This window comes from Musca autumnalis, unplaced genomic scaffold (genome assembly GCF_047663935.1).
Source record: "Musca autumnalis isolate F117 unplaced genomic scaffold, ASM4766393v1 scaffold_4, whole genome shotgun sequence".
In the NCBI taxonomy this organism is placed as follows: domain Eukaryota; kingdom Metazoa; phylum Arthropoda; class Insecta; order Diptera; family Muscidae; genus Musca; species Musca autumnalis.
In genome coordinates this window covers 19,410,162-19,553,444 of record NW_027411977.1, presented here as the reverse complement: position 1 = coordinate 19,553,444, position 143,283 = coordinate 19,410,162, and the positions used below count along the sequence as shown (strand labels likewise).

The window sequence follows — 143,283 nt, the reverse complement described above, 5'->3', positions numbered from 1 at the left end:
CGCGCTAAATCGGTACTTTTTTCCACTGTGCGTGTGTAGTGGTTGGAGCGCAAGATAACTCTCGAACGGATCTGCCAATTCGGTCCAAAATTTGGCTTTCGTAATATTTTGTCCAAACTCAGTTCAAGTTCAAAGATGGATTATATCGGTCCACTCCTTCCGGTACCTCCCCCACAGAAGTTCGAAAATGTTCGGAAAATTTGTGCGTACTATAACTCTTGGAGGGAGTAACCGATTTGGTCCATACTTTGCATATTATGAAATTTCTACCAAACTTAGATGAGGTTCCAATATGGACTCAATCGGTAAACTCATTCGATCAAAAATCAAAATCAAAAATCAAAAATCATGAAAATTGAAAATGGTGTGTAGCTTTACGTCAAGCTTTCTTAAGGTTTAGTAGTGGATTTTATATAAAATATTGACACAACGTATATAAATTCAGTAGAGAATGCTCACAATACAATCTTAACTTTTTACAGAGTATAAAATATAAGTCCTCGGATATTTAGAATTAAAAATAAACCATATTGGACCACGTGCGGTATAGTCGCCATATAAAAGGTGCTCCCCGTTTTCAGTATTTTGGATTATATATGATTAAAATATATAGGTCCTTGTTATGTCATATAACCCAGAATTTTAAAAGCACAGATAATTGCCATTATTTCTGCTATCGCAAGATTTTCAAAATTTCAAAGCTCTTAATATAATTTTTAGAATATCAGCTGTAATACAGATTTTGGGATTCCTATTTGTGGAAGAGCCTTCTTGCAGAAAGTGGTTAAAATATGTCCACGTTTTAATTCAATCCACAAAACTATATTAGCGAGTAGAACGAATTGAGTTATAGAAGAGTTATAGGGTATAGGGGCATAGTTCGACCCAAACAGTACCCCTCATTTGTTTTTAATTACATATGGAGATACCTAAACGACTTCTATAAATTAAATAGCTTTAAAACAAGTGAGAAAAGGCTATAGTCGGTACGGGGCCGATTATGTAATACCCTACACCATTTGACCACCTACGCCAACCTAGTTTGCATAATTTTAAATATGGGATTTTCTGCTTTCTTAGTCAGGCTTTGCTTAAAGAAGTTCCCCAACCAAAGGTGTGATATCTGTCATTATTATTAGAATCACAAAAATGAAAAGTTGGGTTCTATTAGCGATTATTGCGATATCATCGTTGTGTGATCACCTACTACAACTTACGTTACATCGTTTCAAAGGCGATATTTTCTACTTTCATTGCCAAGTTTTGATTTTTATATACCCCTTATAGACGCTGAGATATTTGCTTTGGAATAAAATTTAGACTTTTTCTCTAAACAACTTTTTTGCTCATTCTGACCACTAATTATTATCCTACCATCACCAAAATCAATAGGCTTCTTCTCCTGCGGGACCCCCATCAACACCCAAAATTTCGTGACGATCCGATCAAAATTGCGACCTGTAGCGTGATTTCAAAAAAAAATGGAAAAATGGGATGTATTACCGACTATTGCGATATCTCCGTTAGTTGGTCACCTACGCCGACCTAGTTTGCATCATTGTAAAGATGGGATCTTCTGCTTTCATAGTCAGGCTTTGCTTTTGGAAAGTCCCCACCCAAAGCTGTGATATTCGTCATTATAATTAAAATTGCACGAGTGAAAATGTGGGTTTTATTTACGACTATTGTAATATCTTCGTTGTTTGATCACCTACGAGAACTTACTTTACATCATTAGAAAGGTGATATTTTCTACTTTCATTGTTAGGTCTTGCTTTTAGTATATCCCATATAGAAGCTGAGATATTCGCTTTGGAAGAAAACGTTGTCTTTTTATCCACATACGTTTTTTGCCCATTCTGACCCCTGAATATTATCCGACCATCACCAAAATCAATAGGCTTCTTCCCCTCCGGGACCCTCATCAACAACCAAAATTTCGTGACGATCCCATCAAAATTGCGACCTGTAGCGTGATTACAAGGTTTAGATGGACAGACGGACAGACGGACGGACGGACGGACGGACGGACTGACGGACGGACACACAAAGCCAGATCGACTCAGCTCGTCGAGACATTCATTTTGGTATATATAAGTATGGGTCTGTGACCATTATTTCGATGCGTTACAAACTTTTTGGGCAAAACCAACTTATAATACCCTCCCCACATAGTGGTGTAGGGTATAAAGAAGAATAACTCGAATCCGCGAGCAAAGATTGGACTTCTATATCTAACTATTGTGTCGATAGCCTAAGAATGAAATATTCTTTAAGAATAAAATATTCTTTGTAAGACAAAAAAAAACTTTAGAAATTTAAAAACGGATGATACAGACTACGATTTATAGACTCTGAATCCTTCTCGGAGTACTGTTTGAGACTAAAAAACTCATGGCCTATGCCACAGCATGGTCGAACAAATATCAGAAACCAATAGGCAAACTCTAGCCGAAAATGTTGTAACTGTAAAAATTCTCTACAAGATTGGCCTTTATTACTTTTTCCTAAGTTTTACCAATTTTGAGATATAGAAGTTCAAATTGGACAATGCACTGACGGTATCGCTTCCTTATAAAACAATATCATGTACGGTGTCCTTAACTAACTTTAGATGAAAACGGCTTGCACCTAGGAAGTTTTTGCAAATTCTGAAACAGCAATGTTCATAGATGATAAAAATCCAAAAACAACAAAATATCGCTGGAGCGCTTTTAAATAAATAAGGTCAAAGTTCACATTTTTAGGTTTATTTTAGATTTTTAGGATTTTGTTGGGAAGCAGCAATTCCTATCGAAACGCGACTAAGGAAAATGTGGTAGCAATAAAAATCCTCTACAACATTTTCTTTAGTCCCATTTCAATAGGACTTGTCGTTCCCACGCAAAATCGTGAAAACTTAAAAAACCCTAAAAATGTGCACTTTGACCGCGATTTTTTTTGAAAATCCCTCTGGCGATTTTATGTTTTTTTTTTTTTGATTTTTCTCATCTATAAACATTTTAGTTTCAGCAAAAACTTCCCAGGTGTAAGCACCCTTCATTTAAATTTAGTTAAGGCGCTCCGTGAGAAGTTTTATTAATTTTTTAATTGTATGAATAGAAGTTTTCGTACTCGATCACATTAAACACTTCGCTGGACTCAGGTCTTGCAACTTATTGGAACTAAAGTTCAAACATTTCTTAATTTTTTATTTATTAAAAATAACAATCGATGCTTAAAAACCCCACATAATTAATCACTAATTATACCTTATAATAATTCGATATATTTCTGGAAGAAATATTCCGATGTCCAAAGTTCAGATCGAATCTATTACCACGATTCTAGCGAAAATGTTTAAACTTTTATAGCGGAAGTACCGATAAGACTTAAATTTAATTTGGACAAAATATTACGGGATTCAAACATGGACCAAATCGGTTGATCCGTTCGAGAGTTATCATGCGCTCCAGCCTGCCAGACATCTGAGATACAGACGGACGGGCTGTCCGTCCAAACATATGTGGAGTCTAAAATTTGAATCGTATCAAAGTGTATATTATCTCGTAACCCTAAAGTCTGAGGGTACAATTATACTTTGTTGATGATAGGAAAAAAATGCAAAAGATATGCTACATATAGCAGATTTTAGCAATTTTTTAAGCACACAAATTAATTTTTTTTCTTCATTATTTTCTCGGCTTGTTTAGCATCAAATAAGAAAATTTTGGTGAAGGCAGCGAAAAAAAATTCTAATTGGCTTTCAATATATTGTCCACGAAGATCCCTTCATACATTTTTTCCAATAGACATTTTTCATGCACTTCCATTCCCACAATACTGAACTCGTAATTATTTTGGATATAGGGTGAGTGTAAAGTCTCGAGACCTCAATATATCTTGAATATGACATAACAAATATGGAATATATTTATTACGGAATTCGTATTTAATAGTGGAATGATGTGACATGCAGAAGTAATTCAGATTTCATTTGAAGTTTCTCCCAAAAAGAGCATACAAACAAAAAATTCAAAAAAGAAAAAAAATCTTACAAAACTTATTAATTACACTGTGATACAAATGTGGACAAAATTTTTTTGCAGGATTTCTGATGCACAAATTCGGTTTTGTGGGAGTCCATAGAAGACGAAAATACCTTTGGTTTCTTAGGGTCACTTCGGGTTTTGATTTTATAAAGGAAAATATGAAAAAAACCAAAAAGTTGAAACACAAAAAATGCCATAACGCATTCATTTTTCAACGGATTTTCCCATTTTGGAAAGCCTACTTGCTAACTGTAAATAATTGTACTGTTAGGTGTCATTTACGCAGCCTAGAGCACAAGGAAAAACATTTTACTGTTTTTTAATGCATTTTTGTCACACTTAAACCATTATTACTTAGCCATTTGTTAACCGATTTCAGAAATCGATGGCTTGTTCAAAAGGCATTACTCTCCCCTTTATAATAAAAAACAGTGACCAAAAGAAACCAAAGGTATTTTCGTCTTCTGTGGACTTCCACAAAACCGAATTTATGCATTAGAACCCCTGCAAATTTTCACTGTAGCACAGTGTTATGTACATTTTGTGTACAGAAACTTCAGAAAAATATAAGTTTTCTTTTGGAATATCCTAACATAAAAAATTTTTATGACAAATAAAAAATGTAATAATTGGTTACAGTAGCTAAATAAATTTTGTTCGACCAAACCATTTCAGGGACGTACGCAGGGGGGGGCACAGGGGGACCGCCCCCCACCCCCCCCTGCGTACGTCCCTGAGCCATATCGGTCAACTCCTTCAGGTACCTACCCCACAAAAGTTTAAAAATATTCGGAAAAACTGTGGGCACGATAACTCTTGATGGGAGAGACCGATTTGGTCCATACTTTACACATTCTCATAATATCTACCAGATATAGATCAGGTTCGAATATGGACTATATTTGTCCACTACATCCCGTACCTCCCACACAAAATTTTGGATATGTTCACTTTAAGACCTGCTATTGAATCACTTTGATTTTTGTTGAAGCAACTTACATTCGCTGCCTCAATTACGATGGTAAAAGTTGTTTCAGGGGCAAGTCCATACTTCTTGAGAAAACAGCCCGAAGGGTGTAAAAACCCCCTATGGCACCCCATGGTCTATGTCGGTTCATTCCTTTAAGTACGTTTTCCGCAAAATTTTTGAATCAACATTTTTGTCGGTTCATACGAGACCAAAATTTTGAAACCCCCTAAATACATAAGTTTTTGGTGAAAAAAAAGTGTTTCAATTTGCACAGGCTGAGGGTATATCTCTGTCGGCAAAGCCGACTGATACTTTTTTACTTGTTTTCTTAACACAGTTTTTAACTTAGATATATAGTTTGTTCTGGGACTTACAGTGAAATTTTGTGTAGAATATTTCTTCCTTTAAGACCTTTCGTCTAAAACAAAATTTCAAGAAAGAAAATCATTCAAAAATGTGGGTATTTTGTTGGCAAACTTGATGTATATATGTTCTTGATATATATTGTAAATACACATTTCATTTATTCGGCGACTTATATTGAAATTTGATGGAGAATATATTTTTCTTTGACGTCTTCTATCTAAAATGAAGTTTAGTGTGACAAAAATTAATAAACTCAGATAAAGTACAACATTCACCCTAAAATGTGATTTTATTTTTGACAGATTCCTGGCGTTTCTGTACGATTTAGAGTTTTGGTGTATTCGGGGGCCTATAGTTAAATTTTATGACAAATAATTTTGTAGAATATTTCGATCTAATACTACAACATTTTATATATATATATATATATATATATATATATATATATATATATATATATATATATATATATATATATATATATATATATATGTCCTGTTTTATTTGTTAAAAAAATGTGATACAAAATAATATGAACATATCATAACAAATAAAGTTCATGTAGAACATAGGGCGGTAACAAATTCTCCCCATCTTCTTCTATCGTTAGCGATACTTTTGACTTGATTCGTATTCTCTCTTAACGCATCTGATCCACGTCATTCGGGGTCGACCTGGTCTTCGGTGTCCCTGAGGATTCCACTGCAAAGCTGACTCCGTGATGTCATTATCGGGACTCCTTAAAATGTGTCCAATCCAAGTCCATTTTCGTTTCTTGATTTCCTCCTCGACTGGGATAGTAGTTGTAATAGTGAGCAGCTCATTAGTTGATATTACATTCGGCCAGTATATGTGGAGGATACGTTTAAGGCAGCCATTTATGAACGTTTGGAGCTTTTTCATATTCGACTGGGTGGTATCCTACGTTGATGAGCCATATAGCAACACTGATTTCACGCTGCTGTCGAAAATACGTAATTTTGTTTTGCGACTAATGTTATTAGATCGCCATGTTTTATGTAGGGCTTGGAAAGCTGCTCTGGCTTTGTTTATACGGGCCACAATGTCGTCAGAGCCACCATGTGCAGATATGACGCTTCCGAGGTAGCAAAATGTATTGACGTCTTCGATGTTAATGCCATTAACGGTTAGTGGTGTTGTAACACTGGTCCCGATTCGCATAAGTTTTGTCTTTTTGATGTTAATTTTGAGGCCTATACTAGATGCATTGATAATATGCCTATTTAGTATTTTTTGGATGTCTTCAAAACGGTGGGCCATGAGACAAATATCATCGGCATAGTCAATATCGTTAAGGCGATTGTTGAGGTTCCACTGTATGCCACATGGGGCCTCGCTGTTTGTTTTGTTCATAACAAAGTCCAGCATTAACAGGAATAACGTTGGTGACAAAATGCATCCCTGTTTAACTGCGGGGTAAAGGGTGAACTTTCTGCTGTATTAAAACGCACACGGCATGTCGAATTTCTGTAGAGTTCACGAATGATTAGTATTATTTTGTCCGGAATACCATTTAGGGAAAGGATTTCCCACAGTGCATCACGTGATATGGTGTCGAATGCTCTTTCAAAGTCGACGAAAAGTAAGTAGAGATGTACTCTTTTGATTGCTCGATGATAATTCGAAGTGTGTTGATATGGTCGGCGCAAGATCTGCCGGTGCGAAACCCTGCCTGTTCGCATCGCAGTATTAATTCCACAGCTGGGCGTATCCGGTTTAGCAGTAGCGATGCCATGAGTTTTGCAATAGAGTTGAGCAAAGTGATGCCTCGCCAATTCTTACATTCCTTCAAATCACCTTTTTTGGGAATTGTAATTATGACTCCTTCTTTCCATGCGTCTTGAATTTTCGATGTTATCCATGCAGTGCGTATAATAGGAAAAAGGGCATCCACTAGTGATGGAGCGCCATATTTTAGCAGTTCAGCTGGTATGTTATCTGGGCCACTGGATTTACCATTTCTCAGAGACTCAAGAGCTGATTTTATTTCATCCCGAGTTGGTGGGTGGGTTGCGATGTCCCGTCTTTGGTTTCGTCTTGAGGGTGTTGGGAGCGGCTGGTAGTTTTGGGATGTTGTGAAATTTTCGGAGAAGAATTCACATTATCGATTAAGTTGTTCGTCTGGTGTTGTGAGTTCGGCTCCGTTTTTGTCTCTGATCGATGCAGTACTTCTTATGTTGTAGCCACTTAGTTTTTTTATTGTTGCATATACTTGGCGCATGTTCCCAACATTCGATGCTTGTTCAGCTTCATCTGCGATTTTGTTAAAGTATACTTCACGGTCTAAGCGCGCAAGTTTTTAACATTGTTTGCGGGTGCCACCGTGGTGCAATGGTATGCACACCCGCCTTGCACGCTAAAGGTCGTGGGTTCGATTCCCCGGTCAGGCAACATCAAACATTTTTCAACGGTGGCAAAATACCCCTCAGTAATGTTGGCGACATTTCCTGAGTATTTCAGCCTTGAAAAACTTCTCTATAAGTGGTGTCTTAGGCACGCCGTTCGGACTCGGCAATAAACTGTAGGTCCCTTATCATTGAGCTAATATGAATCGGGGTGCACTCATTGATATGAGAGAAGTCTCCCTTGTCCCGCATGGGATGTTTGTGGAACAATTATTATTATTATTGCTTTTTTTCTATATTCAAACTTTGCTACGGTCCTTTCCTCGTTAGTCTGCGCTGCTTCAATACGATTTTTTTGATTTTTCCGTTTTTGAATTTCGGCCCATGTTGTATCAGTTATCCACGGTTTTCTTCTATTAACAGCGCGGCCAAGTACGGTCTGTGCACTTCTGTTACATGCATCGACTATCGTCTGCCATGAGCCATCACGTCGTCCTCCGTTGTTTAGTTCTGTACTCAGTGCGGTGTTGTATGCTTCGACAGCAGTCTGATTTTGCAAACGGTTAATGTTATATTTGCGACCCTTTTTTGTCTTTTGAATTGCAGCTGGCCGAAGGCGAAAGACTCCTACCAAGAGCTGATGGTCGCTATCGATGTCCGCACCGCGCCTTGTCCTCACATCCATTAGAGAACCCACAAACAGCTTACTTATTATAATATGGTCAATCTGGTTTCTTGTCCTTCCGTCTGGAGATTGCCATGTATATTTGTGGATATTTTTGTGGATGAACTTGGTACCACCAATGTAGAAATTATGCCGTGCACAAAAGTCTATGAGACTGTCTCCATTATCGTTTTTTTTGACAGCATAAACCATTTGTTCCCATTACTGCTTCTCTGCCGGCATTAGTATTACCAACTTTGGCATTAAAATCACCCATGAGAATTTTAATGTCGCCGCCTGGGAGTGAGCTTACGGTAGCGTCAAGCTGGGAATAGAAATCAACTTTCACAGATTCATCATCTGGTTCCGTAGGGGCATAACATTGTATTATAGCAATCTTCCGAAATCGTGAGTTCAACCTAGCTACTATAATACGGTCTGAAATGGGTTTGTAGTCGATGAGACAATTGCTAGTTTTAGGCGTTAAAAGTATTCCAACTCCATTGATACGGTTACTATCATTTCCAGAGAATAGGAGTTTGAAGCCAGAGGATGTCTCGAAGGGGGGCCCACTTTTAGGTCATCTTACTTCACTTAAGCCGAGAACAGATAGCTTGTAAGTATCCATTTCACGACATGCTTGTTCCAATCTAGATGGTTCAGAGAGTGTTCTCACGTTCCATGTACCAATCATAATCCGTTTCTGGAAAGCAAGGGTCGTCATCATAGGGCTGTGTTTGAATTTGAATTTGTTAACGTTTCTGTAATCAAGTTTTTTTTTAAGATGTGCGGCTGATTGGGCCACAGCATCCGATCCTAGTGTTGGCTGCCAACAAACCCTCTAGGCCGGGTCGCCTTTTCACTTTAGCTATCGACTGACGGCTGCCTGTGCGATATTTCCAGGGAATACTTGATTAAAAATCGGAAGTAGTGAGCTGCTTGGAAAATTCAACAAATGAGTCGCCTCTGGTCACTCCCAAGTGAATGACGGTCAGAGGTTTTCCGTACCGAAGTACACATCTGAGAAAGTCCCCATCCCCCACCACATTTTATAGGAGACTTTAAACGTTTTTGAAGAAAGGGACCAAAAAGACCCGTTTAGTGACTCGCATGAGGGTTAATTTTTTTTCATAAAAAGATAACCCGCATTGTTGACAGTAATATTGCCAAAGACACTTTATACCTAAAATGCAAGGAGTCCAAGGAATCTGATGTCGAATATTTCAAAACCTGCAGAAATGGGCGGAACTTCCAACGCCTATTTAGGTTACTTCCCTACGTAAACATTCAAAACGTCGGTACACGTGTCTTCCTTTTTTCGGTCCTATTTCATAATCTGGCCGAAATATCTTGTAATTATTTTTTGTGTTGTACAGTGTTATCGGCATTGCCTTCATTCGCCATCCACCATGACAAGGAAGATATATTAATTTCAATGCCGTGTCCCTCTGTCTGTGAAATAAATTGTTTCTGTTGCTACTTTTTGATGTTAGATATGGCAACAAATTAATATTGAGCCATGCATTACAAAATACCTTCGGGAAAATAACATACATATAAGTATATATGGTCCTAATATAGGAAAAAGTTTAAAATGGTGCATGTTTTATTAATTTTCAGTGGTACAGAAAATTACCTACGGAGTCGACTCCGAAGTCAGAGTCGGAGTCGTGAAAAAAGCTTGCCTGGAGTCGGAGTCGAAAAAAAATGGCTCGACTCTGAAGCCCTGATTTGGACAAAACATGACGAGGGCCAAATTTTGAACCGAATCGGTCAATCCGTTGAAGAGTTGTCGTGTGCTCCAGACAGAAAGATACACGGACGGACGTGGCTAAACCTACCCTAATTTTCTGAAAAGAATTTCGTCCAAAACTTGGGTCTAAAACCAGTATTCCTATTCAGCCTGAACGCTGAGAGTATGAAAATTATATCTTCATAATTTTTCTCATTGGGAACACAAATCGTTATACCTTATTTTTGTGTTAAATTAAATCAAAACATTGCCGCTTTATATCACACCTTTTGTCAATACCGTTTGCCTTAAAAAGTTCTTTTCATGTTTTATAGAATTCACAATACTCATGTTGTCCACTTGGCATGACCATTCATGTACCCTCACACTCATACCTATAAACATGTACGAGTAGTATCCTCTTTCACTGTTTGCACGACTTGATTAATGGAAACTACTTCACGCTGTCGCTGTCGTCGTTTTTTCATGTGTTGGAGAGCTTGTTGTAAACGTGAACTGCCGCCGTCAGTGATACGTATCGGGTGTCTAAAACATCAACACCCACAATATGTTGTGATTTTTATCTTTTGTATCGAATTCTCTTTTCGAATAGAATTCAATTTGTTGTGCGTTTTTCGCTGACTTGGTCTGAAAAACGTTTTTCTACTTTTGACATGTTGAAGTAGTTTTTGCAAAAAGAAAACGTTTATGTTGTCCAAAATGTAGAAGCTTTACATGTGAAAGGCATTTTGTGTGTGTGAGAGAGAGAGCATTTTTTTTATTTTTATGGGAAAATGGACAATTTTCAATATCAATGATTTAAAGAGGCAGAGAAATGAAAATTGAATTTGAAATAATAGGGAATATTAAATCATACCATTATGCAGTGCCGTTTTGTAAATGTGCAGAAGAAGGTTAGTTCATTAAATTTCATTGGCATGTCTTGGAGTTGCTCTATACACATGAGTTACAGGGTGTTTTTGTAAAAATACTTGCTTGTCACACGAACCGTTCGTACTAAAACGTATACGTTCAAAATTTGGTTCTTGTAAAATTTTACGAACCATTCGTTTTTATCTGAAAGCTTTCGTCTATTTCATAAAAGCTTTTATATTTCAGGGTTTCCATTATACTTATTTTGTGAATTTTGCATAGGCATCGTTAAAATGTGTTACTTGATGGCAACCGCGATAAATAGATGAAAAACAAAAAATAAGAAAAAAATGTAATCAAATGTGTCCAAAAATAATTGTGATAATATGAAGAAACGGATGTACATATACGCGTGTGCTTCTATGGAAATAAATAAAATTGCATTCCCTTCCAGTTTTCGTGTGTTTTGTGCCATTTATTACTCAAATTATTTAAATTTCATTCAAAACGATGGGACTTTTCCATTCGTTTATTTTTGACGTATTCGTTCGTCTGATTTTGTTACGAAAACCAAAAAAATTACGAAAATAAAAAGCTTTCATTTGTTTGTCACACGAATACAAACGTCAACCGCTATGAAAACCAAATTGTGTCTTCGTTCATGAAATCGACGAACAAATGGCAAAAAGTTTTTACAAAAACACGCTGTTAATCATGTATAAATCAAACATTTCATCAGATTTACAAATGGTTCGATATACCTTTGTAATCTTTTCGTAAGCCAATGAGGTATCTGTTCTCCTCAGTACACCTTTAAGACAAACGACATAAACACACTTTTAAGGTGTGGTTGCTGCAGGAGTTGCGCGGAATATCTGAACTGCGGAAAATTGTGTGAAGAAATATGTTCTGTTAGTATTTATTTTTGACCTGTTGTATGTTAATTTGAAGTTATTTTTCGGATGACATCGTCAGACATCTTCAGGGATAAAATTAAATGAGAAAAGCCTCTGGCTTCTTCTGCCGTTTGAGCTGAAAAAAAAGAAATATGTTCGCTAATAACTACCTATCCACACCAGGGACAATAAAAACAATAGAAGAAGTAAGGAGAGGATCATAGTCAGACGGGGCCGACTATATGATATCCTACACCACTGTGCATATGTAAAATATATATAGGAGATATATATCAATTTGAACTGATTTCTATATAATAAAATTGTTCCACAAACGTCCCAGACGGGACAGGAGAGACTTCTCTCATATCAATGAGTGCACCCCGATTCATGTTAGCTCAATGATATGGGACCTACTGTTTATTGCAGAGTCCGAACGGCGTGTCCTAAGGACACCACTTGCAGAGAAGTTTTACATGGCTGAAATACTCAGGAAATGTCGCCAACATCACTGAGGGGTATTTTGCCACCGTTGAAAATTTGATGTTGCCTGGCCTGGGAATCGAACCCACAACCTTTAGCGTGCAAGGCGAAAGTGCATACCATTGCCCCACGGTGGCACCCATTTCTATATAATATGGTACACTTATTACTATTCCATATTCCAAATTTCATTAAAATTGCACAGATTTAGGGTGTTTGGTGTAGCAATTACGTCAAATCGGCCGAAAATATATAGGGGAGCTAAATCCAAATCTGAACCGATTTCGATGTAATTTGGCACATTTATTTTTAGACCGAATTCGATCTCACATTCCATATTGCATCAAAATTGGACGTATTTAGCGTATTTGGTGCCGCAAATACGACAACTCGGCAGAAATTATATGGGAGCTATGTATGTATATCTAATGGGTCTATCTTGTATTGCCACTAAACTTGAGTTGCGTTGTCAGTTGTCTGCGCGACTGAGACGAAATGTTGTACCATTAATGTCAACTCAACTGGGTGGTCGATAAACATGTTATCGATCAGTGTTTTTTCAAACTTGTGACCTCTATTCGCAAAAAAAAAAAAAAAAACATTTTAAAAATAATTGCGCTTTGGATAACTCTTTTGTGTATTCTGGACAATATTTTAATATTTTGGCTGCGTTTTCGAGCAAATTTGGAAAACAACCCAAGATTGGAATATAACCTGCCCATTGAATCTTCGGATCGTCAAGTTTTATTTGCTGTCCCAAAAAAATGATAAGTTCGGTGGAATTATTTTTTGATGATGAAGAAAATGTACAGGACATTGCATCTATTAGAAGAAATTTTAGGGACAAAATCGAATCCATTGGAATTGCCATCTGCACTGTAAGCTGATGATCATGTGGAAAGATCTGTATAATCAGTAAATTATCTTAGGTTTAAGGCGTATTTTGGATTGCCAAAGCATGCCGTAGTTTACGTTGTGGAAACGTTAAAGGATGACTTCAAAGAAAGTTACAGATCAACAGCAATACCCCCACTTTTAAAAGTGTGCGCAGCGTTGCGATTCTTGGAGGACGGAAGTTTCCAAAAGTCCCATGGCAATGATTTTAACAATTGCATGGCTCAATCTACATTGTCGAGAGTATTGAAGGAAGTTGTCCACTTGATAGAGGACAAATTGTGCCAAAATTGGATCGTTTCGAAGTTGGCAGAGGAGGAAAAATGCAAAATAAAAACCATTTTTATTCAAAAACGAAATTCTCTGGTGTAGTTGGCTATATAGATGGAGGATGTTCGTCATTTGTACTTAAACTGAACCTACTGTATTTGTCACCAAATTCATTTTCAAAAGATTTGCTGCTGTCCGCTCCAAAGGCGATAAATTCACTTATTTTGATGGACCACCACCAGTGTCGTTGAAGTTTATTTTATTTTGAGGCATTTTCTTTTTCAACTTTGCTTTAAAGTGAATCCAGACTCTGCCACTCTTCAGGTGTTCGTGTTAGAGGTTCATGGCTGTTTAAACTGTCCGAAATGGACCTCCACGCTTCATCCGCTGTGGCTTTGGTTTCACCAAAACTCCCGAACTCCTCGGGCTAAGTTTGGATTTTCACTCAGTTTATCAATTAATATTTCGAACTGCTGCTTTGTCGTTATTTTCACCATATTGATACACAAAATTAATTAATGATGCAAAGAATCAATAATTGTTAACAAAATGTTTATTTTTCCTTCTATTTTACTTCTTGTTTCTTCGAAAATGTTCACTGCAACTGAAAATTGGTGGTTGCTGAAAAACAGCCGCTTCGTCAACTGAGATTCGCAACTTCAGTTGAGAGTTGCCATACGTGGATCAATTTTGACAACTGGCAACGTCACTCAACGATAATTGTTATCGACGATCGACCCCTAAATCTCAACCGATAACCGATATAATTTGGCACACTTCTTTCTAGACCGAGTTCTATCACACATTCCAAATTTCATCAAAATTGGACGTATATAGCTAGTTTGCTGCCGCAAATACGTCAAATCGCCGAAAATATATTTTGGAGCTATTTCCATATCTGAACCGATTTTGATGTAATTTGGCACATTTAGTTTTAGACCGAATTCAGTCTCACATTCCATCTTGCATCAAAATCGGACGTATCTAGCGTGTTTGGTGCAGCAAATACGTCAAATCGGCCGAAAAAAATATATGGGAGCTATATCCAAATCTGAACCGATTTTCACCCAAAGCTATATCGTTCTTCCTATGGCTAAAAAAATTATATTCCCCAATTTTCAGCTGAATCGGACAAAAAATGCGACCTGTACGTTGCGAACAAAAGTACATGGACAGACGGACATGCATAAATCGACTCGGAAAGTGATTATATGTATATCCCCACATGTGCATTTGTAAGTTACATACAAATGCACAAAGACATAATACCCCTTACCACAGTGTCGTGTAGGGTGTAACAATAAGTTCGGCCGGGCTGAACTTTTTCAACCCTCCACCACCATGAAATAAATTAAAATGTCCACAAACTTAAATATGGAGCTATCGTTATTTGCGGCCTATACCAAAATATGGACCTATGTGAAAAAAATTGGTGTAAATGCTTTGCGACCAATGGGAACCTCAGATGTGAAATAAAAGATAGTTCGGGCAAAAATGTAGATAAAATGCTTAAAATACCTAAATCGGGCGGTGCCTCTATATGAAAGCAATAAAAAAGCATGGATGGACCTATGTTGAACACTTTTGATAGAGAAGTTTTGTGACAAATGGAAATAATATGTAGTTTAGCCAAAAATGTAGCTAAACCCTCAAAATACTGAAAATCAAGAGATACCGTTATATGGGGGGTATACCAAAATATGGACCTATATAGACAATTTTTGGTAAAAAAGTTTTGCAATCACTGGGAACCCCAAAAATCAAATAACATGTAGTTCGGTCAAAAAAATGTAGCTAAACCCTCAAAATACGGATAATCGGGTGGTACCGTTATGGGGGGCTATATCAAAACATGGATCTATGTTGATAATTTAAGGTTGAAAAGTTTAGTGACTGCAGGGAAACGCAAGTTTCAAATTACAAGTAGTTAGATCAAAAAATGTAGCTAAAACCTCCAAAAATAAAAATCGGGAGATATGTACATTTATATGAGTATACAAAAATATGGACCTATATAGTCATTTTTTGGTAATAAATCAAATAACATGTTGTTCTTTCAAACAATTTTGCTAAACCCTCAATCCCTGGCTGAAGCGCACGATAACTCTCGAACTGATTAACCGATTTGTTCCAAAATTTGGCGTAATTAATATTTTGTCCAACATTATTTTAAGTTCGAAGATGAGCCATTTCGGTCCTCTCCTTCGGTACCTGCCCCACAAAAAATCGAAAATGTTCGGAAAATTTTTGCGCCCGATAACTCTTGAAGGGAATAACCGATTTGGTCCATACTTTGCACCTCGTGAAATCTCTACCAGACATGGATGAGTTTCCTATATGGAATCGTGGTTACCTTTCACATAAAATTTCGGAAAAGTTCAGTTTAGGACCTGCTCTCGAATAGCTTCGATTTTTGTTGTAGCAACTTGTATTCGTGGCCCCCATTACGACGGTACACGTCTTATCAGGGGCAATTCCATAGTTCCTGAGAAAATGGTCCGAAAGCGTTAAGAAACCCCTATCACGGTGCTCTTGAACCAACCTTAAAAGATGAGACAAATCAAAAACACATACAACAAACAAAGAAGCCTCAGTCGGCTTTGCCGACAGAGATATACCCTCAGCCTGTGTATTAGGGCTATAACCAAAAAAATACCACCACATAGCCGTGTAGAGCATGAAAAACTATTATGAAATACGGTGTCAATTTTTCTCTATCGCGAAAAAAGTTTCCGCACCAAATGCATGGAAGTTCAGAAATGCATTTTTTAATTTTATCTGTTATAACAACATATCAGCTTTTCACAAAAATTTTTATTTTTTTGTAATCTAATTTAAGACCATTATCAAAGCGTTCTGGACCAATTTGATCTCAAATCGCGCCATTTCGGAGCATATTAGGAACTTTTGACATTATTGCAATTTTTGGTTTTTCTTTATAAACGCGTGAATTTTATGTTTATATTTTTTGTACCTATCGGACAAGAGAATTTGGGGTCATTCGCAACGAATTCGCGAAAGTTACAGGCTGTTTTTGTTGACCTTGCCTTTGAGAATTGTATTTGATTTCTACAAAAATACAACACCAGTACCATGTGGGGAATTTTGTCCTAATAATGAAAACGCGTTTCTAAGATTGATTCGATGAAAAAAGTTTCAGCACCGACCGCAATTACTAAAACCCTCTTGGTATTTTTTCTACTTATAATTTAACAGCCTGTTCATGTATGTCGACCGAAAGGTTTCTTCCGCTTCGGAAGTGGAAAAAAATCATTTTCTGTTTATGTAAACACCTTCGAAACGAAAATCTGTGCGACCGACAAGCCATACGAAATAACACGTAAACGTACACTTTTCCTGTTAATTTGGGTTTATGTATTTCGAAAGGACTGTCTCTTATAGAAAGAGAATATCAAAATCACTCACTTGCTTTGTAGCTATCGAGTAGAACGTAAACTCGCGAATAACACCGAAAATCTTGAAACAAATTTATGCAACACATTCTTGAAACAAAATAAAAATTTTGCAGGCACGTTTTAAAGGCTGTTTTATTCATTATTTTGAAGAAGTCAATCAAATAATATAATTCAAAATACCGACACATATTATTTTCTCAAAAAAAAAAAAAAAAAAAAAAAAACAAAACACACATATTCCAATGTTTGTATGTATATGTGGATTTTGTTTTATTTCTCATTTGGCTCTCATTTATGGAACTCAGTTGTACAAATGTACATTGAAATTAGTAGTGTTTCGCATAGGATGCGTAACGGCAGTCGCACGATAGTTTGCGAAATACATAAACGCCTTTTTAGACGGAAGTGAGCGACTGCTTTCCTTTCGTACAAGTTTTCGTGCGACATACATGAACAGGCTGTTAAATTTGCTTTGTTTGAATAAATATTTATAGACAATAACAGCCTGTTCATGTATGTCGCACGAAAACTTGTACGAAAGGAAAGCAGCCGCTCGCTTCCGTCTAAAAAGGCGTTCATGTATTTCGCAAACTATCGTGCGAATGCCGTTACGTATCCTATGCGAAATACTACTAATTTGAATGTACATTTGTACAACAATGTTTATAAATGAGAGCCAAATGAGAAATGAAAACAAAATCCACATATACATACAAGCATTGGAATATGTGTGATTTGTTTTGCTTGAAAAATAAAATGTGTCGGTATTTTGAATTATTTTATTTAATTGATTTCTTCAAAATAATGAATGAAACGGTCATTCAAACGTGTCTATAAAATTTTTATTTTGTTTCAAGAATGTGTTGCATAAATTTGTTTCAAGATTTTCGGTGTTATTCGCGAGTTTACGTTCTACTCGACAGCTACAAAGCAAGTGAGTGATTTTGACATTCTCTTTCTACAAGAGACAGTCTTTTCGAAATACATAAACCCAAATTTACAGGAAAAGTGTACGTTTACGTGTTATTTCGTATGGCTTGTCGGTCGAATAGATTTTCGTTTCGAAGGTGTTTACATGAACGGAAAATGATTTTTTTCGTCTTCCGAAGCGCAAGAAACCTTTCGGTCGACATACATGAACAGGCTGTAAGTATGTAATTAAAAAAATTAAGTAACAGTGTTTTATTTATAAATGCACTTAAAAGTAGAAAATAATTTTGATGATGGAATCTCTCAAATAAAACGCTTGCATTTAAATTAAAACTTGTGATAATATTGAACGGCAAGCGTTTTATTTGAGAGATTCCATCATCAAAATTATTTTCTACTTTTAAGTGCATTTATAAATAAAACACTGTTACTTAATTTTTTTTAATTACATACTTATTTTCTAGTTTTTAGTGCATTTAAAAAAGAACACTGAAACTTATTAATTTTATAATTATTGTTATTTTTTTGCAAATACATTTTTTTAAGATTTTCAATTTTATTTGTATATACTTGAGATTATAAATGATATTTAATGATGGTGCCCATATACCGGTACCACCCGATTTAATTTATTTTGAGGATTTTGTCTTCGAGTTCCCAGTTGTACAGAAACGTCCCCGCTAAAATTGTGTACATGGGTCAGATTTTGAAATAAGTATTTATGTTTTGACCGTTTGTGTGCTTATGTGTGTGGATGTGTGTAGTAGTGAACAAGTTAGACTGAATGTGGAAAAGGCAAGTTGAGAAGGGGAAGTTCGGAGAAGGTTGTTTGGAAGTTCGGAGCGGGGTGGAAGTTCCTAACATCCATCTTCATAACACCACCCCTTCGAACAACCTACACCGATCTTCAGAACAACCTCATCCAAACTTCCGAAAAATCTCCTCCGGACAACCTCATCCGAACTTTCAAACAAACTCCTCGGAACTTCCGAACAACATTCACTTTAACTCCTAACAACTTACACCGAACTTTCCCCTCTCAACATGCTCTTTCAATTTTCAACGGATCCCCATAACCAATTTAGGCCGAAAATGTAGATACAAACTATAAAATGCCTGAAATTGGGTGGTACCATTTATAGGGGCTATATCAAAACCTGGAGAAGTTGGGAACTCGAAATCAAAGTTACAGCAACTTCGGCCAAAAAATTAAGACAAAAACACTTGAAATCGGGTGGAGCCGTAAAATGGGGGCTATACCAACACCTGGACCTATGTCACAATTTTTGGTGGAGAAATTTCTGTACCACTGGGATCTCCAAATGGCAATTTACACGCAATTCGGTATAAAAATGAAGATAAAATCCATAAAACACTTGAAATCGGGCGGTACCGCTATATGGGGGCTATACCAAAACCTGGACCTATGTCCATAATTTTTAATGGGTACGTTTCTGTACCTAGTTGTCAAAAAGCAGCCAATACGGGCTTAAAAGGACGATAAAATACCTTAAATGGGGTGGTACCGCTGGATGGGAGCTACAGGAAAAAATGGGCCCATATTGATTTTGGTTTCATATTCATGTATTGTCATCCAAATATGAAAAGTGTACAAAGTTTTAGTTCGATTGGTCAACTACAACTGTGTGAAAAATGAGTTACCAGATTTGAAAAGCAAATTAGATAAAAAACTGTAAAACAGTGTAAAGATGGACCAATGTGGTTTTGATTTCATATTCATGTATTGTCATTCATATCTGAAAAGTGTGCAACGTTTTAGTTCGCTTGGTCAATTACAACTGTCTTAAAAATTAGTTACCCGATTTGAAAAGCATGTAAAATTGAACACTGTACAACACTGTAAAAATGGACCAATATTGGTTTTGATTTCATATTCATGTATTGTCATCCAAATCTAAAAAGTTTGCAAAGTTTTAGTTCGACTGGTCAACTGCAACAGTGTGGGAAATGAGTTACCAAATTTGAAAAGCAAAATACCGGAAATCGGGTGGTACCGTTATATGGGAGCTATAGGAAAAAATGGACCCATATTGATTTTGGTTTCATATTCACGTATTGTCATCTAAATCTGAAAAGTGTGCAAAGTTTTACTTCGATTGGTCTACTCCAACCGCTTTAAAAATCAGTTATCAGATTTGAAAAGGGGGTTAAGTTAGACACCGTAAAAACACTGTAAGAATGGTCCAATATTGGTTTTGATTTCATATTCATGTATTGTCTTCCAAATCTGAGAAGTGTGCAAAGTTTTAGTTCGATTGGTCAACTGCAACCGTGATAAAAATGAGTTACCAGATTTGAACTAAACACACACCAAGGCAAGTTAAATAAAACACTGTAATAATAATAATTGGTTAATAATAATAATAATAATAATAATAATAATAATAATAATAATAATAATAATAATAATAATAATAATAATAATAATAATAATAATAATAATAATAATAATAATAATAATAATAATAATAATAATAATAATAATAATAATAATAATAATAATAATAATAATAATAATAATAATAATAATAATAATAATAATAATAATAATAATAATAATAATAATAATAATAATAATAATAATAATAATAATAATAATAATAATAATAATAATAATAATAATAATAATAATAATAATAATAATAATAATAATAATAATAATAATAATAATAATAATAATAATAATAATAATAAAAATAATAATAATAATAATAATAATAATAATAATAATATTAAATTAAAGTAAGTTCGCTGACAATTACACAACGTTAACTCTCTTTAATTCCCTGATGATGATTGGAGATTCCAATCGAAATATTGGAAATAAAAGAAATCATTAAAAATCACAACATCGATTTTTATTTATAAAAAGCCTGTAGCCAAACGATAACAAAAGCATCAATAATAATAATAATAATAATAATAATAATAATAATAATAATAATAATAATAATAATAATAATAATAATAATAATAATAATAATAATAATAATAATAATAATAATAATAATAATAATAATAATAATAATAATAATAATAATAATAATAATAATAATAATAATAATAATAATAATAATAATAATAATAATAATAATAATAATAATAATAATAATAATAATAATAATAATAATAATAATAATAATAATAATAATAATAATAATAATAATAATAATAATAATAATAATAATAAAAATAATAATAATAATAATAATAATAATAATAATAATAACAATAATAATAATAATAATAATAATAATAATAATAATAATAATAATAATAATAATAATAATAATAATAATAATAATAATAATAATTAATAATAATAATAATAATAATAATAATAATAATAATAATAATAATAATAATAATAATAATAATAATAATAATAATAATAATAATAATAATAATAATAATAATAATAATAATAATAATAATAATAATAATAATAATAATAATAATAATAATAATAATAATAATAATAATAATAATAATAATAATAATAATAATAATAATAATAATAATAATAATAATAATAATAATAATAATAATAATAATAATAATAATAATAATAATAATAATAATAATAATAATAATAATAATAATAATAATAATAATAATAATAATAATAATAATAATAATAATAATAATAATAATAATAATAATAATAATAATAATAATAATAATAATAATAATAATAATAATAATAATAATAATAATAATAATAATAATAATAATAATAATAATAATAATAATAATAATAATAATAATAATAATAATAATAATAATAATAATAATAATAATAATAATAATAATAATAATAATAATAATAATAATAATAATAATAATAATAATAATAATAATAATAATAATAATAATAATAATAATAATAATAATAATAATGATAATAATAATAATAATAATAATAATAATAATAAAAAAATAATTTAAAAAAATTAAGTTTCAGCGTTTTATTTAGAAATGCACTTAAAACTAAAAAATAATTTGTCGCTTAGCCTCAATAAATATAATATTGTTTCTCATGATGGAATCTCTCAAATAAAACGCTTGCATTTAAATTATAAATGGTGGCTAAATTAAACGGCAAGCGTTTTATTTGAGAGATTCCATCATGAGAAACAATATTATATTTATTGAGGCTAAGCGACAAATTATTTTTTAGTTTTAAGTGCATTTCTAAATAAAACACTGAAAGTTAATTTTTTTAAATTATTTTTTATTTTTAACTTTTTAGTAAATACATTTTTTGACCAATGAGATCCCCAAATGACGAATTACAGTCCATTTGAGCAGAAAATGTAGATTAAAATGCTTGACATTGGGTCGTACAGTTATATGGATGCTATATTAAACCTTGACCTACGTCCACAATTTTTAGTGGGGAAGTTCCTGGACTATTGAGAACTCCAAATGCCAAGTTACAGCAAATTCGGGCTAAAAATGAAGACAAAATCCTCAAAATACCAGAAGTCGGGTGGTATCGTTATATGGAGGCTATAGGAAAAAATGGACCCATATTGGTTTTGGTTTCATATTCATGTATTGTCATCTAAATCTGAAAAATGTGCAAAGTGTCAGTTCGATTGGTCAACTGCAACCGTGCTAAAAATCAGTTACCGGATTTGAAAAGGGGGTCAAGTTAGACACCGCAAAAACACTGTAAGAATGAACCAATATTGGTTTTGATTTCATATTCATGTATTGTCATCCAAATCTAAAAAGTGTGCAAATTTTAAGTTCGATTGGTAAACTGCAACTATGTGAAAAATGAGTTACCAGATTTGAAAAGCAAATTAGATAAAACACTGTAAAACAGTGTAAAAATGGGCCAATATTGGTTTTGATGTCATATTCGTGTATTGTCATCCAAATCTGAGAAGTGTGCAAAGTTTTAGTTCGATTGGTCAACTGCAACCGTGTTAAAAATGAGTTACCAGATTTGAACTAAACACACACCAAGGCAAGTTAAATAAAACACTGTAAAAATACATTTCTCACAGGCAGTCATTAAAAATGGTCTGTAACTTTCGCGAATTTGTTGCAAATGACACCATATTCTCTTGTCCGATAGGTACAAAAAATATAAACATAAAATTCATGAGTTTTTAAAGAAAAACCAAAAATTGCAATAGTGTCAAAAGTTCCAAATATGCTCCGAAATGGCGCGATTTAAGAACAAATTGGTCCAGAACGCTTTGATAATGATTTTAAATTAGATTACAAAAATAATAAAAATTTTAATGAAAAGCAAACGTGTTGTTATAACAGATAAAATTAAAAAATGCATTAATGAACTTCAATGCATTTGGTGCGGAAACTTTTTTCGCGATAGAGAAGAAATTACACTTTATTTCATAATAGTTTTTCATGCTCTACACGGCTATGTGGTGGTATTTTCGATATCTGCAAAAAAATGCGAAAAGTTATATCCCTACTGTGTATATTGAAAAAAAATTTTGGAACCGACAAAAATGTTGATTAGGATTAAAGATAAAAAGTTGTCCGGAGGAGATACTAAAAAGAATGGATCTCCAGCCACGACATATGGTATCATAGGAGGTTTTTACACCCTTCGTGCTGTTTGCGCAAAAATTATGCATTTGCCCCTGAAAAAACATTTACCATCGTAATTGAAGCAGCAAATGCAAGTTGCTTCAACAAAAATCAAAGTGATTCGATATCAAGTCTTAAAGTGAACTTATCCGAAATTTTGTGTGGGAGTTACCGGATGGAATAGACAAATATAGTCCATATTTGAAACTGATCTATATCTGGTAGATATATTAGGATGTGTAAAGTATGGACCAATTCTGCCACTCCCTTCAAGGGTTACCGTACGAACAATTTTTTCGAACATTTTTGAACTTTTATGGGAGAGGTACCTGAAGGAGTGGACCGATATGGCTTATCTTCGCACTTAAACTATGTTTGCGCAAAATATTACTAAGGCCAAATTTTGGATCGAATCGGCGTTCGAGTGTTATCTTGCGCTCCAACCACTACACACGGTGTCATAGGGCTTTTTTGTAACTTTCAGGCTAATTTCTCAGGAAGTATGGACTTGCCCCTGATGAAACTTGTACCATCGTATGGGGAGCAGTGAATACAAATTGCTAAAACAAGTATCAAAGCGATTCGAGAGATGACCCTAAACTGAACTTTTCCGAAAGTTTGTGTGGGAGGTACCCGAAGGAGTGGACCGATTGAGTCCATATTGACACCTTATCTAAGCCTGGTACACATTTTACGATGGGCAAAGTATGAACCAAATCGGTTACTCCCTTCAAGAGTTATCGTGCACACAAATTTTCCGAACATTTTCGAACTTTTGTGGGGGAGGTACCGGAAGGAATGGACCTATATAGCCCATCTTCGAACTTAAACTAAGTTTGGGCAAAATATTACGAAAGCCAAAATTTGAACCGAATCGGTTCATCCGTTCGAGAGTTATCGTACGCTCCAGCCAGACAGACAGACGGACGGACATTGCTCAATCGACTCCAAATTGACTGAAACACATTTCGTCCAAACATACTTGGGGTCTAAAACCATTATTTCGATGAGGCACAATTAGCCCGTATGAAAGTGTATATACTCTCGTTAGCATAAATGCTGAGGGTATAAAAATCGCCGATCTGGCAATAAGAGCAAGCTGATGGTATCAACTTTGACAAAGTCGCATCTCTTTGAAACAAAATAAAAACACCAATACTACCCATGCTAATGTATGGTTCCGAAGCCTTGGTATTTGCGTTTGTGTTTGAAAGAAAAATTCTTCGAAAGATCTACGCGCCAATCTGCGTTGATGGTGAATATTGACGTGGTATGAAGCACGAGCTGTATCGACTATACAGCATATTTAAACGTACAGAGATACAACGTTTGCCTTGGCTGGGATATGTCATACGAATGAGGGATGATGGACCCCCTAAAAAGGCGTATATATACGGGTCGCCGTGCTGTACATGCAAATCTGGAAAGCCAAGGCTTCGATGGAGTAAAAAAGTGGAAGATGAGATTGATAAACAAGGTATTCCAAATTGGAGAAATAAAGCAACAAATAGAGAGTAATGTACATCTTTTCTTAGTTCGGTAGTTTTCCGAGTCCATTTCCCGCTGTTACGCAATGTTTACATGCAAATAGTCGGTGTCATGTATAAGTGTTCCATACTGAATTGTCCGTTGTCCATTGGTTTTTGAAAAAACCAGGTATAGCTGCAACAATTTCAATTTTGTATACCCTCCACCATAGTATGAAGGGTATATTAAGTTTGTTTATCCGTTTGTAACGCATTAAAATAAAAATCATTCAAATATAATTTATAACCGAACTAGCTGTAATTTGACATTTGAGGTTCTCAGCGGCCACAAAACAACTTCTTGACTAAAAATCGTAAGCATTAGTTCTTAATTTGGTATAGTCCCCACATAACGATACCTCCCGATTTTTGGTATTTTGATGATTTTAGTTACAACTTTTAACCGAATAACTACAATTGTTAATCGAGCTAGCTGTAATTTGACATTTGAGGTTCTCAGTGGTTACGAAACTTCTTCACTAAAAGAAGTTGGTAGAGCCCCCATATAACGATACCTCCCGATTTTTGGTATTTTGAAGATTTTAGCTACAATTTTTAACCGAACTAGCTGTAATTTGACATTTGAGGTTCTCAGTGGTCACAAAAATTCTCAACCAAAAATCGTCAACATATGTCCAAGTTTTGGTATAGCCCCCATATAAGGGAACCTCCGATTTTCTGTATTTTGAGGATTTTAGCTACGATTTTTTAACCGAACTAGCTGTAATTTCACATTTGAAGATATCAAAGGTCACGAAACCTTTTCACTAAAAATCGTCAACATAGATCCATGTTTCGGTATAGCTTCCATATAACGGTACTTCGCGATTTTCGGTATTTTGAGGATTTTAGCTAAAATTTTTAACCGAACTAGCTGTAATTTAACATTTGATGTTCTCAGTGGCCACGAAACTTCTCCACCAAAAATCGTCAAGATATGTCCATGTTTTGGTATAGCCCCCATATAACGGTACCTCCCAAATTTTCGGTATTTTGAGGGTTTTAGCTACAATGTTTAACCGAACTAGCAGTAATTTAACATTTGATGTTCTCAGTGGCCACGAAACTTCTTCACTAAAAATCGTAAGCATAGGTTCTTGTTTTGGTATAGTCCCCATACAACGGTACCTCCCGATTTTCGGTATTTTGAGGGTTTTAGCAAAAATGTTTAACCGAACTAGCTGTAATTTCACATTTGAGGTCACCTGCAGTTATAAAACTTGTCCACCAAAAATTGTGAAGGTAGGTGCACACTTTGATATCTCGTAGGTGGTACCACTCTTCTGACTGAATACATTTTTATACCCTTAACCTTTAGGCTAAAGAGGGTATTTACACTTTGATACGACCAAAAATGTGCCTCATCGAAATAATGGTTTTAGACTCCAAGTATGTTTGTACGATATCCGTTTCAGACAATTTTGAGTCGATCTAGCAATGTCCGTCCGTCTGCCTGTCTGGCTGGCTGGTGCGCACGATAACTCTCGAACGGATCAATCGATTCGGTTAAAATTTTGGGTATCGAAATATGTTGTCCAGATTTGATTTAAGTTCGAAGATGGGCCATATCGGTACCTCCTTTAGGTACCACCCCCACAAAAGTTCAAAAATGTTCGGAAAAATTGTCCGCACGATAACTCTTGAAGGGAGTAACCGAATGAGTCCATACTTTGCACATCGTGACATTTCTACCAGTCTAAGATGATGTTTTAATATGGACTCAATCGGTCTAATTCTTCGGGTACCACCAACACAAAATTTCGGAAAAGTTCAGTTTAGGACCTGCTGTGCTGCTGCTGCTTTGATTTTTCTTGTAGCAACTTGTATTCACTGCCCCCATTCGACGGTATAAGTTTCATCAGAGGCAAGTCCATACTTCCTGAGAAAATAGCCTGAAAGCGGTAAAGAAACCCTATGACACCGTGCGTAGTTGGAGCGCAATATATACTACTGTCGATTCGGTCCAAAATGTGGCCTTCGTAATATTTAGTGCAAACTTAGTTTCAGTTCGAAGATATGTCATATCGGTCCACTACTTCATGTACCTCCCCCACAAAAGTTCAAAAATGTTCGGAAAAATTGTGCGCACGATAACTCTTGAAGGGAGTGACCGATTTGGTCCATACTTTACACGTCCTAATATATCTACTAGATATAGATCAGGTTCGAATATGGAATATATTTGACCAATCCTTCCGTTACCTCCCATACAAAATTTCGGATAAATTCACTTTAAAACCTGCTCTTGAATCACTTTGATTTTTGTTGAAGCAACTTGCTGCCTCAATTACGACGGTAAAAGTTTGTTTCAGGGGCAAGTCCATACTACTTGAGGAAACAGCCCGAAAGTTGTAAAAAATCCGTATGATACTTATAGGTCCACTTCTTCCGGTATCTCCCCCATAAAAGTTCGTAAACATTCACTAAAATGGTACGCGCGACTTCTCATAGACGTAGCAACCGATTTGATCCAAACTTTGGATCTCTAAATATTGTCGAAACTTAGTTTATGTTCAAATTTGGGCCCTATCTGTCTAATCCTTGTGGTACCGCACCCACACAAATGTTCAAAATTTTTGTGTTTTTAAGGGTCTGTTCTAAGATCCTTTGGACATTTTTACCGAATGTTTTCCTAGTGGCCCTGTTGACAGCGATATTCTTGTCGTAAGCTAGTGAGATAAAAAGCCGTATCTATCGTTATCCCCCAAATTTTTGAGCTTTAATCCTATCAATACATTTATCGATTCATACGCCCAAAACTTTATATATTTCCCCGATTTTGCTATATTTCGGTCAATTGTAATCGAATAGCCTTAATTTAATATGTGATATTTTCTTAGGCTCCTGAGTAGTTTTACCGATTTTCGTAAAAATCGGTTCAGGTTTGGATATAGCTCCTATATATATCTTTCCCGATTTTGCTATAAGTCACTCAATTATTGATGAATAGTCTACAAATTTAACATGGGACGTTTCCCCAGGCCCCTGTTCAGTTTTACGGATTTTGATTTGATTTTGCAAAAATCGGTACAGATTTGGATATAGACTCCATATACATATATCTTTCACCGATTTTGCTATAAATCGGTCAATTTTTGAAAAATGACCTTCAAATTTAACATGGGATGTTTTCTTAGGCCTGTGCCCTCGTAAGTACTTGTGCAAACATTCATCAACCCAGGTCAACGGTAAAAATGAACAGGGGCCTGAGGAATCCCATGTTAAATTTGAAGACTATTCATCAAAAATTGAGCGAATTATAGCAAAATCGGGGAAAGATATATATTGGGGCTATATTCAAATCTGAACCGATTTTTGCTAAAATCAGTCAAACTATTCAGGAGTCTAAGAAAATATCACATACTAAATTTGAAGGCTATTCGATTAAAATTGATCGAGTTATAGCAAAATCGGGGAAAGATATATATAGGGGCTAAATCTAAATCTGAACCGATTGTTGTAAAAATCGGTGTAGCTACTCAGCTACTACGAAAATAACACATACAAAATTTGAAGGCTATTCGAACAAAATTGAACGAGTAGTAGCAAAATCGGGAATAGATATATATGGGGGCTATATAAAATCTGAACCGATATATCTCAGAAGGTTGCAGGGATGGGCAGAATGTTTTTACACATTTTGATTTGGAAGAGATGTTCAATTAACGGAAAACAGGAGCCAAGGTGGCAATAGGTGGCAATAAAAAGATCTGCTCTACTAATTTTTGAATTTTAAATTTTTTTTTATATATACGAAATATTAAGAATTTATGCTTTTTTTTATCAAATTTAAATTTTTAGTTCTTGATAACGGTACATTGCCCATGTGCAGTTGATGTCAACTGTTTGTACTAAAATTTTATATTTATAGCCACTCATCAAATTCCCATCCAAAACTTTTAGTGTTATCAACAACTTTTTCAGAAAATGTTATTTTAAATGTCGTCTAATTTTCAAATGATTATCGCCTTAGATTACCTGGGAATTATTTTTCATATTTAAAGAGCTATAACTTCATTATGGATGCACATATCGACAAAATTCTTTCGGATTCCTTGTATCGGATGTGTGTGCTGTAAGAAAAAAAACATAAACATATGTAAAAGTTAACATCATATTTTTTTATTTTTGTCCACGCGGCAGCACTGTGCGGCGTGCCTAAGACACCACTTTTGTAGAGAAGTTTTAACTAAAGGTAATCCCTTCTACCGGTAATCCCTTCTAAATATGTGTGGAACACTTGAGCATAACACAGACTATATGATATATTGTTTGTCGGTATCCGTAGTACAAACTGACTTTATTCTTTGCTGTATTGACCTTCATGTAGTTATTGCTTGCGTTCTAATGAATGCTGTCGTTATGGCGATTTCATTTAAAAGATTTTCAAAAGTTCAAATACCACAAGAACATTTGTTAAAGGTGGGGTTTCTCTTCGGTTTCAGCTTTCCCCTCTTATGGACTTGGCATTGCGAAACGACCAACACATAAATGCAATTTACAACGAAATTAAATTTCATTATTGCAGCCATTAGAAATCATCGAATTTAAGGTGAGGAGGGAGGGTAAAAGTAAATTGGCAGGTGGCAGTGGTCAGGCTTGTGTAAATATTTACTTGATTGAAAGAAATCCCTCAATGACCAAAAAGGACCACAACATTTGTATTTATTGACACTTGACAGAAGTGGAATAATTGTTGTTAATATTTAACATCAATTGCACTCAATGTGGGTTGGTCGTTGGCTGGGTGGGAGTGCCTGCTAGAGTGTACGTATATTTATTTATTTCATCAAGTAGCAATAAATGCTGTTCTCTTAACTGTTGTTTCGTTTGTTTTTGTAAATAATTATTAAAGTAATGTCAATTGTTTGATTTTATTGACATTATTTCGTTTCTTTTATATAACAATTTCATGGTTTTAATTTTACTTCTACAACTGTAATTGTTATTGTAATTATTGAAAAATTTAAATGGAGCCCTATAATGTTATCGAAATGCTTCAAACTTTGTGACATGGCCATGAATGACATAATAATGACATTACTTTGAAATATTCAAATACTTTGGAAACATTAATATGATTTGGGCATTATTTTTCTTAGTGTTGGTTCGAAGTTTTAATTAACAAAATGTTTACATTGGAAATGAAACTGTCATTGGAGGGACACCCATTGGTAATGAGTTTGTCGTGGCTTTGACGATAAATCATAACACAACACAACAAATCATAAAGGGATTCAAAACCGAATGTTTTAAAAATAGGCTATATGAAATGGAGTTTATAAAGTCCGTAAAATATTAGACAATTTTCAAAAAATAACCTAAATATAAACAAGTAAAAAATGTACTTAACATAAATGGACTAAAATTTAAATTCTTAAAATTTTGTCTAAATTTAGACTCTAAATGCATCTAAAAATGTCAAAGTGTGGACCTATGTTGACACTGGGAACCCAAACGTTTAATTACAGATGGTTCGGTCAAAACACCTAAAACCAGGTCGTACCATTATATGGCGGCTATAGCAAAACCTAGACCTATGTTGACAATTTTTGGGGGGATGTCTTGTAATTGGAACCACAAATTATAAATTAATGGCAGTAGTTTGGTTCAACATTTAAGCTAAAATCCGCAAAATACAAAAAAACAAGTAAAATAGTATCAGTCGGCTTTGCCGACAGATATATACCCTCAGCATGTCTAAATTGAAACACTTTTTCTCAAACAACTTATGTATTTAAGGGGTTTCAAAATTTTGGGCGTATGAACCGACAAAAATATTGATTAGGGTTAAAGTTCAAAAGTTTTGCGGAGGAAGTACTTAAAGGAATGGACCGACATAAACCATGGCGGTGCCTAGGGGGTTTTTACACACTTCGGGCTGTTTTCTCAAGAAGTATGGACTTGCCCCTGAAAAAACTTTTACATACCATCATAATTGAGGCAGCGCACAGTGGATCCACACATTGGCCAAAAATAAAAAAAATGAATGTCAAAATTTTGGTACAACATCTGGCAACTCTGACAGCTATGACATGGATCTTTTTTAAAAATATATTAGTTTTTGTTTCATTCGAACGCGATCTTCTTAAAAATAGCTTCAAAAGTCGGAACATTTGACTAATATTTTTTGTTGTGAGTACAACCTATATTTTATGTGTAAGTAAATATATTCAAAATATCGCGAAACTAATACGTATAGCAAAACATTATAGTGGATTTTGAAGGAGGAGGTAATAGCTTAATTTTTATTAAAAAATAGCGTTTTAGCGTGTTGTGGAATTCTAGTTAGCTGCATATTTTCTTAGTGTTTTTCGTAATGCCAATTCGATCATATACTTAAATTTGACCTAAGGTTTTAGTCATGATGCCCACCAGTGCCCACCTCGGGAATAATTTTCCAAAGTAGGTCATGGGTTTAAGATTATTCAATATTAAAATCAGCTGCCATCTAGTGCCAGACTATAAATGGTGGGTCGCTGACCGAAGCTCTTTGGAATAGGGTTTCTATGGATATATTAGCGTATAACTCTGTTATCTGACCACGTATATTAACATAATTGGCATCAGTGGCAAATTTGTCTTACGTTTGCGGTACGTGCCTTCCAGGAAGAACGCTATAAGATCTATATTAAAAATGTTACCAATTTTCAGACAAAAATATTGTTTTTTGTTATCCGCTAAATTGTTTGGATTTTATGTTGTTTTGGAGATTGTTTTGTTTCCCCAAGCCTATTTTTGCATCATAAGAAAATCGGGAGCTTTGTTCATGTCATTTTGTATTAACATCATAAAACAATTCTTACGGTATACCCCCTCCAGAGGGGAAAGGGGGGGACAATGTTATGCTCGTGGTTTCTTAAAACACTCTTCGCAGCAGCACAAAGCTATAACCGGCGCATTGGCTTGTACACTCTAAATATTTTTGGTCACTTTCTCCATACAAGTGGATCCACTGTGCAGCGGATGTAAGTTGCTCCAACAAAAATCAAAGTGATTCGAGAGCAGGTCTTAATGTGAACTTATCCGAAATTTTGTGTGGGAGGTACCGGATGGAGTGGACAAATGTAGTCCATATTCGAACCCGATCTATATCTGGTAGATATATTAGGATGTGTAATGTATCGACCAAATCGGCAACTCTCTTCAAGAGTAATGATGCGCACAATTTTTCCGAACATTTTTGAACTTTTGGGGGGAGGTATTTGAAGGAGTGTATCGGTCCACTCTTATCTTCGGACTTAAACTAACCTTGGACACAATATTACGAAGGCCAAATTTTAGACGGAATTGGCATATCCGTTCGAGAATTATCTTGCGCTCCAACCACTACACATGGTGTCATAGGGTTTTTTTTCAACTTTCAGGCTATTTTCTGAGGAAGTATGGACTTGCCCCTGATGAAACTTGTACCTTCGTATGGGGGACAGTGAATACAAGTTGTTACAACAAAAACCAAAGCGATTCGACAGCAACTGAACTTTTACGAAATTTTGTGTGGGAGGTACCCGAAGGAGTTTACCGATTGCGTCCATATTGGAACCTCATCTAAGTCTGGTAGAAGTTTCACGATGTGCAAAGTATGGACCAAATCTGTTACTCCCTTCAAGAGTTATCGTGCGCACAAATATTCCGAACATTTTCGAACTTTTGTGGGGGAGGTACCGGAAGGAGTGGACCGATATAATCCATCTTCGAACTTGAACTAAGTTTGGACAAAATATTACGAATTCCAATGTTTGGACTGAATATGCAGATCCGTTCGAGAGTTATCTTGCTTTTGTACCTTTCAGGCTATTTTCTCAGGAAGTATGGACTTGCCCTTGATGAAACTAATAGCGTCATATGGGGGACAGTGAATACAAGTTGCTACAACAAAAATCAAAGCGATTGGAGAGTGGGTCCTAAACTGAACATTTCCGAAATTTTGTGTAGGAGGTACCCGAAGGAGTGGACCGATTGAGTCCATATTGGAAGATCATCTAAGTCTGGTAGAAATTTCAGGATGTACAAAGTATGGATCAAATCGGTTACTTCCTTTAAGAGTTATCGTGCACGCAAATTTTCCGAACTTTTGTGGCGGAGGTACCCGAAGGAGTTGACCGATATAACCCATCATCGAACTTAAACTAAGTTTAGACAAAATATTACGAAAGCCAAATTTTGGACCGAATAGGTTGATCCGTTCGAGAGTTATCGTGCACTTCAACCAGCCAGAGAGACAGACAGATAGACAGACGGACGGACGGACATTGCTCAATCGACTCCAAATTGTCTGAAACACATTTCGTCCAAACATACTTGGGGTCTAAAACCATTATTTCGATGAGGTACATTTTGCCCGTATGAAAGTGTATATACCCTCGTTAGCATAAATGCTGAGGGTATAAAAATGAACCTATGTTGAAAATTTTCGGTACATTTGTTTACCGATTTTTCTGAACGTTTGATGTTCCCAGTGATCACAAAGTCACTTTTTTGATATAGACCCCATATAACGGAAGTCTCAAAATACTTAGAATCGGGTAGTGCTGTTATATGGGGGCTATGCCACAACATGGATCTATGTTGACAATTTTTGATGGAGATGTTTTGTGACCACCTCCGGTCAAAAAAATGTGGCTGAAATCCTCAAAATATGGAAAATCGGTAGGTACCGTTATATGGGTGCTATACCAAAACATGAATATATATTGCCAAATTTTAGTGGAGACGTGTTGTGACCACTGGGAACCTCAAATGGTAAATTACAGCTACTTCGGTTAAAAATTGTAGCTAAAATCCTCGAAAGCGAAGGTACGAAAATATGGACCTATGTTGAAACTTTTTAGTAGAGTAGTTTTATGACCATTGGGCACCTCAAACGTTAAATAACAGGTAGTTCGGTCAAAAAGGGCAGCTAAGATCCTCAAAATACGGAAAATCGGGAGGTACCGTTATAAGGTGGCTATACTAAAACATGGACCTATATTGAACATTTTTTGTAGAGTAGTTTTGTGACCACTGGAAACCTCAAACGTCAAGTTACACCTAATTTGGTCAAAAGAGGAGCTAAAATTCTCAAAATATCAAATTACAGGTAGTCCGGTCAAAAAGGTAGCTAAACTCCTAAAAATACCGAAAATCGGGAGGTACCGTTTTATGGACGCTATACCAAAACATGGACCTATATTGACAATTTTTGGTGAAGTAGCATTGTGACCACTGGGAACCTCAAATTTCAAATTAAATGTGGTTCGGTCAAAAAATGTAGCTAAAATCCTTAAAATACCGAAAATCGGAACGTACCGATATATAGAAAATTTTTGGCGAAGCAGAGTTTTGACCCCTTAGAACCTCAAATGTCAAATTACATGTACTTCGGTCAAAAAAGGCTGCTAAAATGCTCGAAATTCCGAAAATCGGGAGGTACCGTTATATGGAGCTGTTCTTAAATATGGATCTATGTTGAACATTTTTAGTGGATAAGTGTTGTGACTACTGGAAACCTCAAAAGGAAATTACAACTACTTCGGTTAAAAATTGTAGCTAAAATCCTCAACATCCGCAGGTACCGTTATATGGTGGCTATACCAAAACATGGAGATATGTGTACAATTTTTAGTAGAATAGTTTTGTGACCACTGGGATCCTCCAACGTCACATTACAGGTAGTCCGGTAAAAAAGTTAGCAAATATCCTCAAAATACCGAAAATCGGGAGGTACCGTTATATGGGGGATATACCAAAACACGTACCTATGTTCACAATATTTGGTGGAGTAACTTTGTGACTACTGAGAACCTCAAACGTCAAATTGAAGGTAGTTCGGTCAAAAAATTTAGCTAAAATCCTCAAAATACCGAAAATCGGGGCGTACCGTTATTTGGGGGCTATACCAAAACATTGACCTATGTGGACAGTGTTTGGTGAAGCAGTGTTTTGACCCTTTAAAACTTCAAATGTCAAATTACAGGTAGTTCGGTCAAAAAAGGCGGCTAAGGTCCTCAAAATTCTGAAAATCGGGAGGTACCGTTATATGAAGCTGTTCTAAAATATGGATCTATGTTTACAATTTTTAGTGGAGAAGTGTTGTGACCATTGGAAACATAAAATGGGAAATTACAGCTACTTCGGTTAAAAATTGCAGCTAAAATCCTCAAAATTCGGAGGTACGAATTTATGGGGGCTAAACCAAAACATGGAAATTTGTTGACAATTTGTAGTAAAATAGTTTTGAGACAACTGGGAACCCAAACGTCAAATTACAGGTAATCCGGTCAAAAAGGTAGCTTACTTACTTACTTACTTAGCTGGGCCATTACAGAACGTTTGTTTCGTAGACCGAACTTAGAAAAGATCTCCAATTCTCTTTGTTTAGTGCTTCGCTTTCTGGAATACCGCGCCTTGTCATATCTTCATCCACTTGTTTGCGCCATCTATTCTTTGGCCTGCCAATTCTGCGTGCACCGCCATGTGGCTCGAATTTATACGCATTTTTAGCGGGTTCATCTTCCCTCACTCTTATGATACGGCCTAGCCAACGCAATCGCTGCATCTCGATACGTTCAACTATATTGATGTCGTTGTACAGCAGATAAGCTCGTGGTTCATACCACGTCGATATTTACCGTCAACGAAGATTGGTCCGTAGATCTTTCGAAGAATTTTTCTCTCAAACCCCTCAAGCCTTATCTGTTTGCGCAAGTACTTCGGAACCATACATCAGCACGGTTAGTATCAGTGTTTTGTAGAGCGTTATTTTTGTTTGACGAGTTGTGGCTTTCTTTTTAAAGTACTTACCTAAGCCAAAGTAGCATCTGTTGGCCAATACAATTCTTCTTTTTATTTCACAACTGATGTCGTTTGTTGTGTCTACGGTGGTGCCGAGGTAGACGAAGTCTTTTACTACCTCAAAATTATAGGAACCAACATCAACAGTTGGTTCGATCTCAATGGACGCATTGCGCGTCAACACCATCAGCTTGGTCTTCTCGCAGTTTACCTCCAGACCCACTTTAGCAGATTCTCCTTCGACCTTCATAAAGGTATCGGTTAGGGTGTCCAAAACCGAAACCGGTTAACCGGTTAACTGGTTTTGAGTTACAAAACCGAAACCGGTTTTCGACAAAAACGTCATTGTCGGTTTACCGAAAAAACCGGTTATTTGTGTCGGTTAACCGGTTTTAACAAAGTGGTAATATTTATAAAATTTCATTACAATTGTATTCTTGAAAGAAAACTAAACTTAACTAACAAAAGGTACGGCAAAATTATAAATGTAAGGTACCTTTAAACTTGAAAAATATTTTGTGTAAAATGGCACAACTCCAATATAGTTCAATTGAACGATCTATGAAAAAACGGCGTATACGTTATATCATACGGTTGTTTCAATGACGTTATTCATACGTTTTTGAATTAGTACAGTAAACTAAGAACTTGTCGAATTTACGGCTGTAAAGGGTAACGATAACAAAATGCATTTTGATTCCGGCAAGGTAATTTGACGTTCTCAACGCAAGAAGGAGAATCCAGACTTAATAAAATGTAAATTTAATTCCTTTAGTACACAATCTTATTTTTGTAAGGGCTTTTACTATTACTTTACTTTAGAGCACAATTTCTGACTTATGTTTGCTGTCTCCACTTTAAGGTTGAATGTTAAATAACAAGGATATCATCAGATAATTATATAATAACGAATTACATACATACATATGTTCCCACAACATCCCTGAAGGGACAAGGGAGACTTCTCTCATATCAATGAGTGCACGCCGATTCATATTGGCTCAATGATATGGGACCTACTTTTTATTGCCGAGTCCGAACGGCGTGTCTTACGACACCACTTGTAGAGAAGTTTTTCATGGCTTAAATACCCAGGAAATGTCGCCGGCATTACTGAGGGGGAATTTTGCCACCGTTGAAAATTTGATGTTGCTTGGCCTGGGATTCGAACCGCAGACCTTCTGAGTGCAAGGCGGACGTGCTAACCATTGCACCACGGTGGTCCCCAATTAGTTATACTTAATTTAGCCCTTGCCGCACATTTTTAATCAAATATTTATCAATTATGAGCAATTTTGTACCAATTTTACAAAACCGGTTTAAACCGGTTAACCGGTTTTGAAAATTTTTGAAAACCGAAAACCGGTTTTTGAAAAAACTGAAAATGTCGGTTAACCGAAAACCGTTTTGTTTAGAAAACCCGGTTTTTTGGACACCCTAGTATCGGTTACTTCATTTACTGATCTCCCATGATGTCTATATCATCAGCATAAGCAAGTAACATGTGGCTATTGGTGTAGATTGTGCCACTTCTTTTGACGTTTGCCTCTCGCATAACCTTTCCTAGCAGGATGTTGAAAAGATCACACGAAGGCTGTCTCCTTGCCTGAAACCTCTTTTCGTACAAAACTCTTCGGAGAGGTTCTTTCCTATGTTAACTGAAGATCTTGTGTTAGTTAGAGTCATTTTACAAAGTCGAATGAGCTTTGCGGGGATACCAAATTCAGACATGGCTTGGAATACCTTTGAACGTAGCGGGCTGTCGAAGGCTGCTTTATAATCGACAAAAAGGTGGTAGGTGTCGATCTGCATCTCTTGGGTCTTCTCCAGGATTTGCCGCAAGGTAAATATCTGGTCAATGGTGGGCATGCCAAGTCTAAAGCCGCATTGGTAAAGTCCAATTATTTCGTTGACCATGGGCTTTAGTCGTTCGCACAATATCCCTGACACTATCTTGTAGACGATAGGGAGAAGACTTATGTCCCTATAGTTGGAGCATAAAGTCTTATCTCCTTTCTTATGAACGGGACACAGGATGCTCAGGTTCCAATCGTCGGATACGGGTTCTTCCTGCAAGATGGAGCTAAATAGTTGCTGCATACACCTAATCAGCGTGTCGCCTCCGGTTTTAAACAGCTCGGCTGGTAGGCCATCAGCTCCAGCTGCCTTATTATTCTTCAGCCGGTATATTGCTGTCTTTACCTCATCTTGGTATACATTCAATACCATCTTCTGGGATTGGATCTGTGGTATCTTCTTCGACTTCGCTACTATTGGATACCAACAGTTTGGAAAAATGCTCTTTCCATATCCTTAGCACACTATCTGTATCAGTTACCAGATTACCTTGCTGGTATCTACAGGTGGATGTGTCAGTTCCAAAGCAATCAGTTTGATGTTTCACTCTTTGGTAGAATTTTCGGACTTCATTCTGTCTGCAGTACATCTCGATTTGTTCACACTCCCGCCTTTCTATCTCTCTCTTTTTCCTGCTGAAAAGACGTTTCTCCTCTCTCCTTTTCTCCCGATACCTCTTTCGTGCGCTACGCTTTGCTACTGATTGTAAAGTAGCCATATATGCCGCATTTTTCTCTTCGGTAGCAGCACGACACTTCTGGTCATACCATGGATTCCTTGGTGGAGGTCTCTGGTATCCAAGTATGTATTTTGCGGCTGTTTGCATGGAGTGGGCAATGATTTGTCATTGCGCTGATATGTTATCGGGATGAGGAGAAGTAATTGGGCCAGTTGAGTGGAATATACTGTGGCTATCTGTTGTGATTGCAGCTTACAGATGTCTAACTTTCGCGTTGTGTCTGTTCGTACTTTGTTTGCTACGTTTAAGCGGGTGCGTACCTTTGCTGCAAAAATGTAGTGGTCCGAATCAATGTTTGCCCTTCGGAACGATCGTACATCTAACACGCTTGATGAATGTCTTCCATCTATCACAACGTGATCAATTTGATTTCTTGTTCTTTGATCTGGAGACAGCCAGGTACCATTATGGATGTCGAGATGTTGAAATCTGGTGCTGCTACCTACCATATTTTTTGCCGCTGCGACGTGTTTCAGCCTCATACCATTGCCAGATGTTTCACTGTGGAGACTGAATTTTCCGACTGTTGGACCAAAGATATTTTCCTTTACAATTTTGGCATTAAAATCGCCTAGTATAATTTTAATGTCATGGGCAGGGCAACGGTCATAAGTTTCTTCTAAGCGCTAGTAAAATATATCTTTGGATTGTTCATCCTTGCCTTCAATGGGAGCATGAGCGCAAATAAAACTGATGTTGAAGAATTTTGCTTTTAATCGAATTGCAGCGAGTCTTTCAGTCACTGGGGTGAAGCTGGAGATCAGATGTTTTAACCTCCGACCAACTACAAAGCCGCAGCCAAACTCATGCTTTGTGTCATGGCAGCTATAATACAGTGCGTCACCTTTAGGTGTTGTTGTGACGCCTTTCCCGTTCCATCGTATTTCCTGTATGGCAGTAATGTTGGCCTTGTACTTTTCAAGTACGTCTGCCAATGTGTAAGCTGCACCTTCTCTATAAAGAGTGCGAACATTCCAGGTGCAGATTCGCAGATCATGGTCCTTAAAACGTTTGCGGGGTTCGTCAACTTTAGAGGGGTTTGTTTTTCTTTTCTTTCGTTTTTTTCATAGTAGGCTGTTTTTTCTAGGGGAGGGTTGCTTACCCGACGCCCAAACCCAAGTTTTTAACGTTGAGACACTAGGGACTTAAAATGTTCCCCAGAGATGTTCCTCAGAGTGTTGTTCAAAACACTATATGCCTAAACTGCAAGGGGAATGAGGAGTATTGCTCCCAATATTTCCAAAAAAATAGACCAAAAGAGGGAATATTGGTCCGGATGTAAACTATCAAAATACTTATACAGGGTGTTTTTTAAGCCCGATAGAACTTGAAATTGTAAAAAATAACACAAAAAATTAAATTGTAATCAATTTTTTTTTATTCGAAAGATCAATACGTGACATTAACATTTGAAAATGATTTCGGGCATATGGGCACCGCGCCTGTTCTTGACGAAGTGCATTCTGGACGTCCAATTTTTGGCCACTTTTTCGAGCACTGCTGGCCGTATGTCACGAATAACACGAACAATGCTGGCCTCCAAGGCATCAATTGTTGCTGGTTTATCAGCATAAACCAGTGACTTCACGTAGCCTATTGGCCGTAACGCGAGTTCCGGCCTCATTTTTGAAGAAATAAGGTCCAATGATGCCACCAGCGTGAAAACCGCACCATACGGTGCATTTTTCTGGATGTAATGGAGTCTGTAGGGTCTCTTGTAGATTGGTCTCACTCCATATGCGGCAATTTTGCTTATTAACAAACCCTTTAAGCCAAAAATGCGGCTCATCGCTGAACACAATTTTGCGATAAAACAACGCGCGAAGTTGCGCGAATCGACGACTAATTTTCAAAGTAAATTTGGATAATTTCGTAGCGTTGTTCAAGCGTGAGTCTATTCATGATGATTTGTCAGAGTATATTGAAACAAATAAAAAAAAAGTTTCATCAAAATTTAATTTTTATACCCTCAGCCTTTAGGCTATGAAGGGTATATACACTTTCATACGGGCAAAATGTGCCTCATCGAAATAATGGTTTTAGACCCCAAGTATGTTTGGACGAAATGTGTTTCAGACAATTTGGAGTCGATTGAGCAATGTCCGTCCGTCTGTCTGTCTGTCTGGCTGGAGCGCACGATAACTCTCGAAGGGATGAACCGATTCGGTTCAAATTTTGGCTTTCGTAATATTTTGTCCAAACTTAGTTTAAGTTCGAAGATGAGCTATATCGGTCCACTCCTTCCGGTACCTCCCCCACAAAAGTTCGAAAATGTTCGGAAAATTTGTACGCACGATAACTCTTGAAGGGTGTAACCGATTTGGTCCATACTTTGCCCATCGTGGAGCGTGTACCAGACTTAGATCAGATTTTAATATGGACTCAATCGGTCCACTCCGTCGGGTACCTCCCACACAAAATTTTGGAAAAGTTCAGTTTAGGAACATCTCTCGAATCGCTTTGATTTTTGCTTTAGCAACTTGTATTCACTGCCCTCCATACGACGGTATAAGTTTCATCAGGGGCAAGTCCATACTTCCTGAGAAAATAGCCTGAAAGTTGCAAAAAACCCCTATGACACCGTGTGAGGAGGTTGGAGGGCAAAATAACTCTCGAACTGGTCTGCCGATTCGGTCCAAAGTGTGGCCTTAGTAATATTTTGTACAATCATAGTTTAAGTTCGAAGATAAGCCATATCGGTCCACTCCTTCAGGTACCTCCCCCACAAAAGTTCAAAAATGTTCGGACAAATTGTGCGTACGATAACCCTTGAAGAGAGTGGCCGAATTGGTCCATACTTTACACATCCTAATATATCTACCAGATATAGATCAGGTTCAAATATGGACTATATTTGTCCACTCCATCCGGTACCTCCCACTCAAAATTTGGGATACATGTTCACTTTAAGACCTGCTTTCGAATCACTTTGATTTTTGTTGAAGCAACTTGCATTGCTGCCTCAATTGCGATGGTAAAAGTTGTTTCAGGGGCAAGTTCATACTTCTTGAGCAAACATCCCTGAAGGTCTAAAAAACCCCTATGGTACCATATGTAGTGGATGGAGATCCATTCTTTTTAGTATCTCCTCCGCAAAACTTTTGATATTAAATCCTAATCAACATTTTTGTCAGTTCAAACGCACAAAATTTTTAAAACTCCCTAAATACATGCGTTTTTTGGAAAAAAATTGTTTCAATATACACAGGCTGAGGGTATATCTCTGTCGGCAAAGCCGACTGATACTTTTTTACTTGTTTGTGTTACTTTTTACAATTTAAAGTTCTATCTAGCTTAAAAAAACACCCTTTAGGTGTGCCTACTACTTTTAGTCCCACTTCCATAATCTGTCCGATTTTCCTTGTTATTATAATTATTTTTATTTCACAGCATAATTTAAATATATCTAAAAAAAAGTTATGATGGATTATAACAAGCGACGGAAACTAATTTAAAATTGTAATTTTTAATATATAAATATAATTTTGTTTATTTTTATTATATTTTTTTGTTGTTGCTCAACTATTTCCCATGACCCACTTGTAACAATGATAAAAATTTTCATAAATTTCGTTGATTTTCAACCACATCCTTTCAGCTTTTCAAGTGTAAACATTTCCCTAGCAAAATAAGGAAGACCAGTAGGGTGCCTAGTTTTTGGAAGGGAACAACAGAGAATGCTTTTTTACGCCAATCATGTCGTTGATGAATGGACAAAAATGTTTTTTTTTTCAGTTCAATGAATGAACAATAAGTTTGCAACCCTCCAAATGAACAGCAGCGTAGTTAGGTGTGTTTATTAAATGGGTGGCTGAGTAATGAATGGCAATAATGGGGCAGAATAAAAAAGAGTAATAATTACCATGGACAGGCATGAAACATGCAAAAATTACATTTTGCAAAACCACAATGGCAACAATAATAGCAACAACCACAACATTAATTTGCAACCTATGGGGTGTGTAACAAAATCCGTCAGGGATTTCAGTTTGAAAAGGCCAATGTTGGTGAACAGTTTTATATTTTTTGATTGCATTTTAATGTAGAAAAATTCTTTGCCTCTCTGAAAATCCCAAAAAAAAAAAAATTGTTGAAGGAAATTATGAAAATTGTTTCAACTCAACGTAATTTGAGTTCCTCAAAACGCCATTTGCTGGAAATTAAATTTTGGCAGCCGCATAAAATATTAAACAATGAACATGAGTAAGTGTGTGTGTGTTATTGGCTGCATCCCTGCCAACATTTGCTATCTGTTTATTGTCCAATGAGTCACTTCAATTAGATTGCACAAACGAATGCGATAGTCGCATTCTTATCCAAAAAGATAAAGCTCTCGGGAAGAACTGTTCCACTCATTAGATACTTTTTTGAGTGTCTAATTGGACACTTCAGAAAGTTATTAAAACGATAATACCGGTGGAGCAATGGTAAGCATGCTCGCTTTGCACTCTGAATGCCCGGGTTCGATTCCCAGGCCAGTCGACATTTTTTTAATGACAAATCTTTTTTTTAACTATAAAACATTAATATAGCTAAAAACTTGATAAAAATAATAATAAATAAAAAATAATAAAATTTTATTTTGATTTTCTTTTTAACTTAATTTAATTCCTTTTTATTTTATGTTTTGTTTTATTGTTGTTGTTGTGTCGTTAATCCTTTGTTTGGGTTATTTTGGACTTTTTGGTTTTTTATTATTTAATTTAATTCATTATTTATATTTTTATAATTGTTTCAGGAATTGTCGCTTATATTAATTTTGTCATTTGAAAAACGTGATGTCGCCTGACCTGGTAATCGAACCCCGGACATTCAGATTGCAAAGCGAGCATGCTTACCATTGCACCACCTGCGTATATAACCATCTGTGTACAAATGTCTTATTTGTTCAACTTACAACAATTCTAAAAATAAATGTAAGCTGTCTAATTTGTATCCAAATAAAGGATGGAAAATAGATATGTCTATCTAATTTCCATCCTTCATTGGGATATAAATGAGATAGCTTACATTTATTTTTAGATACATATGTTATTGTTGTTATTTGTCTATCGTATTCTTTTCTAAATGGTGACTGGATACGATACAAATGGGATAACAATGCAATTGTTATTGTATATTAGACAAATGTCGAATTTTTACAGAAAATTAGACACCAAAAAGATCCTCATTTATAAAATTAGATAAAACTCACTTCCAATTGCTGGCAGGGATGTGTGTCATTTAAGCTAATGCCATTTCTTGAGAAGACACATAATTGTTAAAAAGAGTGTGTGTTTGTGTGCGCCGGTTTTTTCTACGCTATGTTATATATGAACTGTTTATTATGCGTCTTCTTTTTCTTTTTAATACTAAATTATGCAAATGATTTGCACACTCTTAAAATTTTAGTCTACTTTTAGTCTAAAGCATAGGAGGAAACATGTCTCTTTACATGTCTATGAATGTATGGGCAAATGACCTACATACTACTGCCTCCACGTCCTATTTGCGCCACAACCAGAGACAATCTTCTTAATTATAAATAAATGTTTGCATAATTTAATATTGTCTAATGAGAAAGTTGTTTAAATTTTTAATGTCCCCATTTAATGAACGACAACAGATGAGAGTTTGTTTTTACCCGGCCGACTGCAACAATTGTTCTCAAACCAAAAAACGAAGACACATTCCAGACAAAATAATAAATATTATTAAAGGCAAAAAATTGCATAAACGTGTAAAAGGAAAGAATTTAAGAAAAAGTTCCAATAGCCACAAAGTGACAAATTAACGACTAGCAATGTGCAACAGGGCGCAATATCTTTTATTTTATACTAGCTGAACCCAGTGCGCTTCGCTACCTCGACTAAGATAATGTATAAAGGAACTAGCAAAATGCCCGCTACTTCGTATGCGGAAAAGGAAGATTATACAGATAAACAATACTTAATATAAAAAAATTATGTATCAATACCTATTTTAATTGATTTTAAATTTAATTTATATGCCGTTCGTACACCTTTAGTTCTAATTTCCAAAAAAAGAACACCGCGTAGTTTAAACATAGGATCCGCGTTTTCCAACCGAAGTAGTTGTAATTTCGGAATTTGTGATATCAAAATGTATTTCCGCATTTCCAACACCAGCTCAATACCTTAGCCCTCAGTAACCTCCATACCTAATTTCGGAATTTAATTTTATTTATCTAAACACTAATACAAAAAAACACTAATACAAAAATTCGAAATTCCAGCTATATCCTTTTATGCAACAACAAAACGGTACCAAATTTAGTACTAATAATAGGTAATAGTTTCAAAAATTATATCACTATATCAAAAACTATATCGCAAAAGCGATACAGCTCTATCTGTCTCCTAAAACCAAATTTAATGAATTTCCAAAACATCCTCCTTATCTCCACTCTATACCCCAACTGCTATCCTAATACCGAATTTCACAATTTCAGCTCTACCTCTTATGGTACGTGTATCCACAATAACATCTATAACTCAAACCTACAGCAACAGCAACTATAGTACTAAATTTCCGAATTCCATATACAAAATTTAGTGAATTTAATACTTTTCATACAAAAGTACAAATTTCAATGACTAAGTCAATTCTCCACTCCGGCAGTAATCTTAGTACTATATTTCAGGATTTTAGATCGATGCGTTCACCAAATCCAAATTTTATCACGTTAAATATAATTTAGTACTTTAGTACACATATGAACGAATTCTAAAGGTTACTTAAATCCTCCACTCCAACAATAATCTTAATTCCAAATATCAGTACCATTTAGTACTTTTTCGTTACCTAATATTAGATATTTCTAATATCATTTCAGCCATCAACGACTCTCATACCAAATTTCAGAAATTGTACGCATTAAAATACTACTTATATTATCGTTCATCGTAACAAATTTAGTACTTTTCATACACGTGGGTATAACCTCAAAAAATTACCTTCTTATATCAACCATTTATACCAACCGCGATTCTGATTTCCAGTTCTATCAGTTCCCCCAAACTAAATTATAGTACTTTACATATAAATACATAAGAACGAATTTCCGAAACCTCCTCCTAAAATTCCAAAACTTCCTGCTAACCCTGCTAATAATAACAAATTATATCAAATTCTATACCATTTATTTACTTTTTATTGTATGCATTTCCAGAACCATCTCCATATCTTAACCCCACACACCAACAGTGACTCTAAGAAAAAAGTTTAAAATTCCACCCGTGCCTACACCCGATACAACATTTATACCTCTTTAGTACTCTTCGTAAATATACATACCAAATTCCAAGTTTCTAGCTAAATCCGTTCAAAATATACAACTGGTACTAAATTTTGTAACTTTTAGTACTTTTCGTACAGTTAGAGGTTGAATTTCCAAAAACCCTTTGGTACATCTTTCTAACTCTTCATCAGTTACCCTCATTCCAAATTTTTAGAACTCTAGCTCTTCCCGTTTGCCTCATACAAGTACCTTTTAGTACTTTTCGTACCATTCTAGGTCTTGGTTTGATCGAGTAATATTTGGTGAGCTACTACAACAAATTATTACCGTTTTTCTCTCATTCTGATAATTATTTTTGAAAATTTGAAATGGAATCTTATATGAAGTTTCTGTACTGAAAATGTACTTAATTTACACGTTTTTTGAGATATATTTTCAAATGTTGTCTTTGAATACTCTTTCTGAAAGAAACTGCCAGTAAAATCTGAAGTACTTGTTATGAAATTAATTCCCATTTTCAAATAATAAAGGAACACGCAATTGCGTAACAAATATACTCCACTTTGATATGCTATATTGGATATTTATCGAGGTCTCGAGGCCTCAGTTAGCTTCAATTTTAACTAGTTAAGTATTCTGTGAATGAAAGTGCATGAAATGAAATGTCGAAATGTAGTATATATCGGTTTTTCGTGAAGTATATCTCGCTTGAATGTAACCATCCTATTTTAGAAAATTTTTGTTAAACAGTAGGGGAAAATAGTGAAGAAACATTCATTGTTGTGCGTCACCTAAATTCTGGTGACCGAAAACAACTGTAAAGGAAAATAATGCTGAAACGTTGGATACAGTGTATCAATATCTGCTGTAACTTGTATTGCCTTTGAGCTAACGGGGCTATGTTCACTTTGATACAAATGCGCCCCATCGAAAAACTGGTTTTAGAATCCACAGATGTTTTAGGCCCAGTCCACCCGTCTGGCTATTTATCTGGAGCGCATGATAACTCTCGAACGTATCAACTGATTTTGTCCAAATTTTGGATTTCGTAATATTATGTCTAAACTTAGTTTAAGTCATATCGGTTCACTCCTTCAGGTATCTCCCCCACAAAAGTAGAAAATTTAGTTTCGAATTTAGATTTTATCGGCCCATTCCTTTAAGTACCTCCTACAAAAAATTTCAACAACACCGTCGGGTACCTCCCTAACAGGAATTGAACATAACTGCAGTTTGAGGATCCTTTGGGCATTCTCCTTGTGGACAAATACAACAAAAATATATTTTATAATACAAATACTCGTAACGGTAAATTCTATAAAAATTAATAAACAAGTGAGCAAAGGCTATTGTCGGGATGGGGTCGACCATGTGATACCCTACACCACTACCCCTGTGCATAAGCTTTCCACTGGTAAAAATTTCTTTTAGGGAATATAATCCGACTACCACCAAAAATATTATGCCTCTTCTCTCTGGGACCCCCATAAGCAACCAAAATTTCGTGACCAACCGATCAAAATTACGACCTGTAGCTTGATTGCAAAAAATGGAAGAATTGGATGCATTACCGACTATTGTGGTATCTTCCTTGTTTGACCACCTTCGCCAACCTGCTTTACACCAATGTAAAGGTAATATTTTCTTCTTCCATTGACAGGTTTTGCCGTTGGAATACCACTACTAGAAGCCGATATATTCACAAAGAATAAAACTTTGAATTTGTCTCCAAATCAGTTTTTTCCCCATTCCGATCCCTAAATATTATCCGACTATCACCAAAATCAATAGGCTTCTTCCTCGGTGGGGCCTCCATCTACCCCCAAAATTTCGTCACTATCCGATCAAAATTCCAACTTGTAGCGTGATTACAAAAAATGGAAAAATTGGGTTTATTACTGAATTTTGCAATATCCGATCAAAATTGCGACCTGTAGCGTGATTTCCAAAAAAATAGAAAAATGGGATGTATTACCGACTATTGCGATATCTCCGTCATTTGGTTACCTATGCCGACCTTGTTTGCATCATTGTAAAGACGGGATCTTCTACTTTCATAGTCAGGCTTTGCTTTTGGAAAGTTTATAACTAAAGCTGTGATATTCGTCAATATAATTAAAATCGCAAAAATTAAAATTGGGGTTTTAATTGCTACTATTGTGATATCTTCGTTGTTTGATCACCTACGATCACCTTCTTTACATCATTAGAAAGGTGATATTTTCTACTTTAATTGTCAGGTTTTGCTTTTGGTATACCCCATATAGAAGCTGAGATATTCGCTTTGGAAAAAAACGTTGTCTTTTTATCCACCTAAGTTGTTTGCCCTTTCCGACCCCTAAATATTATCCGACCATCACCAAAATCAATAGGCTTCTTCCCCTCCGGGACCCCCACCAACATGCGTGACGATCCGATCAAAACACATAGCCAGATCGACTCAGCTCGTCCAGACATTCATTTCGGTATATATAAGTATGGGTCTACGACCATTATTTCGATGCGTTACAAACTTTTTGGCCAAAAACCAACTTATAATACCCTCCCCACATAGTGGTGTAGGGTATAATAATAGGGAAAAAGTGTGCGTACACCCCAATAGAATATTGAGATTACCGTAAAATTTATGGAATAAGCAATATACATTTTACATTTTATTGCTTTATCGAATGTCTCTGGTTGTCCATGATATCCTTCAGACAAAATAGGAACATATTTGTGCTTTTATTGACGTTATTAAAGGTCAGACTTCGCGTATAGCTCGTAAAAGCGGACCCTTGTAAATTTCTTCGAGCTTTTCAGTCTGGTACTTTATAAAACACCAGAAAATACAGTGGGACTAATAATTTTGGCACCGTAGAGCGCTTTGAAGTTGTCCTTGTGGAAATTATATGCTCCTGAACTTCGCTAAATGTACGAATTCTTCACTTTTTTCATAAAGTTTATAGGTTGCACATCATTCCAAGGGGCAATTACATTCAATAGCATTGGGATTACCTTAAAATAAGGCCTGGTACAATCCTCGAGAATCCATTGAATCACCATTGTATAATTATGCGATATTTATAGCGCTTTAAGTGATCCTAGCGGTCATAATACGAAAGCTTAGTAGTTAACAGTGTAAATTGCATACAAATTTTATGCATTCTTTGGTGGTGCTTTTATTTTTATGGTTTGGAAGCTTTAGGCGCGGGTTTGTACAATAATATTTTACATTTCTGATTGAGTAAAGGTCCAAAAAGTATATCAAACCTTATTACAAGGTAATTCCAAGGCTTATGCATGTATTTAGCCGGTTGGAATGCTAAAAACCTATAAACTTTATGATAAAACTCAGGAATTTTTACATTTAGCGAAGAACAACTTCAAAGCGCTCTAGGATTTCAAAATTATTAGTCTTCATGTATTTGCTAGGGTTTTATAAAGTACAAGACTGAAAAACTCAAAGAAATCTGCAAGGGTCCGCTTTAAGGAGCTATACCCGAAGTTTGACCTTAAATAACGTCAATTAAAGCACAAATATATTCCTAGTTTATCTAAAATATATGATTGATAACCAGAAACATTCTATAAAACAATAAAATGTAAAATTTGTGTTGCTTATTCCATAAATTTTACAGTAATCTCAATATTTCATTGGGGTGGAATATTTTTGTATGGAATATTTTTTGTTGTATTTAATTTTGTTCATTAGGGATATGAAATAGAATTATGTACTTCGATTTTCATAAAAATGTTTCCTTACCCATAAAACTCGAGATTTAAATGGTGTATGTAGACTTTTTTGGTTGACTGTATACTGTGACCAATTAAAATGGCTGGTGGGCGTAATAACTATCGAAAGGAAACGCTCTCAAGCTCTCTCAGGTTCATTCCTTCAGGCACTTTCTCCGCAAACGTGCAACTTGTTTGCCCTTTAATCCAAATCAAATTAATTATCAAATCCTAAACATTTATTCGGAACATTCACAAACGTTAAAATAAATACCCCAAAATTTCGATATTTTTGTCTTCCGGTATTCGATCTGTCATAGGCTCAGGCTGAGGGCATATTTTTGTCGGCAAAGCCGACTGATACTTCTTTACTTGTTTTCCAGAAAATAAAAGTCATAAACTTTCATGAGGTTAAAAACGCTTCTGGGCTCAAGTTATTAATTCGGGTGGGCAGAGTCTTTGATAATAACTTTTGAAGTAATAAATGTAATTTTAACAAGTAAAAAGCCTTAAGTTCTTTCTTTCCGAACTTTGAATACCCTCATCTTGAAATAGTCTGAACTAATATGAAATAATTAGTTTCCTTTATATTACGAACCACAACCACAAATACCTAATTTTGGCTAATTCGGTCAGCAGAAACTTGAAAATACCTGCAATCGGGAGGTATCGTTATATGGGAGCTATACCACGAAGTGGCTCTATGTCCACATTTTTTATGTATATGTGTATATGGCACTGGGAACCATAAATGCCATATGCTCGTAAATGTAGAAAAACGACTTGAAATCGGGCGGTACCGGATCATGGAGAAGCGGAGAAGCTTGTTGAACACTGGGAAACCTTACTGGCAAATAATAGCTATTTCGCGCCGAAAATTCAGCTAAAAACGTAAAAATACATGAAATCGGTTATTCCAAAACGTGGACCCTAATAATGCCCATATTTATTGGTGGAGAAGTTTCGCGATTACCGGGAACCCTATATGGCAAATTTTAGCTAATTCGGCCAGAAAATGTAGCAAACGTAAATAAACGTCAAAATATCTGAAATCAGGCGGTAGGTTATATGATGGATGGTTTACAAATGTTTGAATTCTATTTCCAATAAATAGCAAAAACTGTGTCCTTCAAAGTTTTTAATGTCACCGAGTCCAAATACTCGTACATTCATATTAATAACGCTTCTTCTGTAACATTATACCAAAAGTAGAGAAGTCAGCCTGAAGAAAAAATCAAGTATTTTTTAAATTATATTTTGTCAGGTTTTAGCAAAAGTTTCTAAAAGTTGGTTTCTGACATTGTTTTCTGAGATATTTGTTCGACCATGTTTTGGCAAAGGCCAAACATGAGTTTCGTAGTCTCAAACAGTACTTCGAGTAGGATTCGGAGTCTATAAGTCGTAGTATATAACTCCCGACTACGTGCATAACACTTTCCTTTTTGCTTAATGTAAATTTCTGCATTTTTTAGTTGGCTTGCACGGACTCTATCAATTCTGTTTGTTTTGATGACATAAAAGAGTATTATTTTCTTATGTTATCGACACAATAGCTGGATTGGAAATATTCGTTACAAATCCAATCTGCATTCGCGGATACGAATTATCCTTCTTTTTGGAGGTATCTAATTCAAAGAAGTCGTTTAGGACCATGAGTTAATTCAAATAAATATTAAAAAGTAGAACATTGGTGGCGTTTAGAACATTGGTGGCGTTTATTTAATTGGGATAGCTGTTACAATTTTGATTTTTCAAAATAGTCTGGCTTAATCCCTTTTGTTGTTTTAACATTTAAAACAACAACTTTATTAGTGGAGAAGGTTTGGCATTGTTCGCCAAGGGGTAAGGCAAGGAAGACTAGTTTCGATCCACGCCACTGGATCTCATCAGTTCCCTTTGTTTCTTGTTTGTGGATATTCTCCACCGAATTTATTTTTCAATAACTTTTCAATAACTTTATAGAGAGAAAAATACTGAGTTAATAAAATACCATGTCAGGTATACAATAACACTGTGCAACATTTTCAAGGCAATTTTGTGCAAACAATTTCATATGCGGTTTTTATGAAAGTACAGACGCAATAGACAAAACCCCTCTTTGGATTTTGTTTTGTTAGATCGGGTTCGGATTTTATGGCCCTATCTAAACATGGCTAAATATTGACTTTTTAAAGAAAATCGGGGCTATATCTTTGAAACCAATACGAATCTTTCCATGACATCCGCAGCAAACTTGTAGATAAGAACAAGAAGAATGTATTTGGAAACATAATGAACACGAATAACCTCATTTATTGCCTCAAATTTTGTAATATATCTAAAATTTCCGTGATTTGTATATATTTCGTAGCGTATCTCCAAAACAGTCAACTTTTCTTTAATGTAATACACAACTCTTCAGAACATATCATTGTTGTAAATGTTTCTAGCATATTATTCAACGACAATTTGGTAAATATATCAACAATACATTGAAATTTCAAATATGAGAATAAACAGCATGTGTGAACGTTGTTTGAAATATGTTTTGTAGAAAGTATGATATGAAATACCGCCTAAACAACATGAAATAAGTGTTTTACAGTTTCAGAATGTTCTGAAGAATTGCTAAGGACATTATTTAGGAAGTTTTTGCGAAAAGCTACTAGGTTCAACTCTTAATAGTTTGGCAGTTAGTGACCATAATTCCAGAAATTATGTTGTCTTTCCTATATTTTATCAATTTTGATGCGTTATATGCTGTTTTCGTAGTTCGTATTCCAGACATATAAGCTACTACTTTAGAACTACAATATTGCTGAAGACCGCAAAGCAAAATTCTTATTAGTTTCTGAGATAATGTACGAATCATTTAAAAAAATGGTAGTTTTAGCCCGGTATAGATGAGGCCATAAAATCCAAACCCGATCTAAAAACACGATACCCAACTAGGGGTTTTGTAGACTTACAGCGTGTTTTTGTAAAAAGTTTTTGACCTTTCGTTCGTCGATTTCATGAACGAAGACACAATTTGGTTTTCATAGCGATTGACGTTTGTATTCGTGTGACAAACAAATGAAAGCTTTTTATTTCAGTATTCTTTTGGGTTTCGTAACAAAATCAGACGAACGAATACGTCAAAAATAAACGAATGGAAAAGACCCATCGTTTTGAATGAAACTTAAATAATTTGAGTAATAAATGGCACAAAACACACGAAAACTGGAAGGGAATGCAATTTTATTTATTTTCCATAGAAGCACTCGCGTATATGTACTTCCGTTTCTTCATATTATCACAATTATTTTTGGACAAATTTGATACATTTTTTTTCTTATTTTTTGTTTGTCATCTGTTTATTGGGGTTGCCATCAAGTAACACATTTTACGTGCAGATGCCTATGCAAAATTCACAAAATAAGTATCATGGAAACCCTGAAATATAAAAGCTTTTATGAAATAGACGAAAGCTTTTAGATAAAAACGAATGGTTCGTAAAATTTTACAAGAACCAAATTTTGAACGTATACGTTTTAGTACGAACGGTTCGTGTGACAGGCAAGCATTTTTACAAAAACACGCTGTTAATATGTACTTTCAGAAAATGCCCACTAGAAGTTGTTTGCATTTTCAGTGTTGCACAGTGTAATCTACCATTAAAAGGTTTATAAGATGACAATTTGTTAAATTGAAAACATTTTGAATTGATAACTCAATATGAACTTCAAAGAAGAAAACAAAACGTTATGTTCCGAAAACAAAACGTTATGTTTTCAAAGTTGTATTTAAGATACAATTGTGAACTTTCTCTTTTGAATACCTTCTGAATTTATATACCTTGTGTCAATAATTCATATGAAATCAACTAATAACATCTTAAAGTAGGTTTTCGTAACGCTAAACAACATTTAAAATTTCATAGTTTTTGGTCAAGTTACCCCCCCCCCCCCCCAAAAATAAAATCCTTCGTACGTCCCTGGTTTTCGAGTCCATAAATTACAAACAAACGTACAAACATTTTCTACTTTATATATATAGATATTTTATGTTTGATATTTCATATTTTATATTTTTTATGTTTTATATTTTGTATTTTATATTTTTTGTTTGATATTTTTATCTTAACATTTTACGACTATTGTCCGAACTGGAACCTTCTTGAAATCTTATAAAACCCTCAAGCTAGTCCTCTATCATTAGTTATTTTAATATAATTTCTCTTTCATTTAATCAACTTTATACTTATTACACATTTGATTCTTTTACAGTTCCATATTTTTTAAAATCAAATCGGCAAATGCTAAGCATAGTCGACGTAAAACGTTAATAATGAAACGTAAGTACATAATTCCATTTCTTCGCTGCAAAGACCACATATATCCTTGAAAATGTTTTTCATTTTATGAGTTTGAAAATAAAACAATAAAATATATTTCCAGTAAAACATCAAATTCTTAGAAGAGGACGCAAAGAGGACTACATGCATGTGGGAAGTTTTCAGGAAGCCATACGCCCAGGTATGTTAAAAGATAATGTACAGATTCGAATGTAGTAATTTTTATTAGTTCTTTGTTTTTTATCATAAGGATCACTTAAGGCAATAATAATTTTCTCATCATAAATTATTTAATTTGATGGTTCCTTTACAGTTTTAATTATGGCTCAAATGTTTGCCTTAATGCCAGTTGAAGGCATTACTTCGAATTCTTCTGATGATTTACGCTTCTCTTGGAGTTCATTACGTACCTGGTATTCATTCATTGTTACAATTCTGTTTGGTGTATGTTCTGGATTTAATTTCGTTTATGCTTTTCGTGGCGTTTTTAATTTTGATTCTGTGGGTAAGTAAAACTTTGAGGTGATAATCAATAGTTACAACAAGCTTCTTAAAAATATATAAGCATTGTGAAGAATTTGACAGATAATTATGGATATAGAGACATTGGAACACTTCCACAATAACAAACATGGATCTGTTTAAACGATTTTTTGAATGACAGAGTTAGGTCAATAAACGTCGATTTTTCAAAGATTTTTAGGTGAAAACAGTTAGGACAGTAAACGTGAATTTATAACAACCTGTGAGGATAGTAAACGTTGTTTTTTAGGCAATGAGTTGAATTTTAACTTTAGTCAGTTTTATGCTAAAGGAGGATTTGCTTCCTACTTTCCCTAGGAATGAAATGGACAACCATAAAGATAAGAAAAAGAAGAAAAACACGTGCCTATTTTTTAATATTTTACGGACAAAAACACACTAGAAATAGAAAAACTGTCAACGTGTTGGAACATCCGCTGATTTTAAGTATTTCGAAGACTTTTATTATCTAATGAAATGGGTAAGCAAAACCTCCTACGACATAACTTATTCAGCTCTCAGCGTGTTGGTGTGTAATGTAATATCAACAAATATTACATCATTGCCGCCTACCCATAAAATCCACGAGACTTATATATGTTTTACTGTTACTCACCTCTTGGTGTTATATTGTCGACAGCCTTAGCAGGGAGCTTAAAGTTATATCTTTTTGTTTTTGTTTGCATGCTATTTTTGGGATATTTTATACTTTTCTTACCTTGAAGGTGTTGTTAAATAAATACCTTTTGGTCAGACTATTTCTATTTTTATACTTATGACCATCTTTTCTTTCTTCTTTACTTTTTTGCAGAGGGTATTATGTTTTATACGTCAATATTTTTGATTGCTGTGATTTTCTTTCGCATGGCTGCAAAATGGCCCGATTTAATGCAACAGTGGCAACAAGTGGAAAGGTCATTACCGCAACAGACCTCAGAAAAGGAACGCTCTTGGCTGTCTCATCGCATTAAGATGGTCATCTTGGTTGCCGTAACGTGTTCACTGAGTAAGTAAAGAAAGTAGAAGACATAAACCAAAAGCGATGGGGTAAAATGTTGTCCAGTTGTTGGCGCACCCATTTTTATGTCGTGCCGGGTGATTTATTTGTAATAAAATTTCCAAATGGATGTTTTATTGTTATAATTCTGAGATTTTATTTTATATGCTGTTTGCGTGTTATGATGGTGCTAATTTTAGAAAGATATTTACAGGGATTACAAATTAGATGCGTTTGAAGGCAGTTATAATGTGTAGGCTGTATTAAAAGCATTGAATGGAATTAAATTGTATTCATTAACGAATGAAGGAAAAACAGTCGGCTTTGCTAAACAGCTTAATCCCTAAGCCTTTGAATAACAGGCCCCAAATTATATCCTCCGCCATAATATGGTGGATATATTTTCATTTGTCATTCCGTTTGGAACTATGACTTTCTAGTAGCAACATCTTCATCCCTTCTCGTGAGTTGACTTAGTAAACGTATTTTTAGTACCATTATAATAGAGTTGGGTAATCTAGTTCCTAGTCCCTAGTACTAGTTCCAAAACGTATGATTAACATCATAAAATGTAACGTGCGATATTAAGTATACGCAGTTTGTTCGTAGAAAAAATGTGGGCCATTAGAACTGCGAAGTGAACTAGATGGTTCCATACAGTTCCTTTGGCACAACTCTACTCCAAAAGTTAACTATGTCTGGTATCACGAGCTACCGTTTATAAACTTAATGTGTCTTACTTTTATCAATTGGATCAGTAGCCATGCGTATTCATTTTACGCACAAATTTGCGGCCACATCAATCATGCCGGCGTCACATAATTTGTGACGGCAAGTAATTAAAAAGAACATTGATTTCTTGCTCTCACTCTCCCAAAAGTTCTTGAAAGCAAAACCTCAACAAGTGGTCGTTAAAAGACATTTATTTTATCTATATATATAAAAGAGCTCAGTGAGTGAGTGAGTGAGTGAGTGAGTGAGTGACTGACATATCATCGCCCAGACGAAACCGCTGAAGCTAGAAAGCTGAAATTTTGGCTGTGGGTTGCTGTCGGTGTGTAGGGGTGAGATAAGGCTGGGTTTTTGGAAATTCGACCTAGAAGGGTACGGAAAGTACTAAAAGGTACTAAATATGGTACCCTTTGTATTAGGCAAACGGGAAGAGCTAGAATTCTGAAATTTGGAATGAGGGTAACTGATGGAGAGTTAGAAAGATGTACCAAAGGGTTTTTGGAAATTCGACCTATAAGTGTACGAAAAGTTACTAAATTTGGTACCAATTGTATATTTTGAGCGGATATAGCTACAATCTTCATATTTGGTATGGGAATCAAGGTTGGGAAGTGGCGTTGATATAAGGACATGATTTTGGAAGTTCGTACTTATGTGTACGAGTAGTACTAAATGGTACTAAATTTGGTACAATTTGGATTTGGGTGAACGGATAGAGCTGAAAACCTGAAATTTAGATTACCGTTGAAGTGTACGATTGAGATATCGGTGTAGTTTTGGAAATTCATACTTATGTGTACGAAAAGTACTAAATGGTACCAAATTTGGTACAATTTGGATTTAGATAGACATGGAAACCTGAAATTTGGAATTAATATTACTGATGGAGTGAAGGATTGAGGTAGTTTTGGAAATTCTTACTTATGGGTACGAAAGTACTAAATGGTACTAAATTTGGTACAATTTAAATTTAGTTGAACGGATAGAGTTGGAATCCTGAAATTTCGAATTAAGGTTACTGATGGAGTGTAGGATTGAGGTAGTTTTGGAAATTCATACTTATGGGTACGGAAAGTACAAAATGTACTAAATTTGGTACAATTTATATCTGGGTGAACGGATAGAGTTGGAATCTTGAAATTTGGAATTAAGATTACTATTGGAGTGTAGGATTGAGGAAGTTTTGGAAATTCGTACTTATGGGTACGGAAAGTACTAAATTTGGTACAATTTGGATTTGGGGGAACGAATAGAGCTGGGCTCCTGAAATTTGGAATTAAGATTACTGTTGGACTGTACGATTGACTTAGTCTTGGAAATTCTTACTTATGGGTACGGAAAGTACTAAATGGTACTAAATATGGTACAATTTAAATTTAGGTGAACGGATAAAGTTGGAATCCTGAAATTTCGAATTAAGGTTACTATTGGAGTGTAGGATTGAGGAAGTTTTGGAAATTCGTACTTATTGGTACGGAAAGTACTAAATTTGGTACAATTTGAATTTGGGTGAACAGATAGAGCTGGAATCCTGAAATTTGGAATTTAATTACTTTTGGAGTGTAGGATTGAGTTAGTCTTGGAAATTCGTACTTATCGGTACGGAAAGTACTAAATATGGTTCAATTTAAATTTAGGTGAACGGATAGAGTTGGAATCCTGAAATTTCGAATTAAGGTTACTATTGGAGTGTAGGATTGAGGAAGTTTTGGAAATTCGTACTTATGGGAACGGAAAGTACGGAAAGTACTAAATGTACTAAATTTGGTACAATTTGGATTTGGGTGAACGGATAGAGCTGAAATCCTGAAATTTGGAATTTAATTACTTTTGGAGTGTAGGATTGAGTTAGTCTTGGAAATTCGTACTCATGGGTACGAAAAGTATTAAATTTGGTACAATTTGGATTTGGGGGAACGAATAGAGCTGGGATCCAGAAATTTGGAATTAAGATTACTGTTGGACTGTAGGATTGACTTAGTATTGGAAATTCAAACTGATGGGTACGGAAAGTACTAAATGGTACTAAATATGGTACAATTTAAATTTAGGTGGACGGATAGAGCTGGAATCCTGAAATTTGGAATTAAGATTACTTATGGAGTATAGGATTGAGGTAGTTTCGGAAATTCGTACTTATGGGTACGGAAAGTACTAAATGGTGCTAAGTTTAGTACATTTTGGATTTGGGTGTACAGATAGAGCTGGAATCCTGAAATTTATAATTAAGATGACTTATGGAGTGTAGCATTGAGGTAGCTTTGCAAATTCGTACTTATGGGTACGAAAATTAATAAATGGTACTAAATTTGGTAAAATTTAGATTTGGGTAGACGGATAGGGTTGGAATCCTGAAATTCGCAATTACTGTTGGAGATAGTTATTGAAATTCGTACTTTCATACGAAAAGTATTAATGGTATTATGAATAGAAGTGGAATTCGGAAATTTGGTATTATAGCCGCTGTTGGTGCGTAGGGTTGAGATATGGATGTGGTTGTGGATTTACGTACAACAAGTGTACGAAAATTACTAAATGGCACAGAATTTGGTCCAAATTCTTATTGTGTAAAGGGGTAGAGCTGAAATTGTGAAATTTGTATTAGTATAGCAGTTGACGTTTAGAGTGGAGATAGAGGGAAAGTTTTGGAAATTCGTACTAATGTATACGAAAAATACTAAATCGCGGTTTGGATATAGTTTTTGATAAAAGGAGGTAATTTTTGAAACTTATACATACTATAAGTACTAAACTTGGTACCAGTTTGGTGTTGCATGATGGGATATAGGTGGAATTCCGAATTGTTGTATGAGGGATTGTGTTGGTGTTTAGATAAGGATTTTTTGAAATGCATACATATTCTGAAATTAGGCTGAGGGCTGGCTGATTTATTGAGAAATACGAAATGTACTAAATGCTATTAAATTTGACGTTGGGTGTAGCAATGAAGATGGAATTATTATTATTATTCTTGATTTGTCATGTTCATTGTTAGAGGTGGTCGTACAATAAGTGTACTAGAAGTATTAAATAATACTAAATATTGAAGCACTGGTGCTGGGTGAATCGATAAATGAAATTTGTTATGAGGATAACAGTTGAGATTAGATCAGAATGTTTATTTAAATCCGCCTTTAAATGTATGAAAGGTTTCTACATCTAATACCATTGACATTGGGTGAACAAGTAGAGCTAAAACTGTAACATTTGAGCTAAGGTCCTGGATTTTAAAAATTGTACTATTGTTTCTAGGTTGACACGAATTTGGTTTCTAAATAATGTACTGAAATCAAAAAGTCAAACGTACCTTTTCAACAAAATTGTTTTTATCTTTGGTGTCTTTTCTAAACGTTATTGTAAGTTCATTTGAAAAGGTAGATCTATGCGGCTAATGTTTTACAAGAAGGTTTTTACATCCTGAGAAAAAAGGCCGAAAATAAAATGTCTCAAAATTAACTGTTATATTTTTAACTGTTTTATATCTTCTGAATAATGGTTTTCTACATTTTGATATCACAAATTCCAAAATTCGGTTAGAAAATATGGATAAAATTTTCAAAATACCCATACCGTTCTAATAAAACATGGACTGGAATTTAAAATGTAGGCCGCTGTTGAAGTGTAGAGGTCTTTTTTTGAAATTCGAACAAAACGTATACGAGCAGTACTTGAAAGAAATTAAATATCAATTCAAATAGGTATTAGTACATCAAATTTTTCAGTGTTCTCCATATTAAATATTGCTTATTTGTATATTATTACTTTTCCGCTTACGAAGTAGCGGGCATTTTGCTAGTGACTTATAAATAAGTAAAAGAAATATTCTGAATAATAAATCACGGTGTGCCTTAACCAAATTTAAATGGAAGGTGCTTATACCTGGGAAGTTTTTGCAATTTCTGAAACTACAATGCTCACAGATGAGAAATATCAAGAAACAAAAAAAAAATCGCCGGAGGGATTTTCAAATAAATCGCGATTTAAGTTCACATTTTTAGGGGTTCTTTAGGTTTTTACGATTTTGCTTGGAAACTGCGAGTCCTATGTAAATGGGCCTAATGAAAATGTTGTAGCTGTGAAAATTCTCCACAAGATTGCCCTTTATGATATTTGCGTAGGTGTTACTGCTTTTGAGATATAGAAGTTTAAATTGAGAAAATACACTGACTGTATCGCCTCTTTATAAAACAATATCATGCTCAGTGCGCCTTAACTAACTTTTGATGAAAACCGCTTACACATGGGAAGTTTTCCCGGATTCTGAAACAGCAATGTTCATAGATAAGAAAAATAAAGAAAACAGAAAAAATCGAAGGATAGATTTTTAAATAAATCGCGACCAAAATTCACAATTTTATGGTTTTTTTAGGTTTTCACGATTTTGCTTGGAAACCGCAAGTCGTATCGAAATGAGTCTAAAGAAAATGTTGTAGCTGTGAAAATTCTCTACAAGACTGACATTTAGGTTTTTCGAAGGTTTTACCATTTTTTAGATATAGAGGTTCAGTTCAAATTTTTAGGTTTTTATCTTAAGTCTTCAAGATTTTGCTTGGCAACCGCAAGTCATATCAAAATGGGACTAAAGAAAATGTTGAAGCTGTGAAAATTCTCTACAAGACTGCATGATTTCTTTTTTCCTAGGTTGTACCATTTTCAAGATATAAAAGTTTTATTTGGGAAATTGCAGTGATGACATTGTTTTATAAGGAGGCGATACAGTCAGTGCATTGTCTCAATTTGAACTTCTATAACTCGAAAACTGTGAAACCTACAAAAGTATCATAAAAGTCACTCTTATGGAGAATTTTCACAGCTACAACATTTTCTTTAGGCCCATTTACATAGGACTCGCGGTTTCGAAGCAAAGGTGTAAGCACCTTCCATTTCAAATTAGTTAAGGCGCACCGTGAAATATAAATAAACTGAACTTAAACTTAAATAAACAAAGTGTCTGTGTTGATCTTTTCTACTGCCGGCCCAAGAAACAAAAGGTTGGTTATGCAAACCTAAAAACAACAACTAACACTTTTCATCAAACCAAACAAAAGAAAAACAAATAAAAAAGTGTCAGTCGGCTTTGCCGACAGATATATACCCTCAGCCAATGCGAAGTGAAACTTTCACCTACCGACAGATCGAATGTATTTAGGATCTCTTCAAAATTTTGTGGCCCTTTTTGGACATTTGAACTTGCCGACAAAAATGAAGATTAGGAATTAACTGCACCTAGACACAAATGTTGAACTTTTGTAGGGGAGGTACCCTTAAGGAGGACCGATATGGGCCATTTTAAAAGTAAACCAAATTTTGACAAAAGATTAAGAGATCCAAAGTTTGGACCAAATTGGTTTCCCCATTCAAGTGATATCGTCCTAACATTTTAGTGAAATTTTTTAAATATTGGGGAGAAGTACCGGAATTTGTGGACCGGTACTGCCCAATTAAAAACTAAGTTTGGATATAATATGACGAAGACCAAATGTTGGACTAAATCGATTGAACGGTTCGAGAGTTATCGTGCTCTCCGATAGCCACATATGGTGAAATAGGGGTTTTTTACACTTTTCGGGCTGTTTTCCCAAGAAATATGGACTTGCGCCTGTAAAACTTTTACCGTCGTAATGGAGGTAGTGAATGCAAATCGCTTCAACAAAAATCAAAGTGATTCCACAGCAGGTCTTAAAGTGAACTTATCTGAAATTTTGTGTAAGAGGTACAAGAAGGAGTAGAAAATATAGTCCATATTCGAACCCGATCTATATCTGGTAGATATATTAGGATGTGTAAAGTATGGATTACATCGGTCACTCCCTTCGAGAGTTATCGCGCTCACAATTTTTCCAAACATTTTTGAACTTTTGTGGGGGAGGTACCTGAAGGAGTGGACCGATATGGATTATCTTCGAATTTAAACTATTTCTGGACAAAATATTACGAAGGCCAAATTTTGGACCGAATTGGCAGATCCATTCGATAGTTATATTGCGCTCCAACCACTACACACGGCTTCATAGGGGTTTTTTTTGCAAGTTTCAGGCTATTTTCTCAAGAAGTATGGACTTGCCCTTGATGAAACTTGTACCGTCGTATGGGGGGCAGTGAATACAAGTTGTTGCAACAAAAATCAAAGCGATTCGAGAGCAGGTCCTAAGCTGAACTTATCCGAAATTTTGTGTGGGTGGTACCCGAAGGAGTGGACCGGTTGAGTCCATATTGGGACCTCATCTAAGTCTGGTAGAAATTTCACGATGTGCAAAGTATGAACCAAATCGGTTACTCCCTTTAAAAGTTATCGTACTTGCAAATTTTCCGAACATTTCCGAACTTTTGTGGGGGAGGTACCGGAATGAGTGGACCGATATAACCCAACTTCGAACATAAACTAAGTTTGGACAAAATATTACGAAAGCCAAATTTTGGACCGAATCGGTTAATCCGTTCGAGAGTTATCGTGCGCACCAGCAAGCCAGACAGACATACGGACGGACATTGCTCAATCAACTGCAAATTGTCTGAAACACATTTCGTCCAAACATACATGGGGTCTAAAACCATTATTTCTATGAGGCACATTTTGCCCGTATGAAAGTGTATATACCCTCGTTAGCATAAATGCTGAGGGTATAACAAGTAAGAACGGCGTTAAGTTTGGTCGGGCCGAATTTTTTGTATCCTCCACCACGAGTTGCATTGAAGTAAAATGGAACAATTCGTTTCCTTTCCTTTATGAAGAAGGCAAATACCAATATTTTTCTAAAATTATGTGGCTAAAACCAAAAAATACCAAAAATTCAGAGGTATGCTTCTATGGGGGATATAGGAAGACTTGGACCTATACTAATAAATCCTTTTTGGAATATTTTATATCCCTATGGAAGACTAAATAACAAATTTCAGTCATTTCGGTGGAATATTGACGTCACATCGTTCAAAATACCGAAAACCGGGAGATACTGCTCTATGGGGGCTATATGGACGCGTGAACCTATACCAACAAATTTCAGGTGGAAAGTTCTATACACCAAATTTCAGGAATTTTGGTGGGATAATGAAGCTAAAACCTCCAAAATACCGAATATCGGGAGGTACCGTTCTATGGGGGCTATATAAATGTGTGGACTTATACCAACAGATTTCAGGTGGAAAGTTTAATACACCCAACGATAACTAAATACCAAATTTCAGCCATTTTGGTAGGATAATGAAACTAAAACCTCCAAAATACCGAAAATCGGGAGGTACCGTTCTATGGGGGCTATATCGAAACGTGTCCCTATATATTCCATTTTCAATACCAACCATCCTGCAAGTAATAAAAACTTCTGTACAAATTTTGACTCTCTATCTTTAAAATTGCGAGCTGTATCTTGATTTCAACAGACAGACAGACGGACGGACATACGGACATGGTTAAATCGACATAGAATTTTATGCTGATCAATAACACTGTGCAACATTTTTATGCTGATCTTGTGCAAACAATTCGAAATGAGGATTTTTTGAAAGTACATACCCAAACGACAAGAAACCCTAGTTGGGTTTTGTTGTGTCAGATCCAGCTCGGATTTTATGGCCACATCTCTACATGGTTAAACATTGAGTTTTTAAAGAAATTCGGGGCTATATCTCTAAAACCAATGCCAATCTTCTTCTGACCTCTGAAGCAAATTTGTAGATAAGAACAAGAATAAAATATTTGGAGAAATAATGAACTCGAAAAACTACATTTATTGCCTCAAATTTCAAAATATATGCAAAAATTCCACAATTTTTATACATTTCGCACCGTATCTCCAAAACCGTTAATTTTTTCTGAATATTTTCTTTTGGAAAAATAATTCCTGGAATGTAATACACAACTCTCCAGAACATGTCATTGTTGTAAAATGCCTCTATGCCGTTGTTTTCAGTACATTTTTCAACGACGATTTTTTTTTTTTTTTTTTTTTATTATTTCTTAAGTCTATAGATTCATATAATCCTTACAGACTAAAATATATTATAATACATATGTACAGTGTTTTTAATAAAAATGTCAATAATTAGTGAAATCCGAAATGCGGTAGAAACAGATGAAATTTTGAAAATAAATACATTGGTGAAATGATTCTTATTTAGTTTGCTTCTACTTTTACTTTGACAGGAAACTCGTAAAAAGTGTGGTTTAATCACAAATCGTTGGCTTCAACCCATTTTTACCTATTTTTATACCCTCAGCCTTTAGGCTAAGGAGGGTATATACACTTTGATACGATGAAAATGTGCCTCATCGAAATAATGGTTTTAGACCCCAAGTATGTTTGGACGAAATGTGTTTCAGACAATTTGGAGTCGATCTAGCCATGTCCGTCCGTCTGTCTGTCTGTCTGTCCTGCTGGCTGGAGCGCACGATAACTCCCGAACGGATGAACCGATTCGGTTCAAATTTTGGCTTTCGTAATATTTTGTCCAAACTTAGTTTAAGTTCGAAGATAGGTTATATCGGTCCACTCCTCCCGGTACCTCCCCCACATAAGTTCCAAAATGTTCGGAAAAATTGTGCTAACGATAACTCTTAAAGTAAGTAACCGATCTGCTCCATACTGTACACATCGTGAACTTTCTACCAGACATAGATGAGGTTTCAATATGGTCTCAATAGGTCCACTCCTTCGGGTACCTCCCACACAAAATTTCGGAAAAGTTCAGTTTAGGGCCATCTCTCGAATCGCTTTGATTTTTGTTTCAGCAACTTGTATTCACTGCCCTCCATACGACGGCACCAGTTTCATCAGGGGCAAGTCCATACTTCCTGAAAAAATAGCATGGAAGTTGCAAAATCCCCTATGACACCCTGTGAGGTGGTTGGAGCGCAAGATAACTCTCGAACGGATCTGCCGATTCGGTCTAAAATATGGCCTTAGTAATATTTTGTCAAAACATAGTTTAAGTTTGAAGATAAGCCATATCGGTCCACTCCTTCAGGTACCTCCCCCACAAAAGTTCAAAAATTTTCGGAAAAATTGTTCGTACGGTAACTCTTGAAGGGAGTGGCCGAATTGGTCTATACTTTACACATCCTAATATATCTACCAGATATAATTCAGGTTCAAATATGGACTATATTTGTCCACCCCTTCCGGTACCTCCCACACAAAATTGCGGATAAGTTCACTTTAAGACCTAATATCGAATCACTTTGATTTTTGTTGAAGCAACTTGCATTCGCTGCCTCAATTACGATGGTAAAAGTTTTTTTTAGGGGCTAGTCCATACTTCTTGTGCCAACAGCCCGAAGAGTGTAAAAACCCCCTATGGCACCATATGTTGTGGCTGGAGATTCATTCCATAACGGCCAATGTCGATCCATTCCTTGTAGTATCTCCTCCGCAAAACTTTTGATCTTTAATCCTAATCAACATTTTTGTCGGTTCAAATGCCCAAAATTTTTAAAACCCCCTAAATACAGACGTATTTTGGGAAAAATTGTTTCAATATACACAGGCTGAGGGTATATCTCTGTCGGCAAAGCCGACTGATACTTTTTTACTTGTTTAACATAAATATAGTCACAGCTTCCACGCAAATTACTTTTTAAGGCCAATATTTTTTGCCACGTACAAAAAATTTTCATTTTATACAGAAATATTTAATTATACCCTCAGCCTTTAGGCTAAAGAGGGTATTTACACTTTGATACGACCAAAAATGTGCCCCATCGAAATAATGGTTTTAGACCCCAAGTATGTTTGTACGATATCCGTTTCAGACAATTTTGAGTAGATCTAGCAATGTCTGTCCGTCTGTCTGTCTGTCTGGCAGGCTGGTGCGCACGATAACTCTCGAACGGATCAATCGATTCGGTTCAAATTTTGGGTATCGAAATATTTTGTCCAGATTCGATTTAAGTTCGAAGATGGACCATATAGGTCCACTCCTTCAGGTACCTCCCCCACAAATGTTCAAAAATTGTCGCAAAACTTGTGCGCACGATAACTCTTGTAGGGATTAACCGATTTGGTCCATACTTTGCACATCGTGTAATTTCTACCAAACTTAGATGAGGACTCAATCGGTCCACTGCTTCGGGTACCTCTCACACAAAATTTCGGAAAAGTTCACTTTAGGACCTGGTCTCGAATCGCTTTGATTTTTGTTTACGCAAGTTGTATTAGCTGTTTTCTATACGACGCTGTAAGTTTCATTAGGGGCAAGTCCATACTTCCTGAGAAAATAGCCTGAAAGTTACAAAAAACCCTATGACTCCGTGTGTAGTGGTTGGAGAGCAAGATAACTCTCGAACGGATCCGCCGATTCGGTCCAAAATTTGGCTTTCGTAATATTTTGTCCAAATTTAGTTTAAGTTCAAATATGGATTATATCGGTCCACTCCTTCCGGTACCTCCCCCACAAAAGTTCGAAAATGTTCGGAAAATTTGTGCGTACGATAACTCTTGAAGGGAGCAACCGATTTGGTCCATACTTTGCACATTATGAAATTTCAGTTTAGGACCTGCTCTCAAATCGCCTTGGTTTTTGTTGTAACATCTTGTATTCACTGTCCTTTATACGAAGGTACAAGTTTCCTCAGCGGCAAGTCCATACTTCCTGAAAAAAATAGCCTGAAAGTTGAAAAACAACCCCTGTGACACCATGTTTATGGGTGGAACCGCAAGATAATTCTCGAACGGAAATGCCGATTCCGGCCAAAATTTGGACTTCGTAATATTGTTTCCAAACTTAGTTTAAGTTCGTAGATAAGCCATATTGGTCCACTCCTTCAGGTACCTACCCCACAAAAGTTCAAAAATATTCGGAAAAATTGTGCGCACGATAACTCTTGATTTGGTCGATACTTTACACATTCTCATAATATGTACCAGATATAGATCAGGTTCGAATATGGACTATATTTGGATATGTTCACTTTAAGACCTGCTATTGAATCACTTTGATTTTTGTTGAAGCAACTTACATTCGCTGCCTCAATTACGATGGTAAATGTTGTTTCCTTTAAGTACCTTTCAGCAAAATTTTTGAACTTTAATCATAATCAACATTTTTGTCGGTTCATACGAGACCAACATTTTGAAACCCCCTTAATACATAAGTTTTTGTGAAAAAAGTGTTTCAATTTGCACAGGCTGAGGGTATATCTCTGTCGGCAAAGCCGACTGATACTTTTTTACTTGTTTGTATAATATAAAGTCACAAGTCGCGTGTTTTACAAGGGTAAACCTTGGCTTCAGCTATGTTAAATTTTGCAAAAATATTGGTGATACGAGTATACCCTTTCTAGCCTAAAGGCTGAGGGTATAAAAAGACATAATTATACCCTCTGCCTTTAGTCTAAAGAGGGTATTTACACTTTGATACGACCAAAAATGTGCCTCATCGAAATAATGGTTTTAGACCCCAAGTATGTTTGTACGATATCCGTTTCAGACAATTTTGAGTAGATCTAGCAATGTCCGTCCGTCCGTCTGTCCGTCTGTCTGGCTGGTGCGCACGATAACTCTCGAACGGATCAATCGATTCTGTTCAAATTTTGGGTATCGAAATATTTTGTCCAGATTTGATTTAAGTTCGAAGATGGGCCATATAGGTCCACTCCTTCAGGTACCTCTCTCACAAAAGTTCCAAAATGTTCGGAAAATTTGTGGGCACGATAACTCTTGAAGTGAGTGACCGATTTCGTCCATACTTTGCAAATCGTGAAATTTCTACCAGACTTAGATGAGGTTTCACTATGGACTCAATCGGCCCACTCCTTCGGGTACCTCCCACACAAAATTTCGGATAAGTTCAGTTTAGGACCAGCTCTCCAATCGCTTTGATTTTTATTGCAACAACTTGTATTCACTTCCCCCCCATACGACGGTACAAGTGTCATCAGGGGCAAGTCCATACTTCCTGAGAAAATGGCCGGAAAGGTGCAAAAAGACCCTATGACACCTTGTGTAGTGGTTGGAGCGCAAGATAACTCTCCAACGGATCGATTCGGTCCAAAATTTGGCCTTCGTAATATTTTATCAAAACATACTTTAAATTCGAAGATGGGCTATAGTGGTCCACTCCTTCAGGTACCTCCCCCACAAAAGTTCAAAAATGTTCGGAAAAATTGTGCGCACGAAAACTCTTGAAGGGAGTGACCGATGTAATCCCATCCTTTGCACATCCTAATATATCTACCAGATATAGATCAGTTTCGAATAAATTTGTCTGCTCCTTCTGTACCTCTCACACAAAATTTCGGATATGTTCACTTTAAAACAGCTCTCGAATCATTTTGATTTTTGTTGAAACGATTTGCATTCGCTACCTCCATTACGACGGTCAAAATTTTTTCAGAGGCAAGTCCATATTTGTTGGGAAAACAGCCCGAAAGGTGTAAAAAACCCATATGTCACCATATGTGGCGGTCGGAGAGCACGATAACTCTCGAACTGTTCAACCGATTTGGTCCAAGATTTGGTCTTCGTCATATTATATCCAAACTTAGTTTCATGGGCAATACCCGTCCACAACTTTCGGTACTTCTCCTCAATATTTAAAAAATGTCACTAAAATGCTAGGACGATATCACTTGGATGGGGCAACCAATTTGGTCCAAACGTTGGATCTCCTTTTAAACAAGTTTTGGTACATATGGTCTTATCTTATCTGTCAGCAAATAAAAAAATTCTTCCCTTGAAAACCTCCCCCTCGATGGTAGGGGTTCGTTTTTGCAACGCCTATTTTTGTATAATTTTTAAATTAATTTGAAATTAAAAAAATAAATCACAAAATTCATAAAATATAAAAATCGTGATTTACTTGCGTAAGCGCGAACACTGGTACTTAACCTACATGTCGGTGGCTATATCAAAACGTAGAAATGTACTGACAAATTGCGAAATGTTATTATAGCCCCGTAGAAGACTAAATACTAAATTTCGGCCATTTCTAAAGGATAATGCGGCTAAAACCCTGAAATACCCTAAAATTGGGTGGTACCGCTCTACGAAGAATACATATAAAACATGGACTTGTACTGACAAATTTCTGGAGGAAATTTTAGTAGCCGTAAAGAAGACTTAATATGTATTAGGTTACATCCATTTCTGTAGAATAATGCAGATAAATCCTGGAAAACTCTCGAAAATCGGGCGGTACCGTTCTATGGGGGCCAATCCAAAACGTGGACCAGTGATGACACATTTCGGGGAAAAGTTTTGTAGGTTCAAAAAAGACTCAATACCAATCTTTAACCATTTTTTAATACAAAAATGAAGAAATAAATAAAAAAGGGCAAATAAATCAATTCTATTTTACTTCTAAACATATAGCATAAGCGCCAGTGTTCGAAATTTCGAACACCACTTTCCCCGAAAATAAAAAATCCCCGAAAATTTTTTTGAGTATATTTTTGACATCAGTGGGTCCTAATTATCCTAAAAAGTGCTTTGTTTTTAAAAAATAAATAAAAAATTTGTCTCGGTACGATATGGGTTAATATTTTGTCCACATTTAGTTTAACTTCTAAAATGGCCCATATTGGTCCTCTCCTTAAGGTACCTTCCCTGCAAAAGTTCAACATATTTGTTTAAGTGCAGTTTAGGGTATGTTCGAAGATCCGTTGGAAATGTTTACCGATGCTATTCGTTGTGGTCCTGTTTACAGCGATATTATGTTTTCCGTGGACAAGTTCATGCTTCCTGGCATACTGGTCCAAATGTTATACGATGACCCACTGAAATGACTAGTGGGTGCGATATCTATCAAAAAGATATGACTCCCAAAATAAGATCCATTTCCATAATGGACAATTTCGGTCCATTCCTTTAAGTACCTCCTCCGTAACACTTTCGAACTTTAATCCTAATCGGCAAGTTCAAATGTCCAAAAAATTCTGAAAAGACCCTAAATACATTCGATCTGTTGGTAGATGAAAGTTTCAATTCACATAGGCTGAGGGTATATCTCTGTCGGCAAAGCCGACTGATACTTTTTTACTTGTTGCTGTAGCAATTTATATTCCCTGATCCCATTACGACACTATACATTTATTCAAGAGCTAGTCCATACTTCCTGTAAAAATGGCTGTAAAAAACACCTATGGCCCCATGTGTAGTGGCTTGAGCGTAAGATAACTCTGAAACGACTATGCCGATTGGGTCCAACATTTTGCCTTCCTTATAACTTGTCCAAAATAACTTAAACTTCGAAAATGGTCCACATCGGTCTTCTCCTTAGGTACATATCCCACAAGAGTTCAACATCTTTGTGTAAGTGCAGTTTAGGGTCTGTTCAAAGATACGTTGGAAATTTATACCGATACTACTCCATGTGTTCCTGTTTACAGCGATATTATGTTTTTCGTGGACAGTCGATGCTTCCTGACATAGTGGTCCTAAATCTTTAAGTTATAGGTGACCAACTGAAATGAATGGTCCGTGCGATATATATCGAAAAGAAATTAGTGTCGAAATAAGATCCACTTCCAAAATGGACTATGTCGATGCATACCTCCAGCTACCTCTTTCGCAACACATTTGAACTTTATTCCAAATCCATATTTTTGTCTGCAAGTTTGTACGTCCACAAAATTATCCTATATACATTCATATTTTTCGGGAAAAGAACGTTGGCTATATACTTCGTATTCTATAAAAGGTTAAGGTAAATCTCTATCAGCAAAGCCGACTTGTTTTAGTTTGAAGATGTGATTAGTTTAAAGAAGCGTGGCTATGGAATGGACTGCCAGCAGCATTCTAGGTAAGGTTTTGTTGATAGTGGATTTTCTGAAAACCTTTGGGCACCACCTTTGGCCATTCCATTGCCTCCTCCGCAGTCATCTCTATTGCTTGGTGTCATCAAGAAAACAATTCCAATTTGTGGTGCTGTATACATTTCTTCCATTGTGGTGAGTATATTCTGGTCATGAGTCTGCTTGTGATGACGTAGGAATAAAGATAATTCCCCAGCATTGACTTGTTAATACCGATACTTTATGCCGCCGATATAATTAAATATAAATATCTTTCATATTTTTTTATTTAAATTTTAAGTTGTTTTTAAATAATGCCTTATTTTTATTTTCTTATTACAGTGGAGCATATTCTCAGCATGCTAACAATCATCTATTATGTGAATCGTTGTCCGCGCTTTCAAAATCAGCCGCTCAATAGTTTTCTCTTTACGAATTTTAGTCAATTCTTTTATTTTTTCGAATACACCACGCTGATGGGTATCGCCGGTAAGATCATTAATGTCCTGTCAACATTTGCCTGGAGTTTTAATGATGTCTTTGTGATGTGTTTGTGTGTGGCCATAAGGGCGAAATTTCGACAGTTAAATGATTACATGGAGAAATATTCGAAAAAGGTAAAGCAAAACAAATACATATGTATTTCTTTCAATTGTCCTTAGTTTGGTTTTGGGTTATTATTATTGTTTTGTTACAAAAAAGCAAAGTTTTTTGTTTTACTTCTTTCAATTCTAATGGCATTTTGTATTGACCTTTTTTTTTCTTGTTTTTTGTGTGTTTTTCTTTCGTAATCCATTAGCCCACAACACGCAACTTTTGGATTGAAAGACGCAAAACATATCGGATGCTGTGCCATTTATGTGAAGCTGTGGATGACACCATTTCTGTGGCGACCCTTTTGTGCCTGACAAATAATCTATATTTTATCTGTAATAAAATTCTAAAGAGTTTGCAGTAAGTAGAAAGGGGGGGGGGGGGGGGGTGGTTTTTTTCCAGTGATGTTGTTATTGGGTGTAAGAAAAAATTTTTGTTTTTTATTTCTTAGGAAATTAAATTAAAAAAAAACGAATTTTTTGCTCCCTCAATTAGAAGCAAAACAAAACATTCCACATTTTCTCAAAGTGATTTTCGAATGTCGTAGGAAGGTAGTCCCTTTGATTTTTGACATACACACTTACTTACTTAGTTGGCCCTCTACAGAACATTTGTCCTATAACCCGAACTAAGAAAACCTTCATCACAAAACCTGGATTTTTTTTTAAAGAACTTTCTCCACCCTTCATTTGGTCACAAAACGTGGATTTTTAAAGAATTTTTTCCACCCTTCATTTGATCACAAAACGTGGATTTTTAAAGATTTTTTCCACCCTTCATTTGATCACAAAACTTGGATTTTTTAAAGAATTTTTCCACCCTTCATTTGGAGGTCCACCCTTGTATCCTAGTATGGATTTTGCGGCTGTTTGCATGGAGTGGGCAAATATTTGCCACTGTGCTGATATGATATCGGAACGAGGAGTGCTATAAATAAGCATTTGGGTCAGTTCAGTGGAACATGCTGTGGCTATCTGTTGTGATTACAGCTTAGTGATGTCCAACTTCCGTGTTGTTCGTTGGTACATCCTGACAGAATGACTCGAAAGCTCTAAACTATTCCAAGTTGGTCACACTTGAATGATGAGTATTATAAATTACGAAGTGAGCATCCGATTATGCCGAAAGTCAGCAAATTGTAATGCTACTTACAACCGTACATCTACTTCCAAGAAAGTCTACATCGGATAACGCACATATATTCAAAATTTCCCCTTATGTACATTTTAAAGGCTACTCGAGGAACGTCCTAAAAAATTGTCCAAAAGCAGCCCATTGTGCTCTTGTTTACAAAGATGTACTGTTGTTCGTAGGCAAGTCCTTATTTTCTGATATAATATCCCAAAAGCTCAAAAACATCCAACGGCGGCCAACTAAAATGAGGGTATAATGTCACCGTGGTGCAGTGGTGAGCACGTCCACCATGCACTAAGACGATCTGTCGTTCAATCCCTGAACAGAATAAAGAAATTTTCGGCGGTAGTAAATCCTCTCAGTGTAATGTTGGTTAACATTTCCTGAGTATTTCAGCCATGAAAAACAGTTCTACGAAGTGGTGTCTAAAGACACACCGTTCGGACTCGGCGATAAAAAAATAGGTCCCATATCATGAATCCATTATTTATCGGATGTTGTGTAAACATATGTATGTATGGGCACGAAACTATCGAAGGGAATGATTGCCAATATCAGACCTACTTGCAAGATGGACTAAGTCGGTCCATTCCTGCAGGTACCTGATCCACATTTAAAGTCACTTCGAAGACCGAGGTGAAATTTTATCATATTAAAGCAAGCATATACATTATCGTTTTCAAAAATTGGAATTCAAAGTAGGATCTTTTTGGAACACCCAATATTAATGCCCGCACATACCCACAAGTACTTGTTCATATTTTTTCTGATTCTTTATTTGTTCTGTTATTATTGGCAGTTTTTGTTTTCAAGGTTGTTGTTTTTTCACCAATATTTTTGGTGTCATTGTTTAAACAAAAAAAAAACCTTTTTAGACATTTCAATTTATTTATTCCGATTTTTTATCCCTTCAACAATTTTTTTTGCACGGCATGCTGTGATCAACGATAATGACAACTGCCACGACCGAAATCCCAACAACGTTTACACCCATGGCGGACAAATGGCCTATACTTGGAACAAACATACACACACTCGTCCTCATCTTAACAACAGGAAGAAGCCATCCATTACCCACACCCTGTACTTTTGGTATTCGTTGATTTTTTTGATATTTCGCACCTTTCTATTTGCCCTCTTCGCAGCAGCCGTCCACGATGAGTCGAAACGTCCTTTGATGATATTTCGCAATGTCAAGAGGGAATACTGGTGTTCGGAGGTAAGTCGTGAAAAAAGAAGAAAACAAAAGCAATGAAAATTGAAGGCAACACTTAAATGGCATCTTGTGGTTGGCAGCATGGCCTTCTTATAGACACTGCAGACGCTGCCATGTGAATTGAATGTCGCACGTGTAGACCATCCACCCACACATATTAGAGCTTATTTTTTGTTTTTTTTTTTTATTGATGTTGTTGTGAATTATATTTTTGGCCGCGTATTTGTTTGTGTGACCTTCTAGTTTGCACGATATTTCTGGTGAGAGTCTTTCACAAACGCTTTATGTGGTGTTAATTGTAGCATAAATCATTCTGCGTTGGGAGCAGGATGTTTCAAATGGTTAGACAGTAAACATTCACTTATGGTAGATCTACCCATTGGGAATATCATTCCCCTTGTTATGAATGGGAACTAAGTGGACTTTTACACTGTAGCCAGGGCCGTATTATCATCCCACGGTTAGAGATGGTTAGATACGCCATCAAGGGTTTTTGCACCGTACAAAGCAGCTGAACGAGAAATATCTTTCCGAATTGAAGTCCATCTTTCCAGATGGAAGCCCAAGCTGGCGGGAATTTTCAACGCTTGCTTAACATTCGCGTATACTCTACAACCCAAAGTCTAATCGCCAGATAAGTCACTCCTTAACCCGGACAACGCAATAATCCGGACACTAACAACATTTACACTATAGACTCGGTAATCCGGACACACGGCAATTGTTTCACCTCAATAATCCGGACACTCATTCCTTTTCTTCTTACTTACTTACTTAGCTGGCCCATTGCCGAACATTTGTTCCATAGGCCGAACTAAGAAAAGATCTCCATTTCTCTCTATTTGTTGCTTCACACTCTGTAATACCGCGCCTTTTCATCTCTTCACCCACTTGTTTGCGCCATCTATTTCTTGGCCTGCTAATTCTGCGTGTACCTCCAAGCGGTCCGTATTAATACACCTTTCTAGCGGGTTCATCTTCGCTCATTCTTATTATATGGCCTAGCCAACGCAATTGCTGCATCTCGATACGTTTAACTATATTGATGTCGTTGTATAGCAGATACAGCTCGTGGTTCATGCGGCGTCGATATTCACAGTCAACGCAGATTGGTCCGTAGATCTTTCGAAGAATTTTTCTCTCAAACACACCAAGCACTGCTATGTCTGCTTGCGCAAGTACCCAGGCTTCGGAGCCATACATCAGCACGGGTAGTAGCAGTGTTTTGTAGAGCGTTATTTTTGTTTGAAGAGATGTGGCTTTGTTATACCCTACACCACTATGTGGGGAGGGTATTATAGGTTGGTTTTGGCCAAAACGTTTGTAACGCATCGAAATAATGGTCGTAGACCCATACTTACCCAGCAAAAAAAGTCCTCCCAAAATCATGGGTTTTGTAAGGGATTTTTGGCAGCCGTAACTACTCGCAAACCCCCTTTCTTCCCCATTATTTTTACAAGGGCATGTCGCACTCAGTTTGTAGTTATTTTATGACCACTAGAATAACTGGTTATTCTGTGGCCACTAGAAGTTGAAAAGTAAGTTGAAAAAAATTCTATTTTTAGAACAGTTGATGTAGAGATTTTTTTTTTAATTTCATCACACTTCTTACTTTTATTAAGAACTTAAATTTGCAGTGCACATGTGCACCACGAACTGTTATTTTTTTAATTAAAAAACTCGCGTGCCGACAGTGAGCGTTGAACACACAACCCTAGGATTTATAGTCGGACCCACACTCACTGTGCCACCGTCCTCATTACTTAGTGAGGAGCAAAGTAAGTAGGTTTGCCTTGTAATTTTTTTAAGAAGTATACCATTTCTTTTCAGTTTACTTGTAATGGGAAAAGAAGCTTGTTTACATTACTTTGTAATGGGTTACGTAACGACTAATGGATCCGAATTTTTGCTGGGTATATATACCAAAATGTCTCGACGAGCTGAGTCGATTTGGCTATGTGTGTCCGTCCGTCCGTCTGTCCATCTAAACCTTGTAATCACGCTACAGGTCGCAATTTTGATCGGATCGTCACGAAATTTTGGGTGTTAATGGGGGTCCCGGAGGGGAAGAAGCCTTTTGATTTTGGTGATGGTCGGATAATATTTAGTCGAAATGGGCAAAAAACTTATGTGGGTAAAAAGACAATGTTTTTTCCAAAACGAATATCTCAGCTTCTGTATGGTATATACCAAAAGCAAAATCTGACAATGAAAGTATAACGTATCTACTTTCTAATGATGTAAAGTAGGTTTTCGTAGATGATCAAACAACGAAGGTATCACAATAGTCGCAAATAAAACCCAATTTTCCATTTTTGCGATTTGAATTATAATGACGAATATCACAACTTTGGTTGAGGACTTTCCAAAAGCAAAGCCTGACTATGAAACTAGAAGATCCTATCGTTACAATGATGCAAACTAGGTCGACGTAGGTGACCAACTAACGGAGATATCGCAATAGTCGATAATACATCCCATTTTTCCATTTTTTTGGAAATCACGCTACAGGTCGCAATTTGGATCGGATCGTCACAAAATTTCGAGGGTTAATGGAGGTCTCACAGAGGAAAAAGCTTATTGATTTTTGTGATATTTAGGGGTCGGAATGAGCAAAAAATTTATTTGGAGAAAAAGTCAACATTTTATTGCAAAGCAAATATCTCAGCGTCTATAAGGGGTTTACCAAAAGCCATGAAAGTAGAAAATATCACCTTTCTAAGGATGTAAATAGGTTGTCGTAGGTAATCAAACAACGAAGATATCACAAGAGTCGCTAATAGAACCCAATTTTTCATTTTTGCGATTTTAATAATAATAAAGAATATCACACCTTTGGTTCGGGACCATCTAAAAGCAAAGCCTGACTAAGAAAGTAGAAAATCCCATCTTAAAAATTATGAAAAGTAGATTGGCGTAGGTGGTCAAATAATAGAGATATCGCAATAGTCGTTAATACATCCCTTTTTCCACTTTTTCTGCAATCACACTACAGGTCGGAATTTTGATCGGATCATCACGAAGCTTTCTAATAGAGATATAAGCATATTGATGTTGGTGATGTCGATAGTAGTCAAATATAAATTTAAATATTAATTATTTTGATTCAGTTCGCCTTAAGTCATTTGGTATAAAAGCCAGATAGGTGAAAACATTCGTATCTCCCTAAAAGAAATGTTTTCGAGTGAAAAGATTATGCACAGTGGTGTAGGGTATCACATAGTCGGCCCCGTACCGACTATAGCCTTTTCTCACTTGTTTTTAAACTGCTTGCTTAAACCAAAGTGGCATCTGTTGGCCACTACAATTTTTCTTAATTTCACAACTAATGTCGTTTGTTGTGTTTACAGGGGTGCCGAGGTAGACGACGTCTTTTACTACCTCAAAATTATAGGAACCAACTTCCACAGTTGGTCCGACACCACTAACTTGGTGTTCTCACCGTTTACCGCCAGACCCACTTTAGCAGATTCTCCTTCGACCTTCATAAAGGTATCACTTACTTCTTTTACTGATCGGCCCATGATGTCTATATCATCAGCATAAGCAAGTAACATGTGGCTATTAGTGTAGATTGTGCCACCTCTTTTGACGTTTGCCTCTCGTATAACCTTTTCCAGCAGGATGTTGAAGAGATCACACGAAAGGCTGTCTCCTTGTCTGAAACCTCTTTTGGTACCAAACAGGAGAGGTTCTTTACTATTTTAACTGAAGACCTCGTGTCAGTTAAATTAATTTTACAACGCCGGATGTTGGCTTCTGCTGCCTTATTATTCTTCAGCCGATTTATTGCTGTCTTTACCTCATCTTGGCTGGGCGGTATACATTCGATACCATCTTCTGGGATTGGGTCTGTGGTATCTTCGTCGTCTTCGCTGCTATTGGATACCAACATGTCCTGAGTACACTATCTGTATGAGTTACCAGATTACCTTGCTGGTCTCTACAGGAGGATGTGCCAGTTCCAAAGCCAGCAGTTTGATGTTTCACTCTTTGGTAGAATTTTCGTGTACATCTCGATTTGTTCACACTCCCGCTTTTCCATATCTCTCTTTTTCCTGCGGAAAAGACGTTTCTCTTCTCTCCTTTTCTTTCGATATATCTCTCGTGCGCTACGCGTTGCTACTGATTGTAAAGTAGCTCTTTATGCCGCATTTTTCTCTTCGGTAGCAGCACGACACTCCTGGTCATACCATGAAGTCCTTTGTGGAGGTCTCTGGAATCCAAGTATGGATTTTGCGGCTGTTTGAATGGAGTGGGCAACGTTTTGCCATTGTCCTGTTATGCTATTGGGACGAGGAGTGCTTTGATTAAGCAGTTGGGCCAGTTGAGTGGAATATGCTGTGGCTATCTGTTGTGATTGCAGCTTACCGATGTCCAACATCCGTGTTGTGTCTGTTCGCACTTTGTTTGCTACGTTTTATCTGGTACGTACCTTTGCTGCAACAAGGTATTTGTCCGAATCAATGTTTGCGCCTCGGAACGATCGTACATCCAACACGCTTGATGCATGTATTCCATCTATCACAACGGGATCTTGTCCTTGTCTGAAACCTCTTTTGGTACAAAACTCTTCGGAGAGGTTCTTTCCTATTTTAACTGAGGACCTCGTGTTAGTTAAAGTCATTTTACAACGCCGGATGAGCTTTGCGGGGATACCAAACTAAGACATGGCTTGGAATACCTTTGAACGCTGCGGGCTGTCGAAGGCTGCTTTATAACCGACAAAAAGGTTGTAGGTGTCGATCTGCATCTCTTCGGTTTCTCCAGCATTTGCCGCTGGGTAAATATCTGGTCAATGGTGGACATGCCAGGTCTAAAGCCGCATTGGTATGGTCCAATTATCTCGTTGATCATAGGCTTTACGATCACGATCTTGTAGGCAATAGGGAGTAGACTTATGTCCCTATAGTTGGAGCATAAAGTCTTATCTCCTTTCTTATGCACGGGACACAGAATGCTCAGGTTCCAATCGTCAGGTACTCGTTCATCCTGCCAGATGGTGCTAACTAGTTGATGAATACACCTTATCAGCGTGTCGCCTCCAGTTTTGAACAGCTCGGCTGGTAAGCCATCGGCTTCTGCTGCCTTATTATTCTTCAGCCGATTTATTGCTGTCTTTACCTCATCTTTGCTGGGCGGTATACATTCAATACCATCTTCTGGGATTGGATCTATGGTATCTTCGTCGTCTTCGCTGCTATTGGATACCAACATATCCTGAGCACACAATCTGTATCAGTTACCAAATAACCTTGCTGGTCTCTACAGGAGGATGTGCCTGTACCAATGCTATCAGTTTGATGCTTGATTCTTTGGTAGAATTTTCGGACTGCATTCTGGTTCCTGTACATCTCGATTTTTACACACTTCCGCTTTTCCATTTCTCTCTTTTGCTTGCGGAAAAGACGTTTCTCTTCTCTCCCTTTCTCCCGATATCTCTCTCGTGCGCTACGCGTTGCTACTGATTGTAAAGTAGCTCTATATGCCGCATTTTTCTCATCGGTAGCAGCACGACATTCCTGGTCATACCATGAATTCATTTGTGGAGGTCTCTGGTATCCAAGTATGGATTTTGCGGCTGTTTGCATGTAGTGGGCATTATTGTGCCATTGAGTTGTTATGTTATCGGGATGAGGAGTGCTTTGATTAAGCAATTGGGCTAGTTGAGTGGAATATGCTGTGGCTATATGTTGTGTTTGCAGCCTATCGATGTCCAACTTCAGCGTTGTGTCTGTTCGTGCTTTATTTGCAACGTTTAGACGGGTACGTACCTTTGCTGCAACAAGGTAGTGGTCCGAATCAATGTTTGCGCCTCGGAACGATCGTACATCCAACACGATCGATGAATGTCTTCCATCTATCACAACATGATCAATTTGATTACTTGTTCTTTGATCTGGAGACAGCCAGGTGCCCTTATGAATATCGAGATGTTGAAATCTGGTACTGCTAACTACCATGTTTTTTGCAGCTGCAAAGTCTATCAGCCTCATACCATTGTTAGATGTTTCACTGTGGAGACTGAAATTCCCGACTGTCGGGCCAAAGATATTCTCCTTTCCAATTTTGGTATTAAAATCGCCTTGTATAATTTTAATGTCATGGGCAGGGCAACTGTCATATGTTTCTTCTAAGCAGTGTTCGGAAACAAACAGTACCTTATCATAAGGTACCGTACATGTACACAAACACTAAAAAAATTATAAAGTTTATGTACACGAACACAAACATTAAAAATCCATTTTAGTGTTTATGTAAGTGTACCCAACGAGATTCGAAAAGTTCGTCAAACACACATGTTTGGTACGCAACCTCCATCGTAACCCAGCAAAATTTGACGGAAGGGGTTCTTTGCGATGACGTGATTTCATGTCATCTTTTGCATTGGTTCAAAGGAAGTCGTGGAAGATCCGATCTTTTCATTAGGATTTGAACCAATGCAAAGGAAGTCGTGAAAGATCCGATCTTTTCATCAGCATTTGTACCCATTCCATCGATCCAATAGAGATGATGTTTGTGTTTTTATTTACACACCTGTTTATTTTCATTTTGGTATGTTCCAGTACTGCAAAAATCTACTAATTTTTACTATTTTCTCCGATAACATAAAGGAAAAATTGTTATCGTAGTAAAAATAAGTAGATTCTTGTAGTTTCTGGAACAGACCAAAGTTGTTAGAACTGTCGTCGTGATGTTGTCTTACATTTCCTGCATATCAAACAACTAAAACTTCTAAACAATTGGTATTATATGAAGTCCCAACCATCGAGCTAAAAATAGAATCGGACTGCACACATTGCTATTTTAAAAGTCCCCTTGTCTGTTCTAAATCTGACATAGAATGAAATCAATCAAATCTCGCTTCTTGGAATTTGAAAAAAAGTCCGAAACGAAAAGGAACAAGAATCTGAAATAAAGAAGAAACTACTTTTGGAAAGAAACAATTAAAAATAAATTAATTAAGCATAAATGGTATTTTCCATAAAAAGTCTCTCCTCCCCGTTCGTTACATTTTGTTCTTAGAGATCCCTAAAGTAAGCCGGGGTGTAGATCCCTACATATTTCCGTCACTAAACAAAAGAGTATAAATTACCAAAATGTTGTTATAAAATAACAAAATTATATAATAAAAGTAATTTACGAAATAAAAATACTTAAAGGAGTGCATTTGGAGTCCATGTCGAAATCTGAACTGGTGATGGGAAGATAATTGAAAAAACCTTTTGTAAGATGAAAGAATATCAGTTGCGGAGAACGGAGGAAGTAATCTTTTGCGTTGCAGCGGTGGTGATTACATTGCAATTTTGGATGTAAACTTTTGAAAAACTAAACTGATAAATTAATTGTAGTTATTTCATGAATTCGTTTGAATTAATAAAGAGTTTTGTTTTTCATGAAAACCATATTTCAATACAGCATTTCCATTTTCCAAACAATATGAAAATTTCATGCCAAGGGGTTGGTGAAAATGACATGCCAAGGCATTGGTTAAAATGACATGTCAAAGCATGGGTGAAAATGACGTGTCAAAGCATTGGTGAAAATGACATGTCAAATCATTGGTGGAAATGACATGCCAAAGCATTGGAGGAAATGACATGTCAACGCATTGGTTAAAATGACATGCTTAAGATCCAGAAAAGAACGTCATCTTTTGGGGTCCACGCTCATATAAAATTCATCGATGAAGATGCTAAAAAGATGACATGCTAGATCACTTGCACCCATGATTGAATGTCATCTTTGGCATCGAACATTTTGCTGGGAATGTAACAACCACGTACCCAACCGAAAAGGTTGCGTACATCAGCGCGTACATTAAAAAACCACGTAGAGTACATCATAATGTACCTTTAGAAAGAAAGTGTTGTTAGGGTACACTTACATTTGTTTGGTTAATAAGGTATTAAAAATATTAAGTTTAATTTTTGTGGAATATATACAAATGAAATACAAGTAAATATAAATGAATATGTATATTCAATTAATTAGGTCTATAAATGTCATACTTATGCAAGAAGTTAGTAATGACTAAACAAAACGCTCTCATCGAATATCTAAAATCTTGACAATTTACAAAAGGGTTGCTATAGGGCTGTAGGTTATGGAGGTGTTTTTATTATTAAAATCGTATCATTTGTATTGTGAAAACAGGTGGTTCATTTTCAATATTTTAGCAAAGTCAAGAAAGCATCGAAGAGCATCGAAGCATCAAGTAAGTTGTTTTCAGTATCAACATCATCTTACAAAAAGAAATGATACACCACCACAATAAGAATAACTTTTTGCTTTTTTTGTGTTTTTCTAAATTATTAATTGCCGTTGAGGTACCCAAAGACTGGTCTTTGGGTCTGCTATATTTTTAGAGTTTGTTTACAGGTAAAATTATCGGAGTTTTTGCTTTTGATAAGTTAGAAAGTCAGAACTAGGTGGAAATATTATTCCTCGCACACCAAAACCATAAAGTACCTGTCCCTTTTTTTACATCAAAAAAATTATGAGTTAAAAAATTGTAAACCACAATATTGGTTTTTACCTTTCTTGTGTATTGTAATAAATTATAACCATTCAGGTACCACATGAATAATCTAGTTTTTGGGTTTGTTACACTCGTAGTCAGTCTTATTGTATAATTTACGGAAAATTTCCCGAAAACCCTTTGAAATAGTTGCAGGTAGCGTAATTTTTTAAGAAAATTCATTTTTTGCAAACTATATATGCAAAAGAACCCCCGCAAATGCTATTTAGTTCATTTTTAAACGTTGAGTGAAAATAATTATAAAAATGCCAAGATAAAAAAATATTGTTCTTCGTACAAACGAATCAAATCAAACAGTGTGTAATTTACAAAATTGTGTCAACAATGTTTTAAATTGGCATTCTGCAAATTTAGAGCGACATTTGAAAATTGTGCACCCCGATTTGTATGCGAACTATATTGATCAAAAACGGGAAAACGTAAAAGAAAAAAGTGTCATCAAAGTATTATTAAAAAAAGTGTGAATCCAAAAAACATTGAAACAGCATTGGTGGAACTGTTTACAAAAAATGGACGTCCTTTACATATGGACGAAGATAAAGCCTTCAAAGTTCTTATAGAACCTGTTTTAAGTGTACTCGGGATAACGGTGAACATAACGTAATGTAACGAATTATCGCTTTCTCAAAAAATATTAAAATGGAAATCTCAAACGATCTTAAAGGGATATTATTTTCCCTTAAGATGGATGTCGCAACAAGGATGGACTTAAGTATGGTGTTCAATACATTAAACATGGTAAAATCGTTGTTAAAACGTTGGCTATAAAGGAACTTAGATCAAGTCACACTTCTGAATATTTAAAAACAGTTATATTGGATGTTCTAAAGGAATATGAAGTTGATTTACGTAATATTTTAACGATTACAATCGACAACGGATCAAATATGCTCAAAACTGTACGAATCCTGAACTCTGAAATGCAATTGTCGATAGATAATGATGCCGTGGATTTCGAAGAAGATGAAGATTATATCGATTGCCGAATAGCTATTGACACAATTGAATCAATTGATTTTAACATCTCATCGAACCAATTACTAGCATTCGTTGTGGTGCTCACACTCTCCAACTGTGTGTAAACGATGTTCTGAAACAGTCGGCAATAAAAGACAATGTCGATAAGATACGATTCGTGGTAAAAAAAAAACTTAGAAGTAAAATGATTTTAAATTTTCTAAGAAGTGAACTCTACAAAAAGCCTATCATTGATTGTGCAACACGTTGGAATTCAACATATAAAATGATTGAAAGAATCCTGGAAATGAAGGATATTATAAATACACTAAGCAAGGATTATCCTGAATCTGAAGAATGGTCTTTCGCAACTGAATTATTTATATCAATCATCTTTTATGTTTCAGAACACAATACAAGCCACCCAATATTAGAGGAAACTCCATCACCGAGCAGACCACATGCAGCCAAATCTGTTCCGATTATCTGCAAATGATAGATCCTACCACAGAAATTCCGAGTTCATCTAATTTACACAATTTAGAAGCTGAGCGGCAATCAAGATTGCCACTAAATGAAAATATAATAGCATTTTGGTACTCTCAGAAAACCATCATCAGTGAGATTGATAATATTGTACAGGCAATACCGTCAATCCAATTAAGTGTTGAACGCTTATTTTCTGCTATGAAATACATATTATCTGATCAGCACAACCGCATGTCAGCAACAAATCTTGAACATATATTAATGGTAAAAGTCAATGGGGATTTCAATTATGAAAGTTGAGTTCTCTCCTGTTACATTCTATTTTCTTTAGTATTTTATATAATCTGCTACATATGTTTTCACATGTTAATCTCTTATATATTCGTAAATTTTTTATAAAATAAATAAATGTTTTCATATTAACTGGTTAAATATAAATATAGATACTTTCGTATTTTATTTATACGATATTCACTCTTATTTTTATGGTTATATTTTTCCTCATGCCATTCATATTTAATATTTCTTTATAAACATCACTCAGGTGTACGCAACCTCTTTATAAACATCACCCATGTGTACGCAACCTCTATTTGTTTTTTAGGGTACATAATGATGTACGCTACGTGGTTTTTTAATGTACACGCAACATTTATAACGTACGTACCCAACCATTTCGGTTGGGTACGTGGTTGTTACTTTACAATGGTGGTTGCGTACCAAACATGTACGCTACGATTATCGTTGGGTACATGTACACAAACGCTAAATTTTTTTTTAAAGTTTGTGTACATGTACTGTGCCTTATCGTAGTGTAACTTTTCATGCTAGGTACGCTACAAAACGTTATTGTACGGTACCTTAATGTAAGTTTTCGAACGCTGCTTCTAAGCGCTCGTAAAATATATTTTTGGTCTGTTCGTCCTTTTCTTCAGTGAGAGCATGAGCGCAAATAAAGCTGATGTTGAAGAATTTGAACTGGCGTGAAGCTGGACACCAGATGTTTTAGTCTCCGTCTAACTAAAAATCCTCAACCAAACTCATGCTTTACGTCATGGCAGCTATAATACAGTGCGTCACCTTTAGGTGTTGTTGTGACGCCTTTCCCAATCCATCGTATTTCCTGTATGGCAGTAATATCTGCCTTGTACTTTTCAAGTACGTCTGCCAATGCGAAGACTGCACCTTCTCTATAAAGAGCGCGAACATTCCAGGTGCAGATTCGCAGATCATGGTCCTTAGAACGTTTGCGGAGTTCGTTAACTTTAGAGGGATTTGTTTTTCTTTTCTATCGTTTTTTCATAGTAGGCTGTTTTTTCTAGGGGAGGGTTACTAACCCGGCGCCCAAACTCAAGTTTTTAACGTTGTTATGGGTGAACGCGCGGCACATGTTAGCTCACTACCTTTAACGGATGTTAAAGGCAGTTCCCCAGGTGACACCACGGGTAGGTCAGTGTCCACTTGAGATGAATGAGGGACCAAGATAAAGTCATGCTAAAACCGGTCAGGACCGTTCCTTGGTATCTTCCATCTCCTACGTCACCCCGTCCAAACGTTCTTGGGGTCTAATACCCCGGTTACACTATACCGGATTAACCCAGTGGGTTTGGATTTCAAATGTCAATTCCATAGCGCAAACGTCAAATAAATCCTCATGAATAGGGTTAACCCGGCAAAAAAACTCTAGTGTAACCGTACTATAAAACCGTTATTTCGACGAGACACATTTTTGGTCGTATCATAGTGTATATACCCCTTCTAGCCTAAAGGCTGAAGGTATAACAAAAACAAATGTTAAAAAATATTTATACCCTCAGCCTTTAGGCCAGGTATATACCCTGCACTTTGATACGAAAAATGTCTGTCTGTCTGGCTTGTGCGCACGATAACTCTCGAACAGTTCAACCGATTCGAACCAAATTTTGGGTATGGTAATATTTTGTACAAACTTAGTTTAAGTTCGAAGATGGGCCATATCGGTCCACTCCTTCTGGTACCTCCCCCACAAAAGATCAAAATTTGTCTCTTGATGGGAGCAATCGAGTTGGTCAAAACTTTGCACATCGTATTATTCCTTCCAGATATAGATCTGTTTTTTTTAATTTTTTGGTAAAATAACAAATATTTTACATTGGTAAAATAGTGTTTTTCGAATCCCAGTACCAAATAGGACTTCAAATTTTTGTAAGTTATCGTAGTTTAATACAAAAAAATCAAGAACATCGAAGAGTACAATCATTGATAAAAATTGTATTTTAAATATTAAATCGCGAAAATTGCATCCAGGCCCACTATGCAATTTTTTTCTATTTTTCTCTTATATAGCTGATAAAAAAATAAAAAATATAAAGCAAGATTTTTTCTATTTGGTCCAATATTAAAGAAGTTATGAGTATTTCTTTGCATATAGTTTCTATTGAATTCGACTTTTTCAAGGCGCGATATATTTGAAACATTTAGTCAAAAAAAAAATTAAAATATACTAAAATGTTTTGCTGATGAGCAGCATCAGCAAAAAAATAAAGGAAATCAAAAACCTGATTTTAAAAAAGTGTCCGATTTCATTCCGAAATTCCCATATGTAATAATGTAACGATAATGTAACGATTTTTTGTATTTCGTGAGTTCTTTGTCACATTTTCGGATCCAAATGGCTCAATACTTTCATAAACTAAAGGAAATTAATTATTATATTTTGCTAAAATTTATCTCTTAGTGGAGGGTGTAAAACACATTTTTACTTCTTTATTTCTATGCCTTTTGTTTTTGTCACCTCAAGACAAAGGAGACAAATAACAGAATTATTTATTGTACTATGGAGTTACAATGTTTGATTAAAATTCAATTTATTTTAAAAATTCTCTTGTTTTTTTTTTTTTTTTTATTTGAATACAATTGTTTTGCTATGATTGTTGACAACGCCATCAGTCAACGAAAGTCATACAACAAGTCCTTTTTGCAAGTCCTTAAATGTTAATGTGTCAAAGTTGGTTTCGAATTGTTTTACATTGTGGGAAATGAATTTTAAATAAACAACGGCATTGTATACGAAACCATTAAAAAAAGAGAACATGAGGTTTCATGTTTTGCGAGGGCTTTCCTTTGATTTATAATTCATTTGTTTGGTTTCAACCATTCAAAAAGTTTTGCAATTCGTTAACCTTTCATCCAGAAGTTTTGATTTGTAAAAAAAAATGTATCCATCCCCATGGATTTCTTGTTGTTGTTTTTGTTACTTTCAAGGAGAGTTTTGAAACAACAATTTAATTTGTTTAACCTATTAAATACAACAAAGATTGGCATATTGAAACTGTGTTTCCACAACAAAACAAGTCGAGTTGTCAAAGGATTGATTGAGGGATTGATGAATGATGGATTGTGAATGGTAATATTAGTATAGAAATAAGAGACCATAGTCCATTCCATAACATACCATAGTCTATGCTAGATATCTTCATAATTCTCATTCATAATCAATTGGAGGGTGTACTAAATTTATCGATCCGTTTGTAAATAATCGGAATTAATTGAAATAAATAAATAAAAGTATCAATCGGTTGTGCCCACAGAACTATACCATCAGTCTTTATGAAGTCAAACTTTCATCTATGGACAGATCGAATGCCGGATACACAACCAAACACCTTTTCCCCAATATGTATGTTTAGGAGGTTTTTAGATTTTATTGCCCTTTTTGGACATACTGTATCAACCGAAATTTAAACCGACTCAGTACTTTTTTTAAATATTAATTTTTTAAGGGGACGATGTTATAAATTTAATTTTTTTTTGTGTCTTTGTTATTAAAAAAATCAATGAACGTAAACAAACAAAACGATTCCCGTACCAATCACACAAAGCCACAAACTTTTCAGCTTCTCTAAATCGTTTCATTCTCATAACCAAAACAAAACCACAAACTTTTCAATGTAAAAAGATGAAACCGAGTTGTTTCATTCACCACCGAAACAAAAAGAATTTTTGGGAAACGTTTGCCTTGCGTTATGGTCAATGACACACTCAGGCACACACACACATGTGATTGCTTAATAACCCTATAAACCACAGCCGACCAAGAAGAGGGCACACAAAATTCTCAATATTTGCAAATTTTGTCAGTGTGTTAGTAACGTTGTATGCACGCATGCTGCAAAACAAAAACAAATCAAAACAATTATGTGCTCTTTCGTTGCGTTCGGGTCGTGTGTGTGTGAATTGCCGAAAAACTTCGTAACTTTAACAATATCAAAGCACGACATTGCTATAAACTAACATCAACATACCACAGTGAATATTTTATCAACCACCAAACGTTTTTGATTTATTCACATGTGTTTAGTACTGGGGTGACGTAGGGGATGGAAGATACCAAGGAACGGTCCTGACCGGTTTTAACATGGCAAAGCCCAGGATTTATCTTGGTCCCTCTTTCATCTCAAGTGGACACTGACCTCCCCGTGGTGTCACCTGGGGAATTGCCTTTAACACCCGTTAAAGGTAGTGAGCTAACATGTGCCGCGCGTTCACCCATAAGAACGTTAAAAACTTGGGTTTGGGCGTCGGGTTAGTAACCCTCCCCTAGAAAAAAACAGCCTACTATGAAAAAACGAAAGAAAAGAAAAACAAACCCCTCTAAAGTTGACGAACCCCGCAAACGTTTTAAGGACCATGATCTGCGAATCTGCACCTGGAATGTTCGCACTCTTTATAGAGAAGGTGCAGTCTTCGCATTGGCAGACGTACTTGGAAAGTACAAAGCCGATATTACTGCCATACAGGAAATACGATGGACTGGGAAAGATGTCACAACAACACCTAAAGGTGACGCACTGTATTATAGCTGCCATGACACAAAGCATGAGTTTGGTTGCGGTTTTGTAGTTGGTCGGAGGTTAAAACATCTGGCCTCCAGCTTCACCCCAGTGAATGAAAGACTTGCTACAATTCGATTTAAAGCAAAATTCTTCAACATCAGCTTTATCTGCGCTCATGCCCCAACCGAAGACAAGGACGAACAGACCAAAGATATATTCTACGAGAGCTTAGAAGAAACATATGAACGTTGTCCTGCCCATGACATTAAAATTGTTCTAGGCGATTTTAATGCCAAAATTGGAAAGGAGAATATCTTTGGCCCAACAGTCGGGAAATTCAGTCTCCACAGTGAAACATCTGACAATGGTATGAGGCTGATAGACTTTGCAGCCGCAAAAAACATGGTAGTTAGCAGTACCAGATTTAATCATCTCGATATTCATAAGGGCACCTGGCTGTCTCCAGATCAGAAAAACCAAATTGATCATGTTGTGATAGATGGAAGACATTCATCGAGCGTGTTGGATGTACGATCGTTCCGAGGCGCAAACATTGATTCGGACCACTACCTTGTTGCAGCAAAGGTACGCACCCGCTTAAACGTAGCAAACAAAGTACGAACAGACACAACACGAAAGTTAGACATCGGTAAGCTGCAATCACAACAGATAGCCACAGCATATGCCACTCAAATAGCCCAATTGCTTAATCATAGCACTCCTCATCCCGATAACATATCAGCGCAATGGCAAAGCATTGCCCCCTCCATGCAAACAGCCGCAAAATCCATACTTGGATACCAGAGACCTCCACCAAGGAATCCATGGTATGATCAGGAGTGTTGTGCTGCCACCGAAGAGAAAAATGCGGCATATAGGGCTACTTTACAATCCGTAGCAACGCGTAGCGCACGAGAGAAATACAGGGAGAAAAGGAGAGAGGAGAAACGTCTTTTCCGCAGGAAAAAGAGAGAGATGGAAAAGCGGGAGTGTGAAAAAATCGAGATGTACAGGAACCAGAATGAAGTCCGAAAATTCTACCAAAGAGTCAAGCATCAAAGTGATGGCTTTGGTACAGGCACATCCTCCTGTAGAGATCAGCAAGGTAATTTGGTAACTGATACAGATAGTGTACTCAGGATATGGAAAGAACATTTTTCAAATCTGTTGGTATCCAATAGCAGCGAAGACGACGAAGATACCACAGTCCCAATCCCAGAAGATGTTATTGAATGTATACCGCCCAGCCAAGATGAGGTAAAGACAGCAATAAATCGGCTGAAGAATAATAAGGCAGCAGAGGCCGATGGCTTACCAGCCGAGCTATTCAAAACCGGAGGCGACACGCTGATAAGGTGTATTAATCAGCTAGTTAGCACCATCTGGCAGGAAGAACGAGTACCCGACGATTGGAACCTGAGTATCCTGTGCCCCGTCCACAAGAATGAAGATAATACTATATGCTCTAACTATAGGGGCATAAGTCTACTCCCTTTTGCCTACAAGATCGTGTCAGGGATATTGTGCGAACGACTAAAGCCTATGGTCAATGAAATAATTGGACCATACCAATGCGGCTTTAGACCTGGCAAGTCCACCATTGACCAGATATTTACCCTGCGGCAAATCCTGGAGAAGACCCAAGAGATGCAGATCGACACCTACCACCTTTTTGTCGATTATAAAGCAGCCTTCGATAGCCCGCTGCGTTCAAAGGTATTTCAAGCCATGTCTGAATTTGGTATCCCCGCAAAGCTCATCCGGCTTTTTAAAATGACTTTAACTGACACGAGGTCCTCAGTTAAAATAGGAAAGAACCTCTCCGAAGAGTTTGGTACCAAAAGAGGTTTCAGACAAGGCGACAGCCTTTCGTGTGACCTCTTCAACATCCTGCTAGAAAAGGTTATACGAGAGGCAAACGTCAAAAGAAGTGGCACAATCTACACCAATAGTCACATGTTACTTGCTTATGCTGATGATATAGACATCATGGGCCGATCAGTAAAAGAAGTAACTGATACCTTTATAAAGGTCGAAGGAGAATCTGCTAAAGTGGGTCTGGCGGTAAACGGTGAGAAGACCAAGTTGATGGTGTCGACGCGCAATGCGTCCATTGAGCTCGGACCGACTGTGGAAGTTGGTTCCTATAACATTGAGGTAGTAAAAGACTTCGTCTACCTCGGCACCTCCGTAAACACAACAAACGACATCAGTTGTGAAATAAAAAGAAGAATTGTATTGGCCAACAGATGCTACTTTGGTTTAAGTAAGCATTTTAAAAACAAAGCCACATCTCGTCAAACAAAAATAACGCTCTACAAAACACTGATACTACCCGTGCTGATGTATGGCTCCGAAGCCTGGGTACTTGCGCATGCAGACATGGCAGTGCTTGGTGTGTTTGAGAGAAAAATTCTTCGAAAGATCTACGGACCAATCTGCGTTGACGGTGAATATCGACGTCGCATGAACCACGAGCTGTATCTGCTATACAACGACATGCATATTGTTAAACGTATCGAGATGCAGCGATTGCGTTGGCTAGGCCATATCATAAGAATGAGCGATGATGAACCCACTAAAAAGGCGTATAAATACGGACCGTTTGGCGGTGCACGCAGAATTGGCAGGCCAAAGAATAGATGGCGCAAACAAGTGAATGATGAGATGAAAAGGCGCGGTATTCCAGAGTGCGAAGCAACAAATAGAGAGGAATGGAGATCTCTTCTTAGTTCGGCCTATATAACAAATGTTCTGTAATGGGCCACCTAAGTAAGTAAGTAAGTACATGCGGGAACCTTTAGGCTTTAGAGCCTATCAGGCAGGCTTGAATATCATTGACACTGATGCAGTTGCGCTGGCAGTAAAAAGGTACAGTGTGAATGCCGTACTCAGAGGCCAGTGGTTTTAGATTATGGACGATGCAGACGACTTAATTCGTATTGGGTCCGAATTAATGGCTCGGCAGCCAACACATACCCCGCAAGTGGTTTGGCACGACACTGCCTTTGTTTAATTGCCTAGTTAAGGCCACTCAACTGGCTCGTGATTCTTTATGCACACACCCAGTCCAGGTTGCAGAATTTTTAAATCTGCACACAGAGGAACCGGATAACTGAAAGTGGTATACAAACCATGACCAAGATAACTTACGAATTGAGGTACACCTTTGGGTACATACCTCACACTCGTTCCAAATTATCACTTAAGAGCAGTTTACGGATTGTTCCGCACTTGCTTCGGCGTAATCATTTGACAACCCAAATTAAATACATAGTCATACAACTTTATGCAGCTTCCAAACACATTGTTAAATTATCAGCGTATATTAGTTATTTGTTTTATATTTTTTTCTTGTTTTGCATTGTTTTCTTGCTGTCACTTAAATTGTTTTTATTGTTATGCTAACTTATTTAAATTTCACGCGTATAATGAAAATATTATCTTTTGATGGGCACACAAAAAACTTTATAATTTACTTTTGTAAAAGTTCTAATACGATTCTTAAATAATTTTAAAAATGTGTTTATTTGTTCTTGAGGGATAATATTCAATGATGTATTTTGTTCTCTCTCTCCCTGTGCTCCATCGTTCCCTTTCTGTGAATTGTATTACTTTTGTCACATTTCTATTTTGTGACATGAACAGCTTAAACGATTTTCCGAAGAAGTTAATGCCGACTGTACAGCTTTGTCAGGCATGAAATTTTTCCATTTGACACGAAGAATGGTATTGTCGGTGAGTATTGTTTCTTTTTAAGCACTTCTAAAGTAGAAGAAGAACAAGAACATACAATAAAGTAACTTGATATGTTATATGAACTTAATCACTTATGTTTTGTGCGTATGTATGTATGTGGGTGTGTGTTTTATTTTGGTTTAACCTAAGTGGCATGTAACCTTTAAGCAAATGGCTTACATATATTCCTGTTTTTGCTGCTAAGTCTTTTGTTGTTCATTTTTTTTGGCATAAAAAATAAACATTTGAGTAAATTTAATGTTTTTTTTTTTTTTTTTCTTTTAAATGATTGAAGATATTTTTATGAGACAACAATTATATTTATCAAAAATGACTGCGGTCACAGTTAAATCCAAAGAGAAATTAAAAAAAAAATAATTTCAGATTAGTTTTATTATTTGAAGCCAAAATAACAACAATGGAACTAAGCTGTGGTATAAATATTTATTTATCTTTAAGGTTGCATGTCTGTGCAAATAATATATAAATATTTTATTGTTCTTAACAATATGATTATTAATAATATTCTACTTTAATCTTTCTCTCTTTCTTCTTTCAATATTTTTCGACAATAGGTGGCTGGTACAATACTTACCTACGAATTGGTATTACTACAATTTACAAAGAGAGACGTTGTTTCTGATTGCCAATAATCGAAAAGGAAAACTTTGTCTAAACTCACTCTGCGGAGTAAAAAAATCATAATTATATAATACTAGCAAAGTGTGCGCCACCTCGTGTGAAGAATGAATATGGAACTCAAATAAATAGTATTTATATATTTGAAAATAGAACAAGTAAAAAAGTATCAGTCGGCTTTGCCGACAGAGGTATACCCTCAGCATGTGTATATTGAAACAATTTTTTCCCAAAATACGTATGTATTTAGGGGGTTTTAAAAAAATTGGGCGTTTGAACCGACAAAAATATTGATTAGGATTAAAGATCAAAAGTTTTGCGGAGGAGATACTAAAAGGAATGGATCGACATTGACCGTTATGGAAGTGGATCTCCATCCACAACATATGGTGTCATAGAGGGTTTTTACACTCTTCGGGCTGTTTGCTCAAGAAGTATGGACTTGCCCCTAAAAAAACATTTAATATCGTAATTGAGGCAGCGAATGCAAGTTGCTTCAACAAAAATCAAAGTCGATATTTGGTCTTAAAGTGAACTTAACCGAAATTTTGTGTGGGAGGTACCGGATGGAGTGGACAAGCATAGTCCATATTTGAACCTGATCTATATCTGATAGATATATTAGGATGTGTAAAGTATAGACCAATTCGGCCACTCCCTTCAAGAGTTACCGTACGAACAATTTTTCCGAACATTTTTGAACTTTTGTGGGGGAGGTACCTGAAGGAGTGGACCGATATTCCTTATCTTCAAACTTAAACTATGTTTGAACAAAATATTACTAAGGCCATATTTTGTACCGAATCGGTAGATCCCTTCGGGAGTTACCTCCAACCACCTCACAGGGTGTCATAGGGGTTTTTTGCAACTTTCATGCTATTTTCTCAGGAAGTATGGACTTGCCCCTGATGAAACTTGTACAGTCGTATGGGGGACAGTTAATACAAGTTGCTACAACAAAAATCAAAGCGATTCGAGAGATGGCTTTAAACTGAACTTTTCCGAAATTTTGTGTGGGAGGTACCCGAAGGAGTGGACCGATTGAGTCCATATTGAAACCTTATCTATGTCTGGTACACATTTCACGATGGGCAAAGTATGGACCACATCGGTTACTCCCTTCAAGAGTTACCATGCGCACAAATTTTCCGAACATTTTCGAACTTTAGTGGGGGAGGTACCAGAAGGAGTGGACCGATATAGCCCATCTTCGAACTTAGACTAAGTTTGGACAAAATATTACTAAAGCCAAAATTTGAACCGAATCGGTTCATCCGTTCGGGAGTTATCGTGCGCTCCAGCCAGCAGGACAGACAGACAGACGGACGGACATGGCTAGATCGACTCCAAATTGTCTGAAACATATTTCGTCCAAACATACTTGGGGTCTAAAACCGCTATTTCGATGAGGCACATTTTCATCGTATCAAAGTGTATATACCCCCCTTAGCCTAAAGGCTGAGGGTATAAAAATTAGTACCAATAGAAGAACTATTACTTATCGCTGAATTACCTGAAAATTTCAATTTTGTGTGTGTGTGTGTCTATTCCTATACCACACTGCGGTAAGGGATCACGGTGCGCCTGAACCAACTTTAAATGGAAGGTGCTTACACCTGGCAAGTTTTTATGGAGAAAAAAATCGCAATCAAAGTTCACATTTTTAGTGTTTTTGTTAGGTTTTCACGGTTTTGCTTGGAAACCGCAAGTCCTATCGAAACGGGATTAGAGAACATATTGAAGCTATGCAAATTCTCTCTCATTCATGATATTTTCGTAGCTTTTACCATTTTTATACCCTCAGACTTTAGGCTAGAAAGGGTATATACACTTTGATACGACCAAAAATGTGCCTCATCCAAATAACGGTTTTAGACCCCAAGTATGTTTGGACGAAATTCGTTTCAGACAATTTGGAGTCGATTTAGCCATGTCCGTCTGTCTGCCTGGCTGGTGCGCACGATAACTCTCGAAAGGATCAGCCGATTCAAACCAAAATTAGGCCTTAGTAATATTTTATCCAAACTTAGTTTAAGTTCGAAGATGGGCCAAATCGGTCCACTACCTCGGGCACCTCCACCACAAAAGTTCAAAAATTTTCGGTGAAATGCTGTGAACGATAACTCTTGAAGGGAGCAATTGATTTGGTCCCAACTTTCCACATCGTATTATTCCTTCCAGATATACACTCCACGTCAGTAGAATAGAACACCTAAATTTCTGTTAATGTTAGCTTATTTATCCCGAAGCGAATGAATCTACGTTTTTAATCTTGTAGGGCTTTAAAGCCTATGATGTTCCGTACCAAACACAGAAAAAATTATGTTTCTAGCTTTTCGCGAAATAATTTTCTGATCATTTTTCCGATAGTACTATGAAAAATAGGCATTTATTTTCTGTCATCAGGATAGAACAGTCATTTTATTTTCGTGAATTGTGGAGATATTATCGCCGGATTTTTTTTCAGTCGATAAAGCGGGGCTTTCTAATCATTTTTCACCAATAAAACCATATCAATAATTCCGCGGACGCCCAAATAACAGCGTAAACGGATTTAAATTGACAGATAATTGAAACATCTCGGAATATCAATAAGAGTAGCGCAGCTATGTCATATTTCTTCACAATAAGATAGAATATGACACAGACAAAGTCGAAGGATACATTCGAGTGCTGCGGATGCTGATAACATGGAACATTTTCAAAATAAGTATGAAAAACGTCAAAATTTCTTGTGAAAACCTTGATGTTTTGTTCAATTAAATGATTTTTCCGCGAACAAGTCTACCGTTTAAAGGTTTGGAAATATGCCCCACATTTAGAGGAAGATAATCTGATATGAAAATATCCGCTATTTTAATACACTGAGGGAAATTTTAGCACATTATTCAAATTGAACACACCCTTTGGACTTTGCATTTTATATGTGTTCTTATTTCGGCATCCGCGACTGTTCTCAATAGTGTTATGTTCCAATAATAATGGACCAGGTTATGCTCTCCATACCGGATTTTACGAATTAGTCGTTTTTTAACTGAACTCGCATATGTAAAAGCCACGTTTTCGCGGGAAAACACAGTGATGGAAATTGAGGTTTAAGGTTGCGTAAGTTGCTTTTAAAAAGTACTAAAATTTCCCTCAGTGTATAAAAATAGCGGATATTTTCATATCAGATTATCTTCCTCTAAATGTGGGGCATATTTCCAAACCTTTAAACGGTAGACTTGTTCGCGGAAAAATCATTTAATTGAACAAAACATCAAGGTTTTCACAAGAAATTTTGACGGTTTTCATACTTATTTTGAAAATGTTCCATGTTATCAGCATCCGCAGCACTCGAATGTATCCTTCGACTTTGTCTGTGTCATATTCTATCTTATTGTGAAGAAATATGACATAGCTGCGCTACTCTTATTGATATTCCGAGATGTTTCAATTATCTGTCAATTTAAATCCGTTTACGCTGTTATTTGGGCGTCCGCGGAATTATTGATATGGTTTTATTGGTGAAAAATGATTAGAAAGCCCCGCTTTATCGACTGAAAGAAAATTCGGCGATAATATCTCCACAATTCACGAAAATAAAATGACTGTTCTATCCTGATGACCGAAAATATATGCCTATTTTTCATAGTACTATCGGAAAAATGATCAGAAAATTATTTCGCGAAAAGCTAGAAACATAATTTTTTCTGTGTTTGATACGGAACATCATAGGCTTTAAAGCCCTACAAGATTAAAAACGTAGATTCATTCGCTTGGGGTAAATAAGCTAACATTAACAGAAATTTAGGTGTTCTATTCTACTGACGTGGAGTGTATATAGGACTCAAAAATGGACTATATCGGTCCACTCCTTCGGGTAACTCTCACATCGGATCGGGTTTATTTTTTCAGTAGGTTGTCCTTGCGGCTCCCCTTACGACGGTACAATTTTTTTCTTGCGCAAGTCTACACTTCTTGAGATATTAGCCTGAAAGCTCCAAGAAACCCTGGCGGTACAATATGGACTATATCGGTCCACTCCTTCGGGTACCTCCCACACAAAATTCGGATAAAAGTGAAATTTAAGAGTTCCTCTCGCATCGTTTTGATTCTTTTTTCAGTAAGTTCTAGCAGCCTCATTTACAACGGTACAATTTTTTACGGAGTAAGTCAATACTTCCTAAGATAATGGCCCAAAAGCTCCAAAATCCTGCCCGGACATACTAAAATGGCTATAATGCAAGATAACACTAAAAGTTTTTCAAAAATTTCTGTCAAACTTTGTTTAACGTAATTTAATATTACGAGTCCTTTATGAAGATGTTTAGTTACTAAAAATGTTTGGAATATGTCAATGATTTGGCCTCAGAATACCTACAGATTTTAAAGCTAACTCATGATACAAAATCAATATATTTTATAGTCCGTCTGTCTGTCTGGAGCGCACGATAAAATTTGACAGTCGTACTATTTTGTCCAAACTTAGTATAAGTTTAAAGATGGGTCATATCGGTCTACCCCTTCGAGTACCCCCCCCCCCCCCCCCACAAAAGTTTAAAAATGTTCGAAAAAATTGTGCGCACGACAACTCTTGAAAGGAGTACCCGATTTGGTCCACACATTGAACATCGTGAAATATCTACCAGATATAGATGAGGTTTAAAAATGGACTCTATCGACCCGCTCCTTCCGGTATCTCCCACACAAAATTTCGGATAAGTTCAGTTTAAGACCCCCTCTCGAATCTCTTTGATTTTTATTTTGACAACTTGTATTCACTGCCCCACTTATGATGGAACTAGTTTTTTAAGGTCCATAATCCATGTTTCCTGAGAAAGAAGCCCGAATGTTATAAAAATTCCTGCCATGTATAGTGACTGGAACGCACTATAGCACTCGAACTGATGAGTCGATTGGGTCTAAAATATGGCTTTCGTAATATTTTCTCCAAACTTAGTTTAAGTTCGAAGATGGGCAATATCGGTCCACAACTACCGCAGAACAACCACCCCACCCCCCTGGCAAAAAAAGAAACAAGTAAAAAAGTATCGGCCGACAGAGATATACCTTCAGCCTGTGTGGACTGAAATACTTTTTTTTCCAAAAAAAGAAATGTATGGACGTATGAACCGACAGAAATATGGATTGGATTAAAGCTCAAACATTTGCGGGGGATATCGATAGATAGGGCTTTTGTACCATACTAGCCTACGAAAAGCATAAAGCATGTCCAATAATCCTCGAACAGACCCTCAACTACAAAAAAGTGTTGAACATTTGTATGAGTGGTACGCCAAGTATTGGACCGATAGGGCCCAAATTTGAACATAAACTATGCTTGGACAAAAAATTTCGAGATCGAAAATTTGGACCAAATCGGTTGCTACGTTTGTAAGATATTGCGCTCATCATTTTAGCAAATATTTTCAAACATTTGTGGGAGAGGTACCGGAAGCAGTGGACCTACATAAAGGTTGTTTTTTTAAGCTGGATAGAACTTTAAATTGTAAAAAGTAACACAGTATACTCTGACAAATCATCATGAATAGACTCACGCTTGAACAACGCTACGAAATTATCCAAATTTACTTTGAAAATCAGTCGTCGATTCGCTCTAGAGCAGTTGGCAAATGACCCGTTGTTTTATCGCAAAATTGTGTTCAGCGATGAGGCGCATTTTTGGCTTAACGGGTTTGTTAATAAGCAAAATTGCCGCATATGGAGTGAGACCAATCCACAAGAGACCCTACAGACTCCTTCTTCTTTATTTGCATATCCGTTATCCGGATGTTAAGCGATCATACAATATTACATTTTATTACATTGTTCTTGCAAATATCTAGTTTATGTGGAAAACGATAATTGTCGGTTTTTAGCCGCTGTTAGAAGACTGAGTTCATCGCGGTATCCGGTCCAGTCTTGAATATTTTTTAGCCAGGACAATTCTCGTCGACCTCTACCACGTCTTCCATCAACTTGGGATTTGAGAATGATCTGCAGGATCTTATATTTGTTGTTCCTCATCAAATGTCCCAAATAGGAAACTTTCCGGGTTTTGATGGTTTTAATTAGCTGCCGTTGTACAATCATTCTTCGCAGAATTTCGGCATTTGACACTCGATCGGTCCATGGAATTTTGATCACACGTCGGTATGCCCACATTTCAAATGCTTCCATTTCCAGACTCCATTACATCCAGAAAAATGCACCGTATGTTGCGGTTTTCACGCTGGTGGCATCATCGGACCTTATTTCTTCAAAAATGAGGCCGGAGCTCGCGTTACGGTCAATGGTCATGATCAATGATTTTTTGTTTGAAAATATGGATGACATTGATCCAGAGGAGATGTGGTTTCAACAGGATGGCGCTACGTGCCATACGGCGAACGCAACCATCGACTTATTGAAATCAAAATTTGGCGATAAGTTGATTTCGAGAAGTGGACCTGTCAATTGGCCTCCAAGGTCGTGCGATTTGACACCTCTCGATTATTTCCTGTGGGGCTACGTGAAGTCACTGGTTTATGCTGATAAACCAGCAACAATTGATGCCTTGGAGGCCAGCATTGTTCGTGTTATTCGTGACATACGGCCAGCAGTGCTCGAAAAAGTGGCCAAAAATTGGACGTCCAGAATGCACTTCGTCAAGAACAGCCGCGGTGCCCATATGCCCGAAATCATTTTCAAATGTTAATGTCACGTATTGTCTTTCGAATAAAAAAAAATTTGATTACAATTTAATTTTTTGTGTTATTTTTTACAATTTCAAGTTTTATCGGGCTTAAAAAAACACCCTTTATAAGCACTACCATCGAATTTCATCTAATATTCGAAGAAATATTACGAAGTGTGGACGAACGCCGTATTCAGTTCGAGCTCTACAGCCACTACATATCGTCGGTGTCATTCTTAAGTGTTCCATACGCCATTTTTGACATTTTGATATAATGGTACCTTACAAGGTTTTGAACCATGTTCTTTCAGATTTTTTAGTCGGTTTTTCGCCATCTCTTACAGTTTCTGAGATATTCAGATGCCAATATGTTCAATATCAGGTTTGTGACCCAAAAAATCTTGTCGTTTTGTTCCATATCCATAAAGCCTGGCGTATGCAACAAAACAACTTTGAACCTTTTAGTTCCATATCCATGTCGTTTGGCGTATGGAACAAAAAGAGACAAAAACGAATTGTTCCGCACCAAAAATTATGGCGTTTGGAACAAAAAAGTGCCCATTTTTGCCAAGTTACGAATAATGTGGCGTATGGAACAAATTGTTTTAAAGGACTTGGTTTAAAAACTGAAGAATAATAGTTTCTAAATCCAAATATTTTTGACTATTGTATTGTTATATGAAAACGAAATCTTATCAAAAAATTGAATTTTGAAATACCTAGTTTAAAGACAAAATTTTGATGTTAGTCCACAGAAATATACGCAAAAACGTCCATTCGACTTGAAGCTAGTGCGGACACCGACTACAAAAATGGTCTTATGAGAAAAATGCGATTAAATGTTTTATGTTACCTTAAAAATGCAAAATATCAATCCTTCTTGTCCGATCGAAATTTTTACCACAAAAAAATAGTGATAAGTGGAAGCAATCCCTTAAATAAATGTTAAGGAAACCTATAATAATGTATTTATATGAGAAAAATAAATGTTTCAATTAAAGTCCTGATTTTTAAACTCCACAGTACCACTTCATATAAGGGAGGTGGAGCACGATTAATAAAAAGTGTTTTGGTTGAAATGTGACAAAACGTGTTCCATGTGACACAAACTGAAAAAAACATGAAAAAAGATTCCATGGAACAATTCAGCAACTTTTTGCAATTATAAAAATTGGACAAAACTTCTAGACTATCACAGATATCTGACTAAAATAAACTACTGATATATTCTATGAGTTTAGTTAAGTAGAACTGAGCTCTTAAAGTATTGGATTATTGCACCATTTTTATCCTGTATGGCCTTAAACATTAACTTGAGTTTTTCTCGAATCAGGCAAATGGCGTATGGAACACTTAAGCATGACACCGACGATATGGTGCCATAGGAGTTTTTAACAACTTTGGGGCTGTTTTCTCAAGAAGTATGGACTTGCCCCTGAAAAAAACGTTTACTGTCGTAATTGAGACAGAGAATGCAAGATGCGTCAACAAAAATCAAAGTGATTCGAGAACAGGCCTTAAAGTGAATTTATCCAAAATTTTGTGTGGGAGCTACCCGAAGGACTAAACAAAAAAAAATATAGTCCATATTCTAACCTATTCTATATCTGGTAAAAATATTAGGATGTGTAAAGTATGGACCAAATAGCTCACTCCCATCCAGAGTTATCATGCGCACAATTTTTCCGAACATTTTTGAACTTTTTTGGGGGAGGTACCTGAAGGTGTGGACCGATATGGCTTATTTTCGAACTTAAACTAAGTTTGCACAAAATATTTCGAAGGCCACATTTTGGACCGACTCAGTAGATCCGTTCGAGAGTTATCGTGCGCTCCAGCCAGCAGGACAGACAGACAGACGGACGGACATGGCTAGATCGACTCCAAATTATCTGAAACACATTTCGTCCAAACATACTTGGGGTCTAAAACCATTATTTCGATGAAGCACATTTTCATCGTATCAAAGTGTATATACCCCCTTTAGCTTCTCCTTATGGTCCTGTTTACAGCGATATAATGTTTTTCGTGGACAAGTCCATGCTTCCTGGCAGAGTGCTTCAGCTTAGATAAGATCCCGTCTTGCCACACTGAGTAGAAGGCCTTGGCGAAGTCAAGCCCAACAGCTATAGTCCCAAATCTCCGATCAAATCCCTTGATCACAAAAGAGGAAAATACCGTAAGGGCATGGAACGTCGAGTGACCCGGTCTGAAACTAAACTGGCAGTCCTTTAGGATTCGTTTGACTTCAACACTTTTTTAAGGCGTTTGAGTATGAAAGACTCGTAGAGCTTCCCAAGAGCTGAAAGCATAGAAATGGGACGATAGCTACCACAATCACTAGATGGTGAGCCTTTCTACAGAATGGGTACGACCATAGCTTTCTTCCAGGCTTTTGGGAAGTACCCTAGGTTCAGTGAATAATTGAATAAAATAGTGAGGAAACCAAATAATGCTGATCTCGCCTTTTTCAATTCTATGTCTGGTATCCTGTCTAAACCACTAGACTTTTTGGAGCGTCTGCTTACAAGAGCCTAGCTAACACACTTGGGTAGAACAAATCTGGCTGATTCCATCTATCGATATCAAATTGTCGAACCATCAACATACATACCGAACATGTAAATACTTATTTGAATTTTACTAGGAAAAATGGAAAAAAAAACTAGATCATATAGTCGCAGTATTCGGTTCGAGAGTTGTCGTGCGCACCAACCACGACATATGCTGGCCGTAGGGGTCTTTTTACAGCTTCCGTTCATTCGGTTCGGTTCATTTTCTCAAGAAGTATGGACTTGCCACTCAAAAGCTTGTACCATCGTAATAGGTGCTTTTAGCTCAACATGTTGCAAGGAAAATCAAAACAATTCGAAAGGAGGTCCTAAACTGTACTTTTCCGATATTTTGAGTGGGAGCTGTGCGGAGAAGTTGACATATATAGTCCATATTCTAACCGGACTAACCCTAGAACTATTACGGTTACTGCCTTCGTGAGTTATCGTGCTCACCATTTTACCCGAAAGTTTTAAACTTTTGTGGGGGGGGGTACCCGAATGAGTGGATCGACATGGCCATGTTTTAATTTTGCGCAAAATACTACGACTGTCAAATGTTGGACCGAATCGGTTTATTCGTTCGAGAGTTGTCGTGCGCTCCAGCCAGACGGACGGACATTGCTAATTCGACTCCAAATTGTCTGAAACGGATTTCGTCCACATTTTGCCCGTATGAGAGGGTATGTGGGAAATATTGCCAATTCTTTCATATTCAATTTCCAAAAAATTTGTCTTTTCGCGTTACATCAATGATTTTTGGTACAGAGATTAAGAAACAAAATCCCCAGTACAAATCAGCACGCGAGCAAATTTTTGATTGTTGCGGAAAAGGAAAGGTTATCCCGTACTACTTCAGCTTTTAAGACAAAAATATTATAATAACGCCAATTATTTTAATGAACACAACTGTCACTAAAAAGTTATCACGAAGGGACGTCAGTGAGCACATTGCATACTATTTGTAAAATGTTACTCAGTATTCGAGTTGAAAATATTGGAAAAAATCTATAGGAGTACTTCTTTTAGTTCTCTTGAAACTATTAAGAAAATGTGCGGATTTCGCTTTATCTACATTCACATAGAAGGTTTCCCATTGAGTAAAATTATCGGGTTGTTGAGATAAATCATTAGACTTCTTCTATTAGCTATTTCCTTCGCTTCTATAGAATTTTTTTCTTATTTATTGTCGAATTTCGCAAAATTTTCCTCCAAGCTCACAAATTACGCACTTTCTTTAGATTTTTAGTGCTTTCTTTCTTAGAGTTCTCGTCCATTTTCTCATTGAATTGCAGCAATATCAATGTCATCATTGCTTTAACATCACCTCTATCCGCAGCTGCCTGTAGGCCTTCCTTCGCAATGTCGAACTCATATGTATCAATGCCCATATTGCGTTTCTCAAACTCATCCAAAATTCGGTTTTGTAGCTCAGCCTTATTTCCGGTAGTCGACAAGTCAAACTTGCGAAGCTCTCTCTTCAAGTCTTCCACTAGTAGTTCGTTGAACTTCATTGTAAAATTGTTCGCAAACCCACTTCTGACACCAATTGTTGCGGAATTAGAGTTGAACTTAATCCCATGTAGACGTTGTTTTATTCCCCGATATGATTTGTACCAAATAAAACAAGGATTTGTTTTAGATTACGATTCTACAATGCTTTATTGATCTTACTTCAGTTATTCACACAAAACTTCAGTTCAGTTAGTTTTCACTTTACTTCGTTATTTACACTTAAGGTTTAAGATCGCGTTATAATTCACAACTAAACTCCCTGCAGCTTCTTTCTTGTATTTATGTGTGCCCGCTGCTACATAGGCTGTTCTAGTCCCCTTGATCTGGGAGGTTCTACAATGTTCAGGCGAAATGCTAATTGATTGGCAAATACGCACATGCAAACAGACCGGTGAATGTTAACAACCAATGGGGCTGTGGTAGTAAATAAGAGAGAGAGGAGAAGGAGTTACAATGTCACATTATCGAATAGTGAAAATAAATAGAAAGAAAGAGTACAACAAGAATAGCTAACTTAGCGATGATTTCATAATTGCAGTAAACTCCATACAGTTGTTGTTGCAAACCTGAATAGTCGAAATAAATGAAAGAGAGGAATAGAGAGCTGAAAGCGTACAACAAGAGCAATAGCAAAAAACATAGAAAAGTAATGATTGGAATTCTATTCAATTCAATTGTTGTTGTAAATCTGATTTAAAAAAAGCTATATGCTGAATGAAAATTTACGTTACAATTCAAATTCTTAAATTAGCAGAAATTCATCTAAATTCTAAATTAACTTCAACTTAAATACACACAATACTTTCGTAACAATATTTAATTGAAACACTGTTTATCTTTTTCTTTTTGCTGTTCATATCCATTTTTTTCTATGTGGTTAGTATTTTTTTTTATTTCTGTTTTTTTTTTTGAAAAGTTTATGTGAATAAAAAGATACAATGTCGCAAATCGTCAACAAACTTTTTACTTACTTAATGCTCTGAGCTAAAAAGTTTTTGTGTTCCATCTATCATTAAACATGTCACATCAAAACCCCTTCCCACAAAAAAAAAAAAACACACACACACAAAATCCCACAAAAGTCATTAGGAGAAAAATTTCTTTGGAAATCCACTAATACCGAAATGTTATCTGTGGTCTGGTTGTTGAAATCCACAAAAACATTTAACACATTTAACTGCTCAATTTGATAAAGTGAAACAATTAAGAACGGCGTTAGGTTCTGCCGGGCCGAACTTTTTATACCCTACACCACGTAATGTAGTGAAGTGAAATGAATGAATTAGTATCCCTTCGTTTATGATAGTACTAAGCTCTTCCTCTTATTCCTTGCGGGAGCTGAATATCTGAAGTGATAGTGCTCCCTTTAAAAGAGCTCAAAAGGGGCATCATAGTTGTTCTTTCCAACAAAATGGACCAATATTTACAATTTTCCGAATGAAGCTTTAGTATCCTCTGGTAACACAGTATTAAATTACAGCAATCTCGGTTCAAAAATCTGACAACCCTCGAAATACATAAAATTGGAAATACTAGAAAGACTAAAACACGGATATACATGAATAGTTTTTTGCGAGTATGTTTTCTATCTTCTGGGAACACAAAATTTCCATTAACACGCAATTCGGTAAAAAAATGTGCATATGATCGTGGTGACGTAGGGGATGAAAGATACCAAGGAACGGTCCTGACCGGCTTTAACATGGCAAAGTCCAGGATTTATCTTGGCCCCTCTCTCAACTCAAGGGTAGCTGCCTTTAACACCCGTAAAAGGTAGTGAGCTAAAATGTGCCGCGCGTTCAGCTATAAGAACGTTAAAAACTTGGATTTGGGCTCCGGGTTAGTAACCCTCCCCTAGAAAAAGCAGCCTACTATGAAAAAACGAAAGAAAAGAAAAACAAACCAATCTAAAGTTCACGAACGCCGCAAACGTTTTAAGGACCCTGATCTGCGAATCTGCACCTGGAATGTTCGCACTCTTTATAGAGAAGGTGCAGTTTACGCATTGGCAGATGTACTTGAAAAGTACAAGGCCGACATTACTGCGATACAGGAAATACGATGGAATGGGAAAGGCGTCACAACAACACCTAAAGGTGACGCACTGTATTATAGCTGCCATGACACAAAGCATGAGTTTGCTTGCGAATTTGTAGTTGGTCGGAGGTTAAAACATCAGGTCTCCAGCTTCATCCCAGCGAATGAAAGACTCGCTGCAATTCGATTAAAAGCAAAAATCTTCAACGTCAGCTTTAGTTGCGCTCATGCTCCCACTGAAGACAAGGACGAACAGACCAAAGATATATTTTACGAGCGCTTAGAAGAAACTTATGACCGTTGCCCATAACATTAGAATAACATTAGAATTATACTAGGCGATTTTAATGCCAAAATTGGAAAGGAGAATATCTTTGGCCCAACAGTCGGAAAATTCTGTCTCCACAATGAAATATCTAACAATGGCATGAGGCTGATAGACTTTGCAGCTGCCAAAAACATGGTGGTTAGCAGAAGAGCTCTGAATACTCGCTCGAATTCCAATCGCGAGTGAAACGCTTCTCGAATTCGAGCAAATTGAGGAAGGCAATTTGCCCACTCCCCACCACCAAACAAAAAGTTACACCAACCTCAAATAAACCTGCTCCACTCCCACCAAAAAAACTGCACTGAGAAAAAATTACCACCTCCCCCCAAATTTTCACTCGTGAGTAAATCGGAGCTCTGGTTAGCAGTACCAGATTTAAGCATTTCGATATTCATAAGGGCACCTGCACGCAGAAAAATTTATGTTAGAAATATGTTTGGATCCAAACAAATATATGTTTGGGACCGGTTGCAAACAAATATATGTTTGGATCCAAACATAATATGTTTGGGTCCAAACAAATATATGGTAGCCATAGCAATCACAACAGGTAGCCATAGCATATTCCACTCATCTGGCCCAATTGCTTAATTAAAGCACTCCTCGTCCGGTAACATATCAGGACAATGGCGAAACATTGCCCACTCCATGCAAACAGCCGCAAAATCAGTACTTGGATACCAGAGACCTCCCAGCAAGGAATCCATGGTATTATCAGGAGTGTCGTGATGCTACCGAAGAGAAAAATGCGGCATATAGGGCTACTTTACAATCAGTATCAACGCGTAGAGCACGAGAGAGGTATCGTGAAAAAATGAGAGAGGAGAAACGTCTTTTCTGCAGAAAAATGAGAGAGATAGAAAAGCGGGAGTGTGAACAAATCGAGACGTACAGGAGACATAATGAAGTCAAAACATTCTACCAAAGAGTGAAACATCAAACTGATGGCTTTGGTACAGGCACATCCTCCTGCAGAGACCAGCAAGGTAATTTGGTAACTGATACAGATAGTGTGCTAAGGATATGGAAAGAGAATTTTTCCAAACCCAATCCCAGAAGATGTATTGAATGTTTACCACCCGACCAAGATGAGGTAAAGGCAGCAATAAATTGACTGAAGAATAATAAGGCAGCAGGTGCTGATGGCCTACCAGCCGAGCTGTTTAAAACCATCTGGCAGGAAGAACGCGTATCCGCCGATTGGATCCTGAGCATCCTGTGTCCCGCCCTTAAGAAAGGAGATAAGACTTTATGCTTCAACTATAGGGGCATAAGTCTTCTCCCTATCGCCTACAAGATAGTGTCAGGAATATTGTTCGAACGACTAAAGCCCATGGTCAACAAAATAATTGAACCATACCAATGCGGCATTAGACCTGGCAAGTCCACCATCGACCAGATATTTACCCTGCGGCAAATCCTGGAGAAGACCCAAGAGATGCAGATCGACACCTACCAGCTTTTTGTCGATTATAAAGCAGCCTTCGACAACCCGCTACGTTCAAAGGTATTCCAAGCCATGTCTGAATTTGGTCTCCCCGCAAAGATCATTCAGCTTTGTAAAATGACTCTAACTGACACAAGATCTTCAGTTAAAATAGGAAAGAACCTCTCCGCAGAGTTTTATACCAAAAGAGGTTTCAGGCAAGGAGACAGCCTTTCGTGTGATCTTTTCAACATCCTCAAAAGTCAAAAGAAGTGGCACAATCTACACCAATAGCCACATGTTACTTGCTTATGCTGATAATATAGACATCATGGGACGATCAGTAAAAGAAGTAACTGACACCATTATGAAGGTCGAAGGAGAAGGCGGGAAGACCAAGTTAATGGTGTCGACTCGCAATGCGTCCATTGAGCTCGGACCAACTGTGGAAGTTGGTTCCTATAATTTTGAGGTTTCACATCAGTTGTGAAATAAATAGAAGAATTGTATTGGCCAACAGATGCTACTTTGGCTTGGGTACTTGCGCAAGCAGATAAGGCAGTGCTTGGCGTGTTTAAGAGAAAAATTCTTCGAAAGATCTACGGACCAATCTGTGTTAACAGTGAATATCGACGTCGTATGAACCACGAGCTGTATCTGCTATACAACGACATCAATATAGTTAAACGTATCGAGATGCAGCGATTGCGTTGGCTAGACCATATCATAAGCATGAGCGATGATGAACCCGCTAAAAAGGCATACAAATTCAGGCCGCATGGCGGTGCACGCACAATTGGAAGGCCGAGGAATATATGGCGCAAACAAGTGGATCAAGAGATGACAAGGCGCGGTATTCCAGAAAGCGAAGCACTAAACAGTGATAATTGGAGATATTTTCTTAGTTCGGCCTATGGAACAAATGTTCTGTAATGGGCCAGCTAAAAAAGTAAGTAAGATCTTCAAAAAATCTTAAATGGGGACACTGTTATATAGGAGCTATACCAGAATATATGGCGCAAACAAGTGGATCAAGAGATGACAAGGCGCGGTATTCCAGAAAGCGAAGCACTAAACAGTGATAATTGGAGATATTTTCTTAGTTCGGCCTATGGAACAAATGTTCTGTAATGGGCCAGCTAAAAAAGTAAGTAAGATCTTCAAAAAATCTTAAATGGGGACACTGTTATATAGGAGCTATACCAGAACGTGGACCTATATTGTAACATTCTATGGGGGCTAAATGAAGGCGTGGACCTCTACCGTCAAATTTCAGGTGGAATGTTTTATACCACCAACTAAGACCATTTCGGTAGGATATTACAGCCACAACCTTCAATTATACCTCAAACGAAGACTAAAAACCTAACTGCAGCCATTTCGGTGGAATATTGAGAAACCAACCTTAAAAATACCGAAAATTGGGACCTATACCGAAAATTTTCAGTTGCAAATTATGCCACATGCCCTGGTGGACATACACATTTGCCATGAAGTAGGCCTGTTGTGTGCTCTAGACTGGGTTTTTTGAAGAAGGGGACTCTACTGTATTTTATTTAAGGAACTCTGTTCCCTTAACAAAATCCCGTAATTGTTTCAGGTCGTCTACAATTACCTGATTAAGATATGGTATTGTCTCGTTCCCTAAAAACTGGGATCTGATGTTTGCGAAAGCGGGGCATTGGCAGAGAAAATGCTCCAATGTTTCATCATCTTCTCGGCATGCCCTGCATATGCTGTTGTCTGCACAATTAATTGCTCTAGCCGAGACGCGTTTAGTGGCTTTGCTGTATTGATGGACCGTATTGTGATCCGGCAAACGAAGAGATATTTCGGTCTCTGGTTCTTCAATAAAAACACCCAATCCCGTTCTCTCACCTAGCATGGAGCCGTATGTATAACAACAGTTTCCAGTCGGCATTCGTGCTAGGGTTCCGCCGATCTACAAGTCTCTGTATGGTATTAATGCCTCGCATGAGGCAGCTACAATTGTTTCAGGTATACGGTCCGATACAATGTTATCCATTGACTCTCCCGTTGTTACCCGTAGAATGTTTTGATGGTATGTTACGTGGTCCTTACTGATCCACTCGTCCATCGCTTTAAGTCGGATAGCTGCGACAGCCGCTTCATACCTTACCTGGATTTCTATTGGGTGTATATAGAATAGTTTCTAATGCCCTCGTTGGTGTTGTCCTCATTGCGCCGTTTACACTTAAACAGCACTTTCGTTGGACTTTCTGTAGTATTTTAATATTACATAGCTGTCCACCAGACTACTGAAGCGTATGTTAGAATAGGTCTAACTAGGCTTTTGTATAGCCAGTGTGTCAGGTTTGGGGTAATACCAATTTTTAAGCATGTGTTAAAAATTTCAGATAGTTTGGACGCAATGTAGTCCAACTCTTTCTGGAGTAAGGCCGGAAATATCTCATCCGGTCCCGCTGCTTTGAAAGGTTTGAAACTCTTGATGGCATCCTTTACCATCGCTTCATGAATTGTTGGTGCTTCCTCTGTAACATATCCCCTAACGACCGGCACCTCTGCGTGCACTGCAGTGCTCGGCGGGAAATGTGTATTCATCAAAAGCCCCAGCGTGTCCTCGATTGTTCCCATCTTGTTTCCCATATCATTCACCATAATCTCGGTTTGGGTTTACGATAGAAACCTTTTTATTTTTAATACATCATTCACGCTGTCTACCTGTTCACAGAAGAGTTTCCAGGAATTGTGCTTTGCTGCTCTAGTCACTTTGTTGTATTCTTTAAGTTTTGTGCGATAGTTGCCCCAGAATACAGGTAATTTTTTACGTCGAGCTCTATTGTAAAGCCTTCGGACCTCTTTGCCTTTGTTATGAATTTCTCCTGTCATCCAGGGTTTTTTCGTAGGCAGATTCCTCTCTCGAAGGGGACAACTTTCTTCGAATGACTTTACTAAGACCTCCGTTATAATGTTGACATTACTAGGCATTCATAGCTATCGTGCCCTAGCCTTTCGTTTACTATTTTTTCAAATTTTATCCAGTTGGTTTTGGATTTATTTCGGAAACTTATAGGTTTCGGCGGTGGCCTTATTAATTCAAATCTTATATACCGGTGATCTGAGAAGGAGTGCTCTTCCGAGGCCCTCCAATTTTGCACATCGATTATATGATTTTCGGAACATGTTGTTATATCTAATACCTCTTCCCTAATCTTGTTAACAAAGGTGGCTTTATTTCATATGTTAAGGGTTATTAGGTCGTTAGTATTCAAGAAATCTAAAAGGGCTTTTGTTAGTATTAGTACTACCCCACGCAATGTGGTGTGAGTTAGCATCGCGACCTACTAGTACTTCGTTACCTGTTTTGCTTTCCTCACCAACCGCTGCAGCCCCGACGTAGGTGGTAGTGTCTGCGAGTCGAACGGTAAATATACTGACGCGAGGTATATATTGCAATTCCCCAGCTTCAGCGCAGTTGCGTCCGATGTTGACAACTCTGGAGAGAAAAGAAAACATAAGATTTGTGGCATATTATACAGGTTCTCGGTCGAGACCCCGTATTTCCATAAAACACTTGGTAGTTTATATGGTTTAGTCCAGCGACCTTGTTCTGAATAGTCCATGGTTCCTGGATTAAGCCAATATGGATTTTATCTGTATTAATTTTGCTGTCTCGCTCCGATGGAGGTTTATCTGGATGACCTCAATCATTGGTCCTCCAGTAAACGGGCTTCTTGAGAGTCGGTGATTACAGCATCGACTCCCTTTTCATTTTTGCTGGGTGGTAATACCTCTTCGCCGTTTGGTTTGGCTTCCTAGTTTTCGCCGATTACCGCCTTTCCTGCTTTGAAACGGACAGCGTTGGAGATGTAGAAAGCCGTGCCCTTAGTCTTTGTCAGACTGGCCAAGATGGCCCTCCTGCTCCTCTCTGTGGAAGACCTCCCATCTCTTCACGTCCAAGTCCTTGTTTTGGCGACCAAAGACTTCGAGCATGCGTTCCGTCTTGCTGCCCCAACCTTTGGCGAATACCGAAGTCTTTGTTAGTTGAGGAATTTGATCTTTCCTCACCAACTTGAGTTTCCCATGGAGGAGGATCGCCAGCATTCATTATGGTGAGTATAAAAACGGATTTAAAGTGAACCCCTACGTATTTAACAATTTTCTATATTCAAAGAGTTTGAGGGATTTTTTAACTATTTTAATTATAAGAATGTTTTTCAACAGGCTTGAATTTATCAGACTTGAATTTATTACCCAACATTTTTCCCTAATTACACTAGATGGAAGAGCCATGGAAAATGATTGGATAAAATACGTTTAGGGCCGCTCAAAAAACGAAATTTTTTTGAACCACCTTCCCCCTATGTTTTTTCTATTTGATCCAAAAACCTTATGTATAAAATTTTATGGCGGTCAGTTAACGTTAACCTGTGCAACCAGAGGGAACTTTGTTTCCATAGTAATTTGGATGGGGCCAAAGGTGTATTTTCACCAAAATCCCCTAAAATCCGCATTTATGGTCCACTTTATGAAAATTTTTTACCAGTTCATTGTTGTGGCTAAAAAACGAATCCTACAAAAATTGTGAAAATCGGATCAGATGTCGGTATAGCTATATAGGGCCCAAAATACCTAATATCGGCCTATCGGAGCTATACCAAAATCCGATCTGATTTTCACAATTTTTTTTAGGATTCGTTTTTTAGCCACAACAATGAACTGGTAAAATATGTTCATCGATTGGACCATAAATGCGCATTTGGCCCCTTCAAATTACTGTGGAAACAAAGATCCTTCTGGTGGTACAGGTTAATTTTAACCGACCGCCATAATATTTTTTATGTAAGGTTTTTGAATCAAATGGAAAAAATGTTGGGGGGTAGGCGTTTCAAATAAATTGTTTTTTCTGGGCCGCCCTAACGTACGTACATATTTGAAATCAGTATAACTCGTCCAGAAATCATATTCTTATCCTTATTGTTATAGAAAACGCACAAAATACAATTGCTTTTAATTCAATTCAAATCCAATTTTGGAAAATTGATAAAACCACATGCATACATACATATGTATATGCATAAATTGTGTGCTATGAATAAGAAGAAGTCCCTAACAACCTTTTGAAAATTAAATATGTTTTTCAATTTCATTCTATTGTATGCATGAAAATTCTTTGAAAAACCACAATGTGCTGTTGGTGTGAGTGTGTGAAAAAATCTTATTTAAATTGCATTAGATTGCTGTACAAATTTCAACAGGTGGATGTTGAATACACTTTACTTGTAACTGAAACTATTATTTCTAATGTAAATGCATTGAATATTCCCCTTTTATTGAATAGTATGAACATCTTGAAAAATGTGAGCACACATTTTTTATTGATTTTCAATAAATTCCATATGTAGAATTTCTATTCTTCTGTTAAGGGATACCAAAAAGAAATATTTCAGTATATCATCAGCTTTTATTGTAAAAGAATTTATTTCTATTATGCGATTGTCGACACACTTCCTCATGCTAAAGGTGTAAATTACTGTTCCATACAATTCTAAAGGAGCGAGTTGATGATTTTCGTAAGAAAAATATTGTTACTATGAAAGGTATTGCATAAAACATTACAAGTGAAAACAGCTATATGTTTTGTATTTATACTATTACACCATAATAATATTATACTTCTTTGAACAATAACACTGTGACACAAAATGGAACTCAAAGTCTGGGGGGTGGAAAATTTCTTTTGAATATGAAAGCCCTTGATGAGTATACTAGGAACCCAAAAGGAAATTTTCGCCATAGGTCAAGTTTCTGAGATATCGCGCGATGAAGTTTTTGATTTTTTCCCTATAATACTTGGGAAAATAGCTCCATATCTCTGTTTGGCGTTGTTGTAGCTTCGTTTTGTGGTGACATGTCTTCAGTGAAATCGATTGGCGAATCTTTTTGTAGAACATTACATTCTTCTAACTCAATGCCTTTCATCTCCTTTTCGTCCTTTATTTAATGAACCGTAATGAAAGTACCACAAGATGAGATTTTTCAGCATCCAAATATTCTACAAAAATGTTGCTCAGAAGATTTTAGGTACGGTTCCCTTTGACAACTAATCGATTTTGTCCCGTTTTCATTGTCCTTTTTGACATTTAATCGGTTTTGGTTCAGAAATAAACTATGTTTTGTTTTTCTGTATATTCGTCATTGGGTATTTATTGGTATGTACACATAACTATTTGTTATTGCTTATGTAGACATCTGGGGTGCTTCTGAAATATTTACCACTAATAGCTATTGTAATGATGAACACGTTAATAACAAATTTTCTTGGAGGATAGATCCGGTTATCTCAATTTTGGAACCGGATATTCCGACATTAAAACCGATTTTTGAACCGGTTTTAAGTAACCGATTAAACTTATATGTATACCGTCAAAAAGCTTATAGAGTTGTCAATCAAATTAAATTAATTCGCTTCTGAAAACTTTGTTAGTTGCAATTCTAGAACTAAAAAACCGTTTTCTTAAACCGTTTTTTAGGAAAAATATCAATACGCGCAAATATGAAGATCAAAGGCTGGGGGGCGAACAATTCTTTTTGGCGATGAAAGTCGATGAAGGTAATATTACGAACCCGGAAGGGCAGTTATGCCGTAGGTCAAACTTTTGAGTTATAGCGAAATGAATTCTTTCTTGACAAAATATACATACCTACATGACAAAAAACCTATCCAAATTTGATCACGCAATAACTCAGAAGTTTGACCTACGGCATAACTGCCCTTCCGGGTTCGTAATTTTACCTTCATCGACTTTCATCGCCAAAAAGAATTGTTCGCCCCCCAGCCTTTGATCTTCATATTTGCGCGTATTGATATTTTTCCTAAAAAACGGTTTAAGAAAACGGTTTTTTAGTTCTAGAATTGCAACTAACAAAGTTTTCAGAAGCGAATTAATTTAATTTGATTGACAACTCTATAAGCTTTTTGACGGTATACATATAAGTTTAATCGGTTACTTAAAACCGGTTCAAAAATCGGTTTTAATGTCGGAATATCCGGTTCCAAAATTGAGATAACCGGATCTATCCTCCAAGAAAATTTGTTATTAACGTGTTCATCATTACAATAGCTATTTGTGGTAAATATTTCAGAAGCACCCCAGATGTCTACATAAGCAATAACCAATAGTTATGTGTTCATACCAATAAATACCCAATGACGAATATACAGAAAAACAAAACATAGTTTATTTCTGAACCAAAACCGATTAAATGTCAAAAAGGACAATGGAAACGGGACAAAATCGGTTAGTTGTCAAAGGTAACCGTACCTAAAATCTTCTGAGCAACATTTTTGTAGAATATTTGGATGCTGAAAAATCTCATCTTGTGGTACTTTCACTACGGTTCAAGAAATAAAGGACGAAAAGGACATGAAAGGCATTGAGTTAGAAGAATGTAATGTTCTACAAAAAGATTCGCCAATCGATTTCACTGAAGACATGTCACCTCAAAACGAAGCTACAACAACGCCAAACAGAGATATGGAGCTATTTTCCCAAGTATTATAGGGAAAAAATCAAAAATTTCATCGCGCGATATCTCAGAAACTTGACCTATGGCGAAAATTTCCTTTCGGGTTCTTAGTATACTCATCAAGGGCTTTCATTTCCAAAAGAAATTTTCCACCCCCCAAAAATGCTGCTGCACAGTGTAATATGCTTTATTTCTGAGGAAAAAATAAAATCCAATTGAAAAAATGTCGTAATAGCATTTCAGCCGAATATACTTATATAACATGCATGGAAAACATTATTTTGCTATATATAAATTTTAATAAAAAGAAAACTTATAAACTTAGGGAAAATATTCTGAAAAAAAGGTGGAGCAAATTAATATGAAAATAAAGAAAATAAGACTTAAATCTAAAATAATTAAAAGTAAGTACAAATAGCGTTCTGAGCCACCATCAACTTGTCAAAACATTAGTAGACAATAATTGATGATCAAAATCTTCTGATATAGAAGAACAAGTATTAATGACGTAGGAATAAAACTTACCATAGTATTTGTAAACATTGAAAAATGGGATTACCAAGCAGGACTATAGGAAAAGTTTGGAGTTTCAATTAACTGACATTATTTCGCATATACATTTATCTAATGAATTGCGTATATATACTAGTTACCAAGCTTTGCTTTCGTCTGCCACAAATCAACATCCTAATATGCCTGAAGATCGGCCTAACCACCCGTGAAACGTAACATAGACTCCTAATTTTTCAATGTATCTCTTAGGTCTAAACAGCTCAACTCGAAAGAGAATTAATTAAATAAATATCACTTTAAATGACTTTCGCCTCAATAAAGCAAAAATAAAAAAATAAAAAAAAATAATTTGACAGATAATACCCGCAACCAATGACCGTAAACATGATAATATTATTTAAAAATCCAGGATAATGTGCCTGATGTACCATTAAAAAAATCCTAAGATAAACCAAGACTAAAACCATGTTATCCCATTAAAAATATTCTGTAAAATATTTACGACTATATCCCAGATGTGCCATTAAAAACATCCTTTAAAAAATCCACGACTGTGGCACGAAGTGTAATTGAAAATACTCTCTTTAAAAAATTCACGATTATGGCCCAGATGTGCCATAAAAAATCCACGTTTATTGGTCTGATGGCTCAATGAAAAAATATTCTTTAAAAAATCCACGTTTATTGGTCTGATGGCTCAATGAAAAAATATTCTTTAAAAAATCCACGTTTATTGGTCTGATGGCTCAATGAAAAAATATTCTTTAAAAAATCCACGTTTATTGGTCTGATGGCTCAATGAAAAAATATTCTTTAAAAAATCCACGTTTATTGGTCTGATGGCTCAATGAAAAAATATTCTTTAAAAAATCCACGTTTATTGGTCTGATGGCTCAATGAAAAAATATTCTTTAAAAAATCCACGTTTATTGGTCTGATGGCTCAATGAAAAAATATTCTTTAAAAAATCCACGTTTATTGGTCTGATGGCTCAATGAAAAAATATTCTTTAAAAAATCCACGTTTATTGGTCTGATGGCTCAATGAAAAAATATTCTTTAAAAAATCCACGTTTATTGGTCTGATGGCTCAATGAAAAAATATTCTTTAAAAAATCCACGTTTATTGGTCTGATGGCTCAATGAAAAAATATTCTTTAAAAAATCCACGTTTATTGGTCTGATGGCTCAATGAAAAAATATTCTTTAAAAAATCCACGTTTATTGGTCTGATGGCTCAATGAAAAAATATTCTTTAAAAAATCCACGTTTATTGGTCTGATGGCTCAATGAAAAAATATTCTTTAAAAAATCCACGTTTATTGGTCTGATGGCTCAATGAAAAAATATTCTTTAAAAAATCCACGTTTATTGGTCTGATGGCTCAATGAAAAAATATTCTTTAAAAAATCCACGTTTATTGGTCTGATGGCTCAATGAAAAAATATTCTTTAAAAAATCCACGTTTATTGGTCTGATGGCTCAATGAAAAAATATTCTTTAAAAAATCCACGTTTATTGGTCTGATGGCTCAATGAAAAAATATTCTTTAAAAAATCCACGTTTATTGGTCTGATGGCTCAATGAAAAAATATTCTTTAAAAAATCCACGTTTATTGGTCTGATGGCTCAATGAAAAAATATTCTTTAAAAAATCCACGTTTATTGGTCTGATGGCTCAATGAAAAAATATTCTTTAAAAAATCCACGTTTATTGGTCTGATGGCTCAATGAAAAAATATTCTTTAAAAAATCCACGTTTATTGGTCTGATGGCTCTATGAAAAAATATTCTTTAAAAAATCCACGTTTATTGGTCTGATGGCTCAATGAAAAAATATTCTTTAAAAAATCCACGTTTATTGGTCTGATGGCTCAATGAAAAAATATTCTTTAAAAAATCCACGTTTATTGGTCTGATGGCTCAATGAAAAAATATTCTTTAAAAAATCCACGTTTATTGGTCTGATGGCTCAATGAAAAAATATTCTTTAAAAAATCCACGTTTATTGGTCTGATGGCTCAATGAAAAAATATTCTTTAAAAAATCCACGTTTATTGGTCTGATGGCTCAATGAAAAAATATTCTTTAAAAAATCCACGTTTATTGGTCTGATGGCTCAATGAAAAAATATTCTTTAAAAAATCCACGTTTATTGGTCTGATGGCTCAATGAAAAAATATTCTTTAAAAAATCCACGTTTATTGGTCTGATGGCTCAATGAAAAAATATTCTTTAAAAAATCCACGTTTATTGGTCTGATGGCTCAATGAAAAAATATTCTTTAAAAAATCCACGTTTATTGGTCTGATGGCTCAATGAAAAAATATTTTTTAAAAAATCCACGTTTATTGGTCTGATGGCTCAATGAAAAAATATTCTTTAAAAAATCCACGTTTATTGGTCTGATGGCTCAATGAAAAAATATTCTTTAAAAAATCCACGTTTATTGGACTGATGGCTCAATGAAAAAATATTCTTTAAAAAATCCACGTTTATTGGTCTGATGGCTCAATGAAAAAATATTCTTTAAAAAATCCACGTTTATTGGACTGATGGCTCAATGAAAAAATATTCTTTAAAAAATCCACGTTTATTGGACTGATGGCTCAATGAAAAACTATTCTTTAAAAAATCCACGTTTATTGGTCTGATGGCTCAATGAAAAAATATTCTTTAAAAAATCCACGTTTATTGGTCTGATGGCTCAATGAAAAAATATTCTTTAAAAAATCCACGTTTATTGGTCTGATGGCTCAATGAAAAAATATTCTTTAAAAAATCCACGTTTATTGGTCTGATGGCTCAATGAAAAAATATTCTTTAAAAAATCCACGTTTATTGGTCTGATGGCTCAATGAAAAACTATTCTTTAAAAAATCCACGTTTATTGGTCTGATGGCTCAATGAAAAAATATTCTTTAAAAAATCCACGTTTATTGGTCTGATGGCTCAATGAAAAAATATTCTTTAAAAAATCCACGTTTATTGGTCTGATGGCTCAATGAAAAAATATTCTTTAAAAAATCCACGTTTATTGGTCTGATGGCTCAATGAAAAAATATTCTTTAAAAAATCCACGTTTATTGGTCTGATGGCTCAATGAAAAAATATTCTTTAAAAAATCCACGTTTATTGGTCTGATGGCTCAATGAAAAAATATTCTTTAAAAAATCCACGTTTATTGGTCTGATGGCTCAATGAAAAAATATTCTTTAAAAAATCCACGTTTATTGGTCTGATGGCTCAATGAAAAAATATTCTTTAAAAAATCCACGTTTATTGGTCTGATGGCTCAATGAAAAAATATTCTTTAAAAAATCCACGTTTATTGGTCTGATGGCTCAATGAAAAAATATTCTTTAAAAAATCCACGTTTATTGGTCTGATGGCTCAATGAAAAAATATTCTTTAAAAAATCCACGTTTATTGGTCTGATGGCTCAATGAAAAAATATTCTTTAAAAAATCCACGTTTAATGGTCTGATGGCTCAATGAAAAAATATTCTTTAAAAAATCCACGTTTAATGGTCTGATGGCTCAATGAAAAAATATTCTTTAAAAAATCCACGTTTATTGGTCTGATGGCTCAATGAAAAAATATTCTTTAAAAAATCCACGTTTATTGGTCTGATGGCTCAATGAAAAAATATTCTTTAAAAAATCCACGTTTATTGGTCTGATGGCTCAATGAAAAAATATTCTTTAAAAAATCCACGTTTATTGGTCTGATGGCTCAATGAAAAAATATTCTTTAAACAAGTAAAGAAGTATCAGTCGGCTTTGCCGACAGAGATATACCCTCAGCCTGTATATATTGAAAAAAATTTTTCCCAAAAAACGTATGTATGTATTTAGGGGTTTTTATAAATTTTGGGAATTTGAACCGACAAAAATGTTCATTAGGATTAGAGATCAAAAGTTTTGCGTAGGAGATACTAAAAGGAATGGATCTACAGTGACCATTATCGAAGTGGATCTTCAGCCACTACATATGGTGCCATATGTGGTTTTTACACACTTCAGGATGTTTACTCAAGAAGTATGTACTTGCCCCTGAAAAACGTTTACCATCGTAATTGAGGCAGAGAATGCAAGTTGCTTTAACAAAAATCAAAGTGATTCGATAGCAGGTCTTAAAGTGAACTTATCCGAAATTTTGTGTGGGAGGTACCGGATGGATTGGACAAATATAGTCCATATTTGAACCTGATCTATATCTAGTAGATATATTAGAATGTGTAAAGTATAGACCAATTCGGCCACTTCCTTTAAGAGTTACCGTATGAACAAATTTTCGAACATTTTTGAACTTTTGTGGGGGAGGTACATGAAGGAGTGCACCGATATGGCTTATCTACAAACTTAGACTATGTTTGGACAAAATATTACTAAGGCCAAGTTTTGGACCGGATCTGCAGATCCGTTCTAGAGTTATTTTGCGCTCCAACCACCTCACACGGTGTCATAGGGGTTTTTTACAACTCTCAGGCTATTTTCTCAGGAAGTATGGACTTGCCCCTAATGAAACTTCTACCGTCGTATGGAGTGCAGTGAATACAAGTTGCTAAAACAAAAATCTTAGTGATTCGAGAGATGGCCTTACACTGAACTTTTCCGAAATTTTGTGTGGGAAGTACTCGAAGGAGTGGACCGATTGAGGCCATATTGGAACCACATCATCCTCTTGTAGAATGTTTACGATATACAAAGAATGGACTAAATCGGTTACTCCCTTCAAGAGTTATCGTGCGGACAATTTGTCCGAACATTTTTGAACTTTTGTGGGGGAGGTACCTGAAGGAGTGGACCGATATGGCCCATCTTCGAACTTAAATCAAATCTGGACAAAATATTTCGATACCCAAAATTTGAACCGAATTTATTGATCCGTTCGAGAGTTATCGTGCACACCAGCCAGACAGACGGACAGACAGACGGACGGACATTGCTAGATCTACTCAAAATTGTCTGAAATGGATATCGTACAAACATACTTGGGGTCTAAAACCATTATTTCGATGAGGCACATTTTGGCCGTATCAAAGTGGAAATACCCTCTTTAGCCTAAAGGCTGAGGGTATAAAAATCCACGTTTATTGGTCTGATGGCCCATGAAAAAATATTCTTTAAAAAATTTAAGTTTATTGGTCTGATGGCCCATGAAAAAATATTCTTTAAAAAGTCCACGTTTATTGGTCTGAGGGCCCATGAAAAATAATCTTTAAAAAACCCAAGTTTATTGGCTTGATGGCCCATGAAAAGATATTCTTTAAAAAATCCACGTTTATTGGTCTGATGGCCCATGAAAAATAATCTTTAAAAAATCCAAGTTTATTGGCTTGATGACCCATGAAAAGATATTCTTTACAAAATCCACGTTTATTGGTCTGATGGCCCATGAAAAAATATTCTTTAAAAAGTCCAAGTTTATTGGTCTGATGACCCATGAAAAATATTCTTTAAAAATCCACGTTTATTAGTGTGATGGCCCATAAGAAAATATTCTTTAAAAAATCCACGTTTATTGGTGTGATGGCCCAATGAAAAAATATTCTTTAAAAATCCATGTTTATTGGTGTGATTGCTCAATGAAAAAATATTCTTTAAAAAATCCAAGTTTATTGGTTTGATGCCCCATGAAAAAATATTCTTTAAAAAGTCCACCTTTATTGGTCTGATGGCCCATAAAATAATATTCTTTAAAAAATCCAAATTTATTGGTCTGATGGCCCTTGAAAAAATATTCTTTAAAAAATCCACGATTATGACCCTTAGAAATATTCTTTAAAATAATCCATGTTTTTAACTAGAAGTTCTTTAAAAATGCTTTAAAAAATTCAAGATTCTGGTACTGTGCCGTACTTAGTATTTAAAAAAAAAACGATTGCCTGGAAGGTATTTCAATATCCGTTGTTATTATTATCTGTTAATCAGAATAAATCGGGGTACTAATGAAATGAAAATATTTTCATTTCGACATGTAGTTGATGATGAAATTAAACAAAGTGAAATCGTTATTATGATTGTTTTTTTCAGTGAATAAATATTAACAATTTACATTTCGAAATCAAAAACATTCCCTCAAGTGTAGTGGAAATATCATTTAAAAGTTGAACCCTTTCATTTGCAATTTTCAATTCATGTCAAGTGACATTTAGCACAGCAAGATAAACTGACAAGGGGCGGTCTACGGAGCTTGAGCTGTGAATTAATTATAACAATTAATACTTGTAATGAAAAAGAGTGGGAGACAATCAAACAACAATAGGCTTAAAAACGAATCAAAGTAAAACGCTTTCATTTGCTAAAACAGTTGAAAACAACAACCGGATAAGTGTTGATGTCTACAATATTTCAAAAAGAAAAATACAAATTTGTTCTTCATCTTTGTGATAATGAAAATATTAAATAATTTAAATACAAAACAAGTGAGCAAAGGCTATAGTCGGGACGGAGCCGACCATGTGATACCCTACACCACTACCCCTGCGCATAAGCTTTTAACTGGTAAACATTTCTTTTAGGGAATATAATCCGACTACCACCAAAAATAATATGCCTCTTTCTCTCTGGGACCCCCATAAGCAACCAAAATTACGTGACCATCCGATCAAAATTACGACCTGTAGCTTGATTGCAAAAAATGGAAGAATTGGATGCATTACCGACTATTGTGGTATCTCCCTTGTTTGACCACCTTCGCCAACCTGCTTTACACCAATGTAAAGGTAATATTTTCTTCTTCCATAGACATGCTTTGCCGTTGGTATACCCCTACTAGAAGCCGATATATTCACAAAGAAAAAACTTTGAATTTGTCTCCAAACGAGTTTTTCCCCATTCCGACCCCTAAATATTGTCCGACTATCACCAAAATCAATAGGCTTCTTCCTCTGTGGGGCCCCCATCTACCCCCAAAAATTTTGTCACTATCCGATCAAAATTCCAACTTGTAGCGTGATTACAAAAAATGGAAATATTGGGTATATTACTGAATTTTGCAATATCTCGGTTTGCTCACTTACGCCAACATACTTTGCATCAATATAAACGAGATCTTTTCTTCTGCCATTGAGGGGTATTCCTTTTGGAATACTCGAACCAGAAGCGGAGATATTCGCATAAAAAACTTTGACATTTCTCCACATAAGCTTTTCGCTTATTCCGACTCCTGAATATTATCCGACCATCACCAAACTAAATAGGCTTCTTCCTCTGTGGGACCCGCATCGACTCCCAAAAAATTCGTGACGATCCGATGAAAATTGCGACCGATTACAAAAAAACCGTGATTACAAAAAAATTGGAAAATAGGACGCATTATCTACTATTGCCATATCTCTGCTATTTGACCACCTACGACAACCTGCTTTACATCCTTGTAAAGGTGATATTTTCTACTTTCCTTGCCAGGTTTTGCTTTAGATGTACCTCTTAAATAAACAGAGATATTGGCTTTGAAATAAAACGTTGACCTTTCTCCAAATAAGTGTTTGCCCATTCCGACCCCTGAATATTATCCGACCATCATCAAAATCAATAGACTTCTTTCTCTTTGGGACCCCCATTAACCCCCAAAATTTCGTGACGATCCGATCAAAATTGCGACCTGTAGCGTGATTACAAGAAAATCGGAAAATGGTATGCATTATCGACTATTGCCATATCTCTGCTATTTGACCACCTACGACAACCTATTTTACATCGTTGTAAAGGTGATAGTTTCTACTTTCCTTGCCAGGTTTTGCTTTTGATATACCTCTTAAAGAAACAGAGATATTGGTTTTAAAATAAAATGTTGACTTTTCTCCAAATAAGTGTTTGCCCATTCCGACCCCTAATTTTTATCCGACCAACACCAAAATCAATAGGCTTCTTCATCTGTGAGACCCCCATTAACCCTCAAGTTTTCGTGACGATCCGATTAAAATTGCGACCTGTAGCGTGATTTCCAAAAAAATAGAAAAATGTGATGTATTACCGACTATTGCGATATCTCCGTTATTTGGTTACCTACGCCGACCTAGTTTGCACCATTGTAAAGATCTTTTACTTTCATAGTCAGACTTTGCTTTTGGAAAGTTTTCAACCAAAGCTGTGATATTCGTCAATATAGTTAAAATCGCAAAAATGAAAATTGGGGTTTTATTTGCTACTATTGTTATATCTTCGTTGTTTGATTACCTACGAGCACCTGCTTTACATCATTATAAAGGTGATATTTTCTTCTTTCATTGTCAGGTTTTGCTTTTGGTATACCCCGTATAGAAGCTGAGATATTCGCTTTGGAAAAATACGTTGTCATTTTATCCACCTAAGTTTTTTGCCCTTTCCGACCCCTAAATATTATCCGACCATCACCAAAATCAATAGGCTTCTTCCCCTCCGGGACCCCTATCAACATGCAAAATTTCGTGACGATCCGATCAAAATTGCGACCTGTAGCGTGATTACAAGGTTTAGATGGACAGACGGACAGACGGACAGACGGACGGACGGACGGACGGACGGACGGACACACATAGCCAGATCGACTCAGCTCGTCGAGACATTCATTTTGATATATATATGTATGGGTCTACGACCATTATTTCGATGCGTTACAAACTTTTTGGCCAAAACCAACTTATAATACCCTCCCCACATAGTGGTGTAGGGTATAAATATCGCGTTATAGAAAAAATAACAAAAAATTGTCAAAGCAACAACATAATCGAAACAACAACAATATCTCTAACAATGGCGACAGGTAAATTTTTTTCTTGGGAAATTTTATGGCTGTCAACTTGTCTGCTATTCTATCGCCCTGATTGAGTTTTAATAATGGTTGTCAATGCAAATGAATTTTTTTCCACACGAATGCCTTAAAATTTTCACGATGCACAATGATAATAGAAAAAGAATATCAATTGGAAATCGATTTGCTGCTTAAAAATCTATAAATAAAATTCCATGAGAAACAAAATATCTAATGAAATACTCCTTTTATATTCAACTGTGTGGTTTTTTAAGTAATAAAAACATTAATACCCACACTAAGAAAGACCTCAAAAACACTAATACCCACTGAGGTAAACCAATTTTTTTCCTTTATTTCAGTTTGGTAAATTCCAAGAAATCACCACCGACACAGCCTCAGGCCTTGCGAATGCAAATAATTAGCGATTCAGACCACTACCAGTCGTATTTTAGCTCAAGGAACGATGTACCCGCTAACAATGAATATTATTTGGAAAAACCACCAAGTATGTCGATGATTTTCATCGTGGTCATTCAGTGTATTTGTTAAGCTAACGTCTGTCCCTTCTTGCCCTTTTAGAATTTCTGCAAAAAGGCATCAAAGATAATTTTATGTACGAAGGTCATTTTCATGAGGCTATGGGCAAAAGTAAGTATATATGTATGTAGTAAGGGTAAATGTGTTTGTTGGGAAGTGAGGTGCAATCAGTGACATTGTGACAGTTGTATTACAATGCAAATTACTTTGAAGTTAGTCTTGTTATTTGCTGTAGGGGATTGAATTCGCACGTATTTTTGCACACAATTTGCACGAGAAAAAGCTTGAAAACTTTAACAGTACCTTTGGTGTAGCTTGGGGAATTACATAATATAAGTTTTTTTACAAATGTATATTTATATAAGTAAAACAGCTGAGCCTAACAAAAGCTAAGAGTCAGTCGTTTGCAGGTAACAACGAACAGACGAATTTTTAACTAATTTTTTGTTATTTGAGAGTATTTTCCAATGTGAAGGATGGCAGTAACGGTCCTGATCAACTTTAAATTGGCAAAGTTTACGATGCATTTGTTAAATTTGGTGAACCAACCCAAAACGAATGATAACAAGTAAGAAAGTATCAGTGACGGAGATATACCCTCAGCCACTGATAAAAAAATGGGTTTGTATCACGAGTTTGCTTTAAAATCTGTAGGTACCGTAATGTGGGGCTATACCAAATCATTGAAATACACCAAATATTTTTAATTTCTAAACTTCTTCATAAAGGATTCGAAATAATAAATTAGGGTTATCTTGCCATTTTAGTATATGCCGGCAGGGCTTTGGAACTTTTGGACCATTATATCAGGAAGTATTGATTTACTCCGGAAAAAATTGTACCGGTTGTAAGTGAGGTCGCTAGAACAACCTACCGAAAAAGAATCAAAACTTTTTTCTGAATTTTGTGTGAGAGGTACCCGAAGGAGTGGACCGATATAGTCCATATTCTAACCTGATACATGACAGGATGAAACAATACAATGTGCGGATTTGTCATTTTGGTTAGTGCCGTCAGGGTTTCTTGGAGCTTTTATCTTAATATCTCAGGAAGTATGGACTTGTGCAAAAAATTTGTACCGTTGTAAAGGGAGCCGCAAGAACAACCTCCACTTAACTTTGTCCGAATTTTGTGTGGGAGGTACGCGAAGGAGTGGACCAATATAGTCCATATTCGAACCCGATCTATATCTGGAAGGAATAATACAATGTGCAAAGTTTGGACCAAATCGATTGCTCCCTTCGAGAGTTATTGTTCACACCATTTTAAAGAAAAATTTGGAACTTTTGTGGGGGAGGTACCCGAAGGAGTGAAGCGATATGGCAGGTCTTCGAACTTAAACTATGTTTGGACAAAATATTACGATACTCAAAATTTAGGTCGTGCGCACCAGCCAGACAGACAGACGGACGGACATAGCTAAATCGACGCCAAATTGACTGAAACTAATTTCGTCCACACATACTTGGGGCCTTTTTAGCGGGTTCATCATCGTTCATTCTTATTATATGGCCTAGCCAACGCAATCGCCGCATCTCGATACTATATTGATGCCGTTGTATAGCAGATACCGCTCGTGGTTCATGCGACGTCGATATTCACCGTCAACGCAGTTTGGTCCGTAGATCTTTCGAAGAATTTTTCTCTCAATCACACCAAGCAGGCTTCGGAAACATACATCAGCACGGGTAGTATCAGTGTTTTGTAAAGCGTTATTTTTGTTTGACGAGTTGTGGCTTTGTTTTTAAATTGCTTACTTAAACCAAAGTAGCATCTGTTGGCCAATACAATTCTTTTTTTATTTCACAACTGATGTCGTATGTTGCGTTTACTTTTACTACCTCAAAGTTAAAGGAACCAACTTCCACAGTTGGTCGCATTGCGCGTCGACACCATCAACTTGGTCTTCTCACCGTTTACCGCCAGACCCACTTTAGCAGATTCTCCTTTGACCTTCATAATGGCATCAGTCACTTCTTTCACTGATCGTCCCGTGATGTCTATATCATCAGCATAAGCAAGTAACATGTGGCTATGGGTATTGGATTGTGCCACTTCCTTTGACGTTTGCCTCTCATATAACCTTTTCCAGCAGGATGTTGAAGAGATCACACGAAAGGCTGTCTCCTTGTCTGAAACCTCTTTTGGTACAAAACTCTTCGGAGAGGTTCTTTCCTATTTTAACTGAGGATCTCGTGTCAGTTAAAGTCATTTTACAAAGCCAAATGAGCTTTGCGGTGATACTAAATTCATACATTTCTTGGAATACCTTTGAACGCAGTGGGCTGTCGAAGTCTGTTTTATAATCGACAAAAAGGTGGTAGGTGTCGATCTGCATCTCTTGGGTCTTTTCAAGGATTTGCCGCAGGGTAAATATCTTGTCAATGGTGGACTTGCCAGGTCTAAAGCCGCATTGGTATGGCCCAATTATCTCGTTGACCATAGGCTTTAGTCGTTCGCAGAATGTCCCTGATACGATCTTGTAGGCAATAGGGAGTAGACTTATGCCCCTATAGTTAGAGCATACAGTCTTATCTCCTTTCTAGTGGACAGTGTATCCTGAGGTTCCAATCGTCGGGTACTCGTTCATCCTGCCAGATGGTGCTAACTAACTGATGAATACAACTTATCAGCGTGTCGACTCCGGTTTTGAACAACTCGTGTGGTAAGCCATCGGCTCCTGCTGCCTTATTATTCTTCAGCTGATTTATTGCTGCCTTTACCTCATCTTGTCTGGGCGGTATATGTTCAATAACATCTTCTGGGATTGGGTCCGTGGTATCTTCGTCGTCTTAGCTGCTATTGGATACCAACGGTTTTGAAAAATGTTCCTTCCATATCCTGAGCACACTATCTGTCTCAGTTACCAAATTACCTTGCTGGTCTGTAATGAATGAATGTCTTCAATCTATCACAACGTGATCAATTTGATTTCTTATTTTCTGATCTGGAGATAGCCAGGTGCCCTTATTTATGTCGAGATGTTGAAATCTGTAGCTGCTAACTACAATGTTTTTTGCCCCTGCGAAGTCTATCAGCCTCATACCATTGTCAGATGTTTCACTGTGGAGACTTAATTTCCCGACTGTTGGGCCAATAATATTCTCCTTTCCAATTTTGGCATTAAAATCGCCTAGAATAATTTTAATGTCATGGGCAGGAAAACGGTCATATGTTTCTTCTAAGCGCTCATAAAATATATCTTTGGTCATTTCGTCCTTGTCTTCAGTGGGAGCATGAACGCAAATAATGCTGATTTTGAAGAATTTTGCTTTTATTCATGGCAGTTATAATACAGTGCGTCACCTTTAGGTGTTGTTGTGACGCCTTCCCCATTCCATCGTATTTCCTGTATGGCAGTAATGTCGGCCTTGTACTTTTCAAGTACAACTGACAATGCGTAAACTGCACCTTCTCTATAAAGAGTGCGAACATTCCAGGTGCAGATTCGCAGATCATGGTCCTTAAACCGTTTGCGGGGGTTGCCAACTTTAAAAGAATTTTTTTTTTTGTTTTTTCATAGTAGTCTGCTTTTTTTCTAGGGGAGGGTTACAAACCCGGCGCCCAAACCCTAGTTTTTAACGTTCTTATGGGTGAACGCGTGGCACATTTTAGCTCACTACCTTTAACGGGTGTTAAAGGCAGCCAGAAATCAGAAGGGAGCTTAAAAAATCTTGCTGACTTCAACCCAGCAAAACTTCCACGTAAATTAATTTTAATGCTCGAAATTATGGTATCCCTCCTAAAACACTTCATTTTAAAGAATTTCAGTCATACTATATAGAATATGTTAACAATTCGTAGATTCTGAAAGGGCGAAACCATATGTATGTTTAATTTATTAACGAATACAATATCTTTTTGACAGTTCTTCTAATTGCCCAGTGCTTTGCAATGATGCCAGTACGCGGCATTACAATGCCACATCCCAAGTATTTGTCTTTCTCTTGGACTCATGTAAGGACAATTTTCTGTTTGGTTTTCATTATATGCAGTACCGTAGATTCCGTTATAACCGTTTATAAAGTTTTAAATGGACCGATAACTTTTAATAATATGGGTAAGTGAAATTAAAATTAAATTGAAGTAACACAACAAAAAAAATAGAAACAGGAAAGTACATTTCCTTTAAGTGAAATCTAATCGCAAGTTTGTTTTTCTCTTTACACATCATTTTACTTAAAAATAACAAACAAAAATACTGCAGAACCAATGATTTTTCGCATTGTCAGTTTAATTGTTTGCATCAGTGCTTTATATTTGGCTCGCAAATGGCCAGAACTGATGGTCCAGTGGTACAACTTGGAATGTCAGCTGCCGCCGTATTCGTCGCAAAAGGACAAACGTAGCATGGCAGATAAAATACGAATCGTTTTCTTTGTTGGAATGACGTTGTCGTTGGGTAAGTTGTGTTGTTTTTGTGTCTGTGCTTCTTTCTTGGTCTGGCAGGTAAATATGCTCTACCTCAAACTTGTGGTGTCCATGTTTCGAGAATAAACATAACATTCGGATGATAAATGAAGCCAAACAAAATAATACAGAGATTTAAAATACATTTTGTTTAGGTTTTTTGTTCAAAGTTTCTCAAATGGAAAAAGTAATGGTTGTGCGTTTTTTTTCATTTTAAAATGTCATTTGTTATAGAATTTGTGATGGTAAATAAAAGTACAAAGATTTATTTATTGTCCCTTCCTTAGTTAATAGTTATAAACTTGTATTGGAATAAACCACCATCATTTGGCAATGAACTACATTTTTATCTTTGACCACATCCGTAGACCATTATTTAAAGAAATAAACAAAACGTGGTTGATGTTTTTGTTTGCAGAATAGACTCAATAAATTGCCCGTTTTTATACCCTCCACCATAGTATGGAGGGTATATTAAGTTTGTTTTTCCGTTTGTAACGCATTGAAATAGTAACTTGCGACCCTATAAAGTATATATATTCTTGGTCAGGATAAGATTCGGAGACGATCTAGATATGTCCGTCCGTCTGTTGTAATCACTCTAGCGTCCGCAAAATTGAGCTAGTGAACTGGAATTTTGCACCAGGGCATCTTTTTTCCATAGGCAGGTCAAGTTCGAAGATGGGCTATATCGGTCCATGTTTAGGTATAGCCCCCATATAACGGTACCACCCGATTTTCGCTATTTTGAGGGTTTTAGCTACAATTTGTAACAGAACTGGCTGTAATTTCGCATTTAAGGTTCCTAGAGGTCACAACACTACTCCACTAAAAACTGTCCACATAGGTCCATGTTCAGGTATAGCCCCCATATAACGTCACCTCCTGATTTTCGGTATTTTTAGGGTTTTAGCTACATTTTTTTACTGAACTACCTATAACATAAGAACGTTAAAAAACTTGGGTTTGGGCATCGGGTTAATAGTCCTCCCCTAGGAAAAGCAGCCTACTATGAAAAAACGAAAGAAAAGAAAAACAAACCCCTCTAAAGTTGGCGAACTCCGCAAACGTTTTAAGAACCATGATCTGCGAATCTGCACCTGGAAAGTTCACACTCTTTATAAAGAAGGTGCAGTTTACGCATTGACAGATGTACTTGAATAGTACAAGGCCGACATTACTGCCATACAGGAAATACGATGAATTGGGAAAGGCGTCACAACAACACCTAAAGGTGACGTACTGTATTATAGCTGCCATGACACAAAGCATGAGTTTGGTTGCGGATGTGTAGTTGGTCGGAGGTTAAAACATCTGGTCTCCAGCTTCACCCCAGTGAATGAAAGACTCGCTGCAATTCGATTAAAAGCAAAATTCTTCAACATCAGCAACCAAAGATATATTTCACGAGCACTTAGAAGAAACTTACGACCGTTGTCCTGCCCATGACATTAAAATTATTCTAGGCGATTTTAATGCCAAAATTGGAAAGGAGAATATCTTTGGCCCAACAGTCGGGAAATTCTGTCTCCACACTGACACATCTGACAATGGTATGAGGCTGATAGACTTTGCAGCAGCAAAAAACATGGTAGTTAGCAGTACCAGATTTAAGCATCTCGATATTCATAAGGACACCTAGCTGTCTCCAGATCAAAGAACAAGTAATCAAATTGATCATGTTGTGATAGACGGAAGACATTCATCGAGCGTGTTGGATGTACGATCGTTCCGAGGAGAAAACATAGATTCGGATCACTACCTTGTTGCAGCAAAGGTACGTACCCGTCTAAACGTTGCAAATAAAGCACGAACAGATACAACGCGGAAGTTGGATATCGGTAAGCTGCAAACACAACAGATAGCCACAGCATATTCCACTCAATTAGCCCAACTGCTTAATCAAAGCACTTCTCGTCCCGATAACATAGTAGCACAATGGCAAAAAATTACCAACTCCATGCAAACAGCCGCAAAATCCATACTGGGCTACCAGAGACCTCCACCAAGGAATCCATGGTGTGTCCAGGAGTGTTGTACAATCAGTAGCAACGCGTAGTGCTCGAGAGAGGTATCGGGAGAAAAGGTGAGAGGAGAAACGTCTTTTCCGCAGGAAAAAGAGAGAGATTGAAAAGCGGGAGTGTGAACAAATCGAGATGTACAGGAGACAGAATGAAGTCCAAAAATTCTACCAAAGAGTGAAACATCAAACTGATGGCTTTGGTACAGGCACATCCTCCTTAGAGACCAGCAAGGTATTTTGGTAACTGATACAGATAGTGCACAGGATATGGAAATAACAGTTTTGCAAACTGTTGGTATTCAATACTAGAGAAGACGGGGAAAATACCACAGATCCAATCCCAGAAGATTGTATTGACTGTATACCGCCCAGCCAAGATGAGGTAAAGACAGCAATAAGTCGGCTGAAGAATAATAAGGCAGCAGGAGCCGATGGCTTACCAGCCGAGCTGTTCAAAACCGGAGGCGACATGCTGATAAGGTGCACGCATCAGCTAGTTAGCACCATTTGGCAGGAAAAAGCTGAGCATTTTGTGTCCCATCCACAAGAAGAGATGTAAGACTGTATGCTTTAACTATAGGGGCGTAAGTCTTCTCCCTATTGACAACAATATAGTGTCAGGGAAATAAAACAATGAAATAATTGGTCCATAACAATGTAGCTTTAGACCTGGCAATTACATCATTGACCAGATACTTACCCTGCCGCATATCCTGGAGAAGACCCAAGAGATGCAGATCGACACATAAGTACCACCTTTTTGCTGATTATAATGCACGTGGTGTTCTTGGAGTAACTTTAAATGAAAAGTGCTTACACCTGGGAAGTTTTTGCGGATTCTGAAACTACAATGTTCATAGATGAGAAAAATCGAAAAACAAAAAAATCGCCGGAGCGTTTTTTAAATAAATCCCGTTTCATGTTGACATTTTTAGGACTTTTTTAGGTATTCACGATGTTGCTTGGAAACTGCAAGGACTATCTAAATGGGACCAAGGAAAATATTGCTGCTATGAAAACTCTATACATGAATGACGTTTATGATTATTTCGTAGCTTTTACCGTTATTGAGATATGAGACAATGAATTGACTGTATCGCCTCCTTATAAAACAATGTCATACATGGTGCGCCTTAACTAATTTTAAGTGAAAACCGCTTACACCTGGAAAGTTTTTGCGGATTTTGAAACAGCAATGTTCATTAAATAAATCGGGGTCATGTTCACATTTTAGGGTTATTTTAGGTTTTCGCGATTTTGCTTCGAAACCGCAAGTCCTATCGAAATTGGGGCTAAAGAAAATGTTGTAGCTGTGAAAATTCTGCACAAGATTAGCTGATTGATATTTTCCTAGGTTTTGCCATTTTTGAGATATAGAGGTGCAGATCAAACTCTCGGATTCTTTTCTTAGGTCTTCTGGAGTTTGCTTGGGGACCGCAAGTCCTATCGAAACGGGACTAAAGAATATGCCGTAGCTGTGAAAATTCTCTACAAGATTGGCTTTCGTTATTTTTTTCCTAGGTTTTACCATTTTCGAGATATATAAGTTTAAGTTGGGAAATTTCATGCATGACATTGTTTTATAAGGAGGCGATAAAGTCAATGCATTGTCCCAATTTGAACTTCTACATATATCTCAATAACTTCTATATCTCAATTGGGGTCATGGACCAATACCGACAATTTTCGCGGGGAGGTTTACTATGCAATAAGAAGTCCTAGTACCGGATTACAGCAAATTCGATTGAACAATGTGTTGTTAAGAGTAAAATACTCCAGTTCAAGATGATTCGTTACCTGGGAACCACGCGAAAACTTGGACCTAGGACTACAATATTTTTGTTAGAGTATTATTAGTGCGTTTTTTTTCCAAATGAATCACTAGCACCCATTGATAAAAATTTCAGTTCAATATATTATCTAGAAGTAGTTTTGTCACACCTTCCCATGTAAGTACCACCACTGTGCGTTGTGGTATAGCCCCCATATAACGGTATCGCTCGATTTCAGGTATTTTCAAGGTTTTAGTTGACCGAATTAGCTAAAATATAGAGTTGTGTACTTCCGGAACGAAGTAGTTCTAAGGAACTATTCCGAACAAGGAACTATTGGAACTATATCCTGCGCTTGCGTATATATAGTTCCTTTCGTTCTTCTCGTTCTTTTATTATAACGCCTACGTCAATCTTTCTTCGTTGCTGTTTATTCGCTGCAATTGATTTATTTGTATGTCAATTCATCCACCAAATAATGAAAACATTTCGGTTTTGAAATTATATCTGTCTCAGAACAATTTGGAACTACACCTTTTTCGGATGTTATTCGAATTATTTTAATTGTAATTCGAGAGTTCTATTTGTAATTCGTAACATTTCATTTACAATTCGAGAATTCCATTTGTAAGTCGAATTATTCCATTTGTAATTCGAAGTATTCCATTTGTAATTCGAACAATTCTGTTTTTAATTCGAATTATTCCATTTGAAATTTAAATGATTCCTTTTGTAATTCGAATTATTCCATTTGTATATCGAATAATTCCGTTTGAAATTCGAATAATTCCATTTGAAATTCGGATTATTCCATTTGTAATTCGAATTATTCCATTTGAAATTCAAATTATTCCATTTGTAATTCGAATTATTGTATTTGTTATTTAATTGGAATAATTCTAATTACAAATGGATTAGTTCGAATTACAAATGGAATAATTCGAATTACAAATCGAGTCGAGAATTCCATTTGTAATTCGAATTATTCTATTTGTAATTCAAATTATTCTATTTGTTATTCGAAGTATTACGTTTGTAATTCGAATTATTCTACACCATTTTCACATGTAATTCGAAGAATTTCAATTGTAATTTGATTATTTCATTTGAAATTCGAAACATTTCACTTGTAATTTGAGAATTCCAATTGAATTTGTTATTTCATTTGTAATTTGATTTTTGTCATTTGTTATTGGAATTATTTTATTTGTAATTCGAATTTTTCCATTTGTAATTCGAATTATTCCAATTGAAATTACTAATACATAAATTTCACATGTAATTCGAATAATTTCAGTTGTAGTTCGAAACATTTAATTTGTAATTTGAGAATTCCAATTGAATTTCGAATTATTTAATTTGTAATTTGGGAACTCCATTTGAAATTCGAATTATTTCATTTGTAATTTGAGAATTCCATTTGTAATTTGAATTTTTTTCATTTGAAATTCCAAATGAAAAATTTCGATTTACAGTTAGAAAAATGGAAATTAAGAAATTCGAATTTCAAATGAAATAATTCGAATTACAAATGAATAGATTCGAAGTTCTAATGGAATTCTCAAATTACAAATGAAATAATTCGAAATGCAATTGGAATTCTCAAATTACAAGTGAAATGTTTCGAATTTCAAATGAAGTATTCAAATTACAACTGAAATTCTTTGAATTACATGTGAAAACATGTGAATAATTCGAATTAAAATGGAATAATTCGAATTTCAAATGGAATAATTCGAATTACAAATGAAATAATTCGAATTACAATTGAAATGTTTCGAATTACAAATAAAATGTTTCGAATTACAATTAAAATGTTACGAATTACAAATGGAATTCTCGAGTTACAACTAAAATGATTCGAATTACATCTGAAGAAGGTGTGGAATAATTTGAATTACAAATGGAATATTTTGAATTAAAAATGGAATAATTCGAATTAAAAATGAAATGTTACGAATCACAAATAGATTTCTCGAATTACAAATGAAATGTTACGAATTACAACTAAAATGTTTCGAATTACATCTGAAGAAGGTGTATATTAAGAAACTAGTTCCTTTTGGGAAAGGAACTAGAAAGATCGTCCCGCTCCGGGTACTAGTTTGCCCAACTCTACTAAAATTAGGTGATCGCTGTGGTAAAAAAAAACTTATCCACCTAAAATTGTAGGTGGAAACAAAAAATAATTATTCCATGTAAGTTCAGAATGTTTGATGGTGGAGGGTTCGTTCGGGGCGAACTCAATGCTTTCTATACCCTACACCACCTTGTGGTAAGGGGTATTATGTCTTTGTGCATTAGTCGGCCCCGCCCGACTTTGATCCTTTCCTTACTGGTTTAATTGTTCTTTTTTTGGAAATCTGTCTTTTTCATTATAAATGTTGACATCTTTATCTCCTACCAAAACAGCTGAACATTTGTTAAGTGTCACTCAGGCAATTTACTATGCCGCTCGTTGCGGCACCACCAGTGACCCGGTGAAAAATTTCCTCCTGATTACCAACGAGCATCTGTTCTACATATTTCCATATTCTTATTTGTTGGGTTGGTTTGGTAGATTATTGATTATTATATCGACATTTATTTGGAATTATATGGCTGTATTTGTGATGTTAATCAGCATTGGCCTGACATGTTTGTTTAAGCAGATCAATGATAATTTGGAAAAATTTAAAAATAAGGTAAGTGTAAATGTGTCTTAAAATCGATTTCTTTATTTCTATATTTTATGTTTGTTCTTCTCTTTTTGTGTTGCATCCATGTCGACAGCAAATGCCTGCAGTCTTTTGGGCGGAACGACGTGTTCAGTATCGCAACGTTTGCATTCTGTGTGAAAAGGTGGACAATGCCATTTCAATGATTACCATGATGTCCTTTTCAAATAATTTATATTTTATTTGTGTACAGTTGCTGAAGAGTAGAAAGTAAGTAAGTCAGGGGTAGGGGGAATGGAATAAATATATTTGTAGATTTTCTTCGAATACTCAATGGATCCTTTATTATTTACCATGATTTGTTTGCCTATTTTTCCTTACAGTAATATGCCTTCAACCGTTGCCACGGTCTACTTTTATTTCTCTTTGATTTTCCTATTTCTACGTTCCTTGGCCCTGTCACTGTATTCAGCAGCCGTTTATGATGAGTCACGTAAACCCTTACGCGTACTACGTTCGGTACCAAAGGAATCCTGGTGTTTGGAAGTCAAACGTTTTGCCTTGGAAATTAGCAGTGATTTGGTTGCATTGAGTGGCATGAAATTCTTTCATTTAACAAGAAAATTGGTTTTGAGTGTAAGTTGTTTGTGGTCGCCAGAGGACATTCCGTCACGCCATCATCATCATTGTCCGTCTTTTTCATCATTTATATAAGTTTCTCATAATGTGGATACCCTGAAATATTTGCACAACCTTTAAAGATAATTTCTATTGGCTTTAATACAGACTAACTGACTCCGACTTGATGACCATTGTAATGCGGGATTTCAGAAATTCAATTAATTTCTTTCAGGTTTTTCCTAAATGAAATTCCAATTGGAATATTTCAATAAAGTGAAGTGGAGGAGTATTTCAGATTATAGAACAGCCAGTTGGTATTTCATTCATTGTTGCCATTTTGGAATATCTTCCATTCGAAGTAGATGAGGAGATGTTGAAGTTTTTGGTCCACTGGGATGCTTGACAATAGAAGCGACTAAGAGAAGTAAATTAATTGTTAACCAAGTATGCGGTATTTGAAGGTGTGAGTATGTTAAGCCCAAAAGGTAGGTTAAGGGGTTAGCACATTACTAAGCCATTGCAACAAAATTGTAATAGAATTTTGTTTTTGTTGCTCCAGTTAAAGGCAGTGAATCCTAGAATGGTCCTTCCATTGTCATTATTGACATTATAATAAAGTAAATTATAGTGCATGTGTAGCCTTGAATGATTAAGGGAATGAAGAATAAAAACAAAATGACAATTGAAACCTGTTAGACATTCTTTTTCTGCTTAGATGAATGCATATTTGCAAGATTTGTAAGAAGCGAATGCTTTTATTTTTGATTAAAAAGGAAGGTGTTGAAGGAGGTTGTTAAAACTTAATACGACACCCATACACATTTACTTGTTCTCGTGTCTATATTAAAGTTGCTATACAAGAGCATTTCCTTGTGAAATTGTACCGCGATTAGCTGTACTTTTGATATTTTATACCCTCAGCCTTTGTAAAGTAGCCCTATATGCCGAATTTTTCTCTTCGGTAGCAGCACGACACTTCTGATCATACCATGGATTCCTTGGTGGAGGTCTCTGGTATCCAAGTATGGATTTTGCGGCTGTTTGCATGGAGTGGGCAATACTTTGCCATTGCGCTGATATGTTATCGGGATTAGGAGTGCTTTTATTAAGGAATTGGGCTAGTTGAGTGGAATATGCTGTGGCTATCCGTTGTGATTGCAGCTTACCGACGTCCAACTTCCGTGTTGTGTCTACTCGTACTAATATTTGCTACGTTTAATCTGGTACGTACCTTTGCTGCAACAAGGTATGTTCGTACATCCAACACGCTCGATGAATGTCTTCCATCTATCACAACATGATCAATTTGATTACTTGTTCTTCGATCTGGAGACAGCCAGGTGCCCTTATGAATATCGAGATGCTTGAATCTGGTACTGCTAACTACCATGTTTTTTGCAGCTGCAAAGTCTATCAGCCTCATACCATTGTCAAATGTTTCACTGTGGAGTCTGAATTTTCCGACTGTTGGGCCAAACATATTCTCCTTTCCAATTTTGGCATTAAAATCTGGTGGAAAGTTTTATACCCACAACGAAGACAAAATGCCAAATTTCAGTCATTTCGGTGGGATATTGAGGACACAACCTTCAAAATACCGAAAATAGGGAGGTACCATTCTATGGGGGCTATATGAAGACGTGCACCTATACCGATACATTTCAGGTGGAAAGTTTTGTACCCCCAACGAAGACTTAATACCAAATTTCAGCCATTTCGGAGGGAGATTGAGGGTACAACCTTCAAAATAGCACAAATCCGCAGGTACCGTTCTATGGGGGCTATATAAAGACGTGGACCTATACCGACAAATTTCAGGTAGAATGTTTTATACCCCCTACGCAGACTAAATACAAATTTTCATTCATTTCGGTGGGATATTGAGGCTACAACTTTCAAAATACCGAATATCGGTAGGTACCGTTCTATCGGGGCTATATGAAGACGTGGACCTATGCGGACAGATTTTAGTTGTAAAGTTGCATAACCCTAACGAAGACTTAATACCAAATTTCAGTCATTTCGGTGGGAGATTTAGACCACAAATCCTTGAATATATTTTTGTACATGGTTTTGCATATGCTCATTTTATGTAGATATGTAAAAATATGTCACAATATGCAAACATTTCTGGGCCTAATTCGTTTTATTTTATAATAAAACGAGTTTCTGTCTAATCAGATTTTCTCTACGACCATCCTTACCATATATACATTTCCATAGGATTCCGCTGTTTAGTAATTTTTATTGATAACTATTTTTAATAATGGAAATAATGACTTGCAATGTTTTCCTATTTTCTCTTTTGTCTGATTTTTTAGGTGGCGGGAACAATTGTCACCTACGAACTGGTCCTAATACAATTTTACGAGCCAACCAATCTCTGGAACTGCTAAAGTCTACTACAAAATTTCGAGCATCAAAAGCAGTTGGCTGGTAGCAAATAAATTCGGTGGTACTGAAAATGGAGGAACATATTAAATTTAATAATTAAATAGTTGTAATAAGTTTGTTTGCATAGTTTTTTTTTAAATATTTAAAATTCCAGCTGCATATCTCTGCTTAAAATGAAACATAAATAAAATCCTTAAACAATGCAACATGCTTTGTTCTCTAATCTGCTCGGCCGATTTTTTGTTTTTTCTTTTTTTTTTGTTTTCTTTCTTCATATGTATGTCATAAATTGCGAAGCAGCATTAGGCACCCTGTCGCTCTGGCTGGACAAATAAATAAAAACAACTTTATATGAATTCTAAGATGTATTTGTCACGTCATTACTCAAAATACCTTTTTTTTGCAATATTGCATTACCCAGTTAACCTTGCGACAGCATTTGCAAAACGTATTTCTTCATGCTGAGGAAAATGTATATAAATGGACTTACTTAGCTGGCCTTTTACAGAACATTTGTTCATAAGCCGAACAGTCTGTTTGTTGCTGTATTTTCCCAATCTGTGATATGGAGTTTTCTGATGTCGGGTTTCACTTGTTCGTTCCAGCGAAGCCTTGGCCTTCCAGTTCTGCGTGAGCCGCCATGCGGACCGTATTTATTCGCCTTTTTAGCGGGTTCATCACCACTAATTCTTATGATATAGCCTAGCCAACGCAGTCGTTGCATCTTGATACGTTTATCTATACTGATGTCGTTGTATAGCAGTTACAACTCGTGGTTCATACGACGTCGATATTCACCAGATTGGTCTGTAGATTTTTCGATGCATTTTTCTCTCGAACATACCAGGCACTGCCTTATCTGCTTGCGCAAGTACCCATGCTTCGGAACCATACATTAGCACGGACAGTATCAATATTTTATAAAGTGTTACTTTTGTTAGACACTACTCTTCTTCTTCGAGGTAGACGAAGTCTTTTACTACCTCAAAATTGTAGGTACAAACATTCACAGTCGGTGCGAAATCCTTGAACACATTACGCGTCAATATCAACAACTTGGTTTTATCGCCGTTTACTGCCAGACCGACTTTAGAAGAGTCCCCTTCCACCTTTGCTAAGGTATCAGTTACTTCCTTTACCGATCGACGCATGATGTCAATGTCGTCGACATAAGCAAGTAGCACATGTCTGTTTGTACGAGGGTCAATCGAAAACCTTCTGGCATAGGCAACTCACAGTGTCACCAGGTGTCATTTGACATTTTTTTGGAAAGTTTGACAGTTTTTAGCCTTAGCGTACTCAGGTCAGTTTGACATATGACCATGTGTTAGGTTGTTTACAGTGACTTGAAAAAATTACAAGAGTGCATCGATCAAACTAAATCTTTGTATGTCGATAAAGGGTCATCTTATAGGACTATGAAAAACTGGTTCAATGAATTCAATCGTAGCCGACACTCGCAAAAAAACGAAGGTCGTGAGGGTCGCCCACAATCGGCCGTTGTGCCAGAACGGATAATGCAAGATCTACATGTTACATAGCGTGAGATAGAGGCATCCTTGGGCATTTCTTCCACCAACTAAGATTTGAAAAATGGATTTTTCTCGCTAGATCCAGCAAAATTGGTCAATCGCTCAAAAAAGGCTCTTGTGGATTACTTACTCACTTACTTAGCTGGCTCATTACAGACCGAACTAAGAAAAGATCTCCATTCGATCTTCATCTCTTGGGTCTTCTCCAGGATTTGCCGCAGGGTAAATATCTGGTTAATGGTGGACTTACCAGGTCTAAAGCCGCATTGGTATGGTCCAATTATTTCGTTGACCATTGGCTTTAGTCCTTAGCACAATATCCCTGACACTATATTGTAGGCGATAGGGAGAAGACTTATGTCCCTATAGTTGAAGCATACAGTCTTATCTCCTTTTTTATGGACGGGACACAGGATGCTCAGGTTCCAATGGAGCTAACTAGCTGACGCATACACCTTATCAGAGTATCGCTTCCGGTTTTAAACCGCTCGGCTGGTAGGCCATCAGCTTCTGCTGCCTTATTATTCTTCAGCCGGTTTATCGTTGTCTTTACCTCTCTCCTTTTCTCCCGATAACTCTCTCGTGCGCTACGCGTTGCTACTGATTGTAAAGTAGACCTATATGCCGCAATTTTCTCTTCGGTAGCAGCACAACACTCCTGGTCATACCATGTATTCCTTGGTGGAGGTCTCTGGTATCCAAGTACTGATTTTGCGGCTGTTTGTATGGAGTGGGCAATGTTTTGTCATTGTCCTGATATGTTATCGGGACGAGGAGTGCTTTGATTAAGCAGTTGGGCGAGTTGAGTGGAATATGCTGTGGCTATCTGTTGTGATTGCAGCTTGCCGATGTCCAACTTCCGTGTTGTATCTGTTCGCACTTTGTTTGTTACGTTTAATCTATTACGTCCTATTGCTGCAACAAGGTTGTGGTCAGAGTCTATTCTTGCACCTCGGAACGATCGTACATCCAACACGCTTGATTCATGTCTTCCATCTATCACCACGTGATCAATTCGATTTCTTGTTCTTTGATCTGGCGACAGCCAGGTGCCCTTTTGAATATCGAGATTCTTAAATCTGGTACTGCTATCATGTTTCTTGCAGCTGCAAATCCTATCAGCCTCATACCATTGTCAGATGTTTCACTGTGGAGACTGAATTTCCCGACTGTTGGGCCAAAGATATTCTCCATTCCAATTTTGGCATTAAAATCGCCTAGTATAATTTTAATGTCATGGGCAGGGCAACGGTCATAAGTTTCTTCTAAGCGCTCGTAAAATATATCTTTGGTCTGTTCGTCCTTGTCTTCAGTGGGAGCATAATCGCAAATAAAGCTGATGTTGAAGAATTTTGCTTTTAATCGAATTGCAGTGAGTCTTTCATTCACTGGGGTGAAGCTGGAGACCAGATGTTTTAACCTCCGACCAACTACAAATCCGCAACCAAACCCATGCTTAATGTCATGGCAGCTATAATACAGTGCCTCACCATTAGGTGTTGCTGTGACGCCTTTCCCAATCCATCGTATTTCCTATATGGCAGTAATGTCGGCCTTTACTTTTCAAATACATCTGCCAATGTGTAAACTGCACCTTCTGTTTTTTCCCGACGCCCAAACCCAAGTTTTTCACGTTCTTATGGGTGAACGCGCGGCACATGTTAGCTCACTAACTTTAACGGGTGTTAAAGGCAGTTCCCCAGGTGACACCACGGGGAGGTCAGTGTCCACTTGAGATGAAAGAGAGACCAAGATAAATCCTGGGCTTTGCCATGTTAAAGCCGGTCAGGACCGTACCTTGGTATCTTCCATCACCTCTTGTGGATTAGGGCAATTAGGATTAGTGCAAAGAAATTGTAAATAAAAACAATCGCGGTACTTCAAACGACGTTTAAAAGATCGTCACAAATGACGAATCTTGGATCTATGCTTTGGAGCCCGAAACGAAAAAGGAATCGACCGTTTAGGTCTCCGAAAGCTAGCGAACGAAAGTGTTGATGGAAGAAGTCCTACGAAGCAAATGGTTGCCTTTTTCTTCAGCAAAACTGACCGTGTGGCGAATATACGGCTTGTGGAATGTAGGACGGTAAATTCTGAATGTTACACTAGAATTTGTTTGCCTGAAGTCTCCTGAAAAATTCGAAAAACGAACAAGAGAAGACGAATCGTTCTACATCATGACAACGCAAACTCTCACACATCGTTTCAAACAATCGCCTGTTTGACCGAATAAAACGTGGAATTGATGGGTCATACGCCGTACAGCCCTGAATGAGGATTCAATGACTTCATTTTATTCCAGCACATCAAGAAAACAAGGCGAGGTCAACGATTTTCGTCGCCAGAAACGTTCAAAAACCATGTTTTGGAGGTGTCTCAATCAAGACACTGTAAACAACCCAACCCATGGTCGTATGTCAAACTGTCCTGAGTACGCTTAGGCTAAAAACTGTCAAACTTTGCAAAAAATGACAAATGAAGGTTTCGAATGACCCTCGTATACATATAGTGTTCCACTTCTTTTAATCTTCGCATCTCGTTTAACTTTTTCCAAAAGGATGTTGAACAGGCCGTGTCCGTGTCTGAAACTTCTTTTGCTAATAAACTTTTCGGCGTGGTTCTTTCCTATTTTAACTGAGTTTAAATAGTTAATGTCATTTTACAAAACCGAATGAGCTTTGCGGGGATACCAATAGCTTGGAGCTATAGAGCTGTCGACACCTGCTTTATAATCGACAAAAATATGGTAGGTGTCGATCTGCATTTCATGGGTCTTTTCAAAGATTTGTAGCAAGGGAAATATCTGGTCAATGCTGGTCCGGTCTAAATCCGCACTGATAGGGTCCAATTATTTCAGTGACCACAGGCTTAGTCGTTCACACAATATGCCACATACTTATAGGCAACAGGGGGCAGCCTTATGACCCTGTAATTGGAGCACACAGTCTCATCTTCCTTCTTGTGGACTGGACACAAGTTCCAATCATCGGGTACGCGTTCTTCGTGCCAGATGGTGCTAACTAGCTGACACCTTATCAGCGTGTTGCCTCCGGTTTTGAACAACTCGGCTGATAAGCCATCGGCTCCTGCTGCCTTATATTATCTCCATATGCCGAGCACCCTATCTGAATCAGTTACCAAATTACCTTGCTGGTCTCTACAGGTGGATGTGTCTGCACCAAAGGCATCAGTTTGATGTTTCACTCTTTGGTAGAACTTTTTCACACTCATTCTCTTCCATTTTTCTATTTTTCCTCCTTAAAAGAACAGCAGCACGACACTCCTGGTCATACCATGGGTTCCTT

The 143,283-nt window shown here is 36.4% G+C and overlaps 2 protein-coding genes across 9 annotated transcripts; both read left to right on the top strand.

Annotated features, from left to right (window-relative positions):
- Positions 1–42,313: 42,313 nt before the first annotated feature.
- Gr64e (Gustatory receptor 64e) lies at positions 42,314–92,958 on the top strand. Its single transcript, XM_073980309.1, has 10 exons — positions 42,314–42,581; positions 53,580–53,647; positions 53,751–53,828; positions 53,961–54,152; positions 54,981–55,175; positions 70,969–71,243; positions 71,426–71,580; positions 73,411–73,573; positions 92,021–92,110; positions 92,686–92,958. Exons 1-10 carry the CDS (start codon positions 42,481–42,483, stop codon positions 92,761–92,763), a joined length of 1,395 nt encoding a protein of 464 aa, XP_073836410.1. The 5' UTR covers positions 42,314–42,480; the 3' UTR covers positions 92,764–92,958.
- A 28,446-nt stretch (positions 92,959–121,404) lies between these two features.
- LOC141400799 (gustatory receptor for sugar taste 64f-like) lies at positions 121,405–138,669 on the top strand. Of its 8 annotated transcripts, none has more exons than XM_073980306.1 (11): positions 121,405–121,522; positions 121,606–121,799; positions 123,995–124,041; positions 124,392–124,537; positions 124,612–124,680; positions 128,438–128,629; positions 128,777–128,971; positions 135,187–135,458; positions 135,547–135,701; positions 135,815–136,067; positions 138,374–138,669. In XM_073980306.1, exons 4-11 carry the CDS (start codon positions 124,441–124,443, stop codon positions 138,446–138,448), a joined length of 1,308 nt encoding a protein of 435 aa, XP_073836407.1. In that variant the 5' UTR covers positions 121,405–121,522; positions 121,606–121,799; positions 123,995–124,041; positions 124,392–124,440; the 3' UTR covers positions 138,449–138,669. The 8 variants fall into 8 exon arrangements, with proteins under 8 accessions (XP_073836407.1, XP_073836402.1, XP_073836409.1 ...); XM_073980305.1 differs by lacking the exon at positions 121,405–121,522 and adding an exon at positions 121,817–122,020 and having other exon boundaries at positions 121,599–121,720; positions 123,941–124,041; XM_073980301.1 differs by lacking the exon at positions 121,606–121,799 and having other exon boundaries at positions 121,511–121,578; positions 123,970–124,041.
- Positions 138,670–143,283: the final 4,614 nt, after the last annotated feature.

Bases quoted from the DNA above. Each gene is read 5' to 3' on its own strand.
- Gr64e (XM_073980309.1), top strand. From the start codon at position 42,481: ATGAAAATTGTTTCAACTCAACGTAATTTGAGTTCCTCAAAACGCCAT. The intron at 55,176-70,968 runs GTAAGTAAAGAA...TTCTTATTACAG, and splicing joins TGCCGTAACGTGTTCACTGA to TGGAGCATATTCTCAGCATG. The intron at 71,244-71,425 runs GTAAAGCAAAAC...GTAATCCATTAG, and splicing joins TGGAGAAATATTCGAAAAAG to CCCACAACACGCAACTTTTG.
- LOC141400799 (XM_073980301.1), top strand. From the start codon at position 121,526: ATGAAAAAGAGTGGGAGACAATCAAACAACAATAGGCTTAAAAACGAA. The intron at 124,042-124,391 runs GTAAATTTTTTT...CCTTTATTTCAG, and splicing joins ATCTCTAACAATGGCGACAG to TTTGGTAAATTCCAAGAAAT. The intron at 136,068-138,373 runs GTAAGTTGTTTG...CTGATTTTTTAG, and splicing joins CAAGAAAATTGGTTTTGAGT to GTGGCGGGAACAATTGTCAC.